At 36.1% G+C, this 142,365-nt stretch overlaps 7 protein-coding genes and 1 long non-coding RNA gene across 15 annotated transcripts in view; 4 read left to right on the forward strand and 4 right to left on the reverse strand.

Moving 5' to 3' along the window:
* The first annotated feature begins 13,389 nt into the window (after window positions 1-13,389).
* On the forward strand, window positions 13,390-15,667 carry LOC119076075. The gene has a single exon (XM_037182724.1). The coding sequence runs from the start codon at window positions 14,035-14,037 to the stop codon at window positions 15,433-15,435; it is 1,401 nt and encodes a 466-aa protein (XP_037038619.1). The 5' UTR covers window positions 13,390-14,034; the 3' UTR covers window positions 15,436-15,667.
* Window positions 15,668-51,328: 35,661 nt separating this feature from the next.
* On the forward strand, window positions 51,329-79,754 carry LOC119076037 (inositol-trisphosphate 3-kinase A-like). Of its 5 annotated transcripts, none has more exons than XM_037182657.1 (8): window positions 63,138-63,642; window positions 67,952-68,653; window positions 77,019-77,195; window positions 77,261-77,333; window positions 77,801-77,928; window positions 78,009-78,149; window positions 78,212-78,322; window positions 78,386-79,754. In XM_037182657.1, the coding sequence occupies exons 2-8, from the start codon at window positions 68,003-68,005 to the stop codon at window positions 79,088-79,090; spliced, it is 1,986 nt and encodes a 661-aa protein (XP_037038552.1). In that variant the 5' UTR covers window positions 63,138-63,642; window positions 67,952-68,002; the 3' UTR covers window positions 79,091-79,754. The 5 variants fall into 5 exon arrangements, with proteins under 5 accessions (XP_037038556.1, XP_037038552.1, XP_037038553.1 ...); XM_037182658.1 differs by having other exon boundaries at window positions 63,138-63,623; XM_037182659.1 differs by having other exon boundaries at window positions 63,144-63,282.
* LOC119076199 lies at window positions 65,934-77,730 on the reverse strand. The gene is made up of 3 exons (XR_005087568.1): window positions 77,720-77,730; window positions 67,222-67,225; window positions 65,934-66,067 (listed from the first exon to the last, which is right to left on the reverse strand). It is a non-coding gene; the product is annotated as an uncharacterized LOC119076199 (long non-coding RNA).
* A 2,362-nt stretch (window positions 79,755-82,116) lies between the features above and the next one.
* On the reverse strand, window positions 82,117-89,559 carry LOC119076027 (open rectifier potassium channel protein 1-like). Its single transcript, XM_037182645.1, has 7 exons — window positions 88,980-89,559; window positions 84,875-85,054; window positions 84,568-84,689; window positions 84,254-84,505; window positions 83,914-84,017; window positions 83,669-83,816; window positions 82,117-83,604 (listed from the first exon to the last, which is right to left on the reverse strand). Exons 1-7 carry the CDS (start codon window positions 89,119-89,121, stop codon window positions 82,240-82,242), a joined length of 2,313 nt encoding a protein of 770 aa, XP_037038540.1. The 5' UTR covers window positions 89,122-89,559; the 3' UTR covers window positions 82,117-82,239.
* Window positions 89,560-92,561: 3,002 nt separating this feature from the next.
* Window positions 92,562-98,662, reverse strand: LOC119076028 (open rectifier potassium channel protein 1-like). The gene is made up of 8 exons (XM_037182646.1): window positions 98,061-98,662; window positions 96,193-96,372; window positions 96,006-96,127; window positions 95,744-95,954; window positions 94,361-94,401; window positions 94,184-94,287; window positions 93,969-94,116; window positions 92,562-93,899 (listed from the first exon to the last, which is right to left on the reverse strand). The coding sequence occupies exons 1-8, from the start codon at window positions 98,218-98,220 to the stop codon at window positions 92,631-92,633; spliced, it is 2,235 nt and encodes a 744-aa protein (XP_037038541.1). The 5' UTR covers window positions 98,221-98,662; the 3' UTR covers window positions 92,562-92,630.
* Window positions 98,663-103,973: 5,311 nt separating this feature from the next.
* LOC119076024 (open rectifier potassium channel protein 1-like) lies at window positions 103,974-112,499 on the reverse strand. Of its 4 annotated transcripts, none has more exons than XM_037182628.1 (7): window positions 112,329-112,499; window positions 109,264-109,997; window positions 106,533-106,834; window positions 106,246-106,472; window positions 106,050-106,178; window positions 105,845-105,992; window positions 103,974-105,764 (listed from the first exon to the last, which is right to left on the reverse strand). In XM_037182628.1, the coding sequence occupies exons 2-7, from the start codon at window positions 109,403-109,405 to the stop codon at window positions 104,136-104,138; spliced, it is 2,577 nt and encodes an 858-aa protein (XP_037038523.1). In that variant the 5' UTR covers window positions 109,406-109,997; window positions 112,329-112,499; the 3' UTR covers window positions 103,974-104,135. The 4 variants fall into 4 exon arrangements, with proteins under 4 accessions (XP_037038523.1, XP_037038524.1, XP_037038526.1 ...); XM_037182629.1 differs by having other exon boundaries at window positions 112,360-112,476; XM_037182631.1 differs by having other exon boundaries at window positions 112,424-112,473.
* Window positions 112,500-132,567: 20,068 nt separating this feature from the next.
* LOC119076013 (putative ATP-dependent RNA helicase DHX57) lies at window positions 132,568-137,185 on the forward strand. The gene is made up of 10 exons (XM_037182604.1): window positions 132,568-132,747; window positions 132,851-134,138; window positions 134,196-134,396; window positions 134,465-134,848; window positions 134,913-135,057; window positions 135,127-135,765; window positions 135,825-135,997; window positions 136,063-136,212; window positions 136,270-136,887; window positions 136,960-137,185. The coding sequence occupies exons 1-10, from the start codon at window positions 132,680-132,682 to the stop codon at window positions 137,101-137,103; spliced, it is 3,810 nt and encodes a 1,269-aa protein (XP_037038499.1). The 5' UTR covers window positions 132,568-132,679; the 3' UTR covers window positions 137,104-137,185.
* A 3,871-nt stretch (window positions 137,186-141,056) lies between these two features.
* LOC119076033 (cap-specific mRNA (nucleoside-2'-O-)-methyltransferase 2) overlaps window positions 141,057-142,365 on the forward strand; it is a 2,473-nt gene continuing 1,164 nt past the window's right edge. The window contains exons 1-3 of the mRNA XM_037182651.1: window positions 141,057-141,690; window positions 141,758-142,021; window positions 142,103-142,365. The exon at window positions 142,103-142,365 is cut by the window's right edge and continues 1,164 nt beyond it. Coding sequence (XP_037038546.1) covers window positions 141,220-141,690; window positions 141,758-142,021; window positions 142,103-142,365 — 998 coding nt within the window. The 5' untranslated portion in view covers window positions 141,057-141,219. The remainder of the gene's footprint in view (window positions 141,691-141,757; window positions 142,022-142,102) is intronic.

Here is a 142,365-nt window from a genome sequence, read left to right on the forward strand (position 1 = left end):
TATCAATTGCTGCGCCAGTAACTGTCAGCTCCAATTACCTTTTAATTATTTTTTTGTCTAAAGCGGATGTAAGAGAACTAGAAACGACATTGGGAACAATGGATGTGTATTTCGTATTCAATGCAGCGAAACCTTACCGGAGCACCATACCACAATGGGTTGTGATGGAAGTTCATGGTTTGACCGTTGAAACTGATCGCCAGCGCCAATGTCAACATTTTCTTTTTGATTTTTCACATCAATGATCTATTGAAATTGAGATATAGACTCAAAAAACCAATTTATTCAACGTATACTACATGTCTGGAACATAAATAGTTTCACAAATTGCGTATTTACTGAGCGTCATAGACCTGAAACGTCATTCTTCTTCTTCTTAAAATGGCGAAAATCACAACCCATTTGTGTACAAAACATATGTTTACTGATACAATCACATTGCTTATATGGTCGTACTACTCACACTATCGTGCGCATGGACAACGGATAGCACACGTGTAAATGAATCTGTGAATGTGTGTGTATTTCACATGAAAAACAGCTGTTCAACTAATTTGGACCCAAATTTGGTTGGCATCAACTGTAAATCTCAAACGTTTTCTTTGATTTTTTGATTCAAAAGGTTAACATTTGGTTAACGGTGTTACGCTGAGACAGTCATTGTTTAGGGAGTGATAACATTAATGGTTTAACTACATTGGGTCGACCAATAACTACACTAAAATGTTACGTCTGACACGTATAAAGTGTGGTAAGGAAGTTATACATCAGACACGTATGCGTGCTAACGTACGACACGTACTGTTATACTTACGACTTGTATAAAATACGAGTGGCGTGTTTCTTACCTTAGTCATCGTATATTATGACTATGTTCGGAAATACGTATCTTGTGTAAGTACACATACGTGTCTGGTGTATAACTTCCTTACCACACTTTATACGTGTCAGACGTAATCTTCTTTCTCAGTGTACTTTAAGTCCTACTTTGAAGTTCAATGGAGTTTGTTGGCCAAGTGTTAGACGCACAAGCTAATGAGGGGAGATGGGATCTAAAAGCATGGACTCTTCCACAAAAATTAGGAATTCTTCGTCGAGTCTGAGAAAAATATGTCATGCTGACTTTGGTAGATATTAACAACATGCACCAATTGCTTCATGTATGAAGTATGACGCGAGAATTTATACAATTGACGAGACAGTATGAGAAGAAAAGTTGTTTTTTTGAAAAGTTAAAAAATGGTTAAATATAGTTTCGTACCACGCATTGGTACGCATCTTGTGTTGGACCACTGTTGATGTCCGCATAGTTTGTACAGTAATACTATACTATACAGTATGTATATCAAACCAGTTTGCAGTAGGTCCAAAAATTCTAAAAATGACTGACGCTCATGAGCTTTGGAACCACCAAAAGTGACTAGTCGATCGTTTTTGAATTTTTGTTCGATCTTGTGCAGGAGAATTTATTAGAACCAAAAAACACATAAAAGGTCTTCATCTGTAAGTCCCCTTGCACTATGTATGGTACAAATACAGAATTAGAATACTCGAAAATTTTCAGAATGTTTTGCTGCGCAAGCCCATATGGGTAATTCCACCTAATTTGTGAATTTTCGAAATATTTTCACCAAACGAAAAACGATTTCGGTAAACTTTTTTTTTCCTTGAAAGCTGTTGACAAGACGCGTCGTTTAAGCCCCATATTAAGTCGGTGGCCCAAAATCACGGAAAGATACCACACCACCATAAAAGTGTGAACCGATTTCACTAAACTTTTTTTTTTGGTGAAAGCTATTGACAAGGCGCGTAGTTTGACGCCAATATGAGGTCATTGGCATAACGTCTCGGGGAGATATGACCCAAAAGTGTTGGTTTGTATTCGACATTCCGAGATATTCTCAATAAATCTCAAATGATTTCTGTAAACTTATTTCACTGTAGATCCTAACGCTAAGTCCACAATTGCGTCAAATTAAATTTTTAGAAGATTTTTGGTTCATTCTGCTTCGAAGAAAGATAAAATCACCTCGACCCAAACGTTGTCGAAATTACATTTTTTCATATAAAAACTGAAGAACGGTGTCATTCGAAAGCTACATCATATGACTTCAAGAGAAAAATAACTTTGGTTCGATCAGGCTAGTTGGGCGAGTGAAGTAGGTGAAAACAGCTTCCCAGTGGTGGTAAGTGTCATCCTCAAATTTTAACTCGTCGTAGTTATCTCGAAAAATGTTTTAAACGGTTTTGAGCCAAAGCAACATTTTCTGTGGGGTAACAACCACCAATTTCGAAAAAAAAAATATTTCTGGTTATTAATGACCCCCGAAAAATATCACTTTATAGACATATCTCCCACAAATTTTAGGCTACCAACCTCATATTGGGCTTAACCTGCGCGTCTTGACCATTGCTTTCACGGAAAAAAAGTTTACCGAAATCAGTTTTGATTTGGTGAAAATATTTCGAAAAGTCACAAACGTGTAACGCAACTAACCGCCGACTTCTTCGATCACACAAGTCCCACTTCCCAGGCTAAAAATTCCAATTCTTGTTGGTATGAAAGCACTGAGTATTAGAAAATTTATAGACTGATTTGTTACCGCAAAACATGGCCAACACAGCTCACTTTATGCCTCAGAAATGACGAAATTTGTAACGCAACTAACCCTGGAGTTACCCACACCCAAAAAAAAGTTCTACGTTTTAATCGCCCAAAAACACGATAAGACCAATGGTTTACTTATCCGTACACCATGTACATTTGAAACGTACAGTAAGTGTCATACAAGCTTTGACGTTTATTTGTCGATTTAAGAATAAATCGAAGCTAATTAATGATTCGTAATGACACAATCATATCATATCATGTTTTTTAGTTTTTAAAAAGGATCACAAGCAAATAAAAAAAAAAAGCTTTCACTGGATTTGAACTCGGTACCTCTCACACCCCAGGCTAAGACTTTCCTGCTGAGCTAACAGGCCGTTGAGAGAATCGAAGTAAATTTCGGCCAGCTTCTAATTGACGGTTAAAAAGTAAAGTAAATAATTGATTGGCACAGTGGTGCTTTTTTAGTTTCAGATTCGACGATCAAATATACGTGGAACTTCTAGATTATGTGAAAGTTTTATTTCATATTCAAATCTTTCCCGAAAGTATAATTTCAAATCGAAGTGGGCAAATTCTTTAAAAAATGACGTTCATGTTAATAACGGACGCGATGTTATGAATGAATTTTAAAACAATTCATAACATCGTGTCAGTTACTAACATCTACTGCCAAATGACAGTCTTCTACCAGCAAATAGTTTTTCTACTTCCTAAGTCTGTTCGTGCGTGCTTCAAGTCTACAGTCACATTTTAACCTAACTGAGAATGGAACACAGACTAGCTGCAAATTTTATGAGCAACCTTTCATTTATCAATCACCTTGAAGTTATGAATTCTTGATGTGGCTGCTGTCTGCGTAATGCCCAATTTCGAATCAAACCTGCGTTTGTTTATTATTTTTTTTAACATTTTCATTTACTTTTTTTTAATTCAACCAATAAAAATATTGTTGTCTAAGAAAATAATTGAAAAAAAGATATCTGAGCGGAATGATGTCAGATTGGGTGAAATATAGAAATCACAATTGCAACTGTGACATTTGAACTATCACATGATAAGTACGGATTAAATGTACAACGATGTACGAATAAAGTGTACATCAATGTACGGATAAAACCCCCAAAAACGCGATAAGACCAATGGTTTACTCATCCGTAAATTGTACATACAAAACGTACTTTCTACGCGTTGCCCGTAGAAATTGGGCGATTTTAATGTACATCAAAAATTTCATATTTGACTGCTAGTATTTTATATAGCTAGAACTGTGAAGTGGGATCTTAGTTCGAGATGGCGTAAATAATTCGAGTTCGAGTCCAGTTATATAAATAGTTTTATACATCGAGCCTCTGACAGTTCGCTTGCACTACCGTAAAGTAGACTTTACAGTAGAGAAAGGTATAAAAAAAATTCTCCACAAATTCTAAAATCTGGTTGAATAAGGCATATAATGCAAGGCTGTATACTTTAGGGAGGTCACGCAGACCGCCATTTTATTAGATACGCGGGAACACACTACTTCGGATGATTTTACATGTAAAAAATTTCACCACATCATCAAGACGACGAGAATCATCAGAGTAGGTGAATTTGATATAATGTAGGCTGATAATATTCTATCATCGATGAGGCGACATAACTACACGGTCAATATCGTCGGGAACGATATTATCGTTTTTTTGACGATAAAAAACGATATTATCGTCCAAAAAAATTCATCCAGGACGATAATATCGTCTAAAATTATAAATTTTAAAATATTTTCAGGACGATATTATCGTTTTCTTGACGATATTATTGTTTAAAAAAACGATAATATCGTTTTTAAACGATAATATCGTTTTTTTGGACGATACTATCGTTTTTTTGATGATACTATCGTCTAAAAAACGATATTATCGTTCAAAAAACGATAATATCGTTTTTTGACGATAATATCGTCCTGGATGAAAATATCCGCTGGACGATATTATCGTTATTTTCTTATTCTGAACAAATTTATCGTTATTTTGGACGATATTATCGTCCTGGTCGATAATTTTTGGGACGATAATATCGTTTTTAATTAATTTACTTTTTTTAATTTGAGACGATAATATATATCGTCTAGGACGATAATATCGTTTTTAATTTATTTAAAATAAAAATTCTAGACGATAATATCGTCCTGGGCGATATTATCGTTCTGGATGATTGTTGAAGACGAAACAAAAAATCTTGTAGATAAACACCTTTTTATAGACGGCAAATATACATTAAAAATTGGTTCATTTGGTTCCGTAAATTTAAATTTTATATAGAAAAATTACACAGACTAATTATGAGACGATGCGAGAAAAAAAAATTAACCCCTAAGTTCCGACACTGTTCCGGCGCCCGGCTCGCATTGCGGCCCTCCGCTTCGCTCCGGGGCAATGGGCCGGATCGCTCGGCGTGTTAAAACGCTTTTTATGTACAATCAAAGTTGGTATTCATTTCGTAAAAAGATGAATTATTTAGGGACGAACTAAACGCCTTTTTTAAACACTGATGTGTAGGTGATTTCCTCTGACAATTGTTTTTCGATATTTTGGAAGAGAATTCGGTTCTTGCTGCACCTCTGAGTAAAATTGAGTCCTGGACTATATTACCACCCAAAACTAAACGATAATATCGTCCTGGGCGATATTATCGTTTTGGACGATATTATCGTACAGAAAACGAAAATATCCATTAGATTTTCTAGAACGGTAATATCGTCCAGAAAACGATAATATCGTTTTTTGAACGATAATATCGACAAGAAAACGATACTATCGTCCAGACAATATTTTAGAATTTTTCAATTTAGACGATATTGTCGTCCTGGATGAAAATTTTTTGGGCGATAATATCGTTTTTTTGGACTATAGTATCGTCTAAAAAACGATAATATCGATTTTGAGACGATACTATCGTCCAAAAAACGATATTATCGTTTTTTTGGACGATACTATCGTCTAAAAATGATAGTCAATTTGTTGAAGATTAACTGAAGTAATAGATCCGATAGCAAAATTGCTGATTTTCTTGTATTCTGTAAAATATTATGAGTTATGAGTTGACCGCTTTCTCATGACGCAGCTATCGATCAGATGTTTCTTAAAAGTAATGACCTCAGAAAGAATCAGCAAGTTAAACCATATCCTATAGCAAAAAATGTGAAGGCAATTTTTATTTAAAAAAATGAACACCAACAACTTCAACCGCTTATTTCTCTGCCGACTTGTCACCCAAAATAATAACGAGAGCCACATATGTTATTCCTTTAAAGTTATTTATTTTATAAATATTTACTGTGATGCAAAACAAACTCACTTGTCAATGAATAGAGTATACATAAAGTACAATAACAGCAGAAAATAAAATTATAATAAAAAAAAAATTATATGTATGTGGTGTGGTGTTGTGAGTGCTGTGTAAGTACACGCGATTTTCCTCGCAAGAAAATAAGAACACAAAAAAATTGTTTCTTCTCTTTCTGGTAAACTTTGTTAACATTGTACGAGATGGTCGTCGAATAAAATTATCGTTAAAACAACAGTTGCATATGGTGAGCTTATAGAGGCGCGCGCGCGATTTAAAGTTCTGTTATTTTGTGTTAAGCTGCGAATTTTGGTGTCTTCATTAGCTAAGAGAAAAAAACAGCAGTCGTTACGATTAAGTGTTGATATGGATGTTGGCCTTAGTTGCCACCGCATAATCTGAAGCAAATTCGACAAACGTTATCAAAATTTAAATAAAAAATCTGTTGGCGTTGTGCATAAACATGTAAACGAATTGCATAGTTTCTAATTTTAGCAACGAAATAATAATTAACAAACACCTGTGCCTCTAGTGTTTTATGCCATTTTTATGTGTGTACGAACCGACACCTATCATAAGTGAAACACTTAACCATTTATATATACCTACATACCGACATACACGGTGTGGCTTATTGGTTTTTTTTTTCTTCAATTTTTTTTTTATTGATATTGTAAAGCCGTGACCTGATTCAAGACAAAAAACGAATTAATTTCTTCTTCATGTTACTTTTGTTGCATTTAGATGTTCTTGATGTATGCAACAAAAAACAACAACAAAAAAGTGTTCGATTGCTCGTTTTCCATCATGTATCATTCAATTAAATTTATGGCTTTATTTGGCTTAAAAGTGCTGTGAAAACGAATATGCAGCATAGTTTCACTCTGCGGATTTTTTTTTGGAGCTAAATAAGAACACTTCACGCCCACTTTGGAGTGAACAACATGTTCAAAAATGTGCGTTCGAAAGAAGAAATAATTTTTTATTTTAAAATTCCAAACACGCAGACCGAATATCGCGAACAAGTGTAGATGTACTTAAACTTAAACACATTATTGTGTAACCAGCAGACTCATCTGCTGCCGTTTTCGTTGTACACGTTGGTGTAAGGTTAAAGTGGATGTGTACATTATGTTATATCTCCATCGCCCAAAACCACTTACAGTGGAGGTGTGACGCAAGTCCTGTTATCCACTTACAAAAGAACTGATATCGGTGTAGGTGACGCTTACAGATTCTACACGCAAAAAGGTATGCGTCACAAATGGCAGCTGATGAGGAAAGTACGCGAAAGTTTTATCAACAAAAATCATACCAGAAAAATTTTAGAAAGAAAATTATAATAAAAAAGTTTGCGTCACAAGTGGCAGATGTTGAGATGTTGATTCGGCTTTCTTCCGTTTGAATTCCATTCTTTAAAAGAATATATTTCACAATTTTAAAAATTTTCCTTCCTCAACATCTGCCACTTGTGACGCAAACTTTTTTATTATAATTTTCTTCCTAAAATTTTTGTGGTAAGATTTTTGTTGATAAAACTTTCGCGTACTTTCCTCATCAGCTGCCATTTGTGACGCATATCTTTTTGCGTGTAGAATCTGTAAGCGTCACCTACACCGATATCAGTTCTTTTGTAAGTGGATAACAGGACTTGCGTCACACCTCCACTGTAAGTGGTTTTGGGCGATATCAGCTCTTTTGTAAGTTGTGATTTTTTAGAATTTGGTCGCAGATAATAGACAATCATATTGTGCAGTTTGAACGAAAATATTCTTCTTACTTAACTGTATAACTTTCTCTTTGATTTGAACCTTCCAGCTTTCATTTGACGAAAATCGAAAATTTGACAAAATTCGAAACTTTTGACGGAGTTTGAAAATTTGACGAAAATTAAAACTTTGATAAAAATCGAAAATTTGAATAAAATCTAAAAATTGACGAATATCGAAAATTTGACAAAAATCGAAAATTTGACGAAAATCGAAAATTTGACGCGCTTAAAACGCTCATAGCTCCCAAATAGTCGACTTTTTAGTAAAACCATGAAACACGTGTCGACGAGAATGTGAAACTCTATAAATTTGTCTTTTACACGATGCTTACATCTGCCATATTTTCCAAGTTATGGCTGACATAGCTCGCACTTAAAACGCTCATAGATCCCAAATAGTCGACTTTTTAGGAAAACCATGAAACATGTATCGACTAGAATCTAAAACTCTATAACTTTGTCTTTTACACGAGGTTTCTATCTGCCGTATTTTCCGAGTTATAGGTCCCATAACTCAATAGGTTAACACGCCCATAGCTCCGAAATTATAAGCTTTTATAAAATTTCCTTCAAATTAGTTTCTTAGAATTACGTCCTTAACATACCCTGAAAATTTCAGCCAAATCCGCCGGTAAATTCAAAAGTTTCGTTGTAACAGAGTAACAAAGTGACAAAGTAACAAAGGTTGGTAAAATTCATCAATTTCAAAATGTATGAAAATGAATTTCTTCATACAAATTTCTGCAAATTTCCAAGTTTTGAAATTTAATATCTCGGCCAAATTTTAACCTTATGAGGCGTGTGATAGCTCGTTGAACTCGTATGGACGCCCAGATTCCGAATAAAATACTTTGGGGGTAGTAGGAGCAAAGGGAGAAAAGTCAAAAAATTCGTGTATATATGTTCCTCAGTCCTGCGGAAAAAATTTTTCTCAAATTTTTCAGTGTGAACGGACTTGCGTCACGGCCCTTCACTAACGTAGGGCCATGATAATACGCACGAGTGGAAATTTTAGGTTTTTATGTATGGTTCCAAATGTCCTCCCAAATGATGAGGTAATTTTCATCGCGACAAAATACACACACAGCACCATGGTTTGTGCTAGATGATTTTTGTTGCATTCAAACGACCTTACTGGCTTTCATTGTTGTTCACTGTGTCATAAAATTTTGCGTAGTTTGTTGATGTATTCAGATATTCATTACCGCATTTTCATTTAGCATATCGCTGTTCAAAACCACTGCAATTATTTGGCGAGACCTTAATTAGTTCAATTATAGTGGGATGTCATGGGTGATATTCTGCATTTGGCATATGGGATAATTACACTCACGTTACAGTTCGTTTGTTTTATCAATAGAAATGTAATTGATGTCCACTATGAATTATCATGATACCCTTCAGACTATCCGAGCACTTTTAACTAAAAGGCAGAATTTATACAGCCGAATCTTACATCAATCAATCTTCCAAGAGGTAAAGGACTCTGGAGAATCATGCTACAACGTTCGGCAGATCCGAGTCTGTACTTGCTTCAAAATAATCCCAAATAATGTAAGCAATCCATGGAAGTCGGTGACCTCTCAGATAAATTTCTATGGAAAATCAAAAAGTGCTCAATCAAGTACTCAACACAAAAGAATGGATATAGTCATCTGCTAACAAAAACTACGACAACAATAAGCGGAAGAACTTCACTTACTGTTACATGTAGCTAAGTATACGGTAAACATAGTGAAGTAATAGATTTTGTATCAAGCATCAGAAGATACACTCTAAACAAATGAAGTAATAGATTTAATCTTCATTGTTTATTGTCGATTGAGAGACACCGAAAGAAGAGTTACAAAGACTCATGATTCTTCTACTTCCTTCCCAGTTAATACGCTGAGAAGTCGAGGAAACATCCCAATCAAGGCTATATTAAGAAAACATAAAGAAAACAACATTCAACAATCATTTGTAAAACGAATGATAAAAAGTTGAAAAGTCAAGTGTTCGTGTGTATTTTGTTGATCCGAGGCGAGGCCGAGTTTAACAAAAACTCAAAAAACTCATTTTTATCCCGAGTTTTGTAAAGTTGATCCAAGCTTTCATTTTAAATAGATTTCATTAAAAACATTCTTTAAAATGCCTGTTAGATCAGGTTTTCACTTTTCGGAATTCTTATCAAGAAATGTTTGTTTATAACAAAAAATAAGAAATTAAAATTATTAAAATTGATGATGCCATATTCACACTTGGGTGTAAATATACCAACATATAAAGAGACTGAACGAGTGCAAATAGCAATTTTACTAAACTTAATTTTTCCTCGGTACTAGACAATATCAACTGACTTCCTCTATTTTATGTGGGGTGAGACGATTTCAGCATTGATAAAAAGACGAAAAGTCACCATTTTCGACCCTAGGGAAATCAAAAGTAAACTAGTCGAATTGACATCCATACGCTCTCACACGAGGCTATTATTTATACTTTCAAAAAGAGGTGAACAGTCTACTGGTTCTAGTCGCACTGAAGAGCGGACCGTCACAACAAGTTAAAAATAACTTTTTTCAGAATTTCATTATCAATCATAAGTGATAAGTTGACTGGTCTGCGGTAAAAATACGCGATTTTTTTCATCTTCTGACACAAAGTATGACGTCAATAAAAAGAAATATTATTTTCGTTCATACATGGCACTTGTATAGCTCCATAGCTTTCTCCGAAAGTAACTGACCACTTTTTAATCTTATAATGTCAAAGACGAAACCGACCCATAAAATTCAGTGTCGCATACATTACATCGCATACATTTGAGCATTCAAATTGGTGATACATATTGAAACCCTGTAACATGGAAGTTTTTTGTTTGACGTCACAAAATAGAATTTACATGGAATTTTCCCAACATGCTACTGTTAACACTCATAACTCTGTGAAATACAGAACCACTTATAATAAAGAAGAATTTCTAGTTTCATGGGTCTTCTCTGAATGTGATGGTATAGGTGTACGCATATATTTGGGTAAAAAAGTACGAGACGTTCAATAAACATTCCACAAAGTATCTGCCCCAAGGACTTTTTTATTTGCCATGATTTGTTGATTTTACCTGCTGAAGATTTTAGTGGAAAAGTCATCATCAGGAAAGGTTATTGTTTCATTTTTCACACATGCCATATGCCTTATCTTACGAGCAACCAGGTGTTTTAGAAATTAGAATTAGAATTAGAAATATATCAGAGATCATTTAAAGACTGTATTCAAGGCTAAAAGACTTCAGTCTTTTACAAACGGCTGGCATATCATTAGGATACATATCACTGTCGTTTTTGATAACAGATGATGTCGTGTTTTATGTGGGAGGATTTAGTTATTGCCGGATTTTGTTAATTTTGTTCTAATGCTGACGAATAATTTTTTTTTATTGACGGACAAATTTGTCAGTTCAACGATGAATTCACCCAACAAGAGACAAATTAATCACTGGTCTATGTCTTCTGGTATAGTTATTTGGCAAAACGGTTGAAAGAAATCTAACACTTTGTTGGAAAAAGCCAAAAGCGACTTCTGCATCAGAGCGCCCAGGGCACATTGTACGACACACCGTAAAAATGAACGCTTCAGGCCTTTAGAGTAAATTTATTTGTTTCCTCATTATTATGGAAATGAGTGCCGATCGGTACATAATGAACAATTTGAAATTACATTCGCCAAATAATCTCGTTTAAATAGTCTTTGTTAAATCAACCAATTCAAGCCACACTGTGAAATTTCCCAGAATTTCTGAATGGTTTTGGTGTCTCATTATCCGTTACAAATTATTATTTTCAACAATTTACAAATCTGTTTCCTGCTGCTCGGTTGTGTGTGCAACTTATCCACGCCATTAGTCGTATAAAATTATACGTCAGAGAGAGCTTTTTTCTCCTTTGTTACGATCTGTCAGTTTTTCTATTTTGCGATTTAGTATGGAAATGAAAACTAAAATTGAGATATCTTTGCTGTTTTAAGTGGTTTTTCATATTTTTTTGGACCAAAATGTTTTAAAATGTGTTTGGAATCGATTGGCATTAACAGATTGTGTGAAAATATTTTTTCTATTTTATTATTTTGTTAATGCCAGTTTTGTGCTAACTCATTTTAATCTGGAAGTTATGATTGAGTCTGTGAGTCAATAAATTTGTCATTTTACGAGTTTTCGCAGTAAAAACTAATAAATTTGTCTTTTTACAAAATGACGCAAAAAAGCTATGGCTTTGAAGGCATCGAGATAAATTCAATAATTTGTCTCCAAACTAGAAAATTCGTCCTTTTACGAAATCTTGCATAAAAGTTGCGATGTCTTGGAGGAATTGTCGTTTTCCGACCCTATTGAGCAATATTCGTCGAGCAGCTAAACGTTGTTCCTCGAATCGAAACATCACAATTCCCTAATTTTTGCCAAGCCTTCCCTTTATAGGTAAATAATGTTGACTAATAGTGACAGACGGCTAACTATGATTAGCACACCATTCACTTTTATTTATTTTTCTATTATGGCTACCGTGTGCCAATTTCCAAAGTTGCATGGTGCCAAATTACTCTTCAGATGGTGAATCTGGCACTGTGCTAAATTCACATTACAGTGGAAACTGGCACGCATCAAACTTGCATGGTGCCAATTTACCCTACCCCCACGTGAAGTAATAGATACGATATTAAAACTGTCGATATGCTTGCCGTCTGTTATAGGTTAACCTTAAATTTGCTACGTCTTTTGTTTCAGCTATTTACTGATGCCTACAGTCGGTTTTTTTAGTTCTGAGATTTAATAAAGTTTTAAAAGTCATCGATATTCCCAGTCAATTAAGAGGCATCGGTGCTTTTCTGAAAAGCATACATTAGGGCGATTTTTAAATAGTGGATTTTAGTTTACTTTTGTTGATATCTTTCCATCAGAATCCTTTTTGAAAAATGTCCGACCGCAATTCCGACCACGAATGCTTCCAACTTTCAACTTTTAACAGAAAATACATTTGATTGTAGCAGTTTGACCGGCTCTGAAAAACGTGACAAGCTCATGAAAATTTCGTTAAACTGTTCACTTTTCTCAGAGCTAGTGAAACGACAACAACCAAAACTAATTTTTATTTAAAGCTAACAGATTCGTGGTCGGAATTGCGGTCGTACATTTTTGTGAAAGGACTCTGATGGAAAGATATCATTAAAAATGAAATATGAGGCTCACAAATGTAGGCTACAATTTTAGCTAAGTACCGGTGCTCTTAAGTGTTTCCAGTTTATCATGTCCGGAGCGATAGCGGAGGTGATATTTTAGCGCAAAATTTGAAAACGCGCCAACGAATTTAAAATTTTGTAACAAAACACTCTTTATATCATAAACTGGGAATCATTTAAGTATGGTTTCCACTCAACAATAAGTACTCGGTGAGAGAGCCGTGTAAGAGCAAGCTGACAAGTAAAAACAGCAAAAATTGAAAAAATTCAATTTTGCCTCTTACACGGAGTACTTTTTTGGTAAGTGGAAATCAAGTGGTTCCAGCACCTCGGCCTCTAATGGGACTGCTGTCACCCTCTGTTGAATCTAAGAATGTGTGTTTTCATAAGGGAATTACAAGATTGTATTCGAAATGTTACGTGACTTTAGGAATTGTTGGACGAGTAGATCTTCTACTTCCTCTTATCTGAGTTTCTCAATATCAAAATAAATTATTAAATTGCATGTGAAATACCGCATCTGTTACAAATTTCAAACGTAGCAAATTGAAAATTACTCCCACAACTCCGAAGCGACATTGCATGCGATAGGTATTCAATGAATCATTATTATGTTCATCAAATCAAGCAACTTATATCATTTTAAATTCAACTAAATCCTAACCCAATCTAAGCTTTGTGCGACTCAAGTTGTTTGTCTCTGTACTGTACAGTAAATTTTCGTTTTGTGTAATAGTTTAGATGATATAGTCACACGATTCAATATAGGTCCTTTTAACTGGCCGACGACGCAAGCAGATAAAGCGAATTTTATTAGCACTTTCACCATAATTCCCTGGTTCGTACACTTTATACGAATGGCATAAATTACGATAACAATAAACAAACAAACATAACAGTGGAATAGATAATAACACTTGATATTCATCAACGGCTCTTTTTTGTGGAAAAAAATGTGTGAATGAATTATACAAGCTGGGATGGTATAAAGAACATCACCCGCAATCAACGCATCTTATACACCCATCCACACACACACACAAACACATCCAAACAATAATATATCTAAATGAAATCTAACTTGTTGTAGTTGTGCATTCGGCCCCAAAACTAAATTGAAATGAGTGACAGAGAAATATACACAGTGTCAACCAGTGACGGAGTGGCAACGGTCACACACGTTTCTATTCACCGTGATGAAGAAAATTCGTTATCGTCGCGACGACGTAAGACTGTTGTTTATCAGCGAGATTTTGCTGAAACGTCCGTATCGCTATTTCCATGTGTTGAAAAATTAGTTACAATGTACGCCTCAATGGTCCAACAGAAGAAGAAGAACGACATGAAATGCAACAGCAGCACCGGCAGCAATAACAACACATCATCGTCGGTGGGTCTGGTTAAAACAATAATGGAAAGCAACGAGGATAAGTGCGACGATCATGATGATGCACGATGTGAAGCAGCAAAAAACGATAAAAGTGCAATGACTATTGAATATGACGATGACGTCAATGTGATTACTTCGAGACACAATAAAATTGCGATGATGACTGGTAATGATAATAGTTGTGCTACAACGAACAAGTATTACAATTGTAAGCCGACAAGTGATGGTAGTAAAAATGTGAATAAAAATTGTTTGAAAATTGATTGTGAGAGATACGACATGAATTGTAGCCCGATGATGTCGGACGAGGGGTGTTCAACGAATATCAGTCCATATTCGTCATCCAGCGAGGACGAAGGTAAATGTGGAAATAAATCAATGCGCTTGAACATCGATCGAGACAAGGTGACCCGATCAGCCAGTTCAGATTCAGCCGTCGGATTGGACGAGGAAAACGACGCGGAAACCATGGCACAATATAAAAGCACTCGTCGAGCAACATTAACCGTCACCGACATTCCACTGCGAACTGCTTTACTTCCCGTAGCCGAGCCAACCAGTCTCCCCGAATCTCCGACAAGTGTAACCGTTTCATTCGATGCACCATTGTCTGTGCCAAGTAAAACATTATTGGAAGCACGAGTCGTTGAAATCGCACCCATTATTCCGGCAACAGACGACAATAGAGCAGCTGAACAAATCAACAGCAGACGCGAATCGTCTCAAAGCCATTTAAGCGACACGGGCGAAGAAAATCGTGTACGCTATGTGCGTACACCGTCAGTTGTTGTCTCCGACTATTCGGATGATGTAATGTGTGGCATAACATTGGAGGAAATCGAATTTTTTCGACGTCAACGACTTCGTCGCGGATCGATACAAGATGTCGATCGGTATGAATCCGATATGAGTACGGCATCGTCGTGTAGTAATTTGAATTATTGTGGTTCGACAATTAGTGCTATTGATGCTATGGAAATGTATCAATCAAGTGGTTTGGAGACACCGCACCGGAAATCGTCGGCGTGTTCGACGTGTTCCACATACAGTGGCGATGAGGATGACACATTCCCGGTCCGGTTGACGGAGGCATTGAATACACAGCGGAAAAAGAAGGTAGGTCCGATTTGAATGAATATTTCAGTTTTATGACATTGTCGGGATGGCAATTTTGTTTTTTAAATCTTAAATGGAAAACGTTTTATGTTTTAACGAGTTTTATGCTGCGTACATGCATTGTATATCTGATGTGGTGTTGGTTCAGTATTATTGTTATTATTATTCAATTAGCACGTAGTCAGGCCTCTATTACTATCACAGAAAAAAAAACAACTTGCGCAAACATGAAAAATCGAACAACAACTAAAAATCATGAAACGGAATGTAACTTCGGTAAGGGGTCGTTCAAAAATTACGTCACTGTCATGGAGGAGGGATGACCTAGCAACTGTCAGCTAACCAGATAGGATGATATTGCGTAAAGTATGCTCGTTGAAAAGCCATGGAGCTGAACAACACACTCCAAGAACAGACAAAGGATCAGATTTTATTAACTGTCATTTGTATGGAACGTCCGTAACGCAGTGGCATACCAATATAAAAAAAACTGAATTTTTCATGAGAATTTTGGACTACTGCGTCGTGATGGCATCTTATTTAAATTCTGTTCTTTTGTCTGATCTTGGAGTGCGTTCACCTTAACATTATCCATGTCAGAGTATTAATCCGAGTTTTATTAGGAAGCGACAGTCTTGAACATGGGCTTTCAATTGTCAGGATCCGGGACAAAATTCCATTAACTCTTTGGCGGGGTATATGTAAGAGCATTGCTATCAATCCGTATCATTTCCCGTGTGACGCCATTTATGAACGACCCCTAATTATTTGTAATCTTTTCCATTGATAAATAATAAGGTAACGAGAGCATACTAATTATATATTTACTGGGTGTGTGTATCCATTACATCCACCGCATTACATAACGATAATTTTTCTAACAAAATTTTTTTTATTTCACAATTAAGTTAAAAAAGAAGAAAAAATGAAAATTCAATTTTTGTTTTAGTAATTTTGATATTTGATCTTTTATACTGTTTGTAACGGATGGAATGACGTTCGCAGCATTCAATGTTATTTTCAGTTTATTATTATAGTGTTTTAAGATATCAAATTTATGTATAAAGTAAGTTACGTACAATATTACTACTAGGTAGTTATTATAGCGCTTCAGGTATTATTTCACTTGATTGATACTTGATTGTCGTTTATCACTATTAATTCCATTAATGAAGTAGTGGAAATACATTTTTAGTTGTTTTTTTTGTTGTAATTTTTCTGTTTAAATCAATTGGAATTGCAGAATAATGAAATATAGTTTCCGTTTTACGATTGATTGTAACCACAATTTGGTGTTTTAATTTGATTCATGTTTGTGTATTGTTTGTTCCATTCCGGATTCCAAGGCCCCGGATTAGTGAAAATGTTTTCGCAAATTTTCGTAAACTTTCACAAATTATCTCAAGTCATAAAAGTTTGAAAAAATTCGTGAAAATTCACGAAAATTCGGGAAAACATTTTTACAATTATTTCACGCCCTGCCTGCCGAGACAGACAATTCACCAGTATTTAGTTATCGAGTCGGTTACCTCCTATTAAACAAATATTTCCGACCGAATAATAAATCTAACATCTACTACTTCGCACCGATAGGAATAGCGAACGATTCAACCGTACATAGCGGACAGCGCCAACTGTCGGTTTAGTTAGTACACCACTTGTATGTAGTAGCACGTCTCTCTTACGTACTCATATGCTTGCTGTACGGGTGCGCTGTAAGCATCCTAAGTATACGGGCTTTGTAGTTAAATGTACACTACTGATTCTGATGTAGATAAGATTGCTAGATTGCACCGATGCAACGCCAAATATAAAGCTACTTGTCTATGTAGTACTGGAATGTCGCGATCGTCGCTTATTTCCGGAACAGACAAAATAATGCTCCTAACTAATGATCAAAGGATTGTTTTTAGCGATTCCAGGACTCTTGTCTTCGTGCCCGTGCTGGAAACCGCTTATTCACCAAATAACCTATTTGGTATGGGTGCGTTCTTGTACAGAATTATTCCCTATTTAAGACCGTGTTTTTCGTCGCTGACGATAAAGATAAAAAATTTACCTCCTGCTTTTAGTTGAACGGTAAAACAGAACAACGGAGCAGTTATATTTAAAGTGTAGACTATTGTATTGAATCAGCGGGTACACCTTAGCTTGGAAATTGTCCTTGTGATTCCAACGACTGCGACTTTCTTTTTACTAGAGATGGAAAACCTCGATTTTTTACAACGATATAGAAATTATCGAAATTTTTCCTCATTAAATTGATCCTCACTCACATCACAATTTGAAACAATGATCGTTTAATCAAACGTTTACTTAACGATGTTAAGATGTTCATATTCCGTGGGTCATAATAATCTGGCCGAAACTCAATTTAAATTTGTTTGAATTTTCAGCAATGTCATCCCATGTCATGATTTAATAAATTAAACCAGCAAGCAAACTTAATTGGAGGGTTTTACGACATGAGATGATGTTGCTGAAAAATGTGAATATGTAAAGGACAGACGACTTAAGTTGTTGGTTGATTGCAGAGCTTAATGTTTAAAGTTAAACTAAATAACTTTAAGCTCTGCGAAAGTGATTTTTCAACTAAGTTTAGTGAATCTATTGTCATGTATTAGGCCCTGTTTGACCAATAGAGAATTTATGAAATTGTTCACAGAGCCTCACTAAATAGTTACTACGAAAAATTAACTTATTTAAGTCTGAGTTAGTGCATCTTGATTTGTCTAAAAAATACGTCTTCAATTATCGATAACCACTTGTTTATTATGGCCAAAACTTTAGTCACCTCGTGAAATAGTAGTACATTACTTACTGAATTGGTAACTTACTCAATTGGTAATTCGCTGAATTGGTAACCTACTGAATTGGTACTCTACTGAATTGGTAACCTACTGAATTGGTAACCTTTTGAATATGTAACTCACTGAATTGGCGCCTCACTTAATTTGTAACTTACTGAATTGGTAACCTACTTACTTGGTAATCCACTGAATTGGTAACCTACTGAATTTCTAACCTTTTGAATATGTAACTTACTGTATTGGCGTCTCACTTAATTTGTAACTTACTGAATTGGTAACCTACTGAATTGGTAACCTGCTGAATTGGTAACCTACTGAATTGGTAGCCTACTTAATTCGTAACTTACTGAATTCGCAACTTACTGAATTGGAAACTTACTGAAATTGTACTTCTTGTGTGAATCGAGGCGAAGGCGAGGACGGTAAACACTCAAGAAGCCATTTGTCCCTGCGACAAGTAAAATATTCTGCATAAAACTTGACATTTTTGAAGGAAAAAAAATGAATCAGAACAGGAAATAGAAAGATAAAATACTTAAGAGGCACTTGCTGTTGTTAAGCAAATGCTGGAAGAAAAAACTGTTCTTACTTACTTATATTATGTGACCATTTTTTTACTGTCAACACTATTATCGCTATCATACAACTGTCGCGTCGTCCACTCAATGATATATTACTGTAGAACTATGTCTACATAAAATAGGTATACGAATGTAACACCATCATTTAACCGTATCATGTGAATGCTGAAATAATCTATTTTTCCTCTAATTATGCATAATTAGCGAATTTAGTGCCACACGATCCAAAAATTTATTTTTATTTTATTTTTTTAAATTTTCTCTCGCTACTCATTTTGAACTAATATGGAATCGGCTATTATAATCTTATCATTTACCACAATAAATAATATTAATAAAGAACTGGTGTGCACACACCAATTTAATAAACGAAACAATTTCAATGTTTGTTTTGTCAATGACATTAGAAAAAGTTCGAATTATTTTGTATTTACTAAAATGGTTAATTACACACTCTCTGGTGAGCTAACAAAATGAAACAATTGAAAATTTATTTTTTAAGCGCAATAATTATTATGGTGCGGTCGTCGTGGAGCTTTGCATTTTTCTATTCTTTAATTTTATTGCTGTAATGAAAGATGTAAGCAATTAAGATAATAATTTGTTTCAGTTAAACGCTGTAGTGAGAAATATAGTTACGGGCCTTAGGCCTATTGTTAGGGAATGAAAGAAAATTTTGCCCTATTTGGTCAATGTGTGTAAAACAATTTTGGAAAGGTCATATTAGATCGACGTCAGAACGAAATTATGTTTGAACTCATTTGAATTTTCAGGACCTTCAATTTGTTGGTAGACTTGAGAAATTCGTGAGATTTAATTTCAGTGTGTCCTTAACAATATTAAGCCCTTATTTGAAAAATGAGCAAGAATGTTAGGGAACAGACCCATAATTTAATTCTGAGTAAAGAACTGTCCTCCTACATCACTAAATTGATTTAAAAAAAAAAAATCGATTTCAATTGCCGGGGTAATTTTTATAGATTCTGAACGAAGTATCCTTAAACAAATCACTGATTTCGCGAATGTTTATGAGAAACTAAAGGTAATTCGATCCCCCAACGATTCTCATAAACTACGAAACCCAACTCTCGACCGCAGCACAATATAATTCTCTCAACTGCGACATATTCAGTAAAATTGACAATTTATGATGAACATGATAGCTTGATTTTTGTTCAAGTTTTTCCACACAGAAGGAATTCCATTGAAATCGTGATGAACTGCACTATAATCTACGAGTGATGCCTTAAAGTCAAGGAAACATTTTTACACATTCAATAAATTTCTGCTCAGAAAATGATTCCGTGTTCTAGAGTTCTAGTTGTTCTAGATTCGGTACGACAATACAAATTAACTGAAGGTTGTGCTATCAATCGGCCCAATTATAACGATATGTGACACCCATACTGTGAGTAGTCGAATGAAGTGATTCATCAATACTTACATGTGTTGGAGGTATAGTTATATAATGAAAGTATAAACCAGGTATGGTCTGTTCATACGAACAGGAGGACATAGCAATTTCATATAAACAAACTCACCTCTCATGAGAGGTGAGTTTGTTTATATGAAATTGCTATGTCCTCCGCTCCATACAAAGTTTGACATTCGACCATACCTTGTGATGACGTTCATTGTAGTTATACATCAGCCGGTTGTAAAGGACGGTTCGAAATTGGAAATAAAATTTTTGTTCAGTCTAGTGGTTCAGATCGTTGACCACTTGCTTCATATGCAAGAGGTCTCGGGTTCGAATCTCATTAGGGCGCGTACAACAATTTTTTTTCCAAATTTCAATTTGATCTATCATACTTTGCACTCTTCAATTTCAAAGATTCCGTGGATGTTTGGGAAATCAAGGAAAATTTTGTGAAAATTTACGACCATATAGGCGCACTACCGTCACCCAATTCCCAAATATATCACCGACTGAAAATAAATTTCGAATGTCTGTCCTCAAATCCGTTAACAATATTCCTCAGGTTCCATGGTTGGTAATATTAACGTGGACTTAAGTGAATATAGGGAGATAAAAATGGAAATCGGATTTAAGAATGTTGCGGTTTGAAATTGATTCCACAAAAATTTCGTTGAACGAACGAAAATCTAGATTTTTGTTTTCTAAATTTTCGTCTAGACTTTCATTTGTTTAACCAATTTTGTGCGGAATACTTTAAAAACCACAGCAATTCTTAAATCAGAAAACATGTCGATCAATTAGCATTAGCATTCTAAGGTAATTGTGTTGCTTTAAAAAAAAATATTTTCGGTGGCATTTATATGACGTGAAAATATTCTTTCGTGTAAATAACTCTGGTCAGAAAACCGTTTGCCATTTTCCCTGTAAAATTACACACGAAATAAAATCTCAGCGTGACAATAGGAAATTTTTGCCCTTGATAACAATTACGTTTTTACATTCTCAGCGACGTAATACCTTAATAATTTTCGGTATTGCTATGGCAGACGGAACACGGATCATTTTTTGTTGATATATGGCGAATATGCCCATAACAACTTAAAAGATGCAATTAAGCGGCTTTGTCGTGTCGAAACCATAAATGTTATAAATTATCGTCTAAGTGTACCATATCATATCCCATCCTAATAATTATTCAATCATAAAACCGTTGACGTTCTCAACTGTCACGGAGTTCATTTGCTAATCATGAAAATATTAAAATTAATCCCATCCACACATTGAACCGAAAAAAGACCATTCTCATAAAGAATTGGTTACGATCATAATAATAAAGCCAAAGAGATCTTAAACTTACTCTATAATGTGTACAATTCATACATGTACGTACATATACCGCATCTATCTGAACGTTGACTGTAATTTTCAATCGAATGACGTCATAGCAAAGTGTGTTATCAACTTGTTATCATTATTATTTATTGTGGAGCTGTATAATAATGGTAATATGCCTTCGCGATAAAGATACGGACTCGATGTATTTTCTGGTTTCGTCTAACATGATCTTGTGTTTAGTTTTGATGTACGAACAATTATTTATACGTTTGTTACAATATGTCTATTGTAAGCGCTTTTATCATGGTCTCAACATGTTTATTTATACGACGACGACGAAGAAGAAGCAATAAACAAGTAATTTTTGTTTAAATATATGATAGTAGCGAATGAGAATGGAAAATCATCTACGAGGGGATAAAAAACGATTAATTGGAGTAATGAAAAGCAGACGAAATGTTTTTTTTTTGTATTTAGATAAAAACATTGTCAGTGAATTGAGTGACGACGACTAGTTTGTTAGACCATATTGTATACCAAAGAAAAAAAAATATTCCAACAAAAAAAAATGTCTACGAATCAGGTAGGTGTTAAATTAAAAACTTAAGAAACGTAATTTGATTGGAATGTGTCTGGTAATTGGATCGTATATCTGGCGATATTCTGCGACTTAAAATTTTGTTTCTCTGGCGCCCTCTAATTAGAATGACTAGACTTGGGTTAAGTGCCCCCAATCGTTTCGCTGGAAAAGATATTTTTTTTTCTCTATGTCAGACCTCTATCCCCCGTCACAACATTTCTCAACACAATAAACCAACCAAACTGTTTACGTTAGCAACGCGATTATCACCGATAATTGTCCTAATTTTGCGATAATTGTTAGATTATCGATGCTTATGAATTTAAATTGATGATAAGCATGAAAAAACCTCGTGTTATCGGCGATGAAGTGATGGGAAATGTTTTTTTTTTGTTCTATTTTTGAGTGAAATTTTGTTTTTGCTTGTAGCGGAAATGATACGGCGTAGTACTTTGTTGAATATGGCTTTTAAACAAATCTGGGTAATGCCTTGCATGAGGTTGTTTCAGATAAAATGTTATCAATTGCGTGAATGGAAAAATTTAAATTCCGCAATCAAATATAGATTTTCTGAGCTAATTACTCAAACGGTTAATCGATTTTGTTAGATAACATATAGCAATAGCAATCGTTGTGAATACCTGTACGCAATGTCTGATAATCCCGGATTACTGTACGGATTGCGCACTAGACTAACGGGGAGCCAATAAATTTAATGAATTTCCGAAAATATCCGCCTGTGCCGGCCCTTGATAATTTACGTAAATTGAGACTGATTTGGAAAAGCGGGTTTTACCGGAAAGTATCGTGATTCTTTAGAATTTTCTTTTCCTGTAGGGGGTGTTGCGGGAAATTACGACATTGCACCAAGAGATCACAGCAAAAACAAACTTGTATACTGTAAAGTCAAGAAAAACTCATTGTTTGGCTTCGAAAAAAGATTTTTAAGTAAACCTAGAGTTTGTTTTTTGCTTGATACAAATTCGCCAATTCCCGCAACTCTCTGGAGAAATTATCTAAAAAAATGTTTGACGATTGCCGGTTCTTGGATAAGTGTTTCAAGTGTCTTAGAGTTGGATTGAAATTGTTCTCTAATTATATGTTCTTTCAACAATTCAAATTTCGGATCTGTTGGTTCACACTCGTGTATCTATATCATTTATTGAACAATTGGGTTGAGATCATGGGTCCGAAATCTTACAAGTGTTCTCCTAGCAATTTCCTATTGTTCTCCCATACGAAATTAGAATACAACAAAACTTTCTTGAAAGAAATTTTGATATGCTTTTATTTGTTCCACCTCATTCAAATTTGTTAGAGCAAAAATAACTGATTCAGGCCCGTCAGTTGATTAAAATTCTCATTTTCAATAGTAACTCATACGAGTTTACTCGTACACTCATGTGAAATAAATAAATGAATGTGGTCAACGCACTTCAAGCAAAAGTGGTACTCTAAATAGGGTACTGAAACTTGACAGTGCTCCATACAAAATTTTACACTGTAAAAAGAGTGGGGATAAAATTTCATACAAAATAGTACTCTATTGGCAGCTGTCATTAATAGCACTTTTGCTTGAAGTGCGTTGATGAGGTAGAAAGCGAGCGTAATTTTTTTAACGATTCAGTTCTACCGATAATAAATGGCAAAACTTTTCGTCAAACCAAGTTAATTATGTCAAAATTGCGAGCGGAGCGAGCGAAGAAAATTTAAATAACTGGATACTTGTTGAGGCGCCACAATGAATTTTTTCTAAAATTACTGTGTCTGAAATAGTCTCTTCTTGAAGTGTTCTCCCAAATTCTAAAGTGTTCTTGTAGCATTGCTAGGATGCTACGTAAGATTTCGGACCCATGATTGAGATGTTCCATCCAGTAGTATTCTGAAAATTCGTAAAATCTTAAATTCTGAAAAACTTCCAAAAATATCTTAAAGAGAACTTAAATTTCCAATCAAAAGCTTTTGTAAACTCAGTCTTCTACGCATTAAATTAGATGCGACTTGTGAAATTCTAGACTGTTTAAATGGCAGGCGTATGTTGTTTCGCCTTACGTTTGTTGCAAAGTGTTTTGCTTCATTAGATTTATCATATGTTTTGCTATATAAGCGATCAATGCAGCGAGAGATCATCGCCCGATGTTGTCGTCGATAAAAGATGACATGCCGTTTTTAAAAGTAAGAAATTGGCTAATCTCTGTTAGGTTCCTCAAGTGTTTTAAATATATAGAAACGGACGGTCATCTGCTATTGGCAACGCTAACAAGAATAAGCGATGATCTTTGGCTAGTATTCGCTTATAAGACAAGTACATGATACAAATATTGAAGTAATAGATTCGGTAATAAAATCACTATGAGATTCTTTACATATTCAACTGTTTTGCGAGTTTCTAGGAGATTTAATAAATAATCTAATGGTACAAGTGGTATCGTAATTACTTCATTACCACATCAATCTATCTTTAAAAAAATTGAAATAAAACAGAGGACACAAATAAGGTTTCGTTGCTATGACACAATCATGCTGTTTGAATCCAATTTACTTAGGCTTTTAACACCAAGCACATGTAAAAATATCTATGCCAATCAATGCTTTAACAGCACATGATGAAACTTTATTTGTGGACACTGTACAATTGAACGCTAGTCAAACAGTCAGTCGCTCAAATATCACTTAAATAGAGTAAATATTAAAGAAGTTTTTTTTTCTAGTGGAAGAAAACACAGCTAAACTACTGATACTTTCCGAACTGGAGAATATCAATTTGTTTGTTTATTTATTTAAAAAAAAACGAGTTAATGTATCTATTAGGATCAATCTCTATTTAGTGTGGTGAACCTAAGTTCTTAAAACTAACGGCTCGACAAATAAACTGCGATTTTTTCCACTTCAATCACATTATTACCAATACTTTTGTCGAATCTAGTACTTCTTTTGATCTAACAATTTTGATCATATTGATGCAAATCTTTTCCTTCGTTAAATTTAACAAACATTTTCTTTTATAAGGTATCATAAGGCACAATTCATCGCTTATTTTTATCATCGTCATACAGTGACAAAAACCCGTTACTTCAAAGCCAACAAGAACACAACACCGGTAATTCTTTAGTCGGCCGCACAACAAATTGTTTTTCTTGCACGGCATTTTTCTAAATTTGGAATCAGAATACCAAATTGTCGTCGAACTCTTCACCATGTAATTTATTCTATTTAATGACGTCAATGATGACCATGACAGGATCAGCTGGTGTGCTGTGAATTTGTTAATATTGTGCTTGATGCTCGGGTGTTACCTGTTAAAATTCGTTTGGCTTTTTGTTAATATCAATTCAGCGTTTTGTGATACACAAAATAGTTTTTTCTCGTCTTGTGTGTTGATTTTACTGTGAGTTATGTTCCACATATTACATGATACTACAAAATGTGTTCTCTGTGCTCGCTATTTCGTAAGAATATAAGCACAAAAAATAAGCGTAGCAAGTCGTTCAGACATTCGTTAATTAACATATAGATGAGTCGGTATATACACAGTGCATTTGTAATTCGGTGATGTGAAGTTTGGTGGAAGATCGTGAAGTTACAAGAAATGAGATATATGTTACATGAGGCGGTGCATGAGGTACACAAACACAATATACTAGTTGACTTCTTTCGCATGTTTTTGTTTTAAAATTGTATAAAATTCTCAGTCAAAATGTTTTATGAGTAAGTTGCTATTTGCTTTATTATTGAATTTCCGGTCATTTGCATTTGATAGCAGTGTACTCATCAGTTCAACAACGTTTTTTTTTAATGAGACTGAAACGTATATACACAAAGACTTTTTGTTAAGTTCTGCTGAGTCTGAATAAAGGATGGATTACGTCTTTGTGACTAATTACTTTAATGTTGAAATGGGCTCGGATTTTCTTTGTGAAACATTTTGCGAAAATCGACCAATCACACAGGCAAGAAAACTGCACGCCAGTAAGTTGGTAATCATGATACTGAAATGAATTTTATTCCGTTGGATATTTAGACAAAGAATAGGTCAGCTTCAGTCTGAGCACCTAAATATGGCTGAAGTGATATTTTACCCGCACCAGAATTGACCTGAAACTCCAAGTTAGTAATTGACCTGGGCGTGGGGTAATCAGACACACAGCGGTAAAGCAACACATTTTTAAACTACTCTGAGGGTGAACTCGTACTCAATTTTCCGGTAACAAATTTCCGTAGAAGAGAAAATGAAGTTGATGACAGTGCTAGTAAATATCTATTACATTAAGTGTGTGTGTGCGAGATTATGAAAAATTGATTTTGAAAATGTTCTTTTTTGCTTCGTGTGCCAAATTCCCCGACACACAAAAACCATAAATCTAGTACTTCAAAATATTCATCGGAAAAACTCTGTATACCTTTACTCTATACGCACTACTTGTTCCATGAAAATGAAGATAATTTTATGCAAAGACGAGTTCGGAAAATCTAAAACCCCCGTCATTAGCTGAGGCAATTTAGACTATGTGCCATTGGACCTTAGGATATGTTTCGCAGTGAATGCTTTTCCCAGTACTTTTTATATGATTCGAATCAATGCCTCACAATCCGTGACATGCGTAAATTTTCATTTTATATTTCTGATATCTAATCATTTCGGCAACAACACAATACGACAAAAAGAAAATAGTACAAACCGCGCCTATATGTAAACAAACCGATGCATTAACACACTTTCTTTTATGTAAGTCTCTTGCTTTTGTTACAATCTGAACACGAAAAAAAAGCAGTTTAATTTCAAATGGGAATTGACGTCATAGAAAATGATAATTTTACATTTATAAAATAAAATTGTTCAGACACATTGCACAATTATAAAGAAACAAATATTTAAAATGTAGTTAAATTTCATGATGAACGTATGAGCCATTAACAAGTAGAATATCCGCTGCAATAAATCAAATTTTTTGTGTAAAAAGTTATTTATTGACTTTGGTTCAGAACTGCTAGCCGGTTCATTTCGGTTCAATTCAATTTAATGCTCAAAATTCCGATTTAGTTGCTGCTCATTTTAAAGTAATTAACCCAACGGAAAAAAATGAAGATAAAAACAATGGTCGCAAGCAACGGACGTTCACAATAAAAAGAAAGAAATTCTTAGAATTTTATTAGTCTCAAGTCAAATACCCTGTCCAGTCGCTCTACCTTACGATTATTTTTCCTTGAATCAAATAAAGAAGCCAATGAGATCTTATCGCTAAATCAAATTACATTCTTTCAATTGTTGATTCGATAAGTACAATAAATGAAACACTCGAACCAAATTTCAAGTTTTATGATTTGTATTACCTACGGAAATACAAAACCAGAAATGTTTGAACACAAAAATTCTGCATTGGCAAATGAGCGCAGTTTATTGGAAAGATTGTTTAATAACCTGAAATTCAATATTTGAATATTGTTGACTCGTTGGTAGATCTTCGTCACAGAAAATTCGTTCCATCACTGATAAAGTATGAATTAGATACACAGTCCGTCGCGGTGTGTATCAGATTACCGTATTCACGCAAAGTGTTCTACTGTGAGCTTCGAAAAGTCTAAATGCAGGGGAATTTTAATTGTCTGGATGGTTCGAGTATAGGAAATAATAAAATTTGCGTTTTGGTGAATACCGAAATGTGCGAGTGTATGTGGAACCGATTTATTACTTTTCATAAAACAACAAACTCGGCAAAATAATTATGAAGAAATTGAAATGTTATTGGCCGATCAAACCTCAACTATATTTTGTTGCTGTGGTAAATATTAAACTAGGAATTTTGGTCACTGAAAGTAGGGAGAGAATGGAGAGAGGTGGTAAAGTGCAGAACTAGCCATGTTGATTGAAAAACATTTGTCTTTCCTTTTATTTTCCTACGTCTGAATACCGAAACAAATCGTAGATCATTTATAAACCAGAAAACAAAATGCTTGCAATACTCCAAGAATTGGTGGGATAATGTTCGCGAACAAGTTCCAGCAAAACGTGAATATTTTCATTTTTATGCATCGATCGATCCGATCGACTTTTAAACTTTCAACGGATTGAAAATAATAAATTTTATTTATTGAATTCCGCGCTGGATAATACCATTCGTATATTTATACATATCCGAATGCGGTGCATATTTAATTCATTTTTTATGAGCTCGCACACACATATCGAGGTACATATGGATTTTAATTAATTTAAATGTTATATGCACTGTCGGTATTCTGATTGTAATTGATTATCAATCATATTTTACGAGTTTATTATAGTTCGTTATAGTTTATGTCTGCAACAAATTCGGTTAGTTAAATTCAGTAAATTTTTATGTGCAATTAACAGAGTTATTTATTGTAACCGCCCAGGGGGAGGTTGAAGACGAGATGATCACTTAAGAGTGATATCGCCAAAACTTCAGGTGATTTTTTTTAACTTTGGGAACAAGCGGTCTCCGATTTTAATGAGTGATAGCTCATTGGATTCGGCTTTCATTTCTAGGAAACACTTATCTTTCACTTTTTCGAAAAAAAATTACCTTCTGTGAAAAGTGTTCAAAAGTAAAGGACATGCCGAGGGTACCGAAAACCGTTTTTTGACAATAACTCAAGAAACAATTATTTTAAATTGTTGTGGTGTTGTACGAATGTCGGCCTTGGAAAGACCTACAGGTAGAGTATACGCACTGGCTGGTGCGAGTACATCCACGAGAGTTATGACTAAAAATATAGTGAGTGTTTGGAGAGTCCGCCTTCCCTGCAGCTTCGATGTTCCACGGAACTGAGTATGTGGTGTTGTAGCTGTTTGCTAGAATTGAAAGGCGAATCCAACGAGCTATCACTCATTAAAATCGGAGACCGCTTGTTCCGCAATCGACTGATGTCTTGGCGATATTACTCCTAAAGTTGAAAATATTTTTTAATATCTGGAAAGATCGTCCTTGGAACTTTCTATCGATGCATAAATGATAGCATTTGTGTTTTTGATGCGAAAATTTCGTGCTATTCATTGTAGTTTCCTTGCAATGCTTTTTAAGGACAAACAAGTCAGAGAAGCTACAAAATTTACATGAATTGCCCATGAATGGGTTCACATAAATGGATAAGTTTAGCTCTGGATTTTTGTATGTGAAGTGGACATACAGTCAGAGGTATTGAAATTTCGGCATGAATTTGCCTCAGCTGTGATTAACACAAACAATCAAAACGGTACATGCAGCAGTTTCAACCATATAATAGTTTTGATTGTATGTGTGGATCAGCTGAAAAACAGCTAAAGCAAAATAATTCTGAAATTTCAATGCCTTTGACTGTATGAATCTCAAACTAGTAAGCTTGACTTCTGTTAGAACTGTCAATTGTAACTAAACTGTAAATTAAAATTAGGTATTTCAAACGTAGTGGAATGGCTAAAGGAAGAAGATATTTGTTGAAGGACACTGTACCTTGAAGATGACTTAATGAAGGAAATGGAAACAAGTGGAGACAGTTAAACCTATGTCACATACGACTATTCATCTGTTATCGATAACGATGACAAAAATAATGACAAGCTCTTGGTAAAGGACCATACCTTTATACAGTAAAATACATGTTAAAAAATTGAAGTACAAGATTTTAAATCAACAGATTGAAAATACTTTGATCAATTGAAGTAATAGACGCGATAATAATACCGGTCATATGATTGCCGTCTGTAACAGGTTAAGAAGTCAAAACTTCCAAGGTGGAAGCAAGAGCGAATATTTTCGGTTAATCTAAAATCCTTAAGGCCCGTCATTGGGAAATGACAGGACAGTTTCCCAAAAATGTATGGAAAATTTTATCACAAAAATTCACCGAAAAAATTCAAAGAAACTCACCTCTTATGCTTTCCATTGTATTCGGGCATAGTCTCTTTAGGTCGCCAAGGCATATTTGAACACTAAAACACTTTTTACAAAAAGTTTTTTTTTTTGTTTTGTCGCGACAAAAACACAGAAAATATTTCGAAACAATTGTGACACTCCGCTATTATAAGTACTAGAATGAATGTTTGCTGTGTTCACTTCGGCGGTGAAATATTTTCATTCTCTTGTGACTCTTGTGATCTATAAGGTATCTGCTACTAACTTCACTTTGGTACAAAATATGACCTCTAGTTTGCTGAAATTAAATGTTTCGATGACTACATGTAGCCGAATCTCAAAGAACGATCCGTTTAAGTCTAACCTACATTTTACAGAAATGTACGACAAAATTAGGAAATCGTGAATTAACGATGTAGTAGATAGAGAGTCAACTTTGCAATCTCTCTTTCTGTGTCATTAAATGCCCTAACAACTAGTCATAAGTCTACATTTCTGTCTAACACCAAAAAATTTGCTAAACCGATTGCGGAACATGCCCTTTGCATTTTCAGTCTGTAACACGACAGCATGCCATTGAGAACATAAATTTCATACAAATGTTAAAGTTGGACGGACAACTTTTCGAATGCGAATGTGCTGTTTCCATGATAGCAAAATGTATTTTATACGAATGTCGTCTGTTGCATTTGAAATGGATAATTCATTTTGCTTTTATTGATTCGTTTGGTAAATCTTTAAAAACCCAGGCAAAATATGCAATGCATCATTATACGACTGGATGGTGGTATGTATAAAACTTTTGTGCTGTGTGTGGACCACTCTTTTATATCCAGAAGCAGAAATGTAATCGCATAAATCGTGATTATTATTTGAACATTACGGCGTTCAAACCAGAACTACTTGTTTCTTTTCTATAATGGTTTTTTTCCTTGCTGTGAAGGCTTTGAAGGCGTTAGCAAGTAATGCTAGAAAATGTATTTTAACGATAAAGTAAATAAATAGAAAATATTGCAGCAGCAGCAGTAAAAAAAAACCGTCCTATCTTCCATATTCTACCATCGTATACACAAAGAATTTGCAACGCAAAGTTGACTGTTATTGCGTATAGAAAAGCCGGCAGCAACATACGGCAATAAATTCAATTCCTGAAGGTAATTTCTTGAATTTTATCGTATATTTGTTATGGAGAGAAAAATCCATTCAATCCGAAATCTAAATATCAAAATAAATGATCGCACACAACATTCGTATACGTATAATATGATCGGGTGTTTGTAATGGCTGGAAGGTGAATATTAGTTAATAATTCAGATCAATTCGATATAATAATTTATTTGTTATGTTCGAATGGTTAAGACACTTAATGTTATACATTTTCCTCTCAAATAATGCTCACTCTGTTCGGTTTGTTGTGATTCATTCGCATACATTTCATACGAATGGAATATAATGGATCATAAATAACAAAAAATTTGCGAACAAAACACGTTTTGTAAATGGACGCAAAATTATATTGTATGTTATAGTGCCGCACGCGCTATATAGTTTTAAGATAATGTGAAAATCAATCGAATTGCGTAACGTATCCGATACTTAAATCTTAATGTCCATTATTCTTTCGGCATGAGTAGAGATTATAGTTAAATAGCTATTTTCACAACTAGGTACGATGTGTTGCCGCACTCCCTCCGCTCTTGTCGGTAATCTCACATCCAGTGCGTAAGACAACACCATTTGCAACACCTACTGTAATGTCAAAACCACAGTGAAAATAAAAATTGAAAAATTATTTAAACATCAACACCCCATGACATATAATCATGTATGTATACCGATACCGATTATCGTGGTTCATGACAACTTTTAAACAACAAAAATACCTGTATCTGTACTCTACCGAAAGCATATTTCCAATAAAAAAAACCTAACTGTCCTTGTAGAAATGAATAAATAGCAAAATAAAGTTAAACTCACAGTCGTCCCTTTTGCCTCCTCCGTTTAGCTCTCCGTTAACGTATCGTTTCTATTGTTTCAATCATTCATTCATTCAATCATTCATTCATTCATTCATTCATTCAATCATTCATTCAATCATTCATTCATTCAATCATTCATTCAATCATTCATTCAATCATTCATTCATTCATTCAATCATTCATTCATTCAATCATTCATTCATTCAATCATTCATTCATTCATTCAATCATTCATTCAATCATTCATTCAATCATTCATTCATTCATTCATTCAATCATTATTCATTCCAACTGTCAACTTGGAAAACGGAGGCAAACGGTTGGAAAACAGATGACTGAGAATTTAAGTTAAAACCACTCCGAGTGCTTTTTTCGTAAGTATTTTTTTCAAGTCTAATCCGTGCGTAAAGGCTGGGCTGCTTTGCTGCATTTTTTGGTGATCTCTTATCAGCTTTCCGCGATTTCCCCAAATTTTCCATCAGCAGACGGCAATGTCTCAATGCAAAATTTCTTAACCTTCATGGAAAGTTTTGCTGCTGTTTTGTAAGAGGCTAGCGGAAGCAACTGAAGATGGTCAGTCCACTCTGACCTGTGACCGCCGCTAGTTCTCGAGGTCGAAACTGCTTTCCTTTTCTTTTTTTTTGTCACTTTTCGTGATGTGTGGGAAAGGGAAGAGCTATAGCTCTGTTTGTCGTTCGAAATGATGTTTCTCCGAAGGATGTTCTCATTGAAGTTCAATAAATGTGAAAAGGAGTCTTGTTTTGGTTTTCTGTGTACGGAAATTCGGTTCTTGTAATTTGCGCCCCTAAGCTTTTCGTCTCAGGTTAAGCAAAATTGGTATGTACGAAGTACGAATTTCCTGCGTTTATATAGTAAAAAAGGGATTCCACGCCGTGCGAGATAGAGGAATTATGACCCGTTCGCACCCATTTCCAATTTTCTGTTACTCGTTAAGTGCCTAAAATCAAGTTCACATCCAATTCCAATATTCTGCTGGTCGAAAAATACTGATAATCGAGTTCGCACCCATTTCCACTTTTTCCTTATATTGAAAATGTAAAATCGAAAATGTATGTTAGTGCTGATGAAAAAAGTCGAAAATATTTTGATCAGTAGAAGTACTAGATTCGGTGATTTAAAATTATAGTGACATGCTTACCGTCCGTCTACTATTCGTTCTAATATTTCTACTCTCAATTTGAATCGGAAAAAACATCAACCATCTCTGGCAGCACAACTTTACTCATAAGTTGGTCCTAGTTTCTAAATATCTTTATTAAATGGTATCATTATTGGCCCTTATTCTATGGTTGAACTAAACCCCATTTTTTTTAGTAAATCTTCGAAAATTTTCTAGAATGGTTGCTGTTAAGGAACTGAGTAACAACCTTTACCATACTGTGGGTAACATAGTGTGACTTATAATATATTAGGCAAATACCACACGAGTGATGAAATACCTAAAGCGTTTCTATCAGGCCTCAATAGCTGTGCGTCGCATTATCTCATTCTAGTTTCTTATGCATTTTTCGTTGGACGATAATTTACTACGTGAACGCACTTTTAAAGTGATTGCATTATCATCGACTACATGACTATGCACTTACATTAATGTGAATAATGAAAATAAATTTTAAAAAAACTTCGTATTGGCCAACGTATTGAAAAGAATGACCACATGAATGTCGAATGTGTATACAACCATTTTTTAATGGAACTTTGTGTCATTTTATTAGATTAAAGATTTATAATTAATAATCTTATAAAATGCCATGCTCGTACACATAAAATATGGTTTACCAATGAAACACATAATTAATCTCAAATGAAGTTGTTTCGCGCAAGCGGTTTCGTTCGGTTCAAATTGCAAAGAAATATAATTTCTACAACTTTATTTTCTCATGGCCTGGCATCGAATATATACAATTTATAAATGTGGTTGTATGTGGCGTTCCAAACGCCGAACAGAAATTATCAACAGCATACTATTACATTAAGTGTTTGGTTTTTTATTTCACTTCAAAAGGTGACTCTCTCAATCGAAATGAAATGAATTTGACGAAGAAAACTCTTATTATAAAATGCGGTTTTGACTCTAGATTGCAATCAGATTTAAGTAAATTTTAATGGATTCGAACTTAAAAAGTTAGATTGTCTGTGGTATGAATGGTGTTGCCGCTAGAGAATTGCAATTTAAATGAACATCCATTAAATATCAATCAATGATACACATAAATTCCATTTTCAATTCAGGCCAACACTACAATGAGTTGAGCGATCAATATTTTTCTCTTGCCATTTACACTAACATCCAATCGATTTGCTGTATTTTTATTTGTAATTTTATTTCTTAATCCGTAAGATTAGACTTCGGGGACCTGCAGTATCTATGCAGAGCAGGTTATGCACCACATTGTGTATTGTCTCGAAACGGTACCCTTAGTGACGTTTGTAGTAGTGTAACTTCCTTACACCGATTAACTTACTTTTCTGCAACGGTACTGCGAAAAGTGAACTTTCTCATGCCTCATTTGGGTGACGTATGAAGGGTCTTTTGCCACTGGTTCGTTGGCGTTTTTACTTTTCGTCACTAAGTAGCCCAGGACCAAGACCCGTTAATCTTGAGCACACGTCATGTATACTAGTAAAAGTATGATTGTCGAATCTGGAATCTGTTACTTCTATTGATCGAAGTCTGATGAAATCAATTGGTACAAAATCTATTACTTCGTTGGTTTGCACATACATTTTACTGTATATTATATCATGCTAGCCAGAAGGTTTTTTTTTTGTTTACCTCTGCCGTCGTTGCCGATAACAGATGACCTAGTCTAGACTCTAGATTGTAATATGATTTTCTTATCAATCTAGCCAGAAGGTTTTTTTTTTGTTTACCTCTGCCGTCGTTGCCGATAACAGATGACCTAGTCTAGACTCTAGATTGTAATTAGATTTTCTTACGTGGTATACGAAATTTTGTTAATTTAATTTAAACTTAACCAGAGCTAACACTCCCATCAAGAAAACAAGAATTTCGACAATTCTAACGAAATTCGAGCAATTTCAAGCAAAATATTTTTATTCTTTTTTTTAGAATTTTATTGATTTTTTTCGATTGAAAGAATTTAAGCAAAATTCAAGAATTTCCATTAAATTCCAGAAATCATCTTCTCAGATGACCTAACACTTCCATCAAGAAAAAAAGAATTTCGAGAACTTTGAACAATTTCAAGGAAAAATATTTTTCTTATTTTGTTTAGAATTTTCTTGATTCTTTCGATTTAAAGAATTTAAAGAAAATTCTAGAACTTCCATAAAATTCCAGAAACCATTTTCTCAGTAATATACCCCGGACTCAAGGCAAGTATATCAGTACCAGTACGATTGTTGAATCTGGAATCTGCTACTTCTTTTGATTTAAGTCTGATGAAATCAATTGGTACAAAATCTATTACTTCGTTGGTTTTTTGTTTATATCTGATGTCGTAACGACAGTCGTTGTCGATAACAGATGACCTGTTGGGAGGACAAATAGCGAAATGACATCGTTGTGGGTGGTAATTGAAATTTTGTTAATTTAATTTAAACGGAGCCAGAGCTAACACTCCCATCAATTTTTTTCTGTTTCTTTTTGTGTTTTCTTACTTACAATTTCCTTTGATCAAAACGTGTGTATATGCCTTACCTTGATGATCGTGTAGCATATAAAAAATTTATGCGATCAATACGTGAATATTACTTAATTACCCATACCAAATATGTTGCCGTGCAGAAATTACATAAACAAAACGATGTTCCATAAAAACTCAAATTCAATTTCAAGTCAATTAGATTGATTTTTATCGTGAATCGTATATATTTATGCTCACAATGTATAAGCAATGATCATGATCATGCGAACAAACTTGTTATTAATAACGTTTGACAGCTGATCGATGTAAATTTTTTGCTTTTGATTTTTTTTAGAGTGGCTTCGTCAATTGACTCGGTTTTGTTCTGTTGCCGCTCATAAGATGTATATGGTTTTGCTAATGGTGATTTAAGCATTAAAAGGTTAAAATGTGAACTAAATATTTTTGTAGTACATTGTGCTGATGCGTCTATCATTTGCGTGTAAAAGTTAACGATGATAGTTCATAAAATTGCTTACAATTTTTGATCCGACGAATCATCGACTTTCCAATAATAACATCGTAGGACATATACGGTCATCAACGTGCAACAGCGAGCAATCGTGAAATAGTTAGAAATTATTAAAACAAACAAACAAAAACAGGTAGAGAGATAGAGACGATCATGATCACTCAGTCCTTTTTTAGTATTTGAAGCAAACTTCTAGTACTTCATATCGATCACTACAATTAGGGCAGATGCAAGTCACTCTCATTTAAAATTTCGTGAAACGATTGTGGTCATGGAATTATCAGGAATTTATCTACATCGACGCCATTCTGTTTCAAACAACTGTCGAAATGTTGAGTCTCATATATTAAATCTGGGGACAACTTGGATGTTTCACTCGTGTTGTATGAAACTGAAAGATAATAGCGTTGGTGGGAAAGACTACCGATGATTTGACGTATAATGAGGGCAGCACCACTCGTACAAAGTAAATTTGAAATTTCCACCTCAAGATGACTTAGGTTCTTCGGAAGAAAATTTACATTAGCAGTCTGGAACTATGACTGAACGTCTCTAACTATCAATGTCTGAAATTATGATTTAAATGGCCTTAACTAAAGGTTGCGGGGTACAGTCAGTTCCAATTTATTAAAGTCAACAAGTCAATTCTTAACAAGAGACTAAGGGCATACCACAAAAGAAAGCTTTCATTCTTATGTGAGCTACGAATCAGAAACTGGTTTCAAGTTTGCCTTTTTTTCTTCACACATTCCGCACTATGGACACTATGTACAGTGGATTTTGTTCAGTTTATTTAATATGGCTGATGTATCAATAGTACAATTAGATTTACGCTTTATTATTTTGTCGAATTAAAAAAAAATTGTCTATTTTGTGCGGTTCATTAGACGGCAAGTGTTGATCGGTGAAGAGAATTAAAAAAAAATCATTTTCACTGAAAAAAAATTTACTGAACGGATTTCAGCCATTAATCACAATATTTTACCAGCCTGTCTCAATGGAATTTAACCGAAAAATATTTTCATTACAATATCTCTTTTATATTATGCGATACTGCACAGCTTCTTCCTTCAACTGATTTTGCGATAAATTGTAATGAGATTTTACGGCAACGGTGCACACAATTTAAATTGAGACACTTTTGTCGATCTCTTAATTATTTTCTTCTAAGTATTCCGAAGCGTATATGTCTATGCCTCACCGCTCAGAACCCAAATGTTAAAATTAATGAAGTAAAAGATTTTGTACGAACCAAGATATAAAATCCTAATATTAATGTTGTCTCTGTAAGAAAGTTATTTGTATTTTTACGTCTTGTCCCTGGAGAACTACTGTAACTGTAAAATCTGTGCTACTTTACTAGACAAATGGCAGGTAAAAAATTGACTCAATTTAAAATTCACTAACTTTATGTAAAACAAAAAGCATTCAGTTGATCAGGTTTGGTTATATTCGCATAAAAATCGATGTAACATCAGATCGAGACAGTGCCATAAATATTTCTGATATATGAATGATATAAACGAGCCATAAGTACATTTAATATACGAGGAAGAGGTAAAATGTTCGTAAATATTTATGATTAGTGCCGTACAATCGCGAGTCTATACAAATATGTTGGTTTTTTGTCTGTTGGTGTTGTTGTTGTGTTAAAGTTGGGAAAGAATGTTATCTCACTGTAAGCTTTCAGAGAAAATGTAATTTGCTACTGTAGAATACGGACTAAAAAATCTCGCTTTTTTGTCCACTTATTTCTCTGATTTTATTTATATCGTATCGACATCTCCATCACCTGAACCATAAAATTCGGTTTTGTTTTTCATTTTTAAAATTAGTTGAATATTATGTTCAAAACGACCGTACCCGATGGGCAACCCTTTTCTTAATCGAAATACCAAAGAACGAATTCTTGTAAAAGAGCAACAACAGAGTTTCTCTGGTCCTCTGTGGCCTGTCTCATAAATAAACTGCAAAAGACGTGTATGCATACAAAAAAACAGAAAAATTATGTTTATGCACAGAGAGAGACTTTATTTATAATCCACACAACAAATCAAACATTATATGCAATACACAGCACACTACGATACCAAACAATCGAAAACAACCTCAGACATAGTCAGCGCATGGAACGTCCGGCAATCTCAATTCATATGACAGTAATTCGCGAACGCTCAAACGTATCAAAACGTTCCGTCGGATCATTTTGTCTCTTCGTTTCGTATTATTGTATTTTTGTGCGCTGTGGACAGAAAGACTCTGGTAAACTTACCGTCGCGGTTTTAATGTGGCGGCTGATAAATTGGAACACAGAATTTTAATGGATGCGAATGTACCACGGGGATAATATTTAAAAATTGATCGGGGAACGTGAAACGTACAAAGCGTTTTGTGTATTTTCATATACGCATTTATAATCGCCATCGTATAAATTGCTAATGTGCGTGCAAAATTATAGTATTTCAGCGGATGAATGCACGTTTAAATTGGTGATCAAGTTGTGATTTTTCTTCTTTCATGCGCAATGGAATTAATGATAAAATTACAGACGAAAAATTTCTTTAATCGATTTTATTGATGCATTGAGTGTAAAATTTACTTACGTTCTGATTTATGTGCGAATTTATGACCAGTGAACCAATCAAATTGGATTAAATTGGATAAAAAGTGGTTGCGGTCAGTGAAAGGGCAGAAATTTTATTTTAAATGTAATGATGGTGATGTTAAACGCACCTTGCGATTCGCTTCCCAATTTCGAACTTAATTAATTGTTGACGATTTCTTGTTTTATTCATCCAATTTCGTTTGATTGCTGACATACCACATGCAGTCATTTATATTTTTGATTACATTCTGCTGATGCTATTGGCTTAGTGAAACTGATTTTTTAATTTTTTAATTTTATTGTGAAGCTGTGGTGTTTTATCGGGGCTTTACGGGTTTAGATAAATCCCTTTTTTACAGTTGACCGTTTTCAATTTTGTGCACTATTTCGATTCAGCTGTTTGACCAGCTGGTCCATGTAAACAGACAAAGTTAGTTAATTATATAATCAAGAGTAGATAAAAATGGCAACAGTGATCAAACAACTGAATCGAAATAGTGAACAAAATTGAAAGTCGTCCACTGTATGTAGAGCCGAGAAGGAAATACTTTAAACCTTTCACAGATAACCAGCACAATCTAAGCATTATTGACAGATTGATAAACAAATCTTTTACTTCATCTGTTTTAACATTTATGTCGAGTCGACGATAGCTTGAGCTATGATTATTTTGTGCCGACTCTGTCGATAACCGATGATATAGTTGTTATGACTTTTCGTTAACTATATTATGAGTCGAAATAGTGCATCACTTACTAATAACGGCACAAATGATGAAATGCAAGTGTTACATTTTGCGAGGCGAAGCTGAAGTATGTAAACACACAAGCCATTTCCATCATTTTTGTCATTATTGTCAAGTAAGGTACTCACAAACTTGAGATAACATTATGCCACCGTAATAGCGTTCTTGCGGAAAATAATTTGTATAATTTGTCTTATTATACAAATCAATATAGTTCCTACAACCAATCAGTATAATTATTTGCCGTCAGGGAAAGGTTAGAAGTCTTCTGTTCTGTAAATGTTTTTACTTGCATCAGTTCACGGAAATGAGTCATTACTTGGCAACATCTTCGTGAGTAAAATAACTGAAGTTGTTAAGACATTATCATTTACACTAGTGTCATTATGGACAAATGTTTTGGGGTGAGGCGACATAACTACACGGTCAATATCATCAGGAACGATAGTATCGTTTTTTAGACGATACTATCGTCTAAAAAACGATAATATCGTCTAAAAAAATTTCATCCAGGACGATAATATCGTCTAAAATTATAAATTTTAAAATATTTTCAGGACGATATTATCGTTTTCTTGACGATATTATCGTTTAAAAAAACGATAATATCGTTTTTAAACGATAATATCGTTTCTTTGGACGATACTATCGTTTTTTTGGACGATACTATCGTTTTTTTGATGATACTATCGTCTAAAAAACGATATTATCGTTCAAAAAACGATAATATCGTTTTTTTGACGATAATATCGTCCTGTATGAAAATATCCGCTGGACGATATTATCGTTATTTTCTTTTTCTGAACAAATTTATCGTTATTTTGGACGATATTATCGTCCTGGTCGATAATTTTTGGGACGATAATATATATTTTAATTTATTAATTTTTTTAAATTTGAGACGATAATATCGTCCAGGACGATAATATCGTTTTTAATTTATTTAAAATAAAAATTCTAGACGATAATATCGTCCTGGGCGATATTATCGTTCTGGATGGTTGTTGAAGACGAAACACAAAATCTTGTAGATAAACACCTTTTTATAGACGGCAAATATATATTAAAAATTGGTTCATTTGGTTCCGTAAATTTAAATTTTATAATAGAAAAATTACACAGACTAATTATGAGACGATGCGAGAAAAAAAAATTAACTCCTAAGTTCCGACACCGTTCCGGCGCCCGGCTCGCATTGCGGCCCTCCGCTTCGCTCCGGGGCAATGGGCCGGATCGCTCGGCGTGTTAAAACGCTTTTTATGTACAATCTAAGTTGGTATTCATTTCGTAAAAAGATGAATTATTTAGGGACGAACTAAACGCCTTTTTTAAACACTGATGTGTAGGTGATTTCCTCTGACAATTGTTTTTTGATATTTTGGAAGAGAATTCGGTTCTTGCTGCACCTCTGAGTAAAATTAAGTCCTGGACAATATTACCACCCAAAACTAAACGATAATATCGTCCTGGGCGATATTATCGTTTTTTTAAACGATAGTATCGTGCTGGACGATATTATCATTTAAGAAAACGATAATATCGCCCAGGACGATATTATCGTTTTGGACGATATTATCGTACAGAAAACGAAAATATCCATTAGATTTTCTAGAACGGTAATATCGTCCAGAAAACGATAGTATCGTTTTCTGAACGATAATATCGCCCAGAAAACGATACTATCGTCCAGACAATATTTTAGAATTTTCCAATTTAGACGATATTTTTTGGACGATAATATCGTTTTTTTGGACGATAGTATCGTCTAAAAAACGATACTTTTTTTAGACGATAGTATCGTTTTTTAGATGATAGTATCGTCCAAAAAAAACGATAATATCGTTCCTGACGATATTGACGGTGTCGAAATGTCCCGCCACCATGTTTTGGCTAGTGTTCTTACGTCAAAGTAAAAATGTCCAACCGTGGATACAATTAGCAAAAAAATATCTTTGCACAAAATTGACTTTCGGGGATTCTCAACAACCAGTGTTAAACTTCATGCATCAAAAAACGATTGATTCGTAATAATTATCGTTACACATTTGTAATTAAGTATAATGAAGCCGCTTAGCTGATATATTCAACTGTACTCAATTATGACATGCCAATCACTTACTTGGGAATATAATACATTCCCCAATCTAACATATTACGTACGTTATTAACGCTGATAGTTTCTAATTATTGTTACAATTTGTGTAATAATTTGTAAATATATCTGTTAATTCGTACGTAGGCTTTCTTTGACGATATACGCATTACATTACAAGTATCGTGTTCAAAACAACCAGTCTTCAATTTATGAAGAAAAAATATTGTCGTTTCGTTTAGGAAATGTTAAAGAAGTCAGTAAAAAAAATGTCGTTTGGCATTGTTGTCAGTCGAAAGATTGAACATATTTAAATAAATCTTTCATTAAAATGAGAATTAATTAAATGAATGAACAAAGTTTGGCGGTAGTTGTCGTAGAAAACAGCCATTGATCTGTTATCTACAATGATCAGTCATGATCAGTGTGCCATGAGCCGAAAGAAGTAAGAGATTTGATGTGAACCGAAAGAAATTTAGTGGAAAGAATTAAATCGTTGGATAAGTTTACAATTAGAAATTTCAATTCAGTTTTGATGTTATGAATCGATAGACTATATCTACCTTATCAAAAACGACACCCTATGTGGATAGTAATGGCATTTTATATATGCGTGCGGTAAGGTGCATTTTACGTCACTGTAGTGAAGTATCATTTACTAATATTTATAACATCAAGTGCAAAGTACATCGAGATTCATTTTGAAATTAAGATTTCGCAAAATTTCGTTGAATTTCGTTAAATATCGTAAATTCGTTAGTTTCACAAATAATAGTGGGCTCTGATTCCATATGTACTCTACATACGAAAAATATCCGCAGAACCTTGCACATTATGGGTGCCAGGCGCCTTCACTTAACCTTTGCTTTGAAAACCTATAAATAACTGACTTCGAATTGAAAACAATGTTCAAGTCAAAACTATCGACTGTAAAGTTTTAAAGAAAAATTGCTGTGGAAAGAAGTGTTACCTTACCCATTCGTTAATCATATGTCGGATTAACTGAATAAATAATAGAATAATTTGTAAATTTACATTTTGTTTGCCATCATAATGAAACCAATCTCAAAAAAAGAGAGCTTTTAGCTGACGATATTATAAGCAACGGTGGAAGAAACTCGATTATATTATATTTATTCACAATATCTTCAATTATATTAATCGTTAGAAAAAAAATCTTCATTTTTACCGATATTTTTGACAATTGATTGACACTTGACACTTCAGTATTTTTTTGTATTACTGTCGCAACATTCACTCTATTAACGACTATTTTATTAATTAAAAAAAATCATTTTTCATTATTGTTAAATTAGCAACATCGTGAGACGATCTTTGAAGCGTACAAAATTTGCCCATACAAAGCTTTTTTAAACTGGGAAATCATCCAATAAATTTTTGATGAACATGTCTAATGGACTGATCTATATTCGAATGAAAAAAATTGAATTTGAGTATAAGAACCAAACGGCAATAATTACAACACTCATAGAGGCGGTTGGTACTCAAATTACACGAGTTCAATGGATTTTTCTTAGATAAAACATTTATTAATAAGAAAGGTTTTGTTTTAAGTCGATGGAGGAGCCACTATCGAATTTGGCTAACATAACCTACGTGATTATCTCGGAGATTTTTTTTTTTTATTAAAAATAGGTGTCCTAATAGAACATGCACGGAGGCCACCATCTGGCCCATTGTGCGTACTATTGTTTTTTGCAGCACTATGTTGTTTTGATGAATCTTCCTGTACTACTGATGTAGTTCAGGATGTCGTTTGGTTGCAAAGATTTAATAAGATGATACCTAACAGTGAATCCGCCCAAATATTTTCTCCTTGCGGTTATGAAAGCAGGACAGTAGCACAAGTAGTGCTCAGCTGTGTCCTTAGGATCGCTGCATTGTTAGGATCCGCGCGTCTGTCGATAGTGGTTAGATGATTTTTAAAGCCAAAGTTCTCCTGATGTTTAATAAAAACTTGGAGTTGTTTCTGCTGATTTTTATGCAATTTTTGGCTTGTCTACAGTTCGGATTATCTGCCCAGAACTTAATGAACTTGATGTTACGGAGTGATGTAATTTTTTGTCTAATAAAATTGTATGGAGTACCCATTACAGATGCGGGACCTATGAAATCTGTTTGTGCACCATTTTTCGCTAAAATGTCCGCTTCCTCATTTCCTTTAATTCCAGAGTGTCCTGGCACCCATATTAGTTTTACTGAGTTTCTCTCAGTTAACTTATTTAGTAAGTCCCAGCATTCGAGAGTCATGGCAGATTTTATAACAGGCGAAAGTAATGCTTTTAAGGCTGCTTGACTATCTGTTTGACTATACATACATCGTCATTAGTGTTACAATATGCCTTAAAGAAGTAGTATGCTTCTATAATAGCTCTCATCTCCGCCATGTAAATATAGGAGCACTTACAATTTAGGTCTAGTGGCACTGGGAGGCTGTTGTTCCCTGGTTGGGGTATCTCGGAGATAAAAGCTTATTTTTTTGGACCTTGCTATCAGTTCTATTATTCCAAACTCTTCAGATTTCCCTCAGGATAGTTGGATTATTTGAATCTTTCATTAAGAGGCTCAGATGCTTCGCTGAAATTATAGCCTACATTTGGGCGTTTCGTGTTTTATTTTCACTGACATCTTTTTGTCAGAATCTTTTTTGAAAAATTTAAGTCGACGATAACGACCAATCCTGAGGAAATTGAAATTTTTAATCCACGAAAATATGAGAACAACTTCTTTCAAAAACAGAGCCTGGTACATAGTGACGAAATAGTGATACATTCACCACACAATTACTTTATTTAAATTCGACTAAATCAAAACTACGACTGCAAAATTGATGAATATTTAGATTAGAGATCATTATTGTACGACTTCAATCAACGACCATAATTTCAATTTGCGCATGCTTCCACTTACACCGCCTCTACTTTCCATTGATTGGCTGAAAATTGTGTTAACCCGTGTGCCAAATGTTAACTGGCTGTGTTAATGTAGGAAGGTTGCGTATTAAAGTACAACCCTTGCCCATCTCATTTATTGGGATGATCTAAAATATTCGTTAGAATAAATGTTACACGACAAATGAGCTCGCTAATGAGAGAATTTATTGCAATTTTCATAACATTCAAAACTGATTCATTCGTGTTGTTTTCAACCAATAGTTTTAAATCAATTTTTTAAACGAGAACGTCCTCCGCTACTAAATTTTAACATGAGACGACTGATATATAGACTCGTTAACGTAATTGAACGAACGAACCTCTTCTAGCGTCATCCATCTAATTATTAAATTAACACTTTATCCTCCAGTTACATTAGCGACGAAATGTTCTATAATTGAGCTATTTATAATCAATATCACAGTTTAATAAATGATCCATCGATTAGCGGTTATTCGATTATAATTTACCATAATTACTGGAGCAACTTAGTGTGCTCTAACTGTGCGTAATGTAAATGTATATCGATTAAATTGCATCAATTTATTCACATCGCAATCATAAAGAGAGTAGCAAAAAAAAAAAGAAAACTTTTATTCACGTATCGAATGTATATAACTGGTAGTCGGGTCCGGCCACAAATCGTATATTAATAAGAAATTAATTTACCTAGCGGGGACACTTAAACGTAATTACGCATACAAGTCAAAAGATCAACTAATATTTAAACTGCAGATGATGGGGTTTAATTTATTGTATGATTTACACATTGAGCAATTTGTTGGGATATCAATAAACCCATTTAAAAGCCAAGTGAATTGCCTTTATTGATTAGTTGTAACCTTTTCTCGAATTGCTTGAAATATTTTTATTCGATTGAATCAATTGAATTATTCATTTTTCATGGTGCATTTAGAATGTGCAATTTGTGTTTAAATTTCTGTGACACGAACTGGATTTAATTCGTTTGATTGGAAATTGAATCTGTCTCTTCCTCTCTGTTCCTCTTACTTTGTGGTATATCTACGCCATTATTCAGAGCCACGTCAATTTTATTATGATGAATGGTTGCTAAAATTGTAAATTTATTAGCTTCGATCTGTTGCAATCGAAGTTATTAAGCATGACAGATATTTGTTTTCTCGTTGGAAAGCCTGTTATTGCGAGATTATTTCCAATTCATTTCCAGATTTTTTAACGTCGGAATATTTTATCTGCGATGCAACATTTTAGATTCTTTTATGCATCAAAATGACTCGTAGATCTTCATGCAAATTTAATGATGTTGAAATGCTTAGAGCTAAATCTTCAAGGTTTCCTGAAGATATTCAATTTGCTAACCTCTAGTAAATTTCATTACAGGTCCAACGAAAATGTCTTTTAAAAATCACTTCGATTGACGAGACGATACAGCATTTGCCTCATTTCCATAAACTATCAAAATGCATGCCCACCGAAAAGTCTTTTACAAACTAATTCCAATCGTTGATATAAACATCATCAAATCTGGTACTTTTTTTGTTTAAATTATCGATTTCGATTTGTAACCAAATCTTGTACTTCGATTGTTTAACCATACGTTTTATATATAAAGTATTGTTGGCTGCATCATATCGCTTATTTTTGTCTTCGTTATCAATAGCAGATCTCTAGTCGAACCATTAATTGTAATTGTTTTCCAGTGCAAATGTTTAGTTGCAACTTGAAGTGATAATCGCAACTTTGCTGAGCGTCTGCTCATTCTATCAACAGTGTCGGACTGGCTCAAAAAAGCCCTTCGGGCTTTGTATGTTTCAAAAGGCCCTTTGTTGCCCTTTATCCTTACAAAAATCAAAAGGCAATTGCCCGAAGGCCCATAGGGCAAGTCCGGCACTTAATCAATCCCAGATAACACAACCATATTAAATGTAAATTTTTATGCATTTTTCACATGCAAAAGCGCATCAAATGTACATTTTTTGGGGTAAATTCTTAGCTGTCAGAACTATCAAAAGATAAATCATTCCGCCAGCCAAATATAAATGCACGAATTCCCAATACGTCTGTTGGTCTTATGACCACCTTACCAACAGTAATTTGTCGGATAAATGAAGCGAGAAACATGGTGTTAATAACTTTTAATTATACATTAGCCAGCGTAACGTTTTACGGACTTTAGCCATCCAATATCCATGCATCGTATACACATATCTTTTAAGATCTATTTTAATTAGATACAACATTTAAACGGCAGTATGGTTCCCCTCCTCTCTATCTCTCTCGGAATGGATAATTAAATTCAAAACTTGCATTTCATATATATATTCCGTGACATCGATTAATTAGCACCTATCCACCTTTTACGCTATGTTGAATTAATGTTCTCGTATAATAGTATACAAGTTCAGCTATATGTGTGCTTTCTGGGCGGATATACTGGGGAAGCATAAATTTATTGATATATTTAAACACAAATCGCCCGGAATGGAATGGTATTAAATGTTTTAATGCCATGGAATGTGAATTATTGTGTTTCTAATTTAAATTAATCATTTTTTTTTAGAGTATAGTCTTTCGCATAAACATTTCGAAAAATGTCTAATTAGTAGAATGCAATGCACTGCACGAACAAGTAATGAGGAATGAGAATAATTAAAATTTGTAAAATACGAACAGCTTTAGAAGGATTCAATGGAATTTCGAATTCAATGTGTGTTAGAAATCCAGCCGGGGGCTATATATATTTTCGATAATGTAGGTGAGCTGCAATGTGGATAAAATTTTGCATTGCATTGTAAATCTGTTTCGTTCCATTTCCTGTTGGTGGATTCTATGTAGCCTATTACGGCTACAAGTAAAGTGTATCAGATTCGGTTGAAATCGCTAAATCGATCATTCGATAGTCGTTAATGACTAGCCAATTTCGTTGGAGCGTCTACATCCACAATGTCAACCAGTCCTGGATCATTCTTCTCTTTGTAATGGCTTTACATCAAATGAATTATAAAAAGAAGATTGTGGAGAAGGTGCCCAAGGTTTCTTTTTGGTTGCGAACTCCCTTCACTCCCTATACTACACTAAGTTTTCTTGATTTTCTCGAATTTTCCCTATTTTTTGTGAATTTTCGCAAAATCAAGAAAGTTTGACGAAACCACTCAAATTTTCTGAATTTTTTTTTTCGATTTTCTCAAATTTTCTGAGCTTCTTTGAATAAAATGGAAAAATTTCAAAACAATTTTTCGATTTTATCGACTTTTCTTGATTTTCTTGAACATCCCAACGGGTTTTTCCTTGAAATTTTTTTCTCCAAAATTGTGGCTATAGTCGAGACCTTTCAGAAACAGCAAGCCTATAACAGTTATTATTTATTTAGCGGATGTGTCGCACAAAGCTTAGCTACATATCATCACAGTTAAATTACGTTCGTCAGAAAATAAAAAAATTATCACATTTGGCAGCACACTAGAGCTGCAGATCCAACCCTATTAGCCACTCTCGAAACACCCTCCGAAACCTCATGTATATCCGCTATGTTATTCGAAAATGCCCTTAGCGGACACTCAGTCGCAATGTGTGACATCCTCTGGTTTGGAGCACAGTTAAATAACAGTTAACAGTTAAATCTACTACTTCATCCGCCCAGTACCTGATAAGAAATCTGTTACTTCATTTGTTTTAACATACGTTTTGCTATATGAGAAAAGACTTAACTACGTTCATCGTTTATTTTGTTGTCACTGTTGATAACAGATATAACAAATGACTACCAGTTGTTGATTGTAAAAGAATCTATTTTCAAACACATAAAGATGTAAGAATTTGCATTTTGATTTGCATAAGTACTGTAATTTTGTCCTGCGCTCCAGTGATCAACTGAAGTACTGACTTTACATTGGTTTAAAACTAACTTCCTCGGCATTGTGTGAAACTTTAAGAAAATCTGATTAAAAAAACGGTCCAAATTCGATGGAGACTTTCTTTACGAAGATTAGCATCTCGGCAAATTTGCAGAGAGAAAAAAGTCTAGTAAAATTTCACTGTGAAGTAATGAACACCAAATAGAGCAAATAATTGCCTTGTCACTTATTTCGATACGATTCTATATATAATGTCCCTCCCATTTATGGAAGTGCATTGACGTTTTACTTATCGCTATTCAACATCAATAAAACGAGCAAAAATTAATGTTGGTTGCTTTTTTCGTAAATGTATTTACTATACCCAGCAAGAGAGATATTAAATAAATATTTCAATTGGTATTTTTCGTATTAATATTATTCGTTATATAGCGCGGCGGCTGCGTTATATATTGGTAACACTCAGAGTTGTACGGAGCCACAACAATTTTTTTTTTCATATAGATTTTGTGTACGCACATATCCAACGGCTGAAGCATTACTGAAATGCTTTCAGTTTTAAAGATTATTATTAACGCACATAAAAGATGAGTTAATTGACAGGTTTATGGTTTTGCTTCACTTTAGTGTGTACAAAATGTTATACATTAACTAGCCGGTAGTCAGTCATTTACTACTTTTATTATGATGTGTAACGATGTTCGCTTTGATTTATTGAATTGTTTTATGAGCGATAATGTTTTGTTGGATATAGTCAATCTCATACTTTATGGCTGGAATAACTGTTTTGTCATGAACATGCTAAAGAATCTCTAATCAATATTATGATGATCTGCCAAGAGTACATGTCTATTTATTGTGGTAATAATTTAAACCAATATCCACCAATAATTCTTTTACAGTCGATACAAATAACCCCATAGGCATCGTTTTATCGCTGTTTCACATCTTGTGAGAATGTCAATATTTGCAGCGGAATCTATTACTTCGTTTGTTTAAAATATTGTGTTTGATACATAATAAATATGCAACGTCGTTAGTTTTCACATACATTTTACGATAACACTAGCACTCAGAAAATTGTGGAGGGAAGCTGTACTTGTCGCATGTATATACAAATACGTTGTGTATGCATTTCACACGTTATGAGTGTATTTTATACATTGTGTATTAGTACTGGTCATTAACAGTATAACATTTGAAATAAACAGACTCGCTACATCGAGGCTGTTTACTTTGAAAAAGTCAAAGACATCCGAAATAACTTCTTATTTACATAAGTTGCAGAAAATTACGTTTACTCGCTACACCCAGCGGAAAGTCGTCTTACGTCACGGGTGTTTGGAGGAAAACTTACTTCCGCAGGGCTTAAAGAGTAAAATACCGTACATGCTGGTTTGGAAATTTTTATTTTGCCTTGTGTGATTGCAGCCCTCGTCTTCGGCTCAGGCTGCAAGCCTCTCACTTGGCAAAATAAAAATTTCTAAACCAGCATGTAATGTACTATTATGGTTAAATCGCATGCTAACAGACCTCTTATCCTATAGCCCTTCATTTTAAGTAATTTTGATCAAATAGTGTGCGTCTACGTGGATAAATCAGACGTCACTTCATTTTACCGAATTATTTTGTTATTTTGTTGAGTAGAATACTTTACGCATCTGTGGGAACATATGTTTATCCACTGGGTATTGTATTGTATTCACCACCCTGGGCTTGAGATATATATGCTTCCATCATCCACCACGTAGATAATCAAATTTTCCCTCGGATGGTAATAGTACGGAATATTACAATAGTAGTTTACGGTCCTTGTTTACAACTATTTAAAAATTGAAATTTGCTAGGCTTGAGGACCTAAGGCAAGGACTGCAATCACACCATAACCTATTTTAAGAAATAAATGCTCTAAAATTCTATAAATTTCTTAAAAAATTCTTTAAAGTTCCTGAATTTGAATTTTTTTCAGATTTTAATTCTAAGTCTCTGGGACATGAGTTTTAACTCCTTATGCCAATGAAGTAATTACTCGTTTTCCAGTGGTGCATTGAGTAAAATCCGTAATTGCTTTCCCCTTGCAAAAATTGCTCAGTACAGAGGAGTTCGCCCCCTTCGCATGAAGAATATTTTACGTGAATTCTTCTGTGATAACCAACAACTTTCACATAAGGCGAGCTATAAACCAGGGACAAATGGATGCTGATATCTAATTCCGAAACAACCTTGTCATACTCGAAAATTCACTCTTGTGTTTTAGAACTAGTTATGCTTTGACTATCGACACAACTCCAAGCAGTAAGATAAATGCTTGACTTCACCAGACAGTCTAGTTTGAGACCCATAAGTCAATATGGAAAATAAATTAGTAATAGCATGTTCAATCGAAAATAGTGGAATTCATTTACCAAGAATGGAGAAAACTGTTTCGCTGTAAATTTACCAAAAGACAACCAACAACATCCAACCTGAAAAGGATTAGATATGGTTTCCATCGTCGCGAAAAACAAACAACTGTGCAAAACCTCGCAACTAAACGCCATTTGATATCCGTGTCATGTTAAGACATGCTACGTTATAGTTTCGGTGTTGTGTTGTCTAATCCTGTGTTTTATCGGCGAACACATAAATCAAACAGCAAATTGCAATTAAACACGCTATTTAGACCGTACCGTTGGTGATTTTTTTTCTCTTTCTTTTCTTGCTCTTAAATAAAACACACTTTTGACTTGTTGATTTAATAATGAACTAACGATAGTCCAGTCCATATAGACATGCAGCATGTCGCTCATTAATTATAATGAATTTTTTTTCTCTCACTAAACTTACCATACACAGCGTACCTAAGTTGAAATTGAAGCTAGAGCAGAGAATGTACTTAACTAAACACTAAACAGTTAACACCACATATATATGTACAGTTGAGTGGCTGTGGTTACCGTGTATCGATACTTTTAACTTCTGTTGGATGTATCCTAGAGTGATTTAGACACGCGAACCGAGCATAATTAGCATTTTGAATTTATTAAGCGGAATGTAATCAATTTGATCGTTTCTTTTCTGTCTGGTAAATAAGATTTTCAACACATATACCGGCCAATTTTGGTGTTTAATATTCCATTCTCGTGTGAACATTTAAAAAGCTAAGGAAACAAGGAAAAGTGTTGACGTACATTTCTCCCGCAAGTGAATATATATATTAAAAGTGTCATTATGCGCGGTGAAACAAGTTGAATGCAATTCAAGTAAATGAACTAACGGTTAAACAAGTCCGACGAACATCGAACATTGCAAAAATGTCACTGTTTTCATCAACCAATCGGCCCAAGTCGTTAATGGAAGTGCTGCTGGCGAAAAAAATCGAAGCAGCCTCACAAAACAGTCCGGGTGTCAGCCGTTTATTTCGCACGGATTCGCTGGATTCGGTCAGCAGCATTGGTTCATTGGGTTCGATTATTTTGGGTGATGATGTGTGCCGGTGTGATGATTGCCTGTTGGGAATTGTTGATCTATGGATAGCTGGACCCGCCGAAAAGGCATTGGAAAAGAAAAAGGTATTTGATTGTGGGTTTCTTTTTTCTTAGAATGGGTTAAGTCTTTTGTGGAAATATAACTTCATCGTTCGGTCGAAGAAGTCATTTTTGAATTGAAATTATTTGAACCGAAATAAAAACGTATAATTGCCAATCGTGACCGTTAACATTAATCGATATGTTTTGTAGTTTCCTCGGAAGTTGTGTTTCCACTAAAGAGAAAGGAACTTAGTAAATATTCCAGTAGTCCCACTTGACGAGTCTTTTATTTATTTGGGGATGAATTTCATTCGGACCTCAGTGAACTGTAGTCTTGAAACGAGAGACTATTTTGAGTACAAAATTTTCCCATATTCTCTTGAATTATCCAGGGTTTTCCTTCATTTTTCCAGATTTTCCTTAAATATTTCAAAAAATAGAAAATTGGGAAAATGTGGGAAAATGTATGACACTTTAGGAAAATTTAGGAAAATTTAGGAAAAGTTAGGAAAAGTTAGGAAAATTTAGGAAAATGCTTTTCCCAAAATTGGGGCCTGCTTGCATCATCGGGCTGAAGTTAGCCCAACGCCAAAATCATGACTAGTAACAAATATGCTTATAAGTATATAAGATGTATGTGTGTGTGTGTATACTGTACATAACAAATCATATTACATAAAAAGTTATGCTATCGCTATTATGTACTTATGCCGGCCTCGAATTTGGGTCGGACCCAAATGTTCCTTAACTTTAAATTGTATACATTTGGGTCGGACCAATATGTTCAGTACTTATGACTGCCTTGAATTTGGGTCGGACCCAAATGCATGAAACTCAAAACTGAAGAACATTTGGGTCCGACCAATATTCGAGGCCGTCATAAGTACTGAACATATTGGTCCGACCCAAATGTATAAAACTCAAAACTGAAGAACATTTGGGTCCGACCCAAATTCAAGGCAGTCATAAGTACTGAACATATTGATCCGACCCAAATGTATACAACTTAAAGTTAAAGAACATTTGGGTCCGACCCAAATTCGAGGCAGTCATAAGAGCTGAACATATTGGGCCGACCCAAATGTATACAACTTAAAGTTAAAGAACATTTGGGTCCGACCCAAATTCGAGGCAGTCATAAGAGCTGAACATATTGGGCCGACCCAAATGTATACAATTTAAAGTTAAGGAACATTTGGGTCCGACCCAAATTCGAGGCAGTCATAAGTACTGAACATATTGATCCGACCCAAATGTATACAACTTAAAGTTAAAGAACATTTGGGTCCGACCCAAATTCGAGGCAGTCATAAGAGCTGAACATATTGGTCCGACCCAAATGTATACAACTTAAAGTTAAAGAACATTTGGGTCCGACCCAAATTCGAGGCAGTCATAAGAGCTGAACATATTGGGCCGACCCAAATGTATACAATTTAAAGTTAAGGAACATTTGGGTCCGACCCAAATTCGAGGCCGGCATAAGTACATAATAGCGATAGCATAACTCTTTATGTAATATGATTTGTTATGGACAGTGTACACACATACACATACATCTTATGTACTTATAAGCATATTTGTTACTAGTCATAATTTTGGCGTTGGGCTAACTTCAGCCCGATCTTGCATCGAATGTCAAGATGACCTCACCTTCTAGATATGTAGAGATTCAAACCCATCATTCAAGACCATCATTCAAACAATGGTAAATGAATAACCCGGGCATGGAAATAATGTTGTCTTCCCAGTAATCAGATCAACAATTTTCAGTAACCAGAAACTTAAAACTTACGTCCATACATTTCCCGGTGCTTTGTTCGGCGAACACTCGATTTCCCGGTATTCACATTTTTTACGAAAACTAGGCTTTACCAGGATACCTCATTATTTCCATTGAACACATGAACATACAGCAAATCCTTTGTCATCTGAAAGAAAACTTTTTCGAAAGAAGATCAAAGAATGTTTGAATTCTCCAAAATATCTTTCTACGAAAAAATCCCGGTAACGCTACGCTACACTAACAAGTTAATTAAATGTTCACATTTTATGAAGACGTTACTACAATACCCTGACATTAACAAAAAAAAGCAATTGTTTCAATTGATCGGGGTATTGATTCTTACCAAAATAAATAAACGTTTCTTGACTCAGGGAACAACTTAACCACTGGCTAAGTGCTGCCATTCTGAATCAGATAAGAGAACAGTTCGTTCAGCATGATTTAAACGTTAAACAAATGGCTCAAAGAAATCGTTTTCTGCTTTTGCAAAAACATTTTACTTAAAACAAAAACTGAAAATACAAAACAAAATAAATCGTCTTTACGACAAACCGTACCGCGATTCACTGATTTTTATCGGAATTGTTTTATGAACATTGGGAACATGAACATGCTTGGATACTATTATGCTAAGATATATATTGAGTTGAAAGGGTACAGAATGCTTGGTGAGTGTTTGAAATGTTTTATGAACATGCAGCGAAATTTACACGTTTTCCGAATGCCAGGATGCAGACCAGGATCAGGATAATTAAAAGTATGCGACACTTGATTGATGGATATGCAAATCCTTTTTGCTACTTTTTATCAGAAATTCCATCAAAATGTCACTGAAATTATGCATTCAAAAGTGATTTTCTTGTATCCCTAATATTTCAAGTTTCAAGAGGACTCTGTGGGAACCAGAACAGTCGAAAAGCAAGGAGTTAGTCATAAATAGATGGTCGTAGAAACTTCGTTCTTAACCTGACAGTTTAAACTGAAAGATTAAACCTTGGATACGTTTCCTTCTGTAGCACCGGAAATTTGATATATTTTCTATGTTGGTAGGCGATAGAGCCAATTCTGCTTGACTTGAGTTTAAACCGTTCTGAGCCTTTAATTGTAAACTACGTGCATTTAAAAACCTCTTTAATTTTAAAAGTTTCTAACTTTCTACAAATTTTCGTCTTTATCTTGACACATCATGTCTACATTTACTCAATCAGGGGGACTAACCAACCATCTATCAGAATTATTTTGAATGAATTTCTGCCTGAACTGCATCGAAAATTCCATTATTGGTCGACCTATCACCTCATTCCCATTTTATTTTACTGAGCACATTTTTCAGCATCGAACAGTTTAAAGTAATCATCTGTCTGTACGTGCCTCTGTTGCACTGCATTTATTACGTTAAATAATTGTTATTACTTTGACATTCCCTTTTCATTTAAATAGCATTTTGATTAACATCATTACGTCAATGGATATGGTAATGTGACATTCTAAAAATGGGTGTTTTCTGACACTAATGAGCATCAATTTCAATTGATATTCGCTTCAATGAAAAAGTGTGTGGTATATCCGATTTTATCTTGTCCATTACTTACAAGGCAAGTGAATTGATTCTGTGCGCACAATTATTCCGCAATTTATTACTTATCGCAGTGGTGTTGATATGAATCAACCTTTTCCTTTCAAAGTTTAATTGATCATCTTAATTAAGGCTAATTAAATTAAATTCAACTCTTTTCGTGGTCACTGTCCATGAATTTATCAAAATTCAATTTTTCTAAAAGACATCAATCGAAGTAGCGAACCTTTCATTCGAATTTGTTGAATATATTCTACTGTGGTACAGGTGGCGCTGGAACATAATTTATAAGTTGGATATCATTTTTGTTCAGAGTTCAGACTAAGCATAATTTCAGTGGATTCAATCGTTGGACGTATACGTACATGTTCACGGTAATATGAAGCTGGTTGTTGAGCGATCACGAATGAATATATTTATTTTGATCAGATTTTAATATACCGAAGTTGACAAACTGTGTGTGTGAGATTGTTCGGTTTGAATGTTATTGAGTATCGCCAACGCTTAAGTTCAGGGGGTCAAGTGGACTAGGTTGTTAACTTTTGTGAAGGTGTCGTTTCTTTTAGCAAGAAGTACGGTAATTTCCTTCATTATCACAAGTTTATGCCACCGAGTGTTTGTTATTACGATAATGTATTATCATACTCTCAGCCTGCGGCCTCGAGTGACAATTTACATATCGTGTGCCTAGAATAGCAGATTGTTCACCTCTGTCAAAAATGTTTTTTTTTAAGATTTGGAAGTTATGTATCGAGCTCAGGGTATGCAAACTCTGCACTCGACAAAATACCATTTTCCAAATCTTGTTGCTTGAACCTCACTCGTGAATTTGACTCGTATCACAAATTGATCCCTCAGCATCCAATGCAATTTAAGTACTATTTCTTGACGATTCTTCGTTTACATTTATCGATTTATTGATTATGTCAATTTCTTTCATACGGCCAACCAAATTACCTTAGCAGCGTTTTTCTAATTTGGTCTCGTAGTACAAGATTTAGGCCAATGTGGGCGATATTACTGCCCAGAAATTATCACAGTAATATCACCCAGGATGATATTATTACACAATTTTGTGAAGGATATTATCATCTTCTTGGTGACAAATGGTTGAGTACTTGACGCGTCTAAAATACATGGATAGATGTCAGTCTGCATATAGACCGAAGCACAGCACTGAGACAGTGTTGTTGAATTTATCTGATTATGTTCGAAGAGCGTTTGAAAGGAAATGTCTCACCGTGCTGCTGCTGCTTGACTTTACTAAAGCGTTTGACACTATTAGGCACGGTAGGCTTCTAGACAAGCTCCGGAGTGAGTTCAAATTCTCAACATCGGCTGTGTCGTTTCTGCGGGACTATCTTAATGATCGTAGACAATGTGTAGTGATCAAAAATCATGTTTCAGAGCCTATTCCAGTGCATCAAGGCATTCCGCAAGGCTCCGTTCTTGGGCCGCTCATCTTTTCGCTGTACATTAATAATCTACCACAGTCGTTACGTCATATGCTACATCACATGTTTGCCGATGATGTTCAGCTATACTACGCTTTTGCTGAAAAAGATGTCGAAGATGCTTTCTCTAAAATAAATGCTGACGTTAATGCTGTATGCGCTTGGGCGTCTGAGAATGGATTGATATTGAATGCTGGGAAGACTCAAGCTATCGTATTCGCGAACAATGCTGTGAGACGAGTGATGCCGAACATTTTTATTAATGGAATGCTAGTAAATTACTCTGACAATGTGTGCAATCTGGGATTGAAGATGGACGTTAACCTAAACTTCAATGCGCATGTGAACGATATAAGTGCAAAGGTGTTCGCCAGACTGAGGAGCCTTTGGGCAAATCAACATATTTTACCGCAACAAACTAGAGCAATGCTAGTCAAGACGCTAATGTTACCTCTATTCACTTACTGTGACTCGATATATTCGTCAAATATCAGCGCAAAGTCCGTCAAAGTGCTTGAGAGAGTCTTTGCTGCCTGTATTCGCTTTGTGTATGGCATCGGAAGGTATGACAGCATTGCCGAATGTGTAAGTCGTTTGCTGGGATGCACCTTGATGGAGTTCCTCAAGTACCGCTCGCTGTTGATGGTCTTCAAATTAGTTATCAATGAGGCGCCGGAGTATCTGACTAGCTGCATTCAAGTTTCAACGAGATCTAATCATTTGATAATTCCTGTTCATACCACAAGCCAGTACAACAAGTCATTTTTCGTAAATGCAGTTTCGAGATTCAATTTGCTCCCGAATGAAGTCAAAATGACTGGAACACTGAAATCCTTCAAAAATCGGTGTTTTGTTCGACAGCGTGTGTGAGCATCGTCCGGGGCTACATAGACCTACCACTCATCGATTTTATTTTTTTTTTTTTTATTTTTGATTTTTTTATGCACAGTGATACACAAGCATTAGGGTCGGTACTATTTCTTTTTATGCTTTTCTGCCCACCCCCGTACAGTCCAATGTTATGCTGCCTTTTTATATTTTTAATGTTCATTTCACTATCGTAATCCTTATCTCGTTGTTGAGGCTCTATTTGTTTATTACGCTAGTCATTTGTAATTCTTCTTTTTTTTTGTAATTTGTTAATCTACTGTTATGAAAAGTCTATGAACATTTGTATAAGGACCTACCTTGTTGTTCTGATAAATAAACCAAATTAAATTAAATTAAATTAAATTATTGTCTTCTGGACGTTATTATCGCCCGGAACGATAATCATACTGTAGAAATGACACTTCACAAGTTAACTTAGACAAAACAAGGCATCAGAACAGTCGGAGCGTTTGCTGCGACTTAGCCCCGTACGACCCGTAATCCTATTTCGTCCGTAACCATAATACGTCCGTAGCCGTAATACGCCCGGAACCCTAATACGTCTACAACCCTCTAATGCGTCTGTTACCAAAATGCAAGTCAAGTTGGGCATGGTCAAATTTACTGAAAGTGTTCATTTTTAAAATTGCGCATAGCGCAATTACGAAAGCCCGTACGAAGTACCTCTCAAATACAACCAACAATTTACGACATTATTTTAGAAACCCAAAATTTTTTGCCAACTTTCCATTGGGTATTCAATTACCTCTCAAATAAAACAAAAATTAGCAAAATCGGATGATATTTACTCGATTTATGTGCAAAAAACACTTAGGGCCGAGTAGCGGCCTTAGTCCAAGGGCCCAAATTTAAAACTTTTTTTGCCACCATTCTATTCGGCATTCAATTATCTCTCAAATTAAACAAAAACTAGCAAAATCTGATGAGATTTATGTGCAAAAAACACTTAGTGCCGAGTAGCGGCCTTAGTCCAAGGGACCAAATTTGAAACTTTTTTCGCCACGTTCTTTTCGGTATTCAATTACCTTCCATAAAAAGCTAAATCTAGTAAAATCGGATGATATTTACTCGATTTATGTGCAAAAAACACTTAGGGCCGAGTAGCGGCCTTAGTCCAAGGGCCCAAATTTGAAACTTTTTTCGCCACGTTCTTTTCGGTATTCAATTACCTTCCATAAAAAACTAAATCTAGCAAAATCGGATGAGATTTACTCGATTTATGTGCAAAAATCACTTAGGGCCGAGTAACGACCTTTGAGCCCTCCCAACAAGCCCACGTTGCATCTTCCCCCAAAACAATGTTCAGCAACTTTGTTCTACTTGTCAATACCTTTCATTTGATATATCACAAGCAGCTATTGCGTGCGTATTTCGGTAGATATCTTTATTGCGGATTCGTCATCTATTAACTAACCAAATGCTTTGCCCTTACAGTCTGCTTCCAATTCGACGTGTTACAAACGGCATATTAATCTTATAAGCCCCCAGTACTTCGTACGGGGCTAAAAAGGTTGACATTATTTAGTCTCTTAGCTATGATCCCTTTAATCGATGACACAAGCAGCATATGGAAGACTTGTTATTTGTGAGACCCTTTTTGTCTTTTCTTTTATTCATCCGAACTAACAAAAGGATAGACAAAAGATAACCCTTTCACCCTATCAAGAACTATGGAGCCACTAAAATCAAGCATTTACGACAACTACTGAATTACTATTTTATTTAACCTGTTACAGAGACATCAGTTGATTTCAAATCTTGTACTTCATTTGTTTAAATATGTATTTTACTGTATAAATGACCATATTACCCAGAGCTTGTCATTATTTTTGTCGTCGTTATCGATAACAGTTGAATAGCCGTATGTGATGACATAAATATTAAAGGAACTTAGAAGCGATAACTATGACTAAAAACTTGTGAATCAGTCAGGAGGATGCAACGGTAGATATCCCTGATAACTAACGCTAGGAATTTCAACAATTTTGTTCATGGCTATTACAATCATCTGTTCGAAATCAGATCGATTTTTCACTCACGTCACGCGTCTAGTATTTTTCTTGCTTATAACACTTTACGAAAAGTGAAACACGACCTATACGACCCACAGTGATAACAAATGTCTAATCGAGTCTAGTCGCGACAACACACGAAAAGAAAAAAAATCTTTTCATTTTACGAGAACATTTATTACAATTTACTATTTACATTTTAAATGTCCAAAGATCAAAATTCAACGGCGAAACTGGTTTTCACTTCTTCCCAGATTTATTTATTTTGAATTTTTTGTGTGCTTTTTTCTCCATTTCTGTTTTTAATTTAATTTATTTTATTCTCGTCGTCTTTTCTTTGACGACGGAAGAAAAAATCGCTCACACTGTGTGTTGTAAGAATATAAAATTTGTAACGTAATATGATAATGTGCGTTCCATTTCGTTGTACATACGAGCAGACAATTTCATATATGGTTGACGTCAATGCAAATCGTATAAATAATTACAACAATGTGGAATGAGACCCGTCATGACATTAAATACGTGTGTATCGGACTTTGTCATTTGAAAATGTTTAAAGAAATTGAATTACATTCATCGGAAAGTGGTTTATAAATTTGCCGGTTTACGACCGGATGGTGAGTTGTTAACTGAGATTTTTTTTGGGAAAAGGTCTTTTACTCATCGTGAATCGGAACTTATATCCGTCGCATAGCATATCGATGACGACACTTTTTCGGTAGATTTGGACGTCTTTGTGTCTCATCGTTTTAATCAGGTCTGGACCAAAAGGCATACCAACATAAAAAAAATCAAAAGACCCGAACATGCATTTAATTTTAAAAAAAATGAGAACACCATAAGGTTACATGCGACGAGGTTACGCTGTAATCTTTGTACAAAATTGTAGCGCAATTTCAGTTCAGTTGACAATTTGTATTGAAATGTAGTTTGAGTTACCGATAGGCGCCATGTTTGGCGATACGGTCCCGGTGAAATATTGGCGATCGGCATAACCTTCTCATTTACAACCTTGGAACAGCCGTACAATAAAATAGCTATGTAACAATAGAAAATATAAATTTTTGAGTTCCTATCTTGTTTCCTTACAACCTTTCACAGATAGAATAATAATGGGAGCCGGTTAATCTGTTACTTCTTTCGGGTTATGAATTTGCAGTACAAAATCTCTTACTTCATTCTTTTGGTCCAAAATGTTGTTATAAAATGGTATGCTAGTCTCAAAACTCGTCGCTTATTATCTTTGTTATCGATAACAGATGACAGACGGTTTCTTAAAAAAGAAAATAAAAATTAGGCGCTATCTTTAGGAATTTTGATTTCGAAAAATTCTGAATAAAATTCCGAAAACATTCATAATTTTTCGGAACTTACCAAACCTACCAAACCCCGCTTATTTTACATTTCACATCCCTGAACATGAAATATGATCAATTTTCTGCTGCGGAATTATAAGCTCTAGCTCAATTCCTTCTATTCGATTCCTTCTATATACGATAACAAACTTAGACTACGAGTACGTACTACGTACATTTGTGCAATTATTAGATTAGATTTGTTTGTGAAACATTTGTCGAATGAATAATATTCGCATTGAAATTTAATACCTGAAATTGAACCGTTTCTTAAAGCTTGACAGCTCAGCTTTGCAATGATCTCTGTAGTGTTATTCGATGCATTCAAAATAATTAATTGTCTCAAATTTCCTAGGAGTGTGTACGAAACTTTGTACTGAGCAATACGATCACGGCGATCTACATGTTACCACAGCAAACTGTCGTAAATAATAACAAATCCACTATGATACTGCTACTATTGATGGACGATACTCTAAGAGTCTTTGGCATTGTATTGTCTTAGGATGCTCCTTACCATTTTTTTTTGAAGTTTGATTGTACGTACAACAATAATGCCAGCAAGCTGTCCCATATACCATGTTATGAAGAATAAAAAATGGAAAATGAAATTTTAAGATGGAAAATTTGACTTGTCGGGTACACCACTTTCCCACTAAAATGTTACTTTTTAATCGCTTACTTCGTTTGGATCTAACACTTTTACTTTGACACAGATACGATCACAGTGTTCCAAAACGTTACTGCCACATTCATAAATCTATTTTTGACATCAGTACGTCACTTTGCGACCCCTTTATGTCCGGAATTACCCTACAGTAACAGTAGACTTTCGAAAAACCAAGAAAAAATTTTGTTGGTTTTTTGGGTTTTGGAGCCCATTTTCCCCGTGAGGGGTTTGTAAATTTTCCATGTTAAATATAAAAATCCTAAGGACGTTGCAACTTGCATTGAGACACCTCAAGCATACTCCTTATGGTATTTTCTATGTTCCCGAACCTACCTGCTCACCAATCGCTGTAAAACAGATCTCTTATTCCACATTTTCATCAATAACCAAAAAAATTCAAAAAAGCCTCATGAAATAAAATCGTTGTCTCTAACATTTCTGCAGTAGTAAGTGAAGGCGAGAGGCAGGGGAACATAGAAAATACCATAATGAGTATGCTTGAGGTGTCTCAATGCAAGTTGCAACGTCCTTAGGATTTTTATATTAAACATGGAAAATTTACAAACCCCTCACGGGGAAAATGGGCTCCAAAACCCAAAAAACCAACAAAATTTTTTCTTGGTTTTTCGAAAGTCTACTGTTACTGTAGGGTAATTCCGGAAATAAAGGGGTCGCAAAGTGACGTACTGATGTCAAAAATAGATTTATGAATGTGGCAGTAACGTTTTGGAACACTGTGCGATGTAACCTGATCGCGATCAAATGAAGTAAACGATTTTGAATCAATCTCTTGAAAATCTTAGATCTAATGAAGTAACAAACCCGATAGTAAATAGCTGACATGCTTGCCGTTTGAAAAAAAAAAAATCACATGTGGGGTTGGTTTCACACACTGCAGTGTTAAGCCAAAATAACGGATCACATGGTATGAGTGCTTTGGATAACTTTCGAAAGCGTTGAACTTCTTTTGGGATATATCAGTGGAATGTAAAAGAAGCTTAAAGCTCTCGAAAGCTCTTTTAAAGCAAAGACACAGTAATGCGATACGTTGATTTGGTTTGACATGGAAGTGTAACGTTGTAGGGATATTTGTTTAAAGAATTCAACCAGAATCGACCTAGGTTTATCAAAAATTGCACGAGCTTTCAATAATCAATTTTATTGCAAAGCTTAAAATTTATTGTCTTGAAACGAGCCGCTACAATAGCAGCACGACAGCTGTTGAAAACATTTTAATCGAATTCTATTATCAATTAACTGTTGTGTTGATGTAATTTTGTTTCTTTCTAATTGATTGCAGCTACTCATATTTGCTTATAAATACAAATCGTAAGCAATTTTTTTTTTCGTTAAATTTCAATTTCTGTTGTTACTTAAAAAAATTACCAACACATTCACGACTACACGGCATGCAAAGAACACAAAGCGTGTATTGAGTACTCACAACACCGAAAAAAAAATTGTATACCGAGAGAGCGACGGAAACAGTTTTAAGCCAGGTTGAATTCCGTTGATTAAGTTGTCAGAGAGTCAGTTGGTTTTTATACGTGATAACGAGTGGTAGCTCGTCTCGTTTATAATCGAATCCGAATCAACGTTTTTTTTTCTTCTTTACAATAGCCTAGTGTTGTATGCGTAGTTCGCGTTTTTCGCAAGCAAATGTTTCAAAGATAGCAAGTTCATTAAAATTCCGCTTTTAATTTTATTCAATTTTTTTTTCGTTTCTTTTCATATTTATTTTATAGTTTTTAATTAAAAATTGAATAAAAGTTTATTTTCGGTTTTGTGATCGGTGACAAAACTTTTTGTCTGTGAAATGAATGAATGACGTTTGTGTTACAACGTGTTTGTGTTCGAGTATATATATATACAACAACTCAGTCTATATTGATGATGAGCAAACATTTTATAATTGAAAAATGGATTAGTAACGCGTTGATTTTGACACCGACTGTATTTACTTTCGAACAAAAAAATTGTTAATAAATTTTGTGTTGCGTTTGAGGGCATCATTGTGCGTCATTAGGCAAAACGTAAATCAGAAACCATTCAGGCTACGAAAAGTTTCCATGCAAAAACAAAAGCTTAATGATTGACTTCGTGCACTCATCATTGAACGCGATAATTTATTTATTTTGTTTGGTTTAATTAAACATTGAGGCGGTGGAAGTTTTCCGATGACTTTCATCCACTCACTGACTGTTTCAGCTAAGATTATCAGTCATCAGTCTCAGTTTAGATCTGTCCATAAAAAATTGATTCGTCATTTTTCGCATTACAAAGCAACAGCCGTCGAGTCCGAGCATAATTCATTATTAATCGAATAACTCTTAATTGTAGGTTTTTGTACAATTCATCCGTTTGATGAATTCATTTGTTTCAACTTTACGCACATTGTTTATACGACTATTTTGGTGAAAGTTTGACGGAACCAAAATATGGAATGCCGTACATTGCAGTCATATGTTCATTGCTGTGTATAGTAATATTATCAGCAAAAATTTTATTTTATTTTTTTAATATTTTTATTTACCTATAACTAGAGGTGTGCACCGCCGATTTTACGCCGGCGCGCCGCCGATTTTTTGCTAAATTTTCGGCGCGCCGCCGCCGAAAAATAATAGCTCACGCCGCCGCCGCCGCCGATTGTATTTTCGTCGCGCCGAAATTTTATACGTTTAGTGCTTTCAGAAATTTTAATGGGCGACAATAAATATAAACTTAAATTGAAAAATCTATACAAAAGTGTGTGCCTGAGTACATGTACAAGGTTTTAGCAAATGTTTATCGCTCTTAATTTATAAGTCAGGTTTCTATATGCTGCTATGTTTCTATATGCGTAGAAAGGAGTTTTTTGTTAAAAATTTTTTGTTGAAACTTTGGGTTTTTCTTCTTACTTGCACTGTACGACGGTGATTTTGTTTCTGATGCTACGATAGGGTTATCTTCGAAGTAGCTTTCTATAACGTATCCTATTTCTATCAGTAGATGGCAAGTGTTTTATGCATATTTTTAAATACTTCTTCTTCTTCTTTTTCAGCCTGTTTCTATCCACTGCTATCCATTGCCATTTGCTGCCAGTTTGTACCTGCAATATTCTTAATTCCGTTTGTCCATCTCTCTGGTGGTCTACCTATAGCTCGTCTTTTATATGGTCGCCATATAAATACTAGTCCAAAGAAAAAGTTTGCTGCTGTCTTGGGAAGGGTATCGATGGATACTACTGAGGATGGTCAGATCACGCTGGCCCGAGACCGCCATCGATACCCGAGGTCGAAACAGCATTTGTCTTTTCTGTATCCTCACTTAACGTGAACTCTTGGGTACGTTACTCTATTTTCTGTGCATATAAGAGGAAGAAGAAGGAGAACAAAATTCAGTGAATCAGTCAAAACTACTGTAATTGTAAAGTGGCAAACTTAAGACCTTATGTGGAATTTGGGTGGAAAATGGCGCAAATCACGTGTTTTAGGAATTTATAAAGTGGAAAATCTTTCCGGTTTCAAGTTTTTTCGTCAAAAAGACGAGACACGGGTATCTTTATTTTCAATTTTTAGCTGCTTTATTTAAAAAATTTGGGAAAAAAAATCATTTTGGCGTAGTCTATGCACTTATTACTTATAAATTTAAGTTTATCTAAATCTCTTATTTGCGAAAACCTTCTACTACGATCTCACTCCTTCATCGAAGATGGACTAAAGGCAACGGGAACGGTTATTGCATAAATCGAAAGATAATAGTAGTGAGTTTGCGTAAATGACATAAATTATAAGTTGGAAATAAGAAGCCTGCAGAACATCTGGTATGAAGATGTGACTTAAAATTTCCAAATTATAATTTGACTTATAGCTTACATGTCATTTACGCAAACTCATTAATCATTCTTGGATTCATTAAATTAGATGTTTTCAAAATAATAGGTGATTGTACATTGTACACAATATAAAAGGTGAGATACGCCTCAGTTGATTCCCCTTGTATAAGTGGTTGATACTTCAGATTACAAGATAGTAAGATTTCAGTGTTCGGAAAAATGATTGCGCACGCTTTTTCAAATGTTTTTGCATTATTTTCGAAAGTTTAGATTTTTTGTAAATTTATCGGCGCGCCGATCGGCGCACCGCCGCCGACTATAAATTTCTTCCGGCGCGCCGCCGCCGATCCCTTACCAGTCGGCGCACCGCCGCCGACTATTTTAAGATCGGCGCACACCTCTACCTATAACTCGTTAATGTGCTCGGTATATGACGGAACCAGTGAAGAAAAAAACAAAATTAAACATTGTAACGAGTTTACAATAAAAATTGGGTACACCCATACCGATCGTGTGTCGGTCGTGAATTTATTGAATTCGAAATTTTGAAGTCAGTAAATAAAACGAAAACATTGTGTAGGTCATGTCCGGAGATGACACATTGTGCTGAACGACAGACACAAAAGGAAAATGCTGTGAATGCGCTATAACGCTTTAGATATTAACTAGACATTGAAATTAAACGTCGTTTAAGGTGATGGTCCCACAGTTGAAAGTCTTGCTTCCAAATTTTTTAGAATTTTCTTACTTTATAAAAAATGTTGGCCACCTTCGGCGAACCCAAATTTGCCGCGAGCCAGTCATTTCCTTAAACATTCAGCTGATTTTGATCGACTGATAACGTTCGAAGTCGACCGACTTAAAAGTGATCAAACTGTTGTTGTAACTATACGACTTCCTTAACCATTACTTTGTAACCACCAAAAGCTCCGACCAAAGTGACAATTTTTAGTAAATAGTAAGCATGTACGGCACGGTATTTCTTTCGGGACTATCTAGATATCAAAGGTGGTAATAGCCTAAATGGTTCGGAAGGCTAAAACGATTACGTTTGTTAGATCGGTTCAGATATTTTAACTGCTCTGACCAACGTAATCGTATATTTGAATGAATGTCTTTCTTCTTGCTCTAAGACATTTATGTCTAAAAAATACGGGCACCTACTTTAGCCTTCGTAACCGTTTAGGCTATTACCACCTTGGATATCTAGGTAATCCCAAGCAGTCCCAACTACTAGCGATATTATTCGAGCACAGTATTTTGTCACTGTTCCACAATCAAAAGGTACAAGTAATGACTGAAATACCATAAATATTACCTCTTATGCAACCGACGTTTTGGTCACTTAGCTACCACTTACACACCGCTTTAATCGATAAAGTATTGGTAGACTTTTCAAAGACTTTTTACGACCATAGAGGCCAATTACAAATTGCGAACTGAATCGACTGTTTGACAAAAGCTTACGCTTTATACATGCTGTAGGGGATGTTAGCTCATCATTTGTCACATGCATTCATTGTAAACATCTCTTGAAAGTGTTTCAAAACCAGTGCTTCTCTTTCAAAAAGTGACCTGGAAAGCTTTCAAAGCTTTTTTTGCGCTTTCCTATAAAGTCCGGTTTTTTGTTCGTAATTTCCTTTCACTCACTACTCTCAATCGCAATAAGTGTCTCTGATGTGGAAAGTAATTTCCAGAAATTTCTACCTGCTACCTGAAACTCAAACCGCAGTTCGAATCACTAACGTCATTATATCCACTCCAATAAACTTGTAAGCTAATCTTACCGTGTATACACTTAACTTCCATAATTAATGCGTTACAAAGGAAACAAATATTGACAATTACTTCCAGCACGCGCTTTAGTCATAAAACTTTTACAAACAAAAGACACACAATCCCATTTTAAAATTGTGTGAGCACAATGTTATACACACGGTTGATGCAGCCATACACACAGTATCATAATGGCAATGCGCACCGTTCCAGACGGCACAGAATATCTTGTCTTATCTGAATAAATTATCTGTTTTCTGTGTCCGTACTGTGTTACCACACTCTTACAATAGATGACAAAAAAACAACTGCTCAGCCCCACAGATCTCCTTCATTGCATTCGAAGTATCACACGTTTTGAATACGAACGGAAATCAATTTGAATCACACAGACATTTAACTCGATCAGGGAACACCTCTAATCAATGTGATGTGCAATTAAATTGCTATGCATTCTGTAAAGAACATCTCGACTGCATTAAAATGTAATTAACGGAAAGGTAAAAAAAATATTTTTGTGTTGCATGCTGCTGCGGCCGGACATGTGTAATTATTTTGCTGAACCATTTTTTATTGCATTGTAAAACGAAAGGAAATTGACGATAATTACATTTTGGGATGTTACAATGTTAATTGATGCTGATTATTGATGAGTGCTTGTCGTGGTTTTGATTTACGTTTTGTTTTCTGTTCCAATTTTATTGGTACAATTCGCGAGATTTCATATTTTAAGTGAATCATTCGAATTGCAGGGCATGTGAGGACGTTCCGATTGAAATAAAAAGAGAGATTGAAAAAAAGTCATGTCTGTATGTGCTTTACCGCCAATCGTTCGAATTTATGAAGATTTTGATAAAATGAGTGCCGAAGAGTTAAGTTACTGTGAATCAAACAAAGACGCCAATAAAAATGACATTGTCGTCATTAAAAAAATGCCAGCGGAAAAGGAATACTGTTCGTCTAGTTGCGACGAAGACTCACCGAAATGTAGCCGCGGATGCAACAGCAGCACTGTTCCGAAGGACGATGATAAACCAAAGCGAACTCGTAAGCTCAGCGATGGTCGCAAAAAGTCCTCGTCCAATTTACTGTACAAATGCAGCAAATCGTTCGCTGAGTCTCATCAACAATCAAGCAATCAAAAGAGACCTACAACAGATGAAGTACGCTCGAGAACTGCAACAGCATCGTCGTCATCATCATCATCACGACGACATCTCGATCCGCACAGATCACCGTCGGGTGGTTTGAGGAAGCATGTGCTAAACAGACGTTCACCGTCACCGCTGAGTGCCAGCGATATGAAACGAATCATTGGCTTCAGTCATGGATACGAACAATATCAGCGATCGTTCTTGGAAGTGCCTCTGCCCAGAGATTACGGATATGCGTCGAGTGATGATTTGAGTTCGGAATGGGATTCAGATGTTCCCGATTTGGATACATCACAAAAGGTTTTTGATTTTTTATTTTAGAAATTTCTCGTTGGCATTTTGTCAGCGTTTCCTTAATTTGAAAAAGGATGTTGTAGCCATTTTACCGAAACAAAAAAAATCTTTTACATTCCGCACCTTTATAGTTTCGACACTTTTGTCAGAAAATATAAATAGATTCGGTGACTGTTTGTTAAACACAGCTAATGAGACGTAAAATTTAATTTTTTTATTTTTTTCACACTCATAACTTGTTCGATTTGTTAAAACTGGTGGAACTGGCGACATTACTATTTGATGACCATATTTTTAATGCATCAGGCGACCTTTGTGGCATTGATTTAAAGCATTAACCTTTTAGAGGTGGCAAGATTATCTGAATACAATCACAGAATCTATTACTTCTATAGCTCAAAGGATGGATTTTGATGCAAAATCTTTTACTTCATTAGTTGTTTTGCAACAATTTTGCTTATATAAGATCACATCAATCGGCGATCTTCGTTTCTTTATGTTGCTGTTGTCATTAACAGATGATTTGCCGTTTCTGAAAGGTTGAAACAATTTAACTTTATGTATTACGGTGAAGATCACTGGACCCGTCATGTTTGAAAATCTGAAAAAAATCTGGCTACCAAAGGTTCTTCGGAAATATCGGAAAAAGCCCTGTAAAATTCGGAGAAGACCTTTTTTCGGCACTGCATACTAATATGTGTTGCAACTAATCATTTTGGTTTGAGGTAGTTTTGAAAGTAAATCGAACGACACGACATGTCGTTTTTGACTGAAAGCCTGCATAGCTTCGGATTGTCTTCCAAAATTATCAGGGAATGAGGGAAGCAAAGGTGTCACAACATTTTCAGAGTTTGCTCCTTTGTCCTATTGGACATAATAATCAAAGACTCTTCCAGACTTTTTTTATTTCTGATCGAAATGAGTTGTGAGGTCAATGACTTTGAGCTTTCTGTGAATTTCGAAGACATTTCTTTACAGACTTTAGGTTTATCCATCACAAAAAATCATTTCTGATATTTTGCTTTCGGATTGATGAGAGAATGGACCTGTCGTCTATAAATGTTCACACTGAAACGACATTGTATGTACAACACTCATATTGTTAACTGAGCACTAACTGTAGAAATGTCTATGTAAGGCGATCCTGCCAATAGCATCCCCTTATACAAAATGCTATTGGCAGACGAACTTGCCTGCGAAAAGTGTTTTCTCTTTTACACAGGTCACAGGCTATTGGCAGGCAATGCCAATAGCATTTTTCCTTTTACAAAGACTGTTTGCAGGTGAAATGGCCAGCCAGTAGCATCGACGTTTATTCAACCCTTGTGGAGTATAATAAAAGTTTTCATTGATCCTCGGAACAATCCCGTAAAAGCGTCTTCTCCGCACTCAATACGTAGCGATCACACCAAACACGTGTAATTCCGTGACAGAAAAAGGCATCTGGTTCAAAATTGTTTATTGTTTGTCTTTTCTCGTAATAATATTAAAAAATGTAAATTCGCTTGAAACACGCGGAGCCACAGAAAACACGAGTATAAACGAGAAACCATTATTTATCGTAAAACGTCTTTATTATGCAAATTGGTCTCATGTATTTGCGAGCTATGCATTTAATTTTAGTTTGTACGGGCACACAATACCAAATACGTTCGTACTATGTCATTAGTTTTTGTTAACGTGCTCTGAATAGATTACAATTATGATTTAATGACGTTCAAGGTTCGAGTAAAATCATGTCAATTTTGTTTACTCGAAGATTTATGGATTGTTGTGCCTTTCTCTCGGGTACATAATTTACATAAATCGAGCCGTTTATTAGATCCATCACCTTTGCACATACACAGCGTAGCGTGACATCATTTATCACCATTCGTATTTTAAGCTTCATCAAAATGCTTAGATCAGATCAGAGTTTTGAGAGGCAGCTCCACCGAGAAGCAAAAATGCAGAACGAAGATCCTTTCTTCCTTACTGAAATTTCACTATTTTCGATTAGAAGTCTTGAAGGCATTTACCATTTAATGATGGTATATCCTCAGCTTTCATAGTTCACCCGAAGGTGCAACATCTGAGATTGGTGTAAAATGTGAGCCTTAGGGATTGGATATGCACATCATAGTCTCGGGTGGCAGACCACAAGAACAGAAATGGTAGATAGACCGATCTATTCTGTGTAGATGTTCGTCAACCTTGCAGTGGCTCGTAATCGAAACGCTTAGAACAGCATCATAGTAGTGGAGGTAGATAGCATTGGTAAGGTACATTTCTTCAAGAGTTCAGTAGATGCCTTAACTCATAAGGAATTTTAACAGTTCGATAATCATTGCAATTCACCGGTTGATGAAGGTACAACAAAAATACAGAAAGAGGCAAGGTCTTCCATGAGAATTGCGAATATCGGGAAAGCAATGCCCTAGATTATGTCCACTGGTCACAATCGATTCCAAGTCTAACCATAAAACCGCCTTGGTTAGCTTTGGAATCGATTGTGATCAGTAATTCGAACGTTCCCGATTCCAGATAATCGTAATTATCTGGGGGAGACCTTGCCTCTTTCTGTATTCTTGGTGTACAAACCATCCACCCCTAAATGTTGAATGGACATTGTGAACATCATTGTTTCGTTTGGTAAAGCAATTCTAGTGTAACTCTCGGGAATTGTTATTCACTAAGAATAGGATGGGCAGATCCGTTCACGAAAAAAAAGACTGAAACATTCGGTGATCACTTAAGATGATTACGATTTACTCTCGCGACTGACTACATCTCCTACGTACAATGTAGTATAGGTTGTTCAATTTTACTTTTATTGATATCGTCACTAGTTGAGCGACTTATATGACTTAAATTTACATTCTACGTAACTAGATGTGCGTTTGATCGTCCTAAACACACATCGATAACTTCCGCTTTTTTCGTGTTGGTATATGGTATAACTACCGCCTCGACTACCGCTACCTATTAGGATCGTTTAGAAAAAGAAACAACCGGTAAATTTGCCGCATTTTTTTGTCACCGAAATTACTGAAATAAACCTGAAATCATTCTCTCACACACAACATCACACACTCTCTCATCACATTAACATCAAAGTTCATGGTTGTCGCATTGACAACAATTAATTAAAAATGCAGAAATTTCATAACCCCATTAACATTGAAATTGAATACGCCAAACACCCGTGAAGAATGGTAATCTTATGGTACATACAAAGAGGCTAAAAACAAGTAACTGGCCGATAAATATCTTTCGACAATAATTCAATAATTTGTATACGCGCGTTAAATCGACATCAACTTTTCGAAAATAATTTATTAAAATTATCCGAAACCAGAGACGAAGTAAAAAAAAAAAAATTGGCAAAATCAATAATTTTATATGGCACCCGCAGTGTGACATAATACAAAATATAGCAGAGAGACGACGAACGGAGACACTGCGATCGTAAAAATTTATTTAACCGAAAATGTCAACAATTGATGATTTCCTTCATGGACCATCATTATTTATATTTTAACGGTTGAATGAAGGAAGAAATCTTGAATGTCATTATAATAATGATGATTAAGTGTCATGATCGTAAATACACTCTATAGTTTGGTGTGATGCATGCATAGCCACATTCATTTTATTTATCATTTACATAGACATTGGACAATGTTATGAACATGAAGTGTGGGTGTTTGACTCTCTAGATAGTCATGCGTTTTACGAAGAAATCTGTAGAGGTGTACGTACAGTTTATGATGTTACTTTTTGTCACTGGATCAAATTTGATTTAATTGACACACGTTGTGAGATTGCAATCGCTTCAGCAAAATGTTGATTGATATTGACCTCATTATAATAACTTGCAGTGGAGATCATTGACCATTTGACTTATCAAGTTTTAATGATTTTTTTTTCTGTGGTACTCTTCGGAGTATGAGGACACATGGGTTCTCTTCGATTGAATAATTTTGAAATTTTAGAGAAGTTTTCTCTAACAGAGTCTCTAAAATAACAACTGCACAGGTTTTATAGATAGGTTAAGTCATTACAACGTATTGCACTGTATGGGTTAGTGTACTTCGGAGTTCGGAGCTTCTTTCCGAAGCTTAAAGCTCTTTAAAGGCAAATACAAATGATATTCATTGTCTTCTAACCTCTCACTTTCCATTGTTGGAAAGTAAATTGAGTGACAAAGTTTGCAGCTTTAAGCTCGAATCGTATTTACGTCATTTGCCTCTCCGTCTACTTGACAACAATGAAAAGTGTGAGGTTGTAGGAAATATTATTGTGTCACAGTAAACGATGTGATTGCTGAAGCTTGTACCCAAACTTACTTACTTACTGATGACTCAAAAAGCTTGTAGAAAGCTCGACAATAAATCGAAGTTGCTCAATTTCACGTGAAATGAATTCGATCTGATCCGAGCTTTATATGATTTCTGCGTCTGAAATTTTCTCTGACCATATAGTCCAGGATAGTAGCACCTCGTGATGTGATGATAGAACGTTGTTCTTATTGATTTCTTGGTTACGCTGTAAGTGATATTGACAAATCAAAGTTGCTTATCCGAATCTCTCTGTCTTGTGAAAACCTTCCAGTGATCCACTTGTACTCGAACACAACCATACCCATTACAACTATTGCATATTAATAATAATTTCGGTGAATTTCTCCAACACCTCATCGTATTACACATTTCGTTTCGATAAATTTTTTGTGAAACATATTAGTCAAACATCAAATTAATCATACTGCCCTGCCTAGATGAATAATACTGTTACATCCATAAGCGTTCGTGCTCGAATTTCTATTCATCATACGCGCTACCTTTTAGATTAATCAGACATAATGTGAAGCCAAACTGTGATTTTCTTGACATCAATTATACGTTTCAGACACATCGAATAGCAATAACGAAAAATTGTATCACCGAGATATACTTGTTGCGCTATAAGTCACTGACAACATAATTTGAATTTTTGCTCTAACTTTTTTTGTATATGGAAACTTGCATCTGATAAACGCCAAAAGTAATAACAGTTTTGCGAGCACAAAAAAAAATATTTTTTTTTTATTTATTTATTCATGCCACCACGAAAGTGTTAAACTAATGTTTCAGCTGTGGCGGCCAGTGCCGCTTTTAGCTTTTAGGCGCCATCGGGCAATTGGAAAAATAGGCGCCAATTTAGTAAAGCTATTTTTTTTTAAGGACCTCGGGCGCCATTTTCTTCGGCTCCTCTTCGGGTGCCACGGGCATTTGCCCATTTGACCCATATGGAAAAGCCGGCACTGGTGGCGGCAATAAGTTTCGCTTCTCCACTCTGCTCTGTTCTTAACACTTTTAAGACATCAAAAGGCGCCGTGTGCAACGTTAATAGAAATTCGTGTAAATTATTGCGTACAAACATTTCGTACTTTACGATCAATTCTTTTAATCGTTTGATCGTTTCGTGTGGTGCGCTTTTTTAGCAGAAAATGTTTATGATGTGATTACGAAGGTCAGACCATATAATAACCGTAAGACAAATTTTTTTTATCGTTTAAGTAATAAGAAAAAAATTCAATTCGAAATTACACAAATTGCCATTTAAGAAGATGTGTCTGCAACCACACATCACCATATTACAATTGATTCGTTGCTCAATTATTCTCTCATTTTTTATTATTAATTTACGTGATATTTGTAGCAAGCAGCTCGCACGCACCTGCTAGAAAACGTTGTGACATTTTGCGTTACAAATGTAACGAACCATTAACCATGTTCGATAAATAATTTTCGTGTTGTATGACACATTAGGCCATACATTGAAAATGTAATAAAATTGCGATCAGAATTGAGCGCGTCAACGTTTAATTAGAAACATTCATAGAACTAACCTGTCACATACGGTTAATCATCTGTTATCGATAACGACGACAAAAATGATGACAAGCTCTGGGTAATATGGTTCTTTATATGGGAAAATAAATGTTAAAAAAATTGAAGTACAAGATTTGAAATCAACAGATTAAAACTACTTTGATCGATGGAAGTAAAGGACCCGCTCATATGCTTGCCTTCTGTAATTCGTTAAAATGATAATGCAACAACGCCGCATACATTACGCATAATTAGCTGTTTAAATAGTTTAAGTGTTTTGATAAGGTCTTTCATTACGTTGTTTGTTACCGTTTTGGCCTCTATCACTTTCTCATTTTAATAGCTTCCGACAAATACTAAGAATTTCTAGTTTGTAAAAAAACATCTACAAAACACAAGCTATTTATCTAAACTGCGTATGCAAAGCCAATAATTATCTCATTAAAACGAAAGAAAAAACAAAATGATTGTCGCACTAAACCCCGTCTTGTACACACGTGTGAATTTTAATATTGATATCGACCAATTTCCGGATTTTACCTGATTCAATTAACGTTAAACTGGGCCTTGTTCAGTTCATATACATTCCATTGTGCACACATACCATTTTCTCTATCTCTGTACATACTATGAATTGAAATGCGTAATGATGTAATGAATTGAGAACAGATAATTGTTAAAATCCAAAGCAAATATTTAATTCATTCAAACAACGAAATTAATGGCAGACACACATTTTTTGTTCTCCGTATGTAATTTACTAAATGAGTTCTCATTATCGTCATCTATTTCTTATTAAAAGAATAAAATAAAATAAAAAATCTTTGGGCAAACATTCGATTAAAATTTACAGGTGAAATATTCTGAATGTTTGATTCGGAAAATCGGAAAATTTAACGGGAAATGAGGACGATATGGATCACGATTTCGATTTCAATCAAAATGAGATTGTTGTCTGACTTCCTTGTTCGAACTCAGATTCAAATTTTCTTTGCAATTTCAACAATTCTACCGAAAAATATGACAAAACACGATTGTCTGAGAAGCAGCTTCTGACATTTCTTTATTTTCGATGTCCGGATCTGGCTTCTGGCTTCGGTTGTCCTTTAGTTATCCTCATCTTCACCCAAAGTTATAACAAAATCGTTCAAGTTTACGTGGAGTAGTGGAAGAGCATCCTCTCCCTGAACCTAGTGTATAGTAATAACCATCTGCCTTTCACAATCCACGAGAGGCTAGGGACTATATCGTTAGTTAATTAGTTTTGCTCGAGGGGCAGACTTCGTCGATAAAGCATTTTCAAAAACAAAATCCTCTGAAGATTTTCAAGGATTTCCTTATTGTTTTCCAAGGATTTTTTTACTGATTCTAGATGGATTTTGAAAGGATTTATTTCTATTTTCAAGGATTTTCGATTATTTTGTGGATTTTCTTGAAGCTTTTCGATAAATTTGACCGTTTTGTTCCGTAAAATTTTGGAGGATTTTCTTTTGGCTGACAAAGGATTTGTCCATCGGTTTTGTGTCAGTTAGCTGAACGTCAAACCTAGTGTATTGTCATCTATGTAGTAGGATTGGAACTAGAATTAAGTCATATTAAGTTAAATCAACGTTTCGCATTGTATGTGTGCTTGGGAGAGCTTTCAAAAGCTTTCAATTTCCTTTGGATGCCATTGAAAAGTGGAAGATTTCAGTGGAATACAAAAAAGCTCAAACCTCTTCCACCGTTCCAATGACATCCAAAAGTAGGTCCAAACTCTTCGAAAGTTCTTCAAAAGCAGCGACACACATGCGATACGTTTTCTCTTAACAAGGCAGGACCAACGACGACTCAACTTTCACTTGATATGAACCGATTACCGATTCAATCGATTTGGTTTACAAAGGTGACAATCGCTTTTTTATCAGTCTGGAGTTAAGTTTCGAGACCAGATGTGTTGACCATTACGCAATTGAGTGCACATTTAGTGAATCTAGTGCATGGTCGCTTATAAACAGTTTGGAATGGGTCCAGGTCTTGTTTATCGGCGGATCCAAAATTAACATAAGTTCCCCACAAGGAACGTCTTTACAATGGTGAACGATAAGAACACTCTGAAATGCTAAAAATTAGGTATAATCGACTACGATATGAACATTTTTATTTTCATTGTTATTCAACTACAATGCGAATTAATTAAAAATTTTATATTTCCTCCACTCTGAAATAATTTACATTTACTGATGAAGGTGCACACACTCAGCACTTCGTTCCATAAAAAGTCTTATCGGCGAGACCGATTGTCGAGATGAAATTTTTTTATTTAACCAAAACACAGCGCTCCGTTATTGTGTAGCAATGTTTGCGTAGTATACCTTACGTTCTCAAAACAAATTGTGGAACTATTCGGAATAAAATGTTTGTTCAATAGGTTAATGAACATCTGACGCATTATTTTTAACGTTTCTTTTGACGCAGACACTCTGTACCTATCGACGACATATCGTTTTAACCAAATATTTTGCTTACCATTACAGCCATCTGGTTGGAGGAAGCTGCGTAATATCGTACAATGGACGCCGTTCTTTCAAACCTACAAGAAGCAACGCTATCCGTGGGTACAGCTAGCTGGACATCAGGGAAATTTTAAGGCTGGTCCGGATCCGGGAACGGTTTTGAAGAAAATGTGTCCGAAAGAAGAGAAATGTTTTCGAGTAAGTTGCGAAGAGAAAAATAATTGTTTGTCTTTCGCATGCTCATTGCGCTAAATTAATTCCAGGTGTTGATGCAAGATGTGTTGAGGCCATATGTACCTGAATATAAAGGTCAAGTGAACAGCGAGGATGGAGAACGTATCCTTTTTAAATGAGTCTAATGTTTTCCTTCACAGCTATTCATCCGTTATCGATAACGACGACAAAAAGAATGACAAGATCTGTGTAATATGGTCTTTTATATAGTAAAATGCATGTTAAAAAAATTGAAGTACAAGATTTGCAATCAACAGATTATACTTTGATCGATGGTAGTAATAGACCCGATAATAATACTGGTCATATGATTGCCGTTTGCAACAGGTTAAACTATAATGCCGAAACGATTGTTTCGTAACCAAATCACATTGCTTTGTAGGTTGTCATTTTCAGCCTTAAAGTTACAACTTGCATCAAAGTGTCTTGACTCTGTGCGAGCGAGACGCCTGACCATACTATTCTTTAGGGCTTGCATCGCTTATTACATTCCCATCAATTGACTTATTTATAACACAGCCAAATTTTCAATCGTTAAATTATCCTTAACTCGATCTAAAACAACACAGCCTATCTACAGCTGCAGGATCTATTAAGTGATTTCAATCAGCCGTGTGTGATGGACTGTAAAATAGGTGTACGGACGTATTTAGAGGAGGAACTATCGAAAGCCAAAGAGAAGCCTAAGTTAAGAAAGGTGAAATCCGAATTTTCGAATCTTGTTGAACGTAAGCCCACGGATCGAACGCATTAACAAACCAATTTTTCAATGATCAGGACATGTACGAGAAGATGATTCAAATCGACCCCCAAGCACCGAACGAAGAGGAAAACAAAGCGAAGGGTGTAACAAAGCCGCGATACATGGTGTGGCGGGAAACCATATCCAGTACGGCTACGTTAGGTTTTCGAATTGAGGTGAGTTGGATGCGGTTCGTCTGGAATGTTTGGTTCGTTAAACATGATTTTTCGTTTTGCAGGGCATTAAAAAGGGTGACGGAAGCAGTTCAAAAGACTTTAAAACAACAAAATCTCGTGAACAAATCCACAGTGCAATGAGGGACTTCACAGACGGATTCCCATTATGCATTGTAATACTAACATTTCATTCATTGTCCCTCGCTCAATTCGATAACATTCTCAACTGTTTGCAGGCAAAATATATTCAACGCTTAAAAGCCATTCGAGCAACATTGGAATGTTCCGATTTCTTTACGTCGCACGAAGTCATTGGTAGCAGTTTACTCTTTGTGCACGATCGGAACAATGCCAGCGTTTGGCTAATCGATTTTGCGAAGACGGTCATGCTGCCGCAGGACATAAAAATCAGCCACAATGGCATCTGGAGCGTCGGCAATCACGAGGATGGTTATTTGATTGGCATCAATAATTTGATCGACATTTTCGAGGAGCTGCAAACGAGTCAAGACACAAGTCCAGTGTCGCCCGTAGATACGAAGCAAGTGGCGAGTGAAGAATCAACTCAAGCGGTGAATCGAGAATCAGTTCCGAATGTTGAAACAAATCAAATGCCGAAACAAGAATCAGACACAGTGTTGTGTAAAGAGCCAAGTCCACTGTCAGGACAAGAAACCCGGCCATCGTCGAACCAAGAATCGAGTCCATCGGCGAACCAAGAATCGAGTCCATTGTCGAATCAGGAATCGATCCCAGTGTCATCTGAGGAGTCCAATCAAAGATCGATGGAGGAAGTAACACCAAAATCGAGTCAAGAGTCGTATGTTGTGCAAAATGTGGATGTGACATCCGTTCCTACCACCGTTCCTAACAACAGCAACACCGATGAGCAATTAAATAATAATTTGGAGAAAGTGAGCAACCTTTCAATTGAATCGTAGAATTCGTTGCTCAAAAACTTTTTTTTTTAATTTTTACAAATCAATTGTTTGTACCTCAACGCGCTGCCCCTTATTGCCGATGCTCCGATATATTGTAATACCTTACGCACACACCTGTTCTTATGCCACACAAAACGTCTCAATCAATAGACCAAGTAATTCTTCTTGCTGAAGGTTATCGGTCGTCTTGAATAGTTAGGATTTCGAATGAACCATTTTCGGTTGAATGTTTTGTTTGTCTAAATGAGGGCGCAGAATGTCTTCACGATTATTGAAAGGTTAAAACAAAACTTTGCTTTTAGTTTGTTCATTTATTGATTCATTCATTCGAATCGTAAGCTCTAGCATTTTGTAGAGTCTACAAGAAAATCGGAGACCGTGTTGGAGCGTGGTGTACTCGTTAATAAAATTGAAGTTAGGGATGAGAAAATTGGAAATATTTTTTATTTTGTAAAGAAGTGTAATTTGTAGCCGCTGTAGATTGTAAGTTATAAAAAAATGAAACCACCGTAAGACTGATTTAATGAAAATAAATGCTTTTATGAATTATTTATGTAAAGAAATTGGAAGGAAAAATGATTACAATTAACAGATACGCAAAATTGATTGATTGAATTATTGTAAATAAAATGAACTTATGAAATAAAAAATTAAATTTAGTGAATGTGCGCTGCTAGTGTTTGAAAATGTCGCTCCCACTTTGGTAAAAAATATTTTACTCTCTACCTCATGCGACAGACCATTACATAGCTAATTTCCCCCACTACTTGTGGACTATTTTCGGTTCATTTTTTCCATTTCCCTATGTGGAAGTGAATTTTCGCGCGGAGCAGGTAGTAAACCAGAATACATTGGATGCTGCTACGTTTTCTTCGGAAACAACTTACTCGCGAACCCACTCGTGTCAGGGTTTGGAAAGGGTTATTTTGAAGAGTGTGGTTGTATGCCTTGGCTTCGGCTCGGATATACAAACTCTGTACTTGTTCTAAAGGCAGCTACCGAAGCTTGTTGCGCAAAAAGGCATTTAGATATTGTACTTGTACTTCGTATCTATAGAAGAATCCAACCACCGTCGTCACATACATATGACTCAACCCCAGACCACATTAGTCTGCAAGTATAGTGATGAATTGGAATTTCGATTATGATTCGCTATACTTCTTCGTGTGCAAATTGATATAGTGTTGTCTGTTTGCATCGAAAACCGTACTTTTCGTGTTTCAAGCACTTCGCATGTAAATCCATTACATAACTCGGGATAAAAATGAAAAGTCTCGTCTTTGTGTGTTTATTGACCTCGCCTCATTAGATATCTCCTGTAAAATCGTTAGATTTCTCATGTACCCGATTCACGAAACTGTTTCCCTTTTACTTTACGTAAGGATACATTTTCGATGGGTCGCTTATGTTTGTCGATATATGCCTCTTCTCTATTATTATGTTTATATTTCACATATAGATGGCGCCACAGTTTAGTCGACATACTAACCCTTGTATCTTGCCAAGGTTCTGAAAGAACAGGTTAAGACACTTACGAAGGCGGGTGAAACACAAATCTTGACAATTCAGACATGTTTGTTAAGTTGAAATCGTCATATAAAATTTTCCAAACCTAGTTGGCGCTACAGGAAAATTTTGATCACACCGAGGGATTCTTTTGAATTTCGACTGGCCGAAATCGGCACTATTTTTTCTGGTACTTTTTTACATATGCCTAGTTAGGCCTTGGTGCCTAGGCCCCAAAACCAGTCTCAGATATTTTTGTTCTTCCATACCTGGTTGGTTGTAAGTGGCCAAAAGTCGAAAAATGGGGTTTCGTAGTCCGGATTTCATTTCCGTAAGGTTACGAGGACACGGGCGTTTGGCGGAGTGTAACACACATTTTTATCTGTTACGTAGTCACGTTCCAAACTACTAAATATGGGTATCGCTGTAAAGCTGAGGTCCTCCACATTCATAATAAGTAATAATTTAATCAAATAATTGCATTAGTGAGGTCACAGAACTCATCAAAGTTCACCGAGGTTACATTGATTTTGAGAAATTTTCCGGAAGTCATATTTTCGTCCGATAATCAGCAAATTTTATGAAATTAATATTTGTCCCAGGAGTATTTGACCTCAGCTTTCCAACGAACCCACACACGCCCGTGTCCTCGTCACCTTTCGGAAATGAAATCCGGACTACGAAACCCCATTTTTCGACTTTTGGCCACTTACAACCAACCAGGTAAGGAAGATCAAAAATATCTGAGACTGGTTTTGGGGCCTAGGCACCAAGGCCTAACTAGGCATATATAAAAAAGTCGTGGAAAAAATAGTGCCGATTTCGGTCAGTCGAAATTCAAAAGAATCCCTCACCGCCGTCGTGATCAACTCGAAAGTGTCTTAACCTGTTCTTTCAGAACCTTGGTATCTTGCGACGAAATTGTGGAACTATAAAATGCGGAAGAATATCGCGATGGAAAACAGAATATCGTCGGACAACTGTTCTCTGGAATCCAATAGTAAACGTTCACCATAGTTCACAGACCATAGTGACAAACCCGAATTGTGATGTACATAACTGTTGCATAGATTTACCTTTAATTGTTGCGACAATAGGTAACATAAATCGTTTAGGGGCCGTTCATAAATTACGTAACGCAAATACCCGGGGTGGGGGGTGTTGACCTGGCGTTACGGTCCATACGTTTTTTTTAAAGTTCCATACATTTTAGCGTTACAGACCCGGGGGGGGTCTGAAAATTATCAATTTTTGCGTTACGTAATTTATGAACGGCCCCTTAGCACGATTATTTACTGCGTGTAGGTTAATTGGTTTTTCCATATCTACAAATTAGCCGAACACTTTGTTGCTAGAGATCTGCGCCGACCCGATTTTCGATTTTCAAATTAGAATTACTTAAATTTACAAAAAAGTTCAGTTTCATTGACCTTAACTTCGACTGGTTGCATTTACAGTAGGGTTGACTCGATAAAACTGTAAAGCCGAAAAAGGACGATCTGGAAATAATTTCAAAAAACCAGACGTAGAAAGGAACAGAATCACGCAGTCCTTCCTCGTAATTCTTAATCGAATAACAAGACTGGATCTTCTGCAATTGAAACGACGGGAAATTCTCTCACTTTTCATTTCTATTTATTTATTCAAACAATTCTGTCGTCGCATTTCTCGTTCAATTCAGAGAGGCTATTCTGGCTGGCCTGGGCCACTGTGCGCCTCAAAAAATTGTTTTGCATTCGAAAGCTATTCGTCGGTCTCAACCGCTTCGAAACCGTAAATCTACCGGTAACTTCTGTTACATCGGTCGAATTGTTATTGTGCATTAACCAATGGCTGGGCCGCATGGATTGTCTGCGTTGTTTTATCGATGTTGTGACTGCACTATTTGAGAACGACGAACGTCTTGACGGGTTTGGGTGCACACTGAATCGTCTTTGAGCGAAATTGCTGGGATCGGGCTGTGGCAACGGCAAGTGGTCGTAGTGGTGAGTTGAAGATTTTCCATTTATCAATGGGCGCATCGGATGTTGTTCGCTATACCGAGGATACATCGAAGCTCTTCGATTGCCAGATTGTTTCGGACTGACACCGAGTAGTTCTTGCAGAGCCGGATCATTGCACGAATTGTTTAATGTGTGTGCCGTTTCTAATACCCGTATCAAATCGGCTATGGTCGTATTTTCCAATAAATTTTTGTCGGCCTGATTCTCTTGAAAGTCGAAAATGCTTGGACGTCGAGAGGAAGAATTCGGTAGCGGTTTCAAGTAACCAATCCGCGAAGGTCTTCGCTTTAGAGGCAAATGCTCTTGGCCAACAATCGAGTATCGTTTCTGATGATGACCAACTGTAATTTTCGGCAACTGATCGGTTTTGGTGGTCGGATTAAATCTCGGAAGTAATGGTTTCGTGCAAGGTTCGTCTATTTTCACGGAGCACGTCAGATTGTTGTTCGGAACAATTTCCTTTTCTTTAATATTCAATTTGTGACGCATGTTCCGGAACTCTTGAATTTGAGCATTAGTTCCGTTCCATGTCCATTTGTGTGCCGATTCAAACGGTATAATCGACGATTTTCGATAGGCAGACACCGCTCGAGATCTTGGCTTCGCCGGTGGTATGGAATACTCATGTTCACTCGATTTAACCGATATAGCCGACGTCATTGTTTCAGTGTCCTGTATGATGTCGCTATCGTTGCATTCGTCATCATCAGCGGTAATATTACCCAATGCGCGAACCACTCTAGCCAACATCTCTCCCGTATCAAAAGGCAGTTCGTTCTTTTCGCGAAATGTTTTCGTTTTGTTGATTCTGAACAGGTCCGACTCGGAATGACGGCTCAACAATGTTGGATTGTCGGAATCGTAGACGTGGTAGTCGGATAAGGTACGTTTTCTTTCGAATTCCAAAAGTACATTAGTGCGATAAAGCTGCAATGAGGGACATGATGCCGATCGTGGAAAGTTGTTGTTTAGGGATTGGCTGTCATCGGGCTCATCGTAGACAGCCTGTTTATTAAACAGAGAAACAAAATTAGATTTTTAGACTTTAGGCACGATGGACCAGTTGGACCTTAAATTTTAACATGTAAATTTCGTTGAGAATTCTACGCAAGTAGCTAACGTCTTTAGTGACTCCACTCCAAATTTTATTTTGTGTAAGTTTGATATTCTCCGACAGTTGGTGTTCCAATCTAGTAATTCGTTTGCTACGCATTCCTCTGCGAAAGAAAAAGTTTGCAAATAAAACGTTCGTGCGTTCAAGAGTGTATCAATTTTAAAAGGTTGTAAAAATCGAGAAAAAAATCGTTTCCGTACCTGGCAATAAAACCAATTAACATCAGCAAATAGCTCAGACCAAATACCAACCAAATGATGACGAATGCTTGATAAAATTGGAAATAGATTCCAAAAACTCGTTCCTGGAAAGACGATCCCTTTTCAAGTTAAACTGAGATAGAGAACAAGTGTACAAATAGACAGAGATAGAGAACAGAAATCGAGAGACAGATGACCACTTTTCAATCTTTTACAGACGACAGACTTATCGGCGACATCATTATCAGACATTTGCAAATTGTTTTGCCACTGACGACATATAAGGTGACCGAAACGTCTGTAAAACGTTGAAACATACAAACTAGACTACACCACTAACCTGATGCGGCTGGAATGTTGGAATAAAGTCCCCAAATCCAATGGTTGACAAGGTTACGAATGAATAGTACACTGAATCTGAATAGGTCCATCCCTCGAAGTAAGTGAATAAACACGACGGCAGAAATATCAGCACAATTGATGCAGGAACAAGGTATAACGATACTTGCGCAATCATGCCTAATCGTCGGGGTACGTAATTTTTGTTTGTGGCAATTTTGTAGGCCTTGTACCGTTTGTAGATCCTAGTGAACTTTAGGAAAATGGTTTAGGTTCAAATTTATTGCTTCAAAATTCTGTTAACGGTAATCTTACAGTTTTTCCGAAAAATTCACCCAAATAGGTGTACAGAATTGCATTGACTGGCATTCCGATCAGTGCATACACAATCATGAAGTATCTTCCGAACGAATGTGTCGGTGTAATGTTGCCATATCCTAATCAAGTGGAACGAAAACTTTGATTTTGTTAAAAGGTCTGGGCTCTGTGACCTGATTTACACCTCTGAGAAAAATGTAATTTTCACTGCACATTTTGGCTGTTCATTGTGGTAGAAATAGAAACTTTCTGTTACGACTTCCTTTTACTCAGACACGTAAATCAGGTTCAAAGTGTACCCTACCTAACGTTGAGCAAACGGTAAAGGAGAAAAAAACGGAATGATAAAAACTCCAAACGTGTGGATCGATGTATTTGTCCAGTGTGTGATTGGTGACCGGTTTCTTACAGTAGATTGATACCTTTGTTAAGACTTCATTTTGGATGGTTACGTCGTTTGGTGATGTGTGTTTCACTAGTAGCTCTACAACGAAGTATAGATTCTTAAAAAGAAATGCAATTCAAAAATACCTAAAAATATCTGTCCATTCATTGAGAAATTGCGCGCTTGTCTTTAACCTGCTACAGACGGTAAACATATGACCAATATTATTATCGGGTCTATTACTTCCATCGATCAAAGTATTTTTAAACTGTTGATTTTAAATCTAGTACTTCAATTGTTTTAAACATCCATTTTACCATTATAAGAGACCATATTATCCAGAGGCTGTCATTATTTTTGTCGTCGTTATCGATAACAGATGAATAGCAGTATGTGACAGGTTAAGCTATTTTTCGGACTCTACGGCATTGTAATGCTTGATTGAATATTGTTTATGTTTATCTGCTATCGAGAACGACTATAAATATGAATAACGAGTTCTCTAACTACCATCGACTTATATAGCAAAATGCATATTAGAACAAATGAACTTGAAGACTACATTTCAATCCGTCGAAAAGACTTAGTTCAAATCAATTTATTCGATAACTGCTCGTACGAAATTCTAGCCGACTGATAATGGTTCAATTCCTTGAATTTTTGCAGATTTTGCAGATTTTGCAGAGTACCAAGATTTTTTGAGAGAAGAAACCTAGTCTAGGGTTCTACGAAGAACATCCGTTTTTATAGACCCCTCTAAACTTTTTAGGAGCAATGCACGATAGCTTGAGTAATTGTGAACCGATTTTCATAAAATGGGTTTCGATCTGTGACGAAAAAAATTCCTGAGGATGGGCAATTTCGACCAAATGATCTGGGAGTAGTTCCCAGAGGAAAATTTTTCTGGTTTTCTGATGGCACTATAACAAGACAAATTCGGAATCAGTTGTAAAACTTTTGGTTATAATCCAAGAGGAATAGAATTTTAGGAGTCATGTTCCTAGCAGGACAATATCGCAAAAACGATCTCGGAGTTATTCCTAAAAGAATTTTTCCCTATTTTCTAGATGGAACGATAACTTGGGTAGTGCTGAACCGATTTCCAAAATTTTTGTTTCATTCAAATTCATTGGAGAATCATATTCAAGAAGTCTGGTTTACAGATTGACCAAATCGATCTAATGTTCTGGGAGTCTATTCCCAAAAGCGTTTTTCCTGAAATATTTGATGGCCGATAACTATAGCAATTCTGAACTTTGTTCCAGTCGATGAAGGATGCAATTTTCTGATTGATAATCACCTGCAACAGGCATTCTTTTTCCATAATTAACTCGCAGACTAATATTACTATGCCCGACCTCTTACCAAGGCTGTAAACTTTGGGGAGGTCATGCAGATACAGATACGCGGTTGACACACCACAGCTGACGATAAAATGGCGGATTTCATACAAAGATTCACCTACTGAGACGATTCTCGTCGCCATGACGATTTTTTTATCTGTAAAATCATCAGAAGTGATGTGTTCCCGCGTATCTAATAAAAATGGCGATCTGCGTGACCTCCCCAAAGTTTACAGCCTTGATCTCTTGGATCATCAGTAGGCATAAACTGTCATAAACTGTATTACAAGAGAATTGAAAGTGCTAATTACTACTACCTTCTACCTTTTTTCCCGATGTTGATTTGACAATATCAGGGATTTTCTTCAAGTTACCATAAAACTCTACTATCTCTCTTTTTATAATATGTGCGTATGTATCGCGCTATAATCGTTAAATCTGTTATATCCTTCGTAACGTATCAACTAGGCCCCACCTTTTGGGCGGGTCAGGTCCCTTGACTTCCACTTTTCTAAATGTATTTTTGACGTATTCATGAAAACTTGTCACATTTAATACATAATATATTTACTATATTAATGACTCCAGGCAAATGACAGTAAAATTTGACTTTTTTTTCTTGGAAACCATCGAGGGTAAGGTGGTATGATTTTTGACCACTTTTTGAGCATCAACCTCAAATCATAAATAAAATATGACTCGTGTAGATTACGACCTTCGCTTCGCTCTGGCCGTAAACTTCCCACTCGTATGAGCTGTCTATTATTAGGTTTGATTGCATTTTTTTTACATGAGAGATGCGAAGTTTGTTTTGTGAATGTGGAACGAGGACTTTTTCACAAAATAAAAAAGTGCGATAGATGTTCTTCTCTTACAATTTTGCGTAAAAAAAGGAAGTTCCCCGGTACTTAATATACCTTCACATGGTGACATGGTAATAAATGAACTTAATTAGTTTTTGGTTCATCGTTAAAAATAACTCAGTTTACCAATATTTTCGGTAAATTGGTACCACTCTATAATGGTAAAGGGATTAAAAATATTTGTAAAAGAAGAAATTTATTGGTAGATCGAGAAAAAATAATCCCTCGATTTCCCATTCACAAAACATTCAATCGTGAATAAAATGTCACGACTCGTGTGAATTACGGCCCTCGCTTCGCTCTGGCCGCAAACTTCACACTCGTAAAATTTTTACAATATTCATTTAATTCCATGTATTTAAAAAAAATCTTCAAAAATTAGTTGAGATAATTCATCTTATATTCTCTGCAAAAATTTAACTTTTTTATTAAAATTTCTTACACTTTTTAATCAAAGTGTGCTAATTTGATGACAGGCATTTTGCTGGCGTAAGATGTGGTTGTAAAGGGAGTAAAAAACTACCTATTTGATAAATGACAAACAACTATCAAGTTTTTAGTCAGCTATCAAGTTCTTAGTCAACTATCAAGTTGCTAGTCAACTATCAAATTTGATAGTCAACAATCAAATTTGATAGTCAACAATCAAATTTGATAGTCAACTATCAAGTTGTTAGTCAACTATCAAATTTGATAGTCAACTATCAAGTTGCTAGTCAACTATCAAATTTGATAGTCAACTATCAAGTTGTTAGTCAACTATCAAATTTGATAGTCAACTATCAAGTTATTAGTCAACTATCAAGTTTTTAGTCAACTATCAAGTTGTTAGTCAACTATCAAATTTGATAGTCAACTTCAACTATCAAGTGGTTAGTCAACTATCAAGTTGCTAGTCAACTATCAAGTTGCTAGTCAACTATCAAATTTGATAGTCAACTATCAAGTTGTTAGTCAACTATCAAATTTGATAGTCAACTATCAAGTTGTTAGTCAACTATCAAATTTGATAGTCAACTATCAAGTTGCTAGTCAACTATCAAATTTGATAGTCAACTATCAAGTTGCTAGTCACCTATCAAATTTGATAGTCAACTATCAAGTTGTTAGGAAGAGATGGAAGAGATGTTTACAAGTTAGAAGATGGGCGTCGAATGATGAAATTATTCTTCCTACTAGTTTCATGCACGTCGAAAACAAACTTATATGATTTACCGACACTACCAAACAAAATCAAATTTCATCAAAGTAATATTTTTTAATTGAGGCTATGATCAACAATATAAAATCCCGTTTTTCTCGGATAGCTTCCAGAACCTTAGTCCTACATAGCCCATCTTCGAACTTAGCCTCGGGACTTTAATTCCACGTATTTAAAAAAAAGAATCATCCAAATTGGTTAAAAATTACTCAAGTTATCGTGCCCTCAACGATTTTTTGTTACCCACATTTAACGTTTTTCATAGCATTTCATACATTTTCAATCACAGTTAACCTTTTTGTTACCCACATTTTTCGATATTTTCTGGTGTAAGACCCTGACTTTCAGTCAAGGGAATTAATGATTAAAGCAGAATCTTTTACTTCATTTGTTTTACCATTTATTTTACCAGATCCGAATTGGCCTTGGGTAATTGCCTAAATTGATCGTTACTGTTGATAAAACATAACTATCCGTTTCTGGAAGAATGGAAAGGATGGACTTCTGGGGGGACAAAAAAAACTAATTCTTATGGGATTAATTGTTCTAAATACGCTAAATGCAAGAAGTACGGCACCACTCGATTTATAATGGATTGATAGTTATTTCGTTAATACCATTTATATCAATCCGTTTCTGCAATTCAACAGCTCGCTGTTGCGTTTCGTATCCATTTTCGGTGTAGTAGAAAACGCTGGCCCCGAAAAATAAATAGGCTGTGTAAAATCCTAACAGCGCTAGCCATTGCCTTGGAGACATTTTATTTTGTTTGTATCTGTGTTATGATTTATCTATCACAGAGTTTGATTTTCATAGTTTTTGTTGTGTTGGTTGGTTCTTTAATTAAATCTTAGAGTCTTTCATAGTTTCTTGTTTGACACTAAACGTTTACGTTTTTAAATTAAATCCTAAAATCTTTCACATCCGGTAAATCCAGCTTGAGTAGTAGAAGTAGCAGCATTGAAGAAAATAATAAAATGTATTTAAGATCACTCTTGTATATCACTTCCATTTTGCTTGATTTTTCAATCAAATTGACTGATTACTCGTAAACGGGATCAAACTATTCACATCATACCACTTTCCGATATTCACAGTCGAGGATGTTTCCCTTTTCTTCAGAAATCGTTAAATTAAAGACGTCCTACGAATCACTCCCGTATTGTACATAAGAGGATTTGAATCATATTACCACGACGAGGACCAAGAATTGACTAAATAAAATCGCTGACCAAAGCTTTCTTCCAATTTAAATAAACTGTACTAAACTGCGATAACCTCCATTTTTTCAACATCCAATTGACGAGATATTATTTCTTTCATAATTTTTCAGAGTTTTGTATTGTATGACACGGGATTGCGTCCACAAAAGCGCGCTCAAATTTATTTTTATTGCGAGTTGGTGGTAATAATAAATGTTTAGGTGAACCATTCGTAACTGTAGATAATTCAATATTCTTTACCGAATTAGGTCGTCGTATAATAGTAGATTACGTCCTTGTTTCGAACTTTTTAATTTGCCAATGGTGACGTTAGTAGCTCGTGCCGAAGGCGAGGGATGCAACCACACAAAGCAAAGTACAAATGATGTTTAACGCAATGACGTAATGGCGCATTTCTCGGTGGCTTAGTTCAAGATTCGAAGATTTTTATTTTGAAGGACTAGACCTTAAGGAGCTATATAAAATAAACGGTACATTTTAAACGCATGCTGTTGATCAATTTTTTTTGCTCAAAGTTGCATCGATTAAAAATAGAAAAACATTACTAACGCCGACCCGTACGAAACACCTATTCGTATCAAAAGCCTTTAATGGGAAACTCTTCATTTCTCTTACTTCATTTTCTTCTCTGCTGAAAAACTATTCTCCCTTTAAAATCACTTACATTATCCACTCTTTGCCTTGTTATCATATACAACTAAATTGCCGGAGGCAATATAGACAGCCCCGTACGAAGTCAAATTTCATAAATTCCTATTTAAACAGCTATATTTCACTATAAATAAACATTTCACAGATGAATATGCCTGTATATAGCTCAATATAGGTGAATATAGGTATATATAGATGTCCATATATGGAATGCCTGAAGCACCCCACACACATAACAAATTATTTCCATGTTAACAGAAACTCTCTAAGTACCATTTTTCCCAAGATATATCACTTTTAATAAAATCCAATATGGCCGCCGGCAGCCATTTTGTTAGGAGACCGGAAATAGTACCGACGCTTTACATTCGTTAATACCTTTCAAACAAAAAAAAATTCATGAAATTCGGTCAAAATTTACTCGAGATATTGTCAAAATACACCACGTTCACTGTACTTCCGAGTAGCCAGATAAGAGCTCACTTCAAGAGACCTAGCTCACGCTCCGGAGAACATAATTTCATAAACTTTTTTTCCCCTGATTGGTACGGTCAATACCTATCTAATAAAGCTAAAACAGACGAAATATGTTCAAATGTGGCCGACCTACAAGCAAAAACTGCTTACCGCCCTGTGCCTGTTCTACACCAAGGGGTCTAACTCACGAGTCGGTCATCCGATTTCCATAAACTTTTTTTTTGTCGATCGGTATTGTAAATACCTTTTATTTGACGTATCACTTACAAGTTTAACGCTTAAATGTCCGGAGATATCTTCGAAAAACCGTAAAGCACTTATTGGGCCACAGCTCGGGAGGGGTCGATCCAAAATCACTCATCTTCGAACTTAGCCTGTCTTTTGACATTACCAAACGGGAAAAAAAAGAATTTTCAAAATCGGATGCGTTTTACTCAAGTTATCGTGCAGACAGACAGACGGACAGACAGACATTTTTTTTCTCGCGGATTTGGCATCTCTAGACAACCACAATAGGTTTCCCCTTACTCAGGGAGTCCAATTCGACGTGTTACGGACGTATGCGTAAACCTATAAGACCCCAGTACTTCGTACGGGTCTAAACACATGAATGTTATGCAACCCTCACACTTGTCAAAATCGACTGAATCACAATAAAGTCCTTCAGTTGTTGAGTGCTACACTTTCTTCGGTAATATTTGATGCCTATCGCATAGTATCGCTGAGAGGATATATCGCAACAAAATCATTAAATCTATTACTTCATTTGTGAAAAGTATCTAGTGTTTGATACTAATCTATTACTTCAATATTTTCATCATATACATCACCAGCCATAGCTAATCTCTTATCATTGTCGTTCTCGACAGTAGATGCACTAGTCATTTGCCTTCAAAATTAATTTAGTGCAATTCGAGGAAAATTTGCCTCGAGTTTGTGAAAATATCAAATCCCAATTGAATGTCTATTTTTTGACCGTTAATTCGGGTCAACTCGCGACTCAGAGATGATTAGTTCTAGAGGCAAAGCTCTCAAACGAAATGATTTCTTTATCGTTATTTTTGAACGGAAGCTTTTATTAAGAAAACATTTGTTGAATGTCTGTTTGTAAGCCATTGAGTTTTTAAAACGTTTTTAGGAAAATTCAGTCGAATCGAAAAACTCTCCTTAGGAAACTTAGGATTTCCTCTCCAAGCAACAGACCAAACCGACGTCTAAGCGCATTAGCTTTAATGTGCAATTATCGCTTTTTCCGTCACTTACATTTAACCTCAGATGTCACCCTTGCTTACCATTCATCAAATGAGGATATGATATTCATCTTCATAAAAAAAATTAACTTCCACGAGAATTATACCAAGAAATGTTATTAACCTTGTAACAAAATCTTATGTCTGTGTACGTACTTCATTGTCGTTTTAAATCCCAAAGAATTATCTAATAAATCTATGAGTTGGATATTTAAATTGGTTATGATTGCAGTCAGTACTTTTTTCGAATGAGTAGAATGTTTGTATTGAATGGAGAGTCGGGCGGCTAACGTTTATGTAAACTAATTTTTATCTTCGTTGGATGGATCTCTATATGTTACGAACAATTAACTCCTGAAGGCTATGTCCTTCGTAGATCCAAATAGTCGGAATGAATGCTATCCCATGTGGCATTTCGAGGGAAGTTTTTTTAGAAACAACTTTTTTGCGACATGCTTCCAGTTCTTTGAATATTAGTGGCACTTTTATGCTAATTTTGACAAATTAATGATTCCATTTTTGCTAAGGCAGACAATCAACGGTTAAACAAGACATAGGGACGTAAAAGCAGTTGAAGTTCAAATTTTTTATTTTATTTCACTGCAAACATTTATATACAACGCCCTCTTTCGACGGTTTTTCCTTTCATCCACAAAGTTTTCTTGCGTTACGTATTTCTGGCCAGCGGACTCGGGCCGTGTGGCAATTTCTTTTGTAACAATATTGATGGTGGTATCGACGGATTGTTTCGCTCCGGTGATGTGTTTGCTAAACGTATACTAGATCGGTGTACAGTCGGCTTTAGTGCGACCGTTGTCGTATATTGTGGTGGAGGATAGTGTGGTAGTAGCGATAAGTGACGAGAAAAGGACGATGGATTTGGAGTTGATTGAGTGGAAATTTTCCGCATGTGCTCCTTGTTATCAGAGCTGGAGAAAACGGTTGTGTAGCCGGGTATTGGACGAAGGGAACCACGTCTACTATTAACCATTTGGCTTAGATGACTTTTCATCTTTGGTGAAGCATTTACCGGTCCATTTTCGTAGACAGCCGATGTGTGAACCACTTCCAATGCCCGAATTAGGTCTGCAATTGAAGTATTTTCTAACAATTCTGACTTTGTTCCGTGTATGGGCGCATCCAGAATCGAAATTATGCTGTCTCTGCCCCTTGAAGTGGACGATATGTATTCACGCGGCAAACTGATGATGGAATCCCGTTTCGCATTCCTTTTTTCCGTTTCTGAAAAGACAACCGAATTTCGTTTGCTCTGTTCTGAAAGTAATCGAACGCGTGGCTTCTTGAGCATTCGATTCAGCGCTTCTTTGTTGACAACATTTTGTAAATCTTTGTTATCCTCATCGTCTGGAATGTGCAAACTAACTGAACGATTGAAAACGTTCGGCCGTGACGAAACAGTCGCGTCTGTTGTTGCTCTGATTTCATTCGAATTTCTTCCGTTCCAGGTCAATTGATTAAAATTACTTAAACTACTCGCACGGGATGCATGCAGCTCAGCATCGCACCGATGCAATGACCAAGCGGAATAACTTTTTTCCGACGATAAAATTTGAGAATCCGAAAATCCGTTTATACCCATTTCCGAGCCACTCCGATCAATTTCATCTTGTTGTCGAATACTGCCCAATGCTGACACCACCTTTGTTATCAAATCGTCCTCGCCACGGCTGTTTGTCGAATTTCGGAATGTTTTTTGACGATCGATGTGGTACAGGTCACTGTCGGATTGCGTTTTATGCAAATTCGTCGAACCCATTCGTAAACTAATTGGCGTTGAGTCAGGGGCTAATGAATATGATCTACCGAGCACTGACCGTCCGGTGTTTTTGTAATGGTACAACGAAAGATCGGGACAGGACGAGGATCGCGGTAAAAATATACTTTGTCTTTTGGAGGAAACATCGTTGTAAACGGGCTGTAAAGGATATTAAGGTCAGTTTCAATTTCGACAATATCCACTTTCAATATGCTTCGCTGCGCTCACCTTAACTTTCAACAAGTTAACTTCGTTAAGAAGACGTCGCAAAAAGTTCAAATCTTTGGAGACTTCTTGTCGCACAAGATGTTCAGTTGCTTTGATATTCTGGGAAATTTTATGTTCCCATTTAGCCACTCGTTTAGATTTCATTGCTCTGTAAATACAATGCAACGGTGAGTCATTTTTATGTGAAATTTATCCGATTTTTGGCTTCTTCGTACTTGGCAACAAAATTTATTAACATCAACACGTATCCCAAACCGGCAATGTTCCAAAAAATTATGAAAATTTCATATGCTAAAAAGTACAGATGAAATTCTCGTTCCTAAATCATTTGAGTTTTTAAATAGAAATTTGTAGTTGCTAGTCGGAAGGGATATTCTCGAAGTAATATCTACCTGATGAGATTGAAATGTCGGCACCAGATCTCCATATCCAACTGTAATTAAGAAACAGAGAGTTCATTACTTTCACACTTAGACAGAATTACATTTTATTTGATCATGTAGGTCGAGCCCTATTTCCCTTATTCAATATTCGATGAAAAATCGATTTTAAAAATGTGTTGGCCGAAAGTGAGTCCCTCAGTTTTACTATTCTTTAACTGACATCTGTTAATGTTATCAGCGGTGACGGGTATTCAGCTATCAATAGTTATTCACAAAATAGAAAGAACGATCAGCGAAAAATGAAGGGATCCATCATGCATCAAATCCCTTGCCTCCTTCCATTTCTTTGCATGAACCCATGTCAAGCTAATCATTTCATTTGGTAAAATGAATTCGAGCGATTCCCGAAGGGCCTTTTGAAGTTTTTCAAGGATGTTTGTGAGTTCTGGGCTTTTTACAAATGAAGTGTACGCCCCGAAGTAACTCAGGTGTTCATTAAAAATGTTGAACGTCCACAAAATATTCTGAAATATTGACACCAGCAATTAACATCAAAAGAGACAATTTTCCGACGTGTGTGATGTCATCTGTGTTATCGACAGAGGGATTCTTTTGAATTTCGACTGACCGAAATCGGCACTATTTATTCCGATACTTTTTTATATATGCCTAGTTAGGCCTTGGTACCTAGGCCCCAAAACCAGTCTCAGATATTTCTGATCATCCATACCTCGCTGGTTGTAAGTGGCCAAAAGTCGAAAAGTGAGGTTTCGTAATCCGGATTTCAGTTCCGTATGGTGGTAAGGACAGGGTCGTGTATGGGTTCGTTGGAAAGTTGAGGTCAAGTACTCCTGGGGCAAATATTAACTTCAAAAAATTTGATGATAAACGGCCGAAAATATGACTTCCGGAAAATTATTTATGTGACGTTAAAGTCAGATCCGGTGCTTGAGAGTGCTTTGCTCGTCTTCATCTCGAAATACAACCTTTCCACACGCCTCAACAAAAAATGTCCCAGCGAGACAGTAATGTACTATTACATGCTTTTGATTTCCTTAGGGTCGAAAATGGCTTATAATATTTCTAGGAGAAACAGGAGAATCTGTTTGGGAAATCACAGCATGCAATAGTATTTTACGTGACTAGGGATAAAAAGATGAAAAGTAGAGTTTTCGTGTGAATTTTGTTGATCAGAGGCGAAGCCGAGGTCAATAAACACACGAAAACGAGACTTTTCACTTTTATCCCGAGTTATGTAATGGATTTTACATGCTGAGGGCGTCGAAAGACGTGCGTCAAACATGAAAAGTATGGCCTCGTACCACCAAACTTCACACGAAAACTCGACTTTTCATCTTTTTATCCCTTGTCATGCATACAGCTATTCCTTACCTGTACTCAAGGTGACAAATGAGTAGTATACCGATCGTACGTAATCCCATTCTTCAAAATAAGAGAAGAGAATTGCCGGCACGAATATGAAAATGACCAGCCCTGGTGTAAGATACATGCAAATTTTCCCAGCGAATCCGACAGCGGGAGGAACATAATTCTTAGTGTTTGCATGTTTGTATTCCATGTACTGCTTGTGGAGTCTAACGTACTGGGAAATAGATTTATCTCAATCTTATAAGCAGACAACTACTTTTCTTACTGTTGCAGCGAAAAAATGCGCCACACTAGCGATGAAAAAGCAACTTATTGGTATGCCAAACAGAGCGTAGAAACACAAAATTATTCTTCCTAGTGAGGTTGACGGTGAGATGTTGCCATAGCCTGAATTCAGAAGAAAATCACTTTTAAAGTTGGTTGTGAATTGAGAAAAAATGTGTTGACCGCACCAACTGTTGTGCAGGTGGTGAACGAAAAGTAGAAGGCATGGAAAAAGTTCCAAACGTACGGATCCACATGTTCGTCGAGGGTATGATTGGTTACTTTGCGGCCACAGTAATCAGATACCTGATCGAGGATTTTGTTTTGTAACTCGATGTCGTTCGGAGATGTGTACGTGGTCAGAAGATCTAGGAAAGTAAATATTTTAAAATCGCAAAGATTAAAACTTGTTGTAAATAAAGTGGAACCAACTACACCTACGCCGCGCGTCGTAATCATTTAGCGACACAAATCTAAACAAAAAAGGTGATTAGCCAATTTGGGTCAAGTTTATGTTTTTTGTGTTGTTATCATTTGCCAAATATTGGAATTAATGAAATTTATTGTTACGGGGAAGCAATCATTCATGCTACAATGAGTTATTGCTTATGAGTCGACTTAGCAATGATAAGTGAGATATAGCTACTAGTAGAGCTCTCCGGATCACTGAAGAAAGTTACCTCATAAAAGATAGGGTTCAAAGGTCATAACTGTAATTGGCTTAGAAGAATTGGTAAGAAAAGACTTTAAAAAATTGGAAAATATTATTGAAGCTTTTCGATGCGCTTGAAAAACTGAGTGAGAGTTGCGAAAAAGTGTAATTTTTGTTTCGAGGCGTAGAGTCTATAATGTACAATATTCAAAGTTTAAGACACGCAAACTTGTTCCTCATTTTTAGGAAGGAAGATCTGTGTTGGAAGATCATTAACCCAGACTACCCAACTGATAAATCTAAATTATGGATTGTCAACCGTAATTGAATAGAAAATGACGGGGGAAAATGCCTTTTTGAGTAAATGTTCGGTAATACCATTAAAGGCCTTTAAATTTAAATTTTAAGTTATCTCTTCACGCTTCCTTTCCATTGATAAGAGCGAGAAGTCCGAAGACCAGTTAATTATAACTTGTCTTGCTGGACTTGTTCTGGCATTTTTCCGTATATTATTTTGACAAATCCCACAAGGCAAGTTGAAATAACTTGGTCCTAATTATAAACTGACAAAAGAGTTTCGAACAACTCACCTGTAGCAGGTATATTTGTCTCCAGGTAATCTATATTATCTGCCGCAGCTGTATTTTTTGTAACAGCTGTGGCAGCTGTTGTAGATTACCTGGAGACAAAGTTAGGGGCCGTTCATAAATTACGTAACGCTAGAGGGGGGAGGGGGGGGTATGAGGCAAGCGTTACGGTTCTAACAAAATTGGGTCAAACTTGACCCTTTTAGCGTTACAGACCCGGGGGGGGGGTCTGAAAAATGTTGATTTTTGCGTTACGTAATTTATGAACGGCCCCTTACCTGCAACAGCTGAGTTTTTCGAAACTTTTTTGTCAGTTTATTTCCTTCTCTCTATCATAACAGTCCATGATAATCACGGCGATTTAACGCTGCGTTAGACGTTACATTTTGATTCTTTTTTGGTCCACTTCCGGTGGGAAACAATTCACCGTTACGTAAATCGCACACTCCTAAACGCGTAAGATCCCAATTATTTTCACACAACCACTGGAAGCGTTAATCATTCTCACAAATTGACCTGCTGTTTTGCTTGCTTGTAAACTTGTAGACTAATTTACAAATTGAAAGACTAACAAAGAAAATTTTTTTAATTATTATGTCAACTGGAAACGCGTTAAAATGTTGTTCATTAGTAGCACGAAATCTGAAGATATGAGTCATGCCTCACATCGATCGCTGTCGATTATATAAAAATATCGACGTCATGGTCAGAGAAGTTATGATCAGAATCTGCTTTGGAAACGTAGACTCGTAAAAATTAAAACTTTTCCGCCAAGAAGTGCACAATATGAGAGATTGTTCCACCCATGCAAGCCTACCGTTCATGTCGATTCTTTCCTGCAATTGAGCTGCTCTGCGTTCCGTTTCCAAATTATGTTCAATTGTGTAAAAGATGGACGCTCCCAGGAACACATACATGGCGTAAAAAGCAAACATTGCCAGCCATTGGCGCAACGACATTCGTATGTAATACTCCATATTCTTCCTAAACTTGTTATTCTTCAACAAAACACAGGAAATGTGATCCAACAGAGTCCAGTCTTTATGCTACAAAACACTTTGGATGTTCGACTGCGATGCCCTCACATACGAACTTATTCCCACTAATCACACCATACGGATTTTCCAATGATAACACTGATGATATTCAAACCATTGTCTAATTTCACGACTTTCGATCAACACTTTTGAACATTATTATTATCAGAGTAACCGTGTGTCTCATCGAGTTCGAACCGCCAAGTCAATACTCAAACTGTTCAGCGAATGATTTATGGCTGAGACAAAGTAGTAATTAAAGATGTATCACAGAAAGTGGAAATTAGCGGTCCGCTAAAATAGTTCACGTGTTGGTGCCATGTCCATTTCTCGATCTAACGTATCTGCTAAGACAAAAATCTTAAAGGAAACAACAATCGAAGCAAAATATCTTAATGCATAATTGACCTGGTCAATCACGGACAGACCCGTTGAGTAGAGACTGTAAACGTATAACGTCGTGTGATTTGTATGAGCCTTTAAAAGCGATGGCTTAATGGTTGCTTGCCAATGTAAGGAGATATTGTCATCGTTGGTGTAGAGGAATCTCGAGCTGTTCTTGGACCATTAACTCAACATGTTCAACATGTTCCTTGTAGCAAATTGTGATCAATGGACATGTGAAAGTAATAATTGCAGTCTGACCAATCTTTCCACATTCTGATCCGTACGGATCTTTAAAGCTTACGGGTCTCTCGAACCATTTTATTTTATCGACTCCAACACAAGTAGCAAGATCAAGTTGATGAAAAATAACAAATCAATAAGCTGGGTCCCCTTTGTACAAGTCGAGCCGAAAGTAAAAAATCTGGTTTTGATCAATTAGGAAGATTTGTTAAGCAAATTATTATTTCTGTTGTTTCAAATGTAACACATTTCGATTAGGTTGTGATCATGAAAATTAAACGAAACTCACACAATCATTGCACTGTTAGTCGTCTGCTCGGACGTTTCGACTTTTCATTCATTTTTCAAATTGAAGGCACATGCACTTCCAAATAGCGCGATAGAGATTAATAAATTGGTTGCACATAAAGATCACAGATTAAGTTAAAATCGAAGTTAATTAAAGTTGTGACTGAGTGTTTATTAGCATCATAAAATGTAATCGTTGTACACACTTGTCCACTTGAGTTCATAATTATAAGTCGTCCATTGATTTTTGATTTAATTCGTTTAACACCGAACTACTGCTAAATGTGTATTTTGTTACATCAGCAACAGCGGTATTATCGGTTTATTTAAAGGAGAAAATTTTCTGTTGAAAAACCAGGTCGTGATTTCCGAATAATTTTTGAATTTGGTTTTTGTTTCATCAAAGCATAATCTGATTGAGTTGGTCAGTATATGAGTACGAGTGTGATACACAAATGTGTCGAAAAAATTAAATTACTTGCAGTACTCAGTTATATGGTTGGCTTTATTACAACATCACAACTATGCGGAGGTTTCACTAGTTTTGGGAATTCCTTATTTTTGATTATTTGTGTTGACAAACAAAATTGATGAGACGCGGCAGATGAGACCCGCACGCACACTCATTTTCATATTATACTATGGCCAACACTCGTAGCAAACCCAATTTCTAACGAAAATTTAAATTTAATTTCAAAAGATTCAAATGGTACCGAGAGAAGGCATATAAAAATATCAAACTTGTTTCAGCTGTTTTCGTTCACTCGGTATAAGGGGCGTACGTACCATATTAATGAATGCATGTATCAGCTGATCGAAACAGCTGAAACAAGTTTTCATATTTTACAGGTAGATGTTACGCATTTTATGTAATTAGCTGTAGAAATTGCCTGAGAGTACAGTACAAAACTATCGGTGCTGCTGGTTCATAAACAAACAAACAGTAATTTTACGAGCATCTTCTAATTGTAATAAATCCAACCGTAAATATAGTAACTTCCACTTAACATTCTACAATTCAATTTCGTTGAACTAAGTAACCTCAATCAGGGTCGAACTGGCTTCCCAAAAACCCATCGGACGTTAAATCACAAACACTTGTAAAATGTAGTTCAGTCAAACAAAAAATTATGGCAAGTTCGGCCCTGTTCAATAAAGCCGAGTCAAAATGCACCAAAAACGTTTCGACTACAATAAGGGCCTATTTTAGCGGAATTAAACTCCCGAAAATTCCCTTATTTTTCCGTCTATAACAATAATACAATTGCCTTCCGTTGGCCTTTTAGTTGTCTTTTTATTTGGTTCAAAAACAGGAAATTTTAGGAATTTTCGGGAATTTAATTCCCTAAAATAGACCCATGACAACAAGTCCTATGTCAAAATGACCTATTATGGATGATTATGGATGCTGATAAATCAATTGTTCTTATATTTATTCATCATACCGAGAGTAGATCACCTTCATTTAGACCATCTCCAGAATAACTCAGAACCACCTTCGAAAATCAATCAAAATTTTGACTTAGCCACTGCTAATGCACGTGTAACGATAAAGTTGTTGTAGCCTCACATCATTTTTTCCGGAAAGAATTTTACGATTATTGTTACCTTGTCTATATCGTTCTTCAATCACATTTTCCTTACCTGTCCCAATACGTTTCATAGTAGAGATTGAACAACGTTCTCTTGGAAAAAATTCTACGATTCACAGTACAGCAAAGTCCTAAGACCAGCACAACGTACGGTCCAAAAACAATGCAAATAAATGAAATATTTGCGAGATTCCGGGAAATTTGTGCAATTAAAATTAAAATTTGAGACAATATTAGCGTAGATGATTTGCTTCAAAAATTTGTATAAATGAACATTTACGAATGCTGGTAATAAAGAATTTTGTTGCTGTTTAAGTTGTGTACCTTGGATCAATTGTTTATGACTAAATGAATCGATTTAATAGTGTTCTGCCTATTTTACTGTGAGGGATTTTTTTTCATAACCATCCTACCATAATTGGAGGATTTTTTTATATGTGCCTAAAATGGTATTTGTCCATTAATAGTCCAGGTGCTTGTGTCAGAAAAAGTTGCTCCGCTCGCCTTGCAACTTTTGTATTTTTTTGACATCGCATGTTGTTTGTGGTGAAAAAGTATAGAACTAAGTTTTTTTCCGGAAAATTGAAACTCGATTTTCCGGCCGGAAAAGCCATTTATATGAAAAAATCAAAAGTCAAATATCTCCAGAAGGAATGAGTCTTTTTCAATAATCTTTTTTTTCTGAAGAGGGTCATCCTATGCCGACATTTTGTTGAAAAACTTTTTTTGGGTGAGTCCAGATGGTTCCTAAAAAGTGTCCCGAGAAATTTCTCAACTTTGTGGACTGATAACTTGGCCAATTCTTATTCCGTTTTGATGAGTAAAAGTGATTTTGAAAGGCATAAGTAAACTCGATTTTTCAACGATTTTTCATGAAATATAGCGAAAAATGGGATGGAAGTTCGTTGAATATCTAGGTGCTAGAACTAGGAAGATGCAGTTATCAACTTCTGATGTGAAGAGTGCCCAACACAAAGGAACTGACCTCTAACGATCTCAATAATTGCATTTGATGATAGGAAAACAAAAAAAGTCTAGTGAAACTCGTTGAATCTCTGAGTTCTAGAACCAGGAAGAGATACTTATCAATTACCGGTATGAGAAATGATGCCTACGTAATTGCACTTTAAAAATGTCGAGTTTTGATTTTTAAATTGTCACAATAATACCTAAAACTTAAATTTGGAGGTAGGTGGGAGTAATGGCGCATATCTTAGGAACTACGAATCGGTTCAAGCTCCACTGGACAGATTTCGAAAGAGTTTACTTATACCTTTCTTAATCATATTTACTCATCAAACTATACTAAGAATTGGCCAAGTTATCAGTCCACAAAGTTGAGGAATTTTCCAGGACACTTTTGGGGAAAGTACCGATACCAACGCCATCTGGAATCACCAAAAAAAAGTTGTTCCACAAAATGTCGGCATAGGATGACCCTCTTCAGAAATAAAAAAATAATTGAAAAAGACTCATTCCTTCTGGAGATATTTGACTTTTAATTTTTTCATATAAATGGCTTTTCAGGCCAGAAAATCGATTTTCCATTTTCCTAAAAAAATTTAGTTCTATACTTTTTCACCGCAAACAACATGCGATATCAAAAAAATTCAAAAGTTGCAAGGCGAGCGGAATGACACATGCAACCGTACTATAAAGGTAAAATCGCTTTCAAAAAATTTCCTCGGCACTTGTAGGGCAAATGGGAGGTGATCTAAAACGTCTCAATCCGAAAACATGTACTTTTCTTATAGAATTATCTCCAGGTACATGAAACGTAAAATGTCGTGATATGTGTCATTAGAAAGGTAATTACATGTTCTTTCGGTCGGATTTTTGTTTAAAATTCATTTGTGCCACCGAGAATTGAAATACGACTCTTTTCAGCACTCATTTTAGTGTTGTAAAGTGACTTATTTCAGCATCCGTTTGATGGGATATTTCAACACTCAAAGCAGTGTTGTTATGGAATTTGTATGAGTTATTACAGCATTCGTTTTAGAAAATGCAAAGCAATGTGATCGATCAAATTTGAAGAGTGATTGTTTACCATGAAAATTATGATTTTTTGGGCATTTGTCTATTTCAATTCTCGGTTGGCACAAAGCATGATGTGTTACACGTATTGTAATGAGATTTTTTCAGCACACGACCCAAAACTTGGGTCTAGTGCTGAAAAAATCAACATTACAATACTTGTAACACAACATACTATTACGCTTAGAGATGAGCAGTTGAAAAAATTGGTAGAATGTTTCAGGGAACTTCTAGCATTTTCTCTAAATCCGAAATGCAAAGAAAACATCCAAAAACTATTTTCGTTAATCACTACTGATGGTCTCAGCTTTGAAATAAAACCAAACATGCATGGGATACGGGATGTAGCTTTGAAGTGTAAATTTGAAACTCAATTCCTTCACTCGAATAATTTCGTGCACCCGGAAAGACTCACAATGTGAGCAAGTAGAGTATACTCTGTGTGTTCACTACAGAGGGTATCAGGGCCTACTTTTTAGAAACTTTTAGAGAAAATCGAGAAATTCAAGAAACTTTGAGAAATTCAAGAAACTTCGGTAAATTCAAGAAATTTCGAGAAATATTTCTTGAATTTCTCAAAGTTTCTTGAATTTCTCGAATTAGAGAAATTTCAAGAAATTCAAGAAAATTCAAGAAATTCGAGAAACTTCGAGAAATTCAAGAAATTTCAAGAAACTAATTTCTCGAGTTTCTTGAAGTTTCTCGAATTTCTCGAATTCGAGAAATTTTAAGAAATTCGAGAAAATTCGAGAAATTTCAAGAAATTCAGGAAATAAGTTTCTAAAAAGTAGACCCTGGAGGGTATATATCTCTGATAACGGAGACAAACTTTGCCCAAAACTGAGCTGAGTGTCAGTATTCGTAATAGAATCTGTCACTTCAGTTTTATCAAACGCTTTGATTATTATAAGAATAGATAGATGATTAACCTCAACGATTAATTTGGTTGTCGTTGTCGGTAACAGATGAGTATTTATGCGTTTTATGCCATAATGATTATGGCATAATTTATCGTGTAAATCTTACCTTTTCGGATTAAACTTCATCAATCTGCTTCGTTGTATGATACAACTTGTATCGCTTTCTCTCATTGTCAAGACGCATCCAGCATCAGATAAAACAACTTTGTAATTAAAAGCTCTCAACATGTGCCATCAGGAATCATATGTCCTTATGGATTTATTTACAAAAACTAATTGCTACGTATGCCACACACAAACTTACATTCAAGGTCAAGGGCTAAAAAAAAAACTGTTAAATAAATTACGTTCCCATTTCTGTTAATCAAATATCCCATTCACTTTTCACACATCACTTCGAATCGGCTCTTTTCCTTTCGGACTTTTCGTTCAGTTCCGTTAAACTACTGTGTTCCGCCCGGGACGCATGTAACTGAGCTGGACGCCACATTATATTTCTAGTCGCTGCGCCAGGCAACTGAAGACGATTAGCGGATGGTGTTGTCACAGTCTGTGGCTGTGTTTGCTGTGCTCCCTGTTTGGCATATCTACCGCTACCTTGTGATGGAGTATGTCTAGCCAATGGACTAGGACGCAACGAAAGTTTCCGTTGAAGCATGGAAGATGCTTGTACTGATGGTGTGGGTGATGGTGCTTGACCTGGTGGTATTGATAGATTTGTTGGGCGAACACTGAACCGTCTAGTCATTGGTTTCGGTGTGGCTGAATATGGTGGAGGATTAACTGGACGTAAAGACGCCATTGATGATCTTCTGTCAGTTGAAACAGACTCTGGACTGAGGAACAATGATTTTCTACGCGAGGTGTTTTGAGTTGCAAAAACTGTAGTGTAACCGGGAACAGGACGAAGGGAACCTCGACGGTTATTGTTCGGTACTTGCAAATGAGAGAGATTCGGAGGTGATGGAGGTGTGACAGTTCCGACTTTTCTTTTAGGAACCTCTCCGTATCCTAGCAAAGAACTTTCGGTTGTAATGTTTGCCTTGGTATGAATCACTTCCAAGGCACGAATCAGATCTGCAATGGTGGTTTTCTCCAACAACTCTGAATTGTCAGCATTTTGTGGTTGCTCCAAAATCGAAAAGACACTGTTGCGACCTCTGGCAGTTGCCGCTAAATATTGTCGAGGCAAACTGATTCGAGATTCTCTGCCTCGCGATGTTCTCTCCAAATAGATTTGTGGATTGGGATCTTGAGTAGCTCCCACCGCGACTGAATGTCGTTTGCCATTTTGTCCCATTACTCTGGCTTTGAATGGATTTATTTTGCTAATAAATGATCTGTTTCTAGCTTCAGTCGGCACCTGCAGTGTGTCTGGAATGTTTAAGGTAACCGAACGGTTGTTCGAATCAGATTTGGTTGTAAATATTTCCGGAATCGAAAATTTCTTTTTGCTGCGTTTCATGTACTCCTTCATCTGCTGGTCGTTGTTTCCATTCCATGTCGATTCGTAAGAATCATTGAAACTATCGATTTGTGGCACACGGAAATCTGAAGCAGCCCGTTTCCTTATCGGTGGATTAGTGTAACTACCATCCGACTGAGACAGAGACCATCCCGACCATGTCCTTTCACTAGCCAATATTTGAGAATCCGTAAATCCCTGCATCCCTCCGTCGATACCAAGTTCCAACACACTTTGTCCATCCTCATCCGATGGCCGGATGCTTCCCAATGCATTCACTACTCTTGACAATAGATCACCAGTCTTGTGAGTAGCGTCTGCACCTTCAAAAGTTTTCTTTTTATCGATACGACTAAGATCTCCTTCGGATTGGACACGGCATAGTGTAAGTGAACTGATCGTCGATGAGTCAAGTGGTTGAGCATAATTCTCGGAATAGGCACGTTTTCGTGAAACTCGTGGCGAATCTTCACGGTACAAGGTCAAGTCTGGACAAGATGACGATCGATGTAGCGAATTGAATGCAGCTCTTTCCGCTGAGTCTGTATAGACCGGCTAATGGAAAAATTCTTTAGTATGCGTGGCGTGAAAGCAGAAAGGGAAGCACAGTAAAACTAAGACGAGATAGAACTTACCTTGACTTTCATTAGGTTGACTTCGTTCAAAATCCGTCGTAAAAAGCTCACATCCTTTGTGACTCCGCTCCATATTCGACTTTGTGTTGCCTTTAAATTCTCCGATAACTGGTGCTCTAATCGGGCTATTCGTTTACTTTGCAAGCCTCTGACAAAGAAGAAAAATGAATTTCAATGTTCCAATCTACCGAGGCGCTTTACTCACTTTGCAATGAAACCAATGATCATAATGAAATAACCGAGTCCTAGGAGATTCCAAAAAATTATGAAAATCTGGTAGAACACAAAGTAGACTCCAAATTCCCTTGACTGACCATTCTGGAATGTTGGAACGCTGTGAAACGAATACCGTTAACTGATACCCTGTCTATTATACGGGAATGTGCAAAGATTTAGCTTACTAATCACCAAATCCGATCGTTGTGAGTGTCACGAATGAGTAATAAACGGATGTGATGTACGGCCATTGTTCAAAGTACGTAAACAGACAAGCCGGTAGGAAGATAAAGAATGCTATGCCGGGAACAAGGAACAACATTATTCTCCCGATCATGCCGAATTGCCGTGGCACATAGTTTTTGGTCGTCGCATATTTATAGTCTTTGTATCGGTTGTAGATTCCTATAAACTAATTCGAATTTCGATTTAAAAGGTGCAACATCCCCATCCCCATTTCCATTGCACTTACAGTTTTGCCGAACAGGTCTCCCAAATAAGCTAAAAGAAAACCGTTCACCGGCAGTCCAACGAGTGCATAAAATATGACAATAATCTGACCGAGTGAATCGTGTGGCGAGATGTTTCCATAGCCAACGGTTGAACACAGTGTCAACGCAAACCAAAACGAATGGTAGATTGTCCATTGATAATCATCGGGAAATTCGTCCAGAGTGTAATTGGTCACCGGCCGACCGCAATAATCGGATACTACACCGAGCACTTGGTTTTGGTTGTCTTCGTCATCGGGAGACACATATCGTACCAGTAGCTCTGTAAGAAATTCATGATGTCATGTAAATATGATTGACGATTGCTGCTAATAATATTTTTCGCGATAACAGCGGAGTTTGCTCGTTATCAATGTTTGATATTTTAATTGAATTCGATAAATAATCAATTAGCAGATGTAAGACGCAATGAATAGGAACAGTAAGGTATCAGAGGAAGCTTAAATCGGATTATAAGATAAAATTTAATGAAACATTAACCCATCGAATAGTCGTGTCGCGATAATTTTTATCGAACGAAAAACACTTTCGAGATTTGTCCGAGAAATTTTAAAGAAAGAAAAGATCGATGCATGAAGGACTGTTGGGAGTGTGACGGTTTATAGAATCTAATTTTGCTTGACAACAGATCGAAATTGTAACAATTTTTGCAGGACTTATTTTCATCTTTGATACTAATGAGCAAAGTCAGAGAGATTAACATCTTCCATACGCTTTCAACAGCATTACCATTGCGGCGTTTTACAGACGTCTAGTTGAAGTGTGTATCTAGAAGCAATTAAAGTACAGAACAGGTATGGTATTTCTGCAGTAGTTTGACATAAATTATGAGTGTGTTCAAGATGAATCGGTTAAATTGACCATAACCAGTCTCTAATTTCATTACCAGAAGTCTCTATCGCGTCTGTACATTACATTCTAGTACTTCATTTGGTGTAATTAATTTCGACCACGGCAGAGTTAAATTAAACCTGTACTCTGCCGTGGTTTCGACTGACTAAATTAAAATCTTTTACTTCGAATATTTTACCATTTGTTTTGCTTCATAAACGTACACACTTTGACTTTTTTCACATCTCGCATGTTGGAGCTATTGATAAAAAACGATTTTTGCGACAGCTCCGGAGAAAATGTTTCTAAGGGTTTTGTCAGCCCAACAAAAAATTTTCGAGAAAAAAATTGTTCCACAAAACTCTCAGAATGGAACGACGATTCGTTTGAACTATAGCTCGTTTGGATCGCCGTCGGCTTGAATCCAGATTCAATATAAGCTGTTCGAAGTTTTGGCGAATTGACTCTTAATATGTTCACAATCTTCACAATTCTATGAAGAAACATCAAATATATCTCAGTCACGGTGGGGTTGAACAAAATTTAAATAGAGTCGCGACACCACCTCTGATTTTTTTTAATATTTTTATTGAGGGACTCGAGTACTATAAGGAACCACATTCAGTTCGAAAAATTTTCCAGCCGTTTCGGAGAACCGGCACTCATGGCCGTGCGGGACCGACGAGTCAATTTGAATACAGATTGTTATAAGAGTTAATTGTAGTTTGTAAAGGATTCCACATAAAATTTGTATAACAAATGAAACTCGAGATTTTTTGTAGTATTTCATTCTTGTTGCGAGTGCGTGCCTAACAAAAATTCAGATTTTCATTCGCTCAACGAAATTCTTGTGGAGTAAATTACAAGCCACAACAACTCCCAAATTAAAAACCATGATGAATATATAACCAATCAATCATGTCGAATATCACTTTTCTGTTGCTGTTTGGGTTTGAAGAATGTTCTCTTCGGCAAAATTGAATGTTCGTGTGAACCTCCGTTGGTTGGTTGAATGTTATTAGTACAGTACTTCCATGCTTCCAAATTTATATTTTGACGAGTCAGAGTATGTTATTAACACTTGTCAAAATATAAATTTAGAAGCACACCCGAAATGCTGTTAAGTGTTTTAGCAATGTGAATGCAGATTTTGTATGGTTGAGCGAGCAGCGCCAACATAAAGAGTAATAATACCTCACGTACGTGGATCCAAAATTTTTATTTTGACGAGTGGGGACGGTCTTCCTACTTGTCAAAATAAAAAATTGGACATACGTACGTACTGTGCTTTACGTGATAAATCAAAGTAATTTGATATTTCATATGAGCAAACCGCCAATTACATTGCCGTAACACGTAAACTGATTAAATGGGTGGCAAAGGCATTATCCCAATTAATACAATCTGTTACTTCTATAAGTAGATATTTTCATGGAAAAGTCTTTTACTTCGTTTGTTTTAGGTTCTGAAATTTTCCCTATATGAGATCAGACACAGAACTAATTCGTATTTTTATCATCGCTGTCGATCACAGATGACATCGCTGTTTCTATGTTTGTTTACCGAAGGAAAATGAATTAACAGTTCAAGGGGCTCGCTTGCTCTGACTACGGTCTTGTTGGAATTTCCTTCTTTCTCCACTCGGTAATCAAATAACTATTTTGTCTCCGCTCTCTTTTTTCTTTAAAAGAAGAGTGACGAAATAAACATTATTTGTCATGGATATTCGATGTAACGTGTGATATAATAGCATACACCAATACCCTCTCTAGCAAACAAACTTCCTTTTAACGCTATCAATTTACCACCTTATTCCAACTACATTCTTTAACGAATCCAATTTAATTTTTGAATATTTACCATTGACTTCAATTCGCTCGTCAAGCTGATATGCTCGCCTCTCCGCTTCTAAACCATGCTCAATGTGATAGAATATACTGGCCCCGAATATCAAGTACGACACATAAAAGCACAACAATGCCAACCATTGTTTCGGTGACATTTTTGTTTTTAATTTGATATCAAACTAGCAATTAAATCCAAATTTTTTGTCAATAAATTTGGTTTTTAAAATGTTTTCAACCTTTAACTGATAAAATGCAAAATGAAATTGCAACGAAAGTAATTAATTGGTTGTCGATTTGAGAAAAGGTTAAATAATTTAGTGTCACTTCACGATCACTTTAAAACAATTGCAGCAACGACACGTTTATGTTCAATCGAAAAACGTTAATTGTAAAAGAGTTTTTATCATCGAATCATGTCTGTTTCACAATTCACTGATTTACTGCAAATTAGGCCTGTAGAAAATTAATGCATTTTGTGGTTGCAAATCATAATCAGGCTGCGGCGCGTTATTACAATTGTTATACAATTTGTCGATGATAAACTTTTCTCACGTTTTGTTTATAAAATAATCATTCAGCTTCGTGCATAGTGTTCATGCGTAACAATTAACAACTTTTGGATTTAAATCGAAATCACTTGTTTCGGGTAAGTCTAACTGCAGCAACAAAAGTCGTAGTTTTTCCACAAACGAAAACGTTTTGAAGATATTTTTCGTCATATCCATAGTCACATTTGTTAAACGTTTCCTATAAAATTTTCAAATCAATTTAAATGTCGCGGTCGTGCTTAAGGTTTTCAACATTTTTATTTTTATTTAATTAAAGCAAGACACCCCCTTAAACACTAAATTGAGACTCCCAAACTTTTTGATTTTTTTTTCAATAAATCTCCAACGATCGCTGTAAATTTGATAAGGTAAAACATTAGCAACAACTTAACCGGCGCGTGTATTTCGTGGAAATGTTCTAACTTTGAGAATGGGATAATGTTAACGTTCTCTGCAGTCTTCACCGATCACACATTTTGGATAGAATATGCTGACACAGAGTATCGTCTACAATTTCTTTGTGTTGTAATTGAACAATTGAAAACAATTTTTGTTTTAATGAAAACGGAATCTAATTACAGTAACTAACGAGGTGGAATAAATGGCGCATTTATTTGCTCTCTGTGTGTGTAAATATCACTCATTTTTCTTGAAATTTTTAATTAAGATTTGTATGAACGTAACAGAGATCCACTTTTCCTAATTGCTCAGCAATTATATATTACAACAACAACGTTGTTGTGGCTCAACGTTTGCTATAGTTGTTTGTTTTGCAGTGTTCCACGGAAGAAGTGCGTGTGATTGCATGATCCATGATAGTGTTGAAGTGTTTTCCTTGTTTGTGCCATCAGTATGGTAACTGAAGTTGAGGGTAAACATTGATTTGGAATGATAGGATTAAGCAGACGGCTTGAACATTGAGTGGCTCACTTTCAGCTGTCTAGTGCATATAGCACTTGGATCTGTTCTTTACCGTTATATTGTCGTAAATAGACAGAAACTGTGTCAGTCGAGTCGACTGAGTCGATCCACCTCTGGCCTCGATAAATTGATTAAATCGAAACCATGGAGTGTTGCGATGGGAATTTCAGTTCCTCAAAGATGTTCAGTGTAGGCGTTTCACTTTATGTGGGCATAGTTGCAATTACAGAAACACTTTTTACTGAACGCGAAAATATTGCGGTAGGACCTCGGATGCAAACAATGTTACGGTTTTTGCGAAATATAGATTTAGATTTTGAAAAGCGCTGCAGTTATCTTTAAAATTTAACAGACAGCAAGCACATCACTGGTATCACCTGTCACAGACGGCAAGCATATTAACAGTTTTACTATACAAACTATTACTTCATTTGATCGAAAATTTACAGAGATGATTTCCGAAATCTTGTACTTCATTTGTTTTGAACATGCTTTTTGCTATTTAAGACCTCATCAGTCAGAGCTTGTCGTTTATTCTTGCTGTAGTTGTCGATAACAGATGACAGCCGTCTGTAACAGGTTAATTTTCATCAGAAATAAAAAAGGAAAATCGTGGAAGTGAAAAACTTTAAGACCACAACAAACGAGAAGTCGAATGTATGAACTCGACGTTAATTTTTAATTTCACTCTTGTAGGTTTGCTGATGTGAACGAGGCTTAAGGAATTTGTCTAAAAATGTGGGCGTCAAAAATTATCCTAAAAAAGACGTCATTTTGTGCCGTCCATCACTAAAATTGAGTAAATTTCAGCTGAAATCAAGCAGCTGAAAGACGAAAACCTAAGTCGACGTTTGTCACTGATACTTAGTAGTTGCATGTGCGTCACAACGTAGTTCTTAGCACGATTTCTGACCTAGGACAAGAAAAATTTCTCTAAAAAAAACTGCACTTTGGGTAATACCAAAGCACTGTTGGTAATACACGTAAAATATTGAATTTTTTCCCAAAATTGTAATAAACTCACGGAAGACTGTTTTTAATTCTCATATTGTTGTATCCACTCAACACGACAATGAGCGAACGAATAAAATTTTATCGACCAATGTGATGTCATACTACACTTTTGGAAGTATTCTATTTAGTCGATGATATAAACATTCTCCCTTTCAAAAATTTTTCTAGTAAAAATCTAACGGCACCTCTAACTGCACCTTTAATTTCTATTTTTTTTTCGTCTCTCTTCGGAGCTTTCATTGAGATACAATCTTTTATCAGTATAACAATGAAATGGTTTTGTCCAAGTACTTAACAAGGTGAGTGGAAAATGAATTTAAGAGAATGCATTACAGCCAGCCACTTATGGAAACTTTTGGGTGGGCATAAAATTTACTAATTTTAGCGCCCTGGCCGAACAATTTAGTAGTATCGTCTTCGCAATTTACAGTGTTTACATAACGTTGTATTTCCACAAATATTTTGAACAAAGAAAATCCGCATTCCGAGACGTTCGCGGGAAATTTCCGAACTAATTTTTAATTTTAACAATTTGAAAGACTAGAGTAACACTTTTATAGCTACCACATTGACCGCGATTTTTACATTAATTTACCAGAAATACAAATTTAAAAAAAAATGAAAACCATAAGCAAACTCCGAATTTTGTTAACTTTTTTTTTTGCTTGACCGTATAACCATCCGACGTACACATCAATTGCAAATAAATCGGAACAAAAAATATATTTTTTTTTTATGTTTTCTCGACGAAATCAGTTCAGTAACTGACCGATTTAATTGTGTATGACCAGCTAAGTGAACGATTAGCAAAATCACGTACAATATCAATTTTGTCACTTAGACACTTTACCTTGTTCAAGCTTTAGTTTTGCCGATATGATACACAATTTTTATTTTTTATTTTTTTTTATTTACCTTTTTCATAATATATTTATAACTCAAATTGTATACTTATTGTCATGTGTCTGTACGTACTCATATATGCCAATATGCCATCATGTAGCCGAGAGACGTTTGCTATTATTGTATTACTTACTTACTGATACTTTTACCCATACACCAATAAAACTCATTTCGAAAAGATATACTTGAAATCGGTAATATCTTGAATAAACTTTGAGACAGAAAATCACTTCCACTGATTTATGATTAGGATATATCTCGGTCGCTATCAATAATAAGCGTTTTGTTGGAAAAAGCACACGAATGGAAAAATAAAATTATCTTCAAGTGTGATTTGTCCGGCTTGCGATCGAAGGGGTATGATAATTCGTTACTTTTTAATATTTTTTGAGAAGCATTTGAACTGAATCCTACGAAGACTTGACAGCAAGAAAAAGAATCGATCGGAGGAAAAAGAAAGTTCCTCAGCAGAATGAATTTTCATTCTACCAAATAATCGAAATTAAAAGCTTGACCAGCAGCTCATACAATCCTGAGAACAGAGAAGTATTTTCCTTCCATTCCTTCCACAAAATTATTAAGAAAGAAAGATTTTCCGATCGAATTCTCTTTTCTTTTTCTGCGATCACATTAAACGACATATTTTGCCATGATTTTTTGTTTATGAAATGTCAGGTTTTCCCGAACGATATAGCCTGCGGGAAAAATAGTATATTTCGTACCTAGGACTAAAAGTCTTTTTTAGCGTATGATAAGTTTCCAGACAGAGCCGAAGTCGAGGTCTGGAATCTAATACGCTAAAAAAGACTTAGTCCATGGTACGAATAGTATTTTTCATATTGGGCGGAGTAAAAGTGCGACGAAGTCGCACTTTTCGGGTCCTAGGTATGAAAAAGTATATTACTTTACAAAGAAAGGAATTTGATATTTCGTATCGAGCGCTCGGACACTTTTACTCATCGTGATACGAAATATCAAATTATTTCCCGAGTGTAGTATGACGTTTTCCTTTACGAAGAAGGGAAAGACTTTTCCCTAGGGACGGAAAGTCCATTTTCATGCTTCGGGGCCGAAAATGATGGCAATTTTTCGAATTTTCTCGGGTTTCCGGCCCTCTGCATGAAAACTTACATGTGCACCTGTTTGGGACGGTTGATTTAAGGCACTTTCGCTTGTAAGCCTCACTTCGTTCGGCCTACAATCCGCGAAATTGCCTAAAATCAATCGTCCAAAACAGGTACACAAATAACCATTTCCCCTCCTAGTAAAGGAATAGTATATTTCGTATCACGGACTAAAAGTCTTTTTTAGCGTGTGAGAGGTTCTGTATGGAATGGAATACGCTAAAAAAGACTTTTAGTCCGTGGTACGAATAATATTTTTCACTGTTCATTTGATCACGCATCACATCCAAATTCTTGCCATGAATGTAGATTAGAGTGTCGTCTGCAAACAAGTTTATATGTTTATGTGTTTATGTGTTTTGTCTATTTCAGTTGTCCAGTGCACAAAACGTTGTTTGTACCTCGACAGGAAATGGATTTTTTCAGCACACGTCCAATACGTCAAGGCTTGATTAACTTGTGCCCTTTTTTTCTCTTTTTATAGCTGAACACAGAACGCTTCAACAAAGTACGCCTCAACGAAGTACACTTCAACATATTACTAATACCATACATACTTATCACAAAACGGACGGCGATAAATCTCTGATTCAGTGAGAACGTTTCGAAAAAACTTACCCGAATATCGATATTTTATTCGCTGGTAAATTTACGAGCAGACCTTTGACTTTGTTTGTGTGTAAAATTGTGGTGACAGCTCTGGATTAAAATGAATAGTCACATTTTCGTGTGATTGTTGAGCGGTTGATCCGAGCCACACACATAAACTCGACTTGAGTTCTTTGGGTAAAGTTATTAAGAATCCCAATTGCAAACGTCACTTATGAAGACTAACATTCCCCTCGCTGAAGACTACAAGAATGAAATAGAAAATAATTAGCATACGTGCCAGAAAATGTTTGCATTTAGATGATCTTAGTGCAAATTCAGAGGAATTGGAGATCGACGGAAAATCGACATGAATTGTGGCACTATAAAAAATCTGTAAAATTTCATACAAAATACTATTCTATTTCGCAGCTGTTACTCTAAGCACGTTTGCACAATCAATCTGACAAATAACAACAAATAACAGCAAATGTCTAAGAGATCAACGCACTTCAAGCAAAAGAGCTAATATTGACAGCTGCCAAATATACAGTCTTTAACATTTCAAATAACTCACTGTCAAATGTTCCTGAGAATTTCATTGTGTCATTGCGAATTCACAATGACATTCTTTGAAAAAAATGACAGTGAGACATTTGAAATGTTAAAGCCTGTAGTGCTATTTTGTAAGAAAAGAATTGTCCGAATTTTTTTTACGGTGCCAGAGTTTGTTCGATACACTGTCCAGTAACCAGTTTCAGTACCCCTATTATAAGTACCACTCATGCTTGAAGTGCGTTGAAGAGATGAATAACGGTGGCACCTTGCAATTCATTTCGTGCAAGCTGGAAATACTCGCAACACGATATTCACTTTTTGGCCGAGGCATCAAGAGAAAAGTTGTTTATGTTGCAAATTAAGTGGAATGTACCGATACCAAATCTGTTACTTTTCATCTGTATTCGAACAAAATCTTTCGCTTCGTTTTTTTAAACATACATTTTGCTATATAAGACATCTGGTGCTCAATCAGGGGCGCCGACTTCTAAGGACAAGCGAGGCTCGGGCACCACTACTCGAATGATGAGCACCACTACATCTTTCCAGTTTTACTTGAAAGAGCACCACTACTCCCAGATTCGCTTGTTGTATGAGCACCACTACTCCCAAACACAAGTCGGCGTCCCTTGCTCATCGTTTATTTCTGCCGTCGTTTTCGCTAACAGACGTTTTATCTATAAATTTTGTCATTCGAACTACGAAAGCTGTAAATTTCGGTTTCCGACCAAGATGCGAGAAAAATTCTGTTATTTTGTCCTTAGACATGAAAATAAGAGTACTTCGAACAAAATTGAACCGAACCGTGCGCCAGTGCTCTGATCATCGAAGTTAATACTTTTTCATGTTAGCGATGCGAAAATCCTTATTTTCTCCACTATGAAGCGTTGTGAAAATGGCGTTTTGTTGTTATTCTGAGATGCGCCATTTTAGGTGAGAAAATAATCATTTTCTCCCATAAAATGGCTTTTCGCAAAACGTAAGCATGAAAAACGTTGTGTTCACCTCGGGGTGAAATAGGAAACAACCTGAGCTCTTGGTGAAATTTCCTATTTTTTCCCCTTGGTTAACAAGTAATTATTTCCAACTATTAATTGCATTTTGTTGTTACTTTCGTCACTTGTGATCCAAATTACTACTGGGTTTCAGATATGCGAGATACATCTTCCTTCAAATACATCGGTTCCTTCAACGATATTCCTTCTGAGATCAGCGCTTTGGATTCACATTGTCAGTATAGCCACAAAAACCATATAAAGACAAAGGATGTTAGTCATATGTAGGTATGTGGACTCGGATGGGTGGTGTCTTAAAAGTAACATGACAAAGAAATCCACCCACCAACAGTTACTGCGCAAGATCATAAAACAGCCAATTGTTGCAATCGTTGTGAATATTGATTCTGTTAGTTTGGCTATAAATTACCAGATAAAAATGTCACGAAATAAATGTGTGAACGCTGAGTATAACGGTGCATCGTCAACACCATCAAATTATGGTTCTAAATTATAATTCCGAACATTTTGCATAATGTACCAAAATGTTTGAAAATCTTGAATAATGCAAGCCGAACTTGAATTAATTTTGCATTCCTGCCAGCGCAAACAATATGATTGTACAAAAAGCTATATATGCATAATATAATACCCAATCTCTCACTCTGTCTGAGGTCACAGAAAACAGTATCATCGTCAAAATTTATTAGCCTTTTGATTCGAATTGACAATAAGCGAGCAAATGATCTATTTAGATGAGGTAATTTAAAGGTTAATATCAGTACAGTATGGCGAACATTTTCGTATTATAATCCAGTGACCATGTGCATTTACAATACGTGAATGAGTAAACTTGGCTGTTGATTCGGTCATTCGATAGCTTTAGATATAAATCTCTCACATTTAAGTATGAATTCAGACTCGGTATTTATTTGCAATCCGCAATTTCATTTCAGTTGTGGAAACTTTTTCTGAATTTTATTTTAAAATTTATTTTAACGGCAGACAGTCGATCTGTTGAATGTTAACGTGACTCTTTTGTTGAAAATTAAATTAATTTCCTCCAATTCGGAAAATAAGGTAGGGCAAATCATAACAATAATCTTCTGATGTATGTGACAAAAACTGAATACACAGCAACGGCAAGCATAGATTTTATTTACAGAACGGACATGACATTGAAATTATTTAACATTTCGTTTAACAAAAAATTAGATCGATTTGCTGGTGGATATGGATGTGATGATGTATAACGTTAGAGAATTCAGTTGATTGAATAAACGTTTTTGTTGAGATGTTTGATTTTATCACAATGGTGTCAAATTCCTTATGACAACAGAAAGTTCTTTCATGAAATGTCGTTAATGAGCCATGCTTTCCAGAACAGCAGACATTTTTCAAAAATACAGTATATTTTAGGAGATATTCGACTTTGAAGGTTTTCATATGAATGGCTTTTCCGACCGGAAAAATTATTTTTCATTTTCCAGAAAAAACTTTTCTTCCACAACTTTTCGTAACATTGGAACAAAGTAAAATCTTACACAACTTAAGGAGCACGGAGCCCTTCTTTACGACATAAGGACCTGGACTAATCATCTGTTATCGATAACGAATACAGTAATAAAACAAAATCCAACTAATGCGGTATTTATAGCATATGTTCAAAACAACTGAAGTAAAAGATTTGAAGTAAATCTCATAAGCATACTTAGATCAAAATGAAGTAATAGATCCAATAGTAAAATTTCTGATATGCTTGATCTTTGCTTGAATGGTTAAATGAAATCTGTTAGATGCATTCTGTCAGTAATTTAGCAGTCAGGTGAAACCATATGAGGTTTCATGTTGGCCTGAAAAATTGTGTGACGGTTTCTAGTTACGCCTGACCTGTCAGGTTTTTCAAAAGTCAGATTTTTATTTAAAAGTCTGAGCCTGAACGAAATCAAATCAGCAATTTTTAGTAGCAGGTCATAGGTACCATTGACCTGTTGATCAGAGTCTTACATTTTTTCACGAAATGTGTGCCTCGATGAAAAGAGACATAGTGTAGACGAAGGGGGTAGGGAACATTTTCATAGGAATACTTACAACCAAAAAGTCGTTGGGTTTACACTCAAAAGTCTTCCTTTTTAGGCTGATTTAATTCAGGAAGAGGTGAAAGAATGATTCAAATATTTTTGGTTGTAAAAGCTTCGTTAGAAACTAATAAGAACATTATGGACCTAATGTGCCTATGTGTAATAATGTCAGTAGATTATTAACCTGTTACAGACAGCAAGCATATGACCAGTTACTATTGCATCCATCGATCAAAGGGTTTTTATTCGGTTGATTTCAAATCTTGTACTTCAATTTTTTAACATTCTTTTTTACTAAGACCATATTACCCAGAGCTTGTCATATTTTTGTCATTGTTATCGATAACAGATGAATAGCCGTATGTGACAGGTTATGTCACAAGCACGTTATCAAATAGTGACAATTGATTTATATCGACAAAATAATAGCATGTGCACGTACACTCGGCTCGGCCTTAAACTTTTCAATCGTTCAAGAGCATAACCAACTAAAAAAACAAAATTTAAAAATTCAGTCAAATTAATATTGTGCGACTGATTGACCTGAGTACGATACTTGCTGCAAAACATTTATTGACGAATTTGTTTTACCTGTGACGTACTTAACTTACAAATTTACTTGTACTTCCGCCACGGTAACAAACTACTGGTCATTCGATTTCAAAAATCTTTTTCATGCTTTGGACCGAAAATGAGGGCAATTTTTCAAATTTTCTCGGGTTTTCTGCCCTTTGCATGAAAGTTCACATGTCACATGCTCACTTCGTTCGGCCTACAATCCGCGAAATTGCCTAAAATCAATCGTCCGAAACAGGTACACAAATAACTGTTACTTCATTAGTTTCAAGATATTTCATTGCTCATTGTTGTAACAACTAGAGATAATGTTAAATGATGCATATGAAAGCATCCAAAGAAACCCTCCTCAGTGAATGCCTAGATAGATATTAGATCATATATTTTGTGGTATGTGAACTATACTGTACTTTCACTCGCAGACCATTCGCAAACTAAATGAACAAGTTTAGGTTGTAAAACTTTTGTGTAATTTTCTTGCAATTATTAAGTCAAATCGAAAATGGATTTTATGATTAATTTACTCGTGACGGTTCGAGTCATGCAAAGTCATGTAATTACCACTCTTTTGTGTCGAATTTATATTTAGCTTTCAACATCGATGTTTCGGGTACGAAAATAAACTTTGATAATTGGAAAAATAAAGAAACAATTTGTTGGTCGAAATGAATCTTTCTTTTAGATTGAACTTCTTCTGAACTATCTGATATTCTGCAAAAGCCAACCAAAATTGGGGTGAACAATTTTTGTGCGAGATGTTCTATTGGTTTATTATATTGTAAAAAAGTTTGTCCATCAATGTTACCTGACTAACCGAACGTAAAAAACAGCTAAACGATTATACAAATGGAGCATATACCAAACCATTTTGAGTTGTCGTCGGCTCTTTCAAGACCGCAAATTGAGTAAATATTGAAAAAGTTGTCTGCTTCAAGCATAATTCTTTCGATATATTTGGCGAAATCATTTATAGTTTGGATCGATCAATCAACGATTGTTTAGTAAATTAGTAATGTGACAAAGTTGTGACAATTGGATCTATGGTATGGTAATTAGTCAACATCTCGTTACCGGATGTCTCAGTGAATTGGAACTGAAAATTTACACTGAAAACAATCGACTCGTATCAAACCCAAAAAGTACTTAGGACAATGAAAGTTTAAGAATTACACTCTTTCTGCTTTTAACCGATTAAGTTCAACGATTAAATTGTCCTTGCTCAGATGATGACTGTGGAGATTTTCTCCTGGAAATTTGAATATTCTTCCACCAGAAATAATTTTAATAAAGCTTTCTTACGAAATAGCTGTCGTTACTTATTCTATTATTCCCTTGACTGAAAGTCAGGGTCTTACGCCAGAAAATAGCGAAAAATGTCTGTAACCAGTAACCATACATGTACACTTTGATTGAAAATTTATGAAATGTTATGAAAAACGTTAAATGTCTGTAACCGTTTTTTCTTGTGGGCAGGATAACTCGAGTAATTCTTAACCAATTTCAACAATTTTTTTTTTAATCGATGTGGAATTAAATTCTCTAGGCTAAGTTCGAAGATGAGCCATGTGGGATTAAGAATCTGGAAGTTATTCCAGAAAAACCTGATTTTACACTGTGGATTATAGCCTCAATCGAAAAAGATTACTTTGATGAAATTTGATTTTGTTGCGTAGTGTGTGTAAATCGTATAAGTATGTTTTCGATAATGTGCATGAAATGAGTAGTAAGAAAAATTTCGTCAGTACATGTCCAGCCTCTAACCGGTAAACATCTCTTGTTAGTGAACTGCTAACAACTTGATAGTTGACTAACAAATCTGATAGTTGACTAAAAAATCTGATAGTTGACTAACAAATCTGATCGTTGACTAACAACTTGATAGTTGGCTAACAAATCTGATAGTTGACTAACAAATCTGATAGTTGACTAACAAATCTGATAGTTGACTAACAAATCTAATAGTTGACTAACAAACTTAATGCGTCTACTAATACCAAAGAATGATGTTTATGCACAGTAGTGCGATCAAAGCAGTGCGTCAATGGATTTTCATATATATATTTGCGCACAAGGACGGTAATTGACGTTTATAAAAAATGAAGATCCCACTCCTGTGCATAAAATCTTGTTGCTAACATGTTAGTAAATGGGGGTTTTGCGAACACGATGTGTTGCCAAACTCGCCTTCGGCTCGTATTGGCAATCTCACATCTATTGCGCAAAACATCCCATTTACTAACAAGTTAGCAAAATAGCTATTTTTACGGCAGAAAAATACCTGCTATCAAATGAGCACACTATGATTGAAAAGTGTAGGAAATTTTATGAAAAACGTTAAATGTAACTATCATTCTTTGTAGGCAATATAAGATAAGTCATTCTCAACGAATTTCTCAATATTTTTTTAAATTCATTATTCCAACAATCAAACAAAATATTTTACAACTCCCGTACGAGTTGTGAAGTCTCACGAGTCGTGATATTGTATGGGATATTATATTCGACCGATAGAAAAATTCAACTTTACCGATAAAAAATAATAAAATACCGATAGAAATGTTTTACATGTCGCTGGCACCTCTTCAGTAAATCAGTAAAAGATAAAAAATCGTCTTTCTTTCACGCTTTGTCGATTTTGGTAATATAAAGCAAAGGCGGTTCGTTCTTAGAAAATTCATCCTTCAACGAAATGTAATGAGAAGGCGTTTTGTCCGTTCCTAGGGAATTCATTCTTTTACGAAATTTAACGAGAAGGCGTTTTGTTCGTTCCTTGTGAATTCATCCTTTTACAAAATGTAACGAGAAGGCGTTTTGCAATTAGAAGGCGTTTTGTCCGTTCCTAGGGAATTCATCCTTTTACAAAATGTAACGAGAAGGCGTTTTGTCCGTTCCTAGGGAATTCATCCTTTTACAAAATGTAACGAGAAGGCGTTTTGTTCGTTCCTAGGGAATTCATCCTTTTACAAAATGTAACGAGAAGGCGTTTTGTTCGTTCCTTGTGAATTCATCCTTTTACAAAATGTAACGAGAAGGCGTTTTGCAATTAGAAGGCGTTTTGTCCGTTCCTAGGGAATTCATCCTTTTACAAAATGTAACGAGAAGGCATTTTGATCGTTCCTAAGGAATTCATCCTTCTAAGAAATGTAATGAGAAGGCGTTCTGTTCGTTCGACGAAAAAAATGACATAAGTGAAGAAACGCTAAAAAAATTTAAATTAATTTATCGGTCGTTTATTAGTCGTTTCATTTAAAATGCAGTAAATATTACCATATTTTATTCACGAGTGAAGGTTTTGTAAATTTAGTAAGTGACGTCGCGTTTTTTTAAATTTTTTTATAGATTTCTCGCTTAAACAAGGCATCAGAACAGTCGGAGCGTTTGCGGCGACTGAGCCCCGTACAATCCTGTAATTCTATTTCGTCCGTAACCATAATACGTCCGTAGCCCTAATACGCTCGTAACCCTAATACGTCTACAACACTCTTATGCGTCTGTTACCAAAATGCTTCCGCAACCCGATTGTGTCCTTGACATTATTGCCCACCTAGCCGAAGTTGGGCATGGTCAAATTTACTGAAAGTGTTCATTTTTAAAATTGCGCATAGCGCAATTACGAAAGCCCGTACGAAGTACCTCTCAAATAAAACCAACAATTTACGACATTATTTTAGAAATCCAAAATTTTTTGCTAACTTTCCATTCGGTATTCAATTATCTCTCAAATGAAACAAAAACTAGCAAAATCGGTTGAGATTTACTCGATTTATGTGCAAAAAACACTTAGGGCCGACTAGCGGCCTCAGTCCAAGGACCTAATTCTAGAAATTTTTCCACAACACGCTATTTGGTGTGCAAGTACATCTCAGATTTTACAAAAATTGGCGAAAACGGATGAATTTCACTTCATTTTTACCGATTTATATCGATTTTAATAAAATCCAATATGGCCGTCGGCAGCCATTTTGTTAGGAAACCGGAAATAGTAGTAACGCTTTGCATTCGTCAATACCAATCAAACAAAAAAAAAAATTCATGAAATTCGGTCAAAATTTACTCGAGATATTGCCACGTTCACTTTACTGCCGAGTAGCCGGATATGAGCTCACTCCAAGGGACCTAGCTCACGCTCTGGTCAACCAAATTTCATAAACTTTTTTTTCCCTGATTGGTACGTTCAATACCTATCTAATAAAGCAAAATCCGTTCAAATTTGGCCAACCTACAAGCAAAAACGGCTTGCCGCCCTGTACCTAGTTCACACCAAGGGGTCTAACTCACGAGTCGATCATCCAATTTCCATGAACTTTTTTTTTGTCGATTGGTATTGTAAATACCTTTCATTACTTACAAGTGTAGCGTTTAAATTTCCGGAGATATCATCGAAAAGCCTTAATTCGCTTATTGGGCCCCAGCTCGGGAGGGGTCGACCCAAAATCGCCCATCTTCGAACTTAGCCTTTCTTTTGACATTACCAAACTGGGAAAAAAAGAATTTTCAAAAAAGGTTGTGATTTACTCAAGTTATAGGGGTCACAGACAGACAGACGGACATTTTTAGCCCCGTACGAAGTACTGGGGGCTTATAAGATTAATATGCCGTTTGTAACACGTCGAATTGGAAGCAGACAGTAAGGGCAAAGCATTTGGTTATGTTCATAGACTACGAATCCGCAATAAAAAAAATGTCCGTCCGTCCGTCCGTCCGTCCGTCCGTCCGTGACCCCTCTAGCTTGAGCAAATCACAACCTTTTTTCAAAATTGTTTTTTTCCCCGATTGGTATCGACAAAAGTAAGGTCAAGTTCGAAAATGGGCATGGTAGGGTCGGCCCTTCCAGAGCTAGGGCCCTATAGGTGTTTTTCAGTCTTTCGACGATATCTACCGAAATACGCACGCAATAGCTGCTTGTGATATATCAAATGAAAGGTATTGACGAGTAGAACAAAGTTGCTGAACATTGTTTTTGTGTAGGATGCAACGCGAGCTTGTTGGGAGGGCTCAAAGGTCGTTACTCGGCCCTAAGTGTTTTTTCCACATAAATCGAGTAAATCTCATCCGATTTTGCCAGATTTAGTTTTTTATGTAAGGTAATTGAATACCGAAAAGAACGTGGCGAAAAAAGTTTCAAATTTGGGCCCTTGGACTAAGGCCGCTACTCGGCCCTAAGTGTTTTTTGCACATAAATCGAGTAAATCTTATCCGATTTTGCCAGATTTAGTTTTTTATGGAAGGTAATTGAATACCGAAAAGAACGTGGCGAAAAAAGTTTCAAATTTGGGCCCTTGGACTAAGGCCGCTACTCGGCCCTAAGTGTTTTTTGCACATAAGTCGAGTAAATCTTATCCGATTTTGCCAGATTTAGTTTTTTATGGAAGGTAATTGAATACCGAAAAGAACGCGGCGAAAAAAGTTTCAAATTTGGGCCCTTGGACTAAGGCCGCTACTCGGCCCTAAGTGTTTTTTGCACATAAATCGAGTAAATCTCATCCGATTTTGCTAGATTTTGTTTCATTTGAGAGATAATTGAATGCCGAATTGAATGATGGCAAAAAAAGTTTCAAATTTGGGCCTTTGGACTAAGGCCGCTACTCGGCCCTAAGTGTTTTTTGCACATAAATCGAGTAAATCTCATCCGATTTTGCTAGATTTAGTTTTTTATGGAATCTAATTGAATACCGAAAAGAACGTGGCGAAAAAAGTTTCAAATTTGGGCCCTTGGACTAAGGCCGCTACTCTGCCCTAAGTGTTTTTTGCACATAAATCGAGTAAATCTTATCCGATTTTGCTAGATTTAGTTTTTTATGGAAGGTAATTGAATACAGTGAACGACATCTCAAATGTCTCACTGTCATTTTTTTCAGAGAATGTCATTGTGAACTTGCAATGACACAATAAAATTCTCAGAAAAATTTAACAGTGAGACATTTGAGATGTCGTTCACTGTACCGAAAAGAACGTGGCGAAAAAAGTTTCAAATTTGGGCCCTTGGACTAAGGCCGCTATTGGGCCCTAAGTGTTTTTTGCACATAAATCGAGTAAATCTCATCCGATTTTGCTAGTTTTGGTTTCATTTGAGAGATAATTGAATACCCAATAGAAAATAATATCGTAAATTGTTGGTTTTATTTGAGAGGTACTTCGTACGGGCTTTCGTAATTGCGCTATGCGCAATTTTAAAAATGAACACTTTCAGTAAATTTGACCATGCCCAACTTGACTTGCATTTTGGTAACAGACGCATTAAAGGGTTGTAGACGTATTAGGGTTCCGGGCGTATTACGGCTACGGACGTATTATGGTTACGAACGAAATAGGATTACGGGTCGTACGGGGCTAAGTCGCAGCAAACGCTCCGACTGTTCTGATGCCTTGTTTGAGAGGTACTTCGTACGGGCTTTCGTAATTGCGCTATGCGCAATTTTAAAAATGAACACTTTCAGTAAATTTGATCATGCCCAACTTGACTTGCATTTTGGTAACAGACGTATTAGAGGGTTGTAGACGTATTAGGGTTCCGGGCGTATTACGGCTACGGACGTATTATGGTTACGGACGAAATAGGATTACGGATCGTACGGGGCTAAGTCGCAGCAAACGCTCCGATGTTCTGATGCCTTGTTTTTATTGTGGATTCGTTATCTATGAACATAGACAAACGCTTTGCCCTTACCGTCTGCTCCCAATTCAACATGTTACAAACGTCATATTAATCTTATAAGCCCCCAGTACTTCGTACGGGGCTAAAAACGCACTTTATCTGACCGCAAACCTCGATATAAAGAAGGCTTTGCGATTCGCGTATAAACATCAAATACATAAGCCAATACATAAGCTTTATAGTCGAGTATATAAGTTTTATAGTTGAACTGTAAAGGCACATAGATGACGCGTTTATATACACACAGAATGTACGACTTCGTCTCGAACCATTTACCATTCCTCGAACATAAAACACCCTTTAAAGTTCTTGTAGTATAAATAACTATTACCAAAGTGAAAGAGTCCTCTCATCGTTCCACATTCGAAAAACTTCGCATCTACTCTGATTAAATTTGACAAAATGGCAATCAAACAGAATAATAGATAGCTCATACGAGTGGGAAGTTTGCGGCCAGAGCGGAGCGAGGGCCGTAATTCACACGCGTCGCATTTTATTTACGACTTATGGTTGATTGAAAATCTTGCTGCAAATTTATTAGAAAAATGAGAACTCAAAGATCATTCGGTCTTACGTTCGAAGGTTTATTTGAAGAACTTTTTCTGTCAAATTTTGTTGTAAAATTCGTCGGAACGGTATGATATACATCATTGACGTATATGATACATGGACAATGTTTTCTATACGTGGAACACGTTGAAAACGTAGTAGCGTATTTCGATTGTCAGATTTGAATATTCATGTGTTACGTATTGTGGTGATGTACGTGGAATGAGAATAACTTACGAGTGGGATGGAAGTTAAACGCACATCACGTATGATAAACGTATATAGTGGATGCTGGTCCTAAACATTGAATTTGGATCATATTTATATTTCTTAACACGAAGAAAATGTAAATTAGAAAAATACTCGTCAAAATACTTTCATTTTTTATGAAGTAGTTTTTGTGTGCATTACGTTATAACATGCTCTGCGTAACTTATACGCCACACACGTTTATGGCTTTCAAAGTACGGTTCAACAATAAGAAATGTCAACCAACAATATTATACTGCAACATTAGAAAGATCGTTGGCTCATGATCGAGAGGTCCCCGGTTCAATTCCCGAAGAAGCCAATTTTAAATTTGAAGCATTTGTTACCAATAATTGCTAAAATGTATAATAACTACTGTAAACTGTTAATAATACACCATATTCATATTTTTAAATCTCTGTCAAAGCCAAATACGTCTTGGACGTATTATATTCGAGCCCGCACTTTTTAACAGGGGGCACGAATAATATACGCATAGCACGTGGGAAATTTCGCTCAGTGTATAGAGTAATCGATATTGTTCTAAATGTTCTAAATTTGACAATTTTTTAGGAATATGTAAAAATAAATTGGGATCAAATGTAGGCATTTGTATCAGTGATGCTTCGGAAGTTCAACAATGAAATCGATAAAAAATATATTGAAAAAATTGTCAGTCAAGGGACCTGACCCGCCCAAAAGGTGGGACCTAGTTCCCTTGACTGAAAGTTAGGGTCTTATGAAAGAAAATACCCTTAAATGTCCGTAACGCTAAGTTCACTTTGATATTTTGAAAATGTTCTACATTGGCGAAAAACGTTAAATACAGAAAACGTCCGTACACTTGTGGACTCGATAACTCGAGTAATTCTTTACCGATTTGCAAAATTTTGGTTTTATTCTACGGAGAATGAAAATCATGAGGTTAAGTTCGTAGATGGGCAATATTGGGGTAATGAGATGGGAGTAATTCCTAAGAGAATTTTGTTCCTTGTTACCACGATAACTTCCCTAATTCTTATCAGATTTTCAATTTTTTTGTGTTATTCGACGAAGATTGAAATTCTTGAGGTTGAGTTTGCAGATGGATAATGTTAGAACAACGAGATGGGAGAAATTCTACATAGACGCTTTTCTTTGTGGACTCGATAACTCGAGTAATTCTTTACCGATTTTCAAAATTTTGGTTTTAATCGACAGAGCATGAAAATCATGAGGTTAAGTTCGTAGATGGGCAATATTGGAGTAAAGAGATGGGAGTAATTCTCAAAAGATTTTTTTACTTGTTACCGCGATAACTTCCATAATTCTTATCCGATTTTCAAAGATTTTGTTTTAATCGACGAAGATTGAAACTCTTGAGGCTGAGTTTGCAGATGGATAATGTTCGAACAACGAGATGGGAGAAATTCTACATAGACGCTTTCTCTTGTTACCGCGCGATAACTTGAGTAATTTTTACCCGATTTTCAAATTTTTTGTTTTAATTGACAGAGAATGATATTGGAGTAGTGAGTTTGGAGTAATTGTAAACATAACTTGTTATACGACGACATTTTTGCAACGGATTTCCAGAAAAATTTCTTATTTGACGAGTTGTGAAATTCTGGATTTCTGGTCTAACAATTAAGAAGTACTTCCCAAAAGAGTTTTTGCTTGCTTGCTTGAGAAACCGATAGCTCGAGTAATTCAAGAGGTATCAAAAATCAATTTCGACCAGTAGCGAAATTCATGTGGTTAAACTCGAACATTGGAATTTAATCGGACTAGTAATCTGGGACATACGACAATTTTTGCGTGAAATCTGTATTCTTAAAAGAATTTTTTTCGTTCGTAAAATGTTTGAACGAGTGTGAACTTTGCGGCCAGAGCGAAGCGAGGGCCGTAATTCACACGAGTTATATTTTTTCAAAAGGTAGGCAGGAAATACGCCACCTTTTCAGCGCTTTTAGTAGACTATATAGGAGACTCATATTAGGTGTTAAACGTACCTCGCTGGATCTTCCACTCATAGCGTATGTTTTGTATGTTTTCTGATATTTGACACTCATAGCGCTTTTTAGGAGACAATAAAAAAGACTCGTAATAGAGCAAAATAGCAAAACATCGTTCGCTGGGCCAGCAACTCATAGCTCTTTTTGTTTCTGCAGAAAATTATATTAAATTTGAGTAAAATGAAGGATGTGATGGCTTCTGTTTTCTAAATAAAAGAACCATTGATCTTTCATGTGAATATAATTTTGTGATCGTTGTTACAAGATATGGGAGAAATTATACTCAGACGCTGATCCTTGTTATCGTGATAACTTAAGTAATTTTTACCCGATTTTAAGTTCGAAAAAGAGTAATATTGGAGTAGTGAGGTTGGAGTATAATTGTAAACACAACTTGTTACCACGACATTTTTGCAACGGATTTCCAGAAAAAAAATTTATTCGACGAGTAAGTGAATCTGGATTTCTGGTCGAACAATCTAGAAGTCTAGAACAATCTTGCTTGCTTGATAACTCGATAACTTGAGTAATTCTCGGAGGCTTCAAAAATCGCAGATTTGAAAATATTAAGTGTTTTCGACCAGTATCGTAATTCATGTGGTTAAATTCGAACCTTTGACTTTATTGGACTGGTAATCTGCGATATACGACAATTTTTGCGTGAAATCGTGTTCTTAAAAGAAATTTTTTCGTTCCTAAAGTGTTTGCACGAGTGTGAATTTTGCCAGAGTGAAGCGAGGGCCGTAATTCACATGAGTTTTTTTAAGAGGTAGGCAAGAAATGCGCCACCTGTTCAGCGCTTTTAGTAGACTATATATGAAACTCTCATATTAGGAGTAAGACATCGCTCGCTGGACCTTCAACTCATAGCTCTTTTTGTTTCTTCAGGAAATTAAATAAATATGAGTAAAATGAAGCATGTGATGACTGCTGTTTTCTGAATAAAAGAGACATCACCTTTTCATGTGACTTTAATTTTGTGATCTCATTTAAAAATGGTTAGAAAACTAAGACTGGAATTATAGAAAAAAGCCAGTCAAGGGACCTGACCCACCCAAGAGGTGGGGCCTAGTATTTCAAAGGAAAATTATCTCGGAAATTTGTCAACTTTAATTTTTTGCATTCTGAGGGCTATTCTTAACATATTTCGTGTGTGGTATGAGAAGTTTCAGCTCATAATAATTTTGCAGTAATAATAGCCGGGGTAGAGGTGCGACTATCAGAAACCTACATATTAGAGAATCTTTTAAATTGGATGGCAATTTTGAGTTATTTCTCGTCAGTCAATGAAATGCAGCCCGAAAATCATTTATTCAACTCTGTTAGTGTTAGTGCAAATACAAATTGGATCCACTGATTACATCTGTAATCATTCAAAAAGATGTCGCCCGGTCATGGCCGCATGATAATTCCCTGAAATCCCAACCGAGTTATTTCTTTGTTCATTTATCGAGGTGCTAGCTCAATCGTCAATTCAACAGCAAAAGGAAATGCGAGTACTGATCGTGAAAAATGCGTGCAAAATGCTGGAAGAATGATTTGAATACCGTTAATTGGTAACTATATAGTTCCATATATGGAATGTAATTCTACTCATTTTTCACGGATTTTCGAACTTGTGGAACGAACATTTTTCAAGCAATTTTCACGATCTGTGTACTCATCTGAATCAACATCACAACGTTTTGTTTCGTCGTCGTCCGAGATACATAAGGTAGAAGTTTATGCTTCAAGGTGTGCCTGAAACAATTTAATTGAAAAAAATGTAAATGTCTATTCTCTTGACTTTTTTGCGTTATAAGAAACAACTTTTGTTCCAAATCTAATTTTGAACCGTTGTTGTTTACACAACACAAAGTGCATATATGTGTTTACAGGAGAACGGAATTTAGTTGAAAATGGAACGTTGTGTAAACAACAACAACGGTTCAAAATTAGATTTGGAAAGAAGAGGTGCCTCGTTGGTTCAATTCCCGGTCGTGGCAGTTTATCTTTTTCTCAACTCCGTGGCGAAATGAAAAAGTTTCGTCGCCGTTTTTGAGAAAAACGTTGTAAACTCGGTGATAAATGTTTTTTTAGGCAAACGATGTGTATTGTCACACTCGGCCTATGGCCTCGAGTGACAATCTACACATCTTGTGCCTAAAAAATCATTTATCACTCGGTTGTATAAATTAGTATTTCTTTTCAAATTTAATTTTCAAAATGCATTGCCTTGATATTCCAGCTAAAATAAACTTCAGAAATATTTGCTGTTTCACTTGAAACATTCAGCTACGCTGATTCGGTTGACGTATTGTCGAACGATAAATAATTCAGTGGAAGGACTATTTTCAACGATTTTAGCTGAAAATCAGTCATTTCCGTTTCGTTTATCTCGAAATCCATCATTTTTTTCATTGGTACCCCCATACAAAAAAATGTTTCTTTTGGGTACAAAAATGATATTTAGTCAACAGAAGAGGTTGATTTTCATCATTTTCGCGGAAAATCGCGAAAAATGGGGAAAAATCGAAGTTTTTCTTCATTATTTTGAAATGCGCCCGACGCGCCACCCTACCCCTCGAACAAAAGTTGTTTCTTATGACACAAAAAAGCGAGGGGTAAATCACTTCTCAGATTTTTGAAATAAATGGAATAAAAGAGTGCGCGACCCCTTGCAAAAAAGCCAAAACCGTTGAGAACATGCATTTTTTTCAATAAATTTTTTTCAGGCACACCGTGGTGGCTTTCAATTTGTATCCGTCTGTTACAGAAAAGGAGGTTGACGATTATTTTTTATTAGGTTGACGTTGACATCAAATTTTTGAATTTAGTAAAATTTTCGATTTTCGTCAAATGAAAGCTGGAAGGTTGAGATGAAAGAGAAATTTATATGGTTTTGTAAGAAGAATATTTTCGTTCAAACTGCACAATATGATTGTCTGTGGAGGTGTGACGCAAGTCCTGTTATCCACTTACAAAAGAACTGATATCGGTGTAGCTGACGCTTACAGATTCGACACGCAAAAAGATATGCGTCACAAAATGGCAGCTGATGAGGAAAGCACGCGTAAGCTTGATCAACAAAAATTTTACCCGAAAAATTTTAGAAAGAAAATTATAACAAAAAAAAACAAGGATTCTTTAGAAATATTTTGCGTTGTCTGTCAATAATCGTCGCCATTACCACTCGTCTGTATGTGAGAATGAAAACAACCAATGAGTTTTAACCTGTCACATACGGCTATTCATCTGTTATCGATAACCATGACAAATATGGTCACTTATATAGTAAAATGCATGTTAAAATAATGAAGTACAAGATTTGAAATCAACTGATAAAAAATACTTTGATCGATGGAAGTAAATAATAGACCCGATAATAATACTGGTCATATGTTTGCCGTCTGCAACAGGTTAAATACAATAGATTTATTTGGAAAAGTGGAATACATCACAAAAGAAACTCAGAGCCCATCAAAAGCACAAATGTGATATGTTGTTTTGGCTGATATTGGCCGGCAGATTATTCGGCTTTTTATAGTCGTCAATACTCTCTCTAGCAAAGAAACTACTTTTATTAAGGTGGTAAAAGACTACTTGATGCCGTTGGAATTTGCATATAAATTACAGCGTTGACTAATGTAAAAAAGTGTTTGTAGAATACAAAGAAATAAGGTGTGAATTTGACAGAGAGAACTGAGAGTTTGGTTGCTAGAGAGAGTATTGCAGTCGTGTAAATCAAGAAAATGAGTAGTGCAATGACTTCGTTCTTCTAGTTATTATTATACTAATGAACTCAAAAATGCACTGCTATGCTGTGTTAGGCTGAACATCATGTCGCATTCGTGTCTTTGCTTTAAAGAGCTTTCGGTAGCTTTAAGTTTCTTTTGTTTTCGACTGAATTATTTCACTTCTCCAATGGAATATAAAACTCTCCAAAGCGAAAGCACACAAACAATGCGATATGGTGTTTCGGCCTAACACGGTACTACACTTCTGCATGACTGCCTTGTGACAGAAATACATTTAGATTACTTATTTAGCTTGCTTGATATGTGTTTATTACGTATGTACGGGTTTTGAAGGGGTTTTCATCGATGTGTGAAAGTGTTGGTGTATTTTGTGTATGATATACTATGGTATACGTGACCGTACGCTTCAAATGTTTCAGTTCTACGTCTGCCTATCTGTACCTTAGGCACCTTAGGGTATAATGTATCAATGTGTGTGCCAACTTGTAAAAAAAATAATATCCACACCTACTGCTGACCGGTGGCGACTCGCTTGTCGAATAATGCGATGAGTCATCGCCGATGACAAATCCCTACTCTATTATCTTTAGGCAATGTCAGTTTGGATCATGTCTGAACACCCCCTACGGTTACATTTTAGCATGTCATATTTCACTATAAGACAATGCCATCCGTGAAATCAATTTTATCTCAAAAATCAATTATTTCAGTCACTTCAATCAAACGATATTGCCGCTATTTTTCGTTCTACATCTTCTACAAGTTCCACTCAACATTTTCTTGTATTATGCATGCGTCAACACCAAACATGTGTTCGCTTCATCAAAAAACAGCTGTTGTGCAATGTCATCCGTCAGTGTCATTTCAGTATTTTCATTTGTGAAGAAAAGTTGTGAAATTTTTAAATTTATTTTTCCTAATCGTAATTGTAACAAGAATGGACGGTGAAAGCAAACAATTAATCGAAGACTGTTTTCTGCGACCAATTTCTGATGCTAGATCGACGTGAGTTCCCATTCCGAAATGAATTGCTGAATGTTGTGAAATTCCACGACCACTCAATGTTTACGCGAGATCTATAACAATTTGTCCTTTCAAACCAATTTAGAAATGCACCCATCGAACCACCACCATCAAAAGTACCACTGAAGGCCGAACTTCAAGTGCTCCGATTGTCCGAGGAGGGACAGAATGCCGTCCTGGAAACGTTGCGCTACATACACGGCCAAGATTATCAATTAGCCGACAAATCCAAATACGTAGACAAAGGGACTCGGTATAAAAACGGATACTGGCAAGAGCGCGGTCATCTCGTCGTTCAGGGTGGCTGCGATTATTCGAATGTACAAAAGTCTGGCTGTGATTCCATAGACCGTTACCGCATGTTTGCTATACTGAAATTGGAAAGTTACGGTTTCAGCAAAGGTCACTGCATCGAAGCATTGGATTACTGCAAAGGTGATGTGGACGAGGCGCTGGTGTTGTTGTTTTCCAGATATTTTCCCTCATATGTGAATGCCGACAAACCGTCGACGACGTACGACGAAAGTGAGATCTTAGAACTGCGGAACGATGAGATATCCGCCTTGGAGTCGATTTATGACAGTTCCTTTGAAGTGAAGGAGAAGAACAAAGTGTGGCAATTGAAATTGAAGATCGATCATCTGTTGGTTCACAGTCCATCGGAGCAACGGAAAAAATCGGAAGCGGCAAAGGAGAAGGCAAAGGAAAAACACCACGGCCATGGCAAGAAATTGGAAAAATGTAAAAATCTGTTGAAGGGTCACTGCAGGTACGGTGATCGATGTCGCTATTCGCACAAAGTCGACGCAGATACAACGGACAAACCAATCGATCCGAATCTGGACCCGAACTGGTTTTACTTGGAAATACGGTTTCCCGTCGGCAACGTTTATCCCTACGAACCACCGTTGGTATTCTTGAAAACGACCTGTCCCGACATTCCATCATCATTGTGCCTCAGATTAACGAGGCGAATTGTGGAAGAAGCGCGTCGTTTTGCTGAAGATCAAATTCCGAGCGTTTACTCCATATCCGAACTGCTTCAAATGGACGACGAGATAACAATGTTCCTGAAAAACGATCGTTACAGGCTTCTCGATGGGAAAAAGTCATTGTTCCACGTTGACGTAGAGGACGAAATGAGTTTGACCGATTCCAAAGAACTGCCCACACATTACGCTAAGGGAGCATCGCGAAACGCAGACAAATTAAATTACTCGCCAGCTCAAATGCTGAAGGACGATTTGAATTTGGTGACGAAATTCCTTAACAAACAGAGCCAAAAGAACTACCAGGATATGTTGCGATCAAGAAAGAAACTGCCAGCCTGGCCAATGATGTCGAACATTTTAGAGGCTATCGAGATGTCGCCGGTAAGCGTTGCTTTAACGTTTGTTTCGAGTATGTGAATAGCACCAACAATCTTACAGGTAGTTGTGATCAGTGGCGAAACGGGCTGTGGAAAGTCTACGCAAGTACCGCAATTTATTCTCGACGATTGGCTACTTAGGTCTTCCAACAACAACAACAGCATCAAAGCCATAGACCACGTAGAAATCATTTGTACCCAACCTCGGCGAATCTCTGCTATTGGTGTGGCCGAACGTGTGGCAGACGAACGTGTTGAAAAGGTAGATCGTTGTGAACAAACACCAAGTGCTATGGGGGAACGCTGCTAATTTCTCACATTCCTTTCCAGATTGGCAACACCGTCGGCTATCAAATTCGATTGGAAAATAAAATCTCGTCGTCGACTCGTCTGACATTTTGCACAACGGGTATTCTGCTAAGGCGCTTACAGTCCGATTCAATGTTGGAATCGGTTAGCCATATAATTGTAGACGAGGTGCACGAACGCAGTGAAGAGTCAGACTTTCTATTGCTGATCCTGAAGGAATTGCTGGTGAAACGGCCACGGTTGAAAGTCATCCTTATGTCTGCGACATTGAATGCAAGTCTATTTTCGGATTATTTCAACGGAGCGCCAGTCATGGAAATTCCTGGCCGAACGTTCCCAGTCGAACAGATCTTTTTGGAAGACATTCTGGGTCGATGTAACTTTGTGTTGGAAGCTGATTCGCAGGTAAATCTTGACCGGAAATGTAACGCTAACGTTTCTGGCTAATTCAATCTGCTTTGCTTCATAGTACTGCCGAAAGCTGAAAAAGAGCGAGGAAAACCAACTGATCAACGAACTCGAATTTGCCGATGTTATTGCTGCCAATTCGGCACCTCCGAAGTCGATACGTGATGAAAATTTAGCAATGGCTGAATTGTTTGCCAGATACAGTGGTGAGTGCAGCACTCTTTGCATTATGAATTGACCTCAGGACACAACATCAATTTCAACATCCCTTTCAGAATGCTCAAAGGCCACCGGTAAAACACTATTCCTAATGGATCCAATGCGCATCAATCCCGACCTTATAGAATCCATTCTCGACTACATCGATGACGGTGACCACAAATGGCCTCATGAGGGTTCCATACTCATTTTCCTACCAGGTCTTGCTGAAATTCAGACCATCTACGATGCGCTCTGTGACAATGCGAAATTCAGCCCCAGAGCTGGCAAATACATTCTAGTGCCGCTTCACTCCACTTTGACCAATGAAGAACAAGCACTGGTATTTCAACGGGCCCCGAAGGGCAAAAGGAAAATTGTGCTGAGCACGAACATAGCTGAAACGTCGGTGACAATAGACGATTGTGTCTTTGTCATCGATTGCGGTCAGATGAAAGAGAAACGGTTCGACGCAAACCGGAACATGGAGTCATTGGATCTGGTGTGGGTGTCACGAGCGAATGCAAATCAACGCAAAGGTCGTGCCGGTCGTGTGATGCCTGGTGTGGCTATTCACTTGTTTACAAAACATCGGTTCGCGAATCATTTCAGCAGTCAACCAGTGCCAGAAATTCATCGGGTTCCGTTGGAACAGTTACTGTTACGGATTAAGACTTTGCCGAATTTCCACTCCCGGAATGTGAACAGCGTCATTGGTGAGACTCGGAATCGATGCATTTTCGTTGTACCATCAAGTAACGTTGCTTTATTGCAGAGAACACATTGGAGCCACCATCAGAAGAGAGCGTAACGTCAGCAGTGAAACGATTGCAAGATGTTGGAGCTTTCGATGCGAATGATAATCTAACAGCGCTCGGTCATCACTTAGCTGCACTTCCCGTCGATGTTCGAATAGGAAAGCTGATGCTGTACGGTGCTATATTTCAGGTATTGCTTGGATGTCTCCTTGTCCCGTCATACCTAACATTTTCCTTTTGATTTTACGTTTCTAGTGTGTCGACAGTGTTTTGACGATAGCAGCTTGCCTTAGCTACAAATCCCCCTTCGTTTCACCCTTTTCCAAGCGAAACGAAGCTGATTCGAAGAAAAAGGAATTTGCCATGTGCAACAGTGACCATTTGACTGTTTTAAAAGCGTACAGGGTGAGAACACTCATTTGACATACAAAAAGTCCTTGAAATTCACCATTTTCGTTTCAGGCCTGGCTGGAAGCGAGTAAGCGAAGTAAATACGCCGGAAAGTGTTACGCCGAACAATCATTTCTGTCTTGGAAAACGCTCGAAACGCTCGTCGAGATTAAGCAACAATTTCTGGAATTACTCATGTCAATCGGCTTTGTACCAGGCAATCAAACCGGTCGCAAACAGCGATTCAAAGACACGGTATTCGAGACAACCGGCACGGAAATGAATGTGAATGGCGACAATAATCGGTTGTTAGCCGCTCTGCTCTGTGCAGCATTGTATCCAAATGTTGTGAAAGTTTTAACGCCGGAGAAGAGTTTCGTTATGAGTGCGGCTGGAGCTGTGCCACGTGAACCGCTGCCGAAGGAATTGCGGTTCAAAACGAATCAGGACGGATATGTGTTCATCCATCCATCGTCGGTGAATTCGGTGGTCGGGCATTTCACGTCTCCCTTCATGGTCTTTCAGGAGAAAGTGAAAACATCAAAAATTTTCATCCGAGAGTGTACAATGGTGCCGTTACTGCCGTTGGTACTGTTCTCGGGAAGTAATATCAACATTGAACTGCATGGCGGAGAATTCATTTTACTGTTGCGAGACGGATGGATTATGCTGCAAGCATCGTCACATCAAGTAATGTCCAACGGGTTTCCTTTCTACTTGAGTCAAATTTTGTCTAACAATTTTCTTCCCGCTTTCGTGTAGGTGGCAGAAATGGTCAAGTGTCTGAGAATCGAATTGGCAAAATTGTTGGAGGAAAAGATTCGCGATCCGTGTCTGAATCTGTTGCATCATGACAATGGCAAGAAGATAATATCTACGATCGTTTATCTGATATCCAAAGAGTGAGGAGCGTTGGAGCATGTGGATGTTAACTTTGTTACTCGTTGGAATTTGCAATAAAAACGAAATTTAATTTGTTTTTGGTAAAGAAGAGAGTTTTGCTTTTTTGCGATCCGTCAAGCTAAAACCAACAAAGTAAAATATTCTGCACTAGTCTTCTGTTAAGAATAGTAATCGATTCAGTAAGCCTTTGTGATTGACGTCAGTTAAAGAAGAAGCCTTTTAGGGTCATGCTGATCAACAAAATCAGTAAATCTACTACTTCAGTTGCGTAAAACTTCTTACAGTTCTAGTGTTTCACACAAAATCTGGCATTTCCATATTTTTACCATACATTTAGTAGTGCTGGTCAAGATTTTTGATGTATTTAGGCCACATCAAAATTCAATACAAACAAATTTGTAAATCACTCCACCCTACTACTGATGGTGTCTTATTTCTTACAGCTCAAACGAGCTTCGTTATTTCTTTGTTTTTATGCCATTCGCCCATAGTTCGCCTATTATTTCCCCATTATTCGCCCTTATTCGTTCATTATTCGCTTAACACTGTCCCACCATTCGCTCGTGTTGTTTCCCCCTCGATTTAAGTGCAAATGGAACGTGAGCTCTACCTTGCTATCTATCTTTCAACTGAAGTAGTAAACGATAGTCTCCGATGAATGTGGTATATGTGGCTAACGCACTTTGCATCAATTAAAGTGTGCGATGACTCATTTTACGAATAGCTGGAAAAGTTAGGAGAACCAACCTGATAGAAAGAGCATGGGTGGGTCAACACCAAATAAAACAACTCATGCGAAGAAACTTTATTATTGCTTGACGATTCTGCGTAGATCAAATCGATGCGTCCTTAAACAGGACGTTTCGCGTCACTGCAAGAGATTCCAGCTGAAATGCCTAAGTAAAATTGCTAAAATAAGACACCAAAAACGAACAGAGAAACCAAATCTCTTCTCTCCCATGGGATGCACAGTGCGTTGATGTGGCACAAAACCATGTTCAACACAAATGAAGTAAAAGATTTGAAATCAGTCTCTTGAGAATAGTTTGATCAAATGAAGTAATAGATTAAAGAGTAAAACGTCTGAAATGCATGCCAGCTAGCAACGCATTTCAATCATGAGTGGTACTCTAAATAGATTACTGAAACGGTACAGTGTATCAAACCAATTTTTGCAGTGTAAAATAATCTGTATAGGGATGGGCGATATTGATATTGATAATCGATAATTATCGATTATCGATAATCGATTATCGATAAATTTTTCTATCGAAAATTATCAAAAATAATATCGATAATCGATAATAATTGATATTTCGATAATTATCAAAATATCGATATCTCGATAATAATCAAAATATCGATATTTTGATAATTATCGAAAAATCGATATTTTGATAGCTACTATGGATATGAATATTTAGATAAACCAATACAAATGCATGCAGTTTTCAGCTGTAACTCTTCCATCTTTCCATTAGGATGATGATAAATTAGACAGAGATCTCGAAAAGTTGCTTAGAACAGTTTTCAATTTCTTCACAGTAACATAACTTTATGATTATCAATTATTTTCGGAAATATCAAAATTTGATAATTATTGAAATATCGATATTTTGATAATTATCGATATTTTGATAATTATCGATATTTTGATAATTATCGATATTTCGATAATTATCAAATTATCGATAATTCGATAATTATCGATAATTATCAAATTATCGATAACGATTTGATATATCAATTATCGATAAATTGTTTTGATTGATATTATCGATAATATAAAAGGTCTCCCATCCCTAAATCTGTAAAAATTTTCCATACAAAATAGTACTCTATTTGACACTTTTTCTTGAAGTGCGTTGCCGCTAATGAATGGTTAAGGCGGCATATTTCACCAAACTAGGCCTCACCTTATGGGTGGGTCAGGTCCCTTGACTGACTGACTGATATTTTCTCAATAGATATTTGTAATTGTTGCAAAAATATCATAGATTGATCTTTGTCTCTTTGTCTTGTTTTGTCATAAATTGTTCGCTCCTTTTCAAACAAAAGATGCTTCGATATTACTGTGTCTGCTAAAAGACGCTGTAATGAGAACGTATTTCTTGCTAAACTCCTGAATAAATTTAAACTCGTATGAATACGACCTTCGCTTCGCTCTGGCCGCAAAGTTCACACTCGTTAAAATTTTCTAGATTATACACTCGCGGAATTTTGAAAACTGTTCCGTGATTTACTGGTTTTTTGTGGATTTTGCATGTATTTTTATATGGAGAAATCAGAAACTCAAGTAAAACACAGAAATAGAAAATGTGTCGGTTTTCAAAATTCCGTGTGTGTAAGACTTTTTTAGCAAATAATTCTAAGGGAATATTTTCATTCGACAAAGTTATCAAGCGAAAACTCAAAAATTCTTTCAAGAATATCTCTAAGATCATCTGTCTGTTATAGCCCATCTTCAAAATTAACCTCAAAAATTTAATTCCCCTTCGAAAATTTTTTTTTTTGAGAATTACTCGAGTTATCATGTTATCAAGCGATAACTCAACAATTCTTTTAAGAGTATCTCTAAGATCACCCATCTGTTATAGACCATCTTCGAAATTAACTTCAGAAATTTATTTACTCGTCGAAAAAAACAGAAAAATTGGAAATCTGTCGAAAACTACTCGAGTTATCAAGCGACAAAACAAAAATTATTTTGAGAATATCTCTAAGATCACCCGTCTCTTATAGTTCATCTTTGAACTTAACCTGAGGGATTTAATTCCTGGTCGATTAAAAAAAAAAGTTTTGGAAATCCGTCGAAAACTACTCGAGTTATCGTGGCATCAAGCGACGAGACAAAAATTCTTTTGGGAATATCTTTAAGATCATCGGTCTTTCATAGCCCATCTTCAAACTTGATCTGAGGAATTCAATTCCTTGTCGATTAAAAAAAGTTTTTGGAAATCCGTTTAGAATTACTCAAGTTATCGTGGCATCAAGGAATGAACAAAGTGTGACAAACATTTTCTGTATTTAAGGTTTTTGGTCATACATTCCATGTATTTTCAATCATAGTAGTGAACATTGTGTGACAAACATTTTAGAGTGTTTATAATTCGTAAGACCCATGACTTGCAGTCAAGGGAATAATGAACCAAAGCTCAACTTCAGACATCGTTCCAGATTTTCATCTTAAAAGGAGGGAACAGTGAAACTCGACATGCTTTCTGTTTTGGGAGTTGTTGTGGTTTGTAAATTATTCCACACAAAATTTGTTTAACAAATGAAAATCTAGATTTCTTATTTTAGTATTTCATTCTCACGCGTTCGCAGCCTACACTGATAAAAATACCCTGATTCGTGTGAATTTGACACATAGAGCTGAGAGTTTGTTTGCTAGAGAGAGTATTGATGTCAGACGTTGGAATATACATATCCGAAGTAAGGCAGAAATGAAGCTGTCTGCCAGCCATTTCACACATACTGGACGAAATTTTGACGAAATTTTATTATCAGTCTAACCAAAATTCAACAGATAAAAATCTAGATTTTCATTTGTTCAACGAAATCCTTGTGGATTTAAGTCACAACAATTCCCAAATGTCGAATTTCACTTTTCTCTTTCCCTAGTCCTTTCAGCAAAATAACAAATGATTGACAACTACAAACCTATCGAAATCGGTTAAGATTTACTAAGTTAAACTAGTCATTATGATAGCAGACGGCGTATCGACTTAACATTTATTCATAGCCTTCAAAGGGGATGGGACATGATTCACTTTCACAAATTTTACAATGTTTCTTGTGAGATGTTAAAACATTGGGACGTAAAATACTTGACAAATTACATTGAAACCGCAACGAAATCTACGCGCCCACTTTGTGATTAGTGTTACCCGGCACTCTTCAAAGTGTACAGTGGTGCCCGATCAATCGACATTAGATCTATTACATTTCACTGCATCGGCTGTTTTGTTTTGTTTTGTTGTGCTGAACATGAACAGTTATTATTGTTGTTTGTATATCGTCGGTGGACAACCTTTTCAACCGAAAATCGTCGAACAAACTCCAAACCGAATGTGATTTATAGTGGAAGTGGTCAATTGTTGTCCTTTGTCAAGCATAATGTTCCGCAATGTGTCCGACAACAGCAGTGGTTCAAAGTTCACCAAAACTAAATATTATTCTCTACGACGTTCACCGCCATCAACCGAATCATCTGTGCCAAAGTCTACCAACAATCGTCTCAGTGAATCAGTCGGCAATTTTTTCAAAAAGAAATTCCACTTCCGCAAGCCATTACACTGGAAATTGCCACTGATCGACCACATTTTCGATGAACGTCAGAAGAACCAAACGGTGCCGGAACTGCTGTGGATCAAGAGTGTGCTCAATCACGTCAAAGACCAACTGAACGATTATCCATTGGACACGTGGAGTAAATACACAGCGAAACGTGATCCGAGCAGCGCTATTGCGTGGTACCTGCGAACCGAAGTGAAGGCGGAATTTGTGACGAAGGCATGGTGTAAATTCTATGAATGCCTGAGCGCCTTTCCTATTGTCAAAGTCGATGCCCGAGGAGAATTTAATTCGGTTCGTGTTCAGAACCAGCACCACTCCAACGCATTGTACTAAACTCCTTTATGAACCATTCTTTCAGGTGCATCTGTGCGAAGCACCTGGCGCGTTCGTTGCTGCTCTCAATCACTATATACAGCTCAACCATCCAAAATCGAAGTTTAACTGGTGCGCTACGACATTGAACCCGTACTATGAGGGCAATTCGTTTGACAGTGCCGTTCTCGACGATCGCTTCATGCTCCGGACATTCGACAATTGGGAGTTTGGCGAAGATTTCACCGGCAATATAACTAACAAGCGTAATGTGGACCAACTGGTGGCACGGTGCCGAAGAATGGGAAAAGTAAATCCATTTTCCGTGAACGTCTTAGAACAGCGAGGTCGTAACGGTCGTTTTTCTCTCTCTTTCTCTTTCGAATTTTAGATAAGTCTAGTCACGGCAGATGGATCCGTCGATTGTATAGAGTGCCCGGACGATCAGGAGAACAAGGTCCATTATTTACATTTTGCCGAGGTGGTAGCAGCACTTCAAATACTGGATATGGGTGGAACGTTCGTGTTGAAAATGTTCACGTTCTTCGAGTTGACCACCGTCAGTCTGCTGTATTTCTTGGTCAATGTTTTTGACAAAGTTGACATCTTCAAGCCAGCCGCATCGAAACACGGCAACTCGGAAGTGTATGTCAT

The sequence above is a fragment of the Bradysia coprophila genome, unplaced genomic scaffold (assembly GCF_014529535.1).
Source record: "Bradysia coprophila strain Holo2 unplaced genomic scaffold, BU_Bcop_v1 contig_232, whole genome shotgun sequence".
Classification (NCBI taxonomy): domain Eukaryota; kingdom Metazoa; phylum Arthropoda; class Insecta; order Diptera; family Sciaridae; genus Bradysia; species Bradysia coprophila.

Coding starts and splice junctions, on each gene's coding strand:
- LOC119076075 (XM_037182724.1), top strand. CDS start 14,035: ATGAGTGACAGAGAAATATACACAGTGTCAACCAGTGACGGAGTGGCA.
- LOC119076037 (XM_037182657.1), top strand. CDS start 68,003: ATGTCTGTATGTGCTTTACCGCCAATCGTTCGAATTTATGAAGATTTT. Junction 77,929..78,008: donor AGAAGCCTAAGTTAAGAAAG/GTGAAATCCGAA, acceptor TTCAATGATCAG/GACATGTACGAGAAGATGAT. Junction 78,323..78,385: donor ACGGATTCCCATTATGCATT/GTAATACTAACA, acceptor AACTGTTTGCAG/GCAAAATATATTCAACGCTT.
- LOC119076027 (XM_037182645.1), bottom strand. CDS start 89,121: ATGTCTCCAAGGCAATGGCTAGCGCTGTTAGGATTTTACACAGCCTAT. Junction 85,055..88,979: donor GAAACGGATTGATATAAATG/GTATTAACGAAA, acceptor ACTTCGTTGTAG/AGCTACTAGTGAAACACACA. Junction 83,605..83,668: donor TTTACATGTTAAAATTTAAG/GTCCAACTGGTC, acceptor TTTAATAAACAG/GCTGTCTACGATGAGCCCGA.
- LOC119076028 (XM_037182646.1), bottom strand. CDS start 98,220: ATGGAGTATTACATACGAATGTCGTTGCGCCAATGGCTGGCAATGTTT. Junction 95,955..96,005: donor CGCATTTTTTCGCTGCAACA/GTAAGAAAAGTA, acceptor TCTATTTCCCAG/TACGTTAGACTCCACAAGCA. Junction 94,288..94,360: donor CGACATTTCAATCTCATCAG/GTAGATATTACT, acceptor CAAATGATTTAG/GAACGAGAATTTCATCTGTA.
- LOC119076024 (XM_037182628.1), bottom strand. CDS start 109,405: ATGTCACCGAAACAATGGTTGGCATTGTTGTGCTTTTATGTGTCGTAC. Junction 106,835..109,263: donor CGAGCGAATTGAAGTCAATG/GTAAATATTCAA, acceptor AATTTCTTACAG/AGCTACTGGTACGATATGTG. Junction 106,473..106,532: donor GAGACCTGTTCGGCAAAACT/GTAAGTGCAATG, acceptor AATTCGAATTAG/TTTATAGGAATCTACAACCG.
- LOC119076013 (XM_037182604.1), top strand. CDS start 132,680: ATGGACGGTGAAAGCAAACAATTAATCGAAGACTGTTTTCTGCGACCA. Junction 134,849..134,912: donor TGTTGGAAGCTGATTCGCAG/GTAAATCTTGAC, acceptor TTTGCTTCATAG/TACTGCCGAAAGCTGAAAAA. Junction 135,998..136,062: donor TGTACGGTGCTATATTTCAG/GTATTGCTTGGA, acceptor TTACGTTTCTAG/TGTGTCGACAGTGTTTTGAC.